We start from the raw sequence: 144,179 nt of genomic DNA on the forward strand, positions 1-144,179 counted from the left end.
GGCATGGATGTGTGTCATGTCCTTAGGTTGGTTAGGTTTAAGTAGTTCTAAGTTCTAGGGGACTGATGACCTCAGAAGTTAAGTCCCATAGTGCTCAAAGCCATTTGAACCATTTTGAACCTTACTCAACGGGAATAACGTTGATGAGTCGTCAAAACTGTAATATTAATTTCTCACACTTCGGAAAATATAATGGATCATTATCTTAGTTATAATGAGTGTGCAACTGCTGCTCGTTTCTGATGTCGATTATTGCCTGCACGGGAGTCGTCAACAAGGAACCGTAACAGTCAACGACCGCACTAGTACCACAATGACTGCATTTCCTCAATTGCAGTTCTATTCCTTTCAAGACGTACTTTAACACCACACGACGATCTTCATCCTCTTAGTGCTTTCCACGGTAATACTGCAATGAACAAGACGTCTTTACTGAAATTTCAAATAAACTGTACCGTAAATGATCTCAAGTTTTATTGCGTCGACATTCAAAAGGGTCTGAGGACAAAGTTACGAGCCACCATTTCCACCTTTATTCCGAGTAATTACTCACAGAGCCGCGGCGGTTTTCGAGGCAAGCGAATAAGAATAGACGTCGTGGTAGACGCTCAGCCGTCGGGAAATTGCTGCGGGGGCCGCAGCGGACGGCAGTAACATAAAGCCGAGAACCGCGACAGTATTATCTGAAAGTGTTTGATTACCGTAATAAAACGATTGCGGCCCATGCGAACAAGTAGTCCCGCTAATGTCTCTTAATGCCGCGCCGCTCCGCTTCCGGCGGATAAGCGGGCAATCTCTGGTGTCGGGAGGCGAGCGTGCTGCCACCGCCGCCGCTACAACCACTGGCTCCCCCAGTGCGGCGCCGCCCCCACGATTCCACGCCACGCCTATTTACTCCTCGACCGCAAACAGCGGTGCCAACCGTGCCGTGACAAAGAACAAGGCCGCCCGCAGGCCGAAGGAGTGCTTAACCACGGGTCGCAATCGTCGCTCTAGGCTTTAATGGGCAAAAACAGCTCCGCCCCGCCGGCAACACCCGTGACGCAGCAAGAGGCAGGCGACGGGAGCGTGTATCAGGGCGATGGGTCGCGGGACTGTAAACATTTATTTACGGCCACAGAGGATTGTGGTAAGTGGGACGAGGAAGTAAAGAAGCGACTTCTGGGAGCGATGGGCCGGGTCGGGTCGCGCTGTTTGAGTAGGAAACGAAGGGGGGAGCGGCTCCGGCGGCGGCCTGACAGTTTGTGTACGGCGCAGGAGGCGGATACATAAACGAGACGTCACGAGAGCCGAGGGGTGCCACTGCGGGAGACGACGCAGCGCTGCGGCGAACGACGCCAGAGACAGCGGTCGCATTGTGTCCTCCAGTGTCGGCCGCGGGATGTTCCGTGTAGGATTACGTGTCGTGTAACCGTGCAAAACATAGGATTGCTGACATATCTACATGGGAAAAGCATGTATAATCATAAATGGCCATTAGAATAGCTACACGAAGAAGAAATGCAAATGATAAACGGGTATTCATTTGACAAATGTATTATACTAGAACTGACATGTGATTACATTTTCACGCAGTTTGGGTGTACAGATCCTGAGAAATCAATACCCAGAACAATCACCTCTGGCCGTAATAACGGCCTTGGTACGCCTGGGCATTCAGTCAAACAGCTTGGATGGCGTGTACAGGTACAGCTGCCCATGCAGCTTCAACACGATACCACAGTTCGTCAAGAGAAGTTACTGGCATATTGTGACGAGCCAGATGCCCGGACACCATTGACCAAACATTTTCAATTCGTGAGAGATCTGGAGAATGTGCTGGTCTGGGCAGTAGTCGAACATTTTTTTTATCCAGAAAAGCCCGTACAGGACCTGCAACATGCAGTCGTGCATTATCCTGCTGAAATGTAGGGTTTCGCAGCGATCGAATGAAGGGTAGAGCCACGGGTCGTAACACATCTGAAATATAACGTCCACTGTTCAAAGTTCCGTCAATGCGAACAAGAGGTGACCGAGACGTGTAACCAATGGCACCCCATACCATCACGCCGGGTGATACGCCAGGATGGCGATGACGAATACACGCTTCCGACGTGCGTTAACCGCGATGTCGCCAATCACGGATGCGACCATCATGATGCTGTAAACAGAACCTGGATTCATCTGAAAAAATGACGTTTTGCCATTCGTGCACCCAGGTTCGTCTTGAGTACACCATCGCAGGCGTTCCTGTCTGTGATGCAGCGTCAAGGGTAACCGCAGCCATGGTCTCCGAGCTGATAGTCCATGCTGCTGCAAACGTCGTCGAACTGTTCGTGCAGATGGTTGTTGTCTTGCAGGCGTCCCCATCTCTTGACTCAGGGATTTAGACATGGCTGCACGATCCGTTACAGCCATGCGGATAAGATGCCTGTCATCTCGACTGCTAGTGATACGAGGCCGTTGGGTCCAGCACGGCGTTCCGTATTACCCTCCTGAACCCACTGATTCCATCTTCTGCTAACAGTCATTGGATCTCGACCAACGCGAGCAGCAACGTCGCGATACTATAAACCGCAATCGCCATAGGCTACAATCCGACCTTTATGAAAGTCGGAAACGTGATCGTACGCATTTATCCTCCTTACACGAGGTTTCACAACAACGTTTCACCAGGCAAGGCCTGTCAGATGCTGTTTGTGTATGAGAAATCGGTTGGAAACTCCTCATGTCAGCACGCAATAGGTGTCGCCACCGGTGCCAACCTTGTGTGGATGCTCTGAAAAGCTAATAATTTGCATATCACAGCATCTTCTTCCTGTCGGTTAAATTTCGAGTCTGTAGCACGTCATTTTCGTGGTGTAGCAATTTTAATGGCCAGTAGTGTACATTGAAGAGCCAAACAAACTTGTACCCCTGTCTAATACCACGCAGAAGTGCCGCAACACGACGTGGCGTGGACTAGACTAATGTCTGAAGTAATGCTCGAGGTAACTGACACCATGATCCTGTAGGGCTGTCCATAAATCCGTAAGAGTGCGAGGGGATGGAGATCTCTTCTGACCAGCACGTCGCAAGGCAACCCAGATATGCTCAATAATGTTCATGTCTGGGGAGATTTGTGGCCGGCAGAAGTGTTTAAACTCAGAAGAGTGTTCCTGGAGCCACTCTGTAGCAATTCTGGACTTATGGAGTGTCAAGCTGGAATTGCCCAAGTCCATTGGAAAGCACAATGGATATGACTGGATGCAGGTGATCAGACAGCATGCTTTCGTAGGTGTCATCTGTCAGAGTCGTAACTAGACGTATCAGGGGTCCCATAACACTCCTTCTTGCACTCTCTCCGTGCCAGCACAGATCTTCCACCAACTTGAACAGTCCCCTGCTCAAATGAAGAGTCCTTGGATTCATGAGGTTATCTCCATACCCGTACACTTCCACCCGCTCGATACAATTTGAAACAAGACTCGCCCGACCAGGCAACATTCTTCCAGTCATCAACAGTCCAATGTCGGTGTTGACGGGCCCAGGCGAGACTTGCAAGCTTTGTATCGTGCAGTCATCAAGAGGAAATGAGTAGGCCTTCGATTCTGAAAGCCCATATTGATGATGTTCTGTTGAAAGGCTCACACGCCAACGCTTGTTGATGGTCCAGGATTGAAATCTGTAGCAATTTGCAGTATGGTTCCACATCCGTCGCGTTGAACGATTCGCTTCAGTCGTCGTTGGTCCCGTTCATGCTGGATCCTTTTCCGGTCGCAGCGATGTCGAAGATTAGATGTTTTACTGGATTCCTGATATTCACGGTACATCCGTGAAATGGTCGTGCGGGAGAACCGTCACTTCATCGCTACCTCTGAGATGTTGTGTCCATCATTCGTGCGCCGTTTATAGCACTGCGTTCAAACTCACTTACATTTTGATAACGAGCCATTGAAGCAGCAGCAACCGATCTAACTACTGCACCAGACACTTGTTGTCTTATGTAGGCGTTGCCGACCTCATCGCCGTATTCTGCCTGTTTACATATCTCTGTATTTGAATACGTATGCCTATACTAGTTTCTTTAGCGCTTCAGTGTATTTAGAGTGTTGACGAAGGTTCGAGCACACAGATTCGATTCCCAGATGTTAGAGTGGCTCGAGCACTTTTTAAGAAGTAGAACTCAGTACGTTGTCCTCGTCGGCGAGTGTTCACCACAGACGAAGATATCGTCAGAGTGCTCCAGTGAACTGTGATGGGACCGCACTTATTCTCTACGTACACTGACGGAAAAAATTGCAACACCAAAAATAATGAACGTATTGAAATAGGTAACATATTTTAAGCGATTAACATTCCAGGATCAACGGTTAATGGAAGAGAGAGATAAGCCATTCAATATTTGAAATGCTGATATATTAACAAACGGTGTAAGCGCCAGAATTTGTATGCAACCATAGAAACGCGCGTGCATTGTGTTGTACAGGTTTACCAGTTTTTGGGAAGGAGTTCCACGTCTGTTGAAGAGATGGTTAATGCTGTTTGTAAATGACGCTGAAATTGAAGTCCGATGATGTTCCACATGTGCTTGATTGGAGACAGTTCTGGAGATCGAGCAGACCAAGGCAACATGTCGACACTTTGTAGAGCTTATGAGATTGCAACAACGACATGTGGGCGGGCTTTATTCTTTTGGAAAACACCCTCTGGAATGCTGCTCATGAATGGCACCATAAGAGGTCGAATTACTAGAGTGATGCGCAGTGAGGGTGCGTGGGATAACCACGAAAGAGTTCCTGGTGTCAAACGAAATCGCACCCCAGACCATACCTGCAGGTATAGGTCCATTGTGTCTGTCACCCAGTTAGACTGTTTACAGGCCCTTAACAGGCTTCCTTCTAACCAACAAGTGGCGATCAGTGGCACTGAGAGAGATACAGCTTTCATCGAAATCGCAACAGATCTCCACCCAACCATTCAATGAGCTCTCGCTTGACATCATTGGAGTCGCAAATGGCGGTGGTTTCGGGTCAGTGGAATGCACGCTCCTGGGCGTCGGGCTCAGATCTATTCCTGAGATAACCGTGGCGTCACTGTGTGCCAACTGCTGTTCAAATTGCTGGCTGCAGATGCAGTAAGATGTGCCAGAGTCACACACCGATCACGATGGTCTTCCGTCTCGGTAGTGCCACGTGACTGTCTGGAGCCTTATCTTCTTGCGACCCTACATTTTCGTGACCACTGCTGCCAGAAGTCATGTACAGTGTCTACATTCATGCCAAGTCTCTCTGTAGTATTACAGAAGAAATATCCAACTTCTTCTAGCCTTACTGCACGACCTCGTTGGAACTCGGTGAGGTGTTGATAACGGCGGAATTTGTCGTTTTAAAGGCTTTCTTGACTAACATCAGCTCACCACGTCGAATCTCAAAAGTGACTAACGCTCACGGCGGTTAAAGCGTGTATTTAAGACAAACCTCAATTGCATCTTCATAGCGACGCTACTAGTGCCACTCTTACGCGATTGATGCGAAATCTGAACAGACATCATCTTTCAAACTTAGAAACACGACTACCAACTTTCGTTTATGTCATACCACTCCTATTTGGTGTTATCACTTTTTTCCGTCAGTCCACAGAAATGATCTGTCGGTCGGAGTGAACATCAGTTTCAGGCTATTTGCTAATGATGTAGTGGGGTACGGGAGGGTGACATCGTTGAGGGACTGTAGGAGGAGACAAGGAGACTTTTGACAGAATTTCTAGTTTCTGTGGCGAATTTCAGCTTCTTCTAAATGTAGATAAATGTAAGTTACACGGATTAGTAGGAAAAACAATCCTCCAACGTTCAAATATAGCATTATTAGATTGCTGCTTGGCACAGTCACCGCGATTTAATATCTGGGTCAAACGTTGCAAATCGATACGACGTAGTATGAGCACAGCTGGTAGTAGGGAAGGCGATTGCTCGGCTTCGTTTTATTGGGAGAATTTTGGGAAAGTGTAGCTCGTCTATAATGGAGACAGAGTATAGAACTCTAGTGCTTCAGTATGTAGTTATCAATATTGAGGTACACACATACCAGCTGGCAAAATACCTGAAATACATTTTCAGCAAATACTGTATGTGGGGCAGCGCTAACACCGCATCAGCCAATCCTCTCACTTCGTACATCACCTCAGTTAATTGCCCCATCGGGATACGGATGTTGTGATCGGTTTAGAAGTATTCTTCCTTTTTATAATAGTAACTTTTCTGAATCCTTGGAAATAGTTACCAAACGTTACGATGAGTCTATTTTTGAACTTTTTAGGCACGTCCTTCTTCGACGTAAAATAATATGAACAAACCGATGTTGTGATGATGAATAGTCCGTTACAGTGTGTTTCGATGAATCTACATATAAAATTCTTTGAAACACAGGCACTAGAACCCACCCGATTCAAAACATCGTGTTGACTGTTTTGTGACGAGGCCACATTGAACGAAAAATCTGGAAGGGTTACTGGAACATTTAAACTGTCTCCGCCCTAATATGACATTCACACGGGTAACTGAAAAAGAGAGCCAGCTACTTTTCCCCGACGTGTTATTTAGGAGGAAGGCGAACGAGTCCTTGTGTTACAGTGTATATAGGAAACCCACATGCGCTGCTCTCTGTCTTCACACCTCGAGTCATCACCATCCGTGACAAAGAAATTGGATGCTGAAGACCCTGTTTCATACAGCTTGAACACTTTCGGGCACGAAACGTTCGTCGAACGATTACAACATGTTGTTGAGAAACTCATGGGTGGAGTAGAAGGAGTTGGCCACCAAAAATTATTTTAAATAATGTTGAAATTGTGCCCTGTCTGAAACTAAATTCTTAATGGTTGCTGGTAGTTTATTGAAAATATGCATTGCTGATTGCTCCTTTCTGGGCAAGAGTAAGTGATTTTAAATCTTTATGTATATTGTTCTTATTCCTAGTATTGATACTGTGTACTAAGCAGTTAGTTGGAAAAAGAGATGTTGAAACGTCCCCTTTGAACAATTATACAGGACTGTGCTTAAACTGACACACAATATTTTTTAGCGCAACGCAATCTGACTTTCAGAAATCCCTACAAAGGAATGGCGCTGACTAACATTAACCTATACCTTTCACAAATCACTTACCTCACCAAAAATCTTCGTTACTCGAACTACAGCAATACAGCGAGCGCCACTACTGCCAGCTAAATAAAAGATTCAAACTACGGAAGGCACAAACTACTGATAGGCATAGTTAGCAAATGAAAGATTTTAATAGAGAACAAAAATTGTATTTATCTTAATAGTAATAATATATATAGCAGTTCATAACATCCATTCTTACAAACATCAAAACCCCGCCATTTCTCTCCCCACATCCACCACTGCTGGCGGCTCACCTCCAACTGCGCAACGCTACGCGCTGTTAACATCCAGCTGCCCAACACTAATGGCAGACAACAATGCAAACTAACCACAGACTGCAAACAGCACAGCCAGTGATTTTCATACTGAGCGCTAAGTAACGTTGCCAATAAGAAAACATAAACAGCCTACTTACATAGCCCCCATGCTCCCCACAAAAAAATTTTACAAATTGTTTTGGGCAGTGGCCAATAATGATTTGATAAAATTTTTCATAATTACAATAACAAAGATATCAAATGCACACACTTATTGATACAATGTTGGTCAAAAGCTAAAATTTACTCACAGTCCATAAAGATAGTCCTGATCTTTCATCATAATAATAATTACAGTTTTGTTTCACAAAGTCTCATTAGTAAAAGAAATTGCACACAGAAGTAGTGGATTCCCATGCAGTCTTGAAGAAGTAGTGTTGTCCTTCCAACGGAAAGACAGTGCTGACTCTTGACATGCAGGCAGGTAATGGGCCACAACAGAGCAAACCCACAGCAGAGTCAGTCGAAGTTTTGAAGAATATTGGTAGGTAGGTCATCACAGAGCAGACCCACTGTAGTCCTGGTAGAGAATATGGTATTGGTGGGCCACCAGAGGCGCAGACCCACTGCAGTCCTTGTAGAAATAATGGTATTGGTGGGCCATAAAAGATGCAGACCCACTGTAGTCCATGTAGAAATAATGGTATTGGTGGGTCATCAAAGATGCAGACCAACTGTAGTCCACGTAGAGACGGCCAGCAGCCATCTGTTGCGACTGTGCAGGTGCACATTCACCATCGAAGAGTCTTGCGGAGAATATAGCAAGTCCATAAACCACCAGTTGTGCACTCACAAAGTTTTTTTTTTTTTATCCTTAGAACCAGCAATGCTGTTAACCAGTCCCTTGCTGAATTATTAACACACGTGCAAACACTATCAGTCCCTACTTCTCACATATTGTCCATATAATATGACCAACAGAAATGTGTGCAGTGAAATGTAACTTACAAGTTACTTAATTTGATGAACTGGTGTCAATTACAATTTTATAACATAAAAATACAATAACAAAGGTACAAAATACATCATTAAAAACATAACAATACAGATAACATTTGTAGTAATACAGGCTTTACAAAAGAATAGAAATAACATATACATCAATGTTACAGGAATTATGAGATAAGTAGATACATAAACGATCAAAATAAATTTTGAAACATCAACTTCACACATGAGCATTAAAACAAAACAGAATAAATAATGTCTAAGCATATTTACAAGGTAAATAACATATTATTAATGCCAATTATTTTTTAGGATAACAGTATTCCTCATCATAGTGAATGTAGCTTAGTATTAGAAGAAGAAAAAATTCTATGAAACTACACAGAGACAGGAAGAAAACAAATACACAAGGGTACACAAACACATAGTGGGATAACACAAAAGGAAAGGACAGGGTTTGTTTTCAGTGTAACATTTGGTACTGCAGTCCAACCCAAAACTTCATTCCATAGATCATTCCTCTTATTTCGACATTTGCTCCAGCCAAAAAATTCTATCCAAACATGCTTACTGTATTCTGTTCACACATTTCTTACCTCATTATTTATTTACCATTATCTTACCTCAACATTTATTTCCAAGAAAATCCTACCTAAACCTGTTGTCCCTAAACCCTACTTTTTTTGTTCATATCCTCTTTCAAAATTCTTTTTTTGGTCACACCATTTTCTTATAGCTTCTCAATGCATTTCTTCCAATTCATCATAGTTAGTTTCTTATATAATCTACCCCCTCTTAAGCTAACTTAAATCTACAGAGCTCAGATGCTAAACTAAGGGATGAGGCAATGCAGCAGCACAAAACAATTAACACAAACAGCAATGACAAAAAATTTAAATAGGCAAAGCAATTGCAATATTACAACTAATATAAGGCACTGTGCAGCAAACAAGAAAAATAAATCAGTAGTAAACCTAGCTTAACAGAATTATACAAAGTGAAATTTAGTAGCACTATGCCTGGCAAACAGCAGCAGCAAATGAAATAACTTACATCTAAACATGACATAGCTCAAGCAGAAAAAAACATTACACTAAAGACAATAATGCAGGCAAGGGAAATGTATATTCACATCTTAATGTCTATGTAATTAAAGTGGTGCACCGCAAGAAGTTATTCTACAAAAAAAATTACCAAGTAGTTGAAAAGAAAATTCCGTATCCAACTCCTGTGAAGGGAAATGTCTTTGTGCTCCCCAATTTTTGGGAATTGTATTACAAAATTAGTATTTACTGGATCTGTAGACAGAAAATATTTATATTAGTACATCTATAAACTTCTATTTTAACCAATGCTGCAGTGCAGCTAGAAACTAGATATTTAAAAAAATGAAAATATGTACAAAGGAAGGCATGAAACTTCATTCATTAGCCATACAGCATTTAATAAGGTAGTAAAAAATCTCTCAACTATAAAGACAGTAGGCATAATCAGGTGTATAGACATAAAACATTTCTTGTCATTTCATTAGGCATTTCAGTAAATCATAAATTAAGAGCTCCACAGTGTAATCATATGTTTTCAAGTTTGAGCGTGTCGTATTTGGGATGCTTTCTACAAAGGAATGTCAATAGCGACGATAAGGGCCTCCCTTTTTTTTTCTACCTGTGCACTCACAAAGTTTTTTTTTATCCTTAGAACCAGCAATGCTGTTAACCAGTCCCTTGCTGAATTATTAACACACGTGCAAACACTATCAGTCCCTACTTCTCACATATTGTCCATATACTACGACCAACAGAAACATGTGCAGTGAAATGTAACTTACAAGTTACTTAATTTGATGAACTGGTGTCAATTACAATTTTATAACATAAAAATACAATAACAAAGGTACAAAATACATCATTAAAAACATAACAATACAGATAACATTTGTAGTAATACAGGCTTTACAAAAGAATAGAAATAACATATACATCAATGTTACAGGAATTATGAGATAAGTAGATACATAAACGATCAAAATAAATTTTGAAACATCAACTTCACACATGAGCATTAAAACAAAACAGAATAAATAATGTCTAAGCATATTTACAAGGTAAATAACATATTATTAATGCCAATTATTTTTGAGGATAACAGTATTCCTCATCATAGTGAATGTAGATTAGTATTAGAAGAAGAAAAAATTCTATGCAACTACACAGAGACAGGAAGAAAACAAATACACAAGGGTACACAAACACATAGTGGGATAACACAAAAGGAGAGGGCAGGGTTTGTTTTTGGTGTAACATTTGGTACTGCAGTCCAACCCAAAACTTCATTCCATAGATCGTTCCTCTTATTTCGACATTTGCTCCAGCACACACTAATGCACACACTTATGGCTTTTTCTCCAGGCGTCTGACGCAGCTGGGTGCCCACGACGCATTACGTGCAGGTGGTCACTTAACTTTCTTACGAAAATATTTACGACAGCAGTTTCAACTACAGTGACAGTCTCATATACAAAATTTCACAGGTCGAGAATTTGCGTTGCAAATGTGTAGAAACAAAATCTTATGAATATAACAGTGTCCAAAAAATTTTCGCCGGCATTGTGATACATTCACGCATTTACACACATTTCATAACTCTTAAAGTACGATTCTTGGTTTCCAACAAACTTTTTCACAAACCAGAGTCCGAAACACTACTCATTATTCCTTACCTTATTCGTCGACACTTCTTCAATATTTCATCATAACAGCTACGTGGCTTAATCAAATAACTAATATAGCATCAGCTTATTGATCATAAACATACCACAACAGCATAATACACATTGTCATCATAATAACAACATCATAACACCTCAGTCAACTCTCAAAATTGTCGTAGCTTCCTCCAATAATTAAAAAAAATTCTCTGCTCATGTCAAAAGTGTCATCTGCCTCAAACGTACTTTAAAAATCGTGATCCCATACCAAATATATCATTCAAAGCTCTCATAGTATCACAATGGTTCCAAAAATATATGAACAGTTCACAAAGTACAGACAAAATACAATTTCGTAAGTGTGAAGTTATCCAACGGTGTAATTACGTAAACATCTGTCACTGCCGTAGTAAAAAAAATGTTTGTCTCTCAGCTAAATGATCAGATAGCTGTGTAATTTATGTATTAGAGAAATATGGTACCAATGTGTAAAGTTGTGTAAGCAAATACCATATTGGCTAGGGCTCCTTGTGCTTGCCAAACACATGGTACATAAAGTAAGCGTGTACCCCCCTGAGGATTAATGTAATTATACCCTCAGGTGTTACAGATTACAACAATGGAATGAAATGTATCAAGGAAAACCTTCGTATCATTGTACTTCAAATATCTTTAAAAATAAATGTTTTAAGTATAAAATTAATCACTCAAATACGTGTCCTGTGGCGCTAAATGTGCGTCTTGCTGTAAGATAATCTCTGTGGAAGTGTCGTAGTTATTGTCCTCCGAAAGCTAAGTTCTGCAGAAGTCAATGTACTTACCTCATGATAAACAAAAGTGAAATGCTTTGCGTATAGATATCTTAGTTATTACGCTTATTGTTGTGATGAGGAAAGTACTGTGCTGTAACGTATTGTTGTCCTACAGAAAAGGCTGTCTCCTTGTAGCTATAGCACAAAAGTTACTACTAAAACATGTTTTACTTTACAGAAGAATTCAGAAAAAGTGTGCAGATATAAAACAGAAACACTGCAAAAGCAACATTGTAAATTGTCACTCATTAGTAGTGTCGTGATAAAATCGTGTAGCTGTCACATAAACTGACCACTGTGTCATCTGGCATCTCACAGAAAGTACTTTAAATCCAGAATGTATTTTTAAGTAAACCAAAATGTTGCATTAGAATCTCATTAGCAGTACCAGTATATGTTCTAAGTATGTGAGCCTTATAGTCGTTATGTAATCGTGCAACTAACAAGCAAGAATGTACACACACAATAACACTGTGTCGTCTGTTCGCAATAACAATGCATTCGTAATTTCTGTTTAAATAAGTTCTCTTGGTTCTTGACGGGATATTTAACTTCAAACATTGTTGCATGGTAACAGTTTCTAAAGCCTACTAGTAACGTGAAGTGAAACGTTTTATGGCAAAGACAAAGTTAAAAAGCAGATTATCTTTCAATAAACGGTTTTACATGTGAAATGTGGTGTAAACCTTTGCTCTTCCTAGTACACAGAGTTTCAACTTGAATGCAATTATCATGCAGTATTCGTCCGTAAAGAATACTGGAATTTTGCTCAAGGTTAGCGTCAATGTTATTTTTCCCTGAGCCAGCGGGCGCAAGTGGCTGCCTGCGGTGTGAGTCATTGTCTGTTTCTTTGTTGGCGCGCGTCGTTATTGGGATTAGGAGACATAACTTCAACAAATTCACCTTGCCGAGAGGGTCCTGCCCTGTTTAAATCCCGCCAGTTCTGATGCAGTTCAGGTCTGTTGTTACGATCATATCGTCTGTCGTCATGTCGGTAGATTCCATAGTTTCTTTCTTGTCGGTCACGTGGTAGAGAATTTCAGCCTGAATCGTAACTGCGCGCTGGACCGTTGCGTCTAAAGTTATTCTGTCTCCCTTGATAATAATTATTTTGGTTCCCAAATTGTCTGTTTCTCTGATTTCTCTGTGATAGTCACTACCGCCGAGAGTTGATCTTTCCCTGTAATTATTACTACTCTGCCAATGGTTGTCATACGGGTGGTGTCTGTTTTGGTCATGATATGTGTTGTGAGAGTAGCCTTATCGTGTCCAGTTATTATTTCTTTCATGACGGAATTGTGACAGATGTGACCTGTAATTGTTGTGCTCCTGTTTTCGCGTTCCACGATTGTCAGTGTCAATTTCCAGTTCTTGTAACTATCCCTGAAAAGCTTCAATGTCGTCTTTGCAACGTCCTGCTAAAATAATATGTCGTAAATGTTCAGGCAGTTTGATTAAGCAAATGCGGATGAGTTCTGAGGGGCTGTATGGGTTTGAAAGATACTGATTCTTATGCAACATGTCTTCAAAATATTTCATAAGACTGGAAAATTCAGATTGTTCGAAACGTTTCATCATTATGATGCTATGTTTCACTCGGTCTTGTGTAGCTTGAGACCAATACGCTGAGAGGAAGGCATGATAAAAATCTCCTTCACTGTGACAATCGTGAATGACCGATCGCATTCTTACAGCTGGTTCATTCTCCAAGTAGCCACACATAAATTCTAATCTGTGCTCTAATGACCAGTTGGGAGGAAAACAATGAGAGAATTGATGGAGCCACGATTCTGGATAAATGTCGTTGGCAGAATTCTTAAATGTTTTGAATTTACGTGTAGTAATGAACAGCTTATAGTCAAAATCATCGTGTCGGCGAGTAGCATATCGGTCATTGTTACTTCGTTTCGGCGGTTCCATCTCAAAATCCAATGCGCCTTGCCAATTTCTTTCATAATTTCCGAAGTGTCCTGTGTTATTATTTTGTGATTGTTCCGTATTTCTATGTCCCTCTTCCTGTACTGGAGCGCGAGTGTCCTCTGAAATATGTAATTCTTGTATTACCTGCGTCAACTGATCTTGTACTTCCCGGATTTCTCTTTTGTACTGTGTATTGATTAGATTTTGATTTTGTTTGAATTTTCTAATTTGTTCATACTCTTCTGTGTCAGTGAAGGCTATGGGGCTTGTGTCATTCAGATCATCATCTACCTTTGTAGATAAGTTAGTGACCTGATCCGAAAGTTCGGCTACTTTCTCCGGAAGTGAACACATTTCCTCAGTGTGTTTTTCTGAACCAAGTTTCAGAGTATCCATTTGTGCTGAAATCGAATCTACTGTGTCCTTTAAGTTTTCCTGAGTTTTTGCAAGCTGCGTAACCGAATCGGTAGATGCAACTGAGTCAATTTTAGCTTGCAAGGTCTCATGGTTTCATGAACAAGAATTTGCAGTTCTTTTATTTCTGCTTCGTGATTCTGTAATGCATTTTCATGCCGCGAAAAAATATGTTGAAAATGCTCACAAATTTGTGTTTTTACGTCGTTATAGACTTTTTGACATTTCGATTCGCTTTTATGTAACTCAGTAGTCAAATCTTCACGTGTTTGTTCAAGCATGGTGTGAAGATTTTGTTCCATTGCGTCCAACTGTTGCTGTGTTTGTCTCTGGTGTTGTTCCATTGTGTCTAACTTTTGAAGATTTTGTTCCATTGTGTCTAACTTTTGCAGCTTTTGCTGTGTTTGACTCTGATTTTGTTCCATTGTGTCTAGCTGTTGCTGTGTTTGTCTCTGGTGTTGTTCCATTGGGTGTAACTTTTGAAGCCTTTGTCCCATTTGTCTCTCATTTTGTTCCATTTGTTGCATTAATTGCAATAATAATGTATTAGTGTCTGGAATCTGTTTCTCTATGCTTTTTGGCAGTGCATTTTCACCGGCAACATTCACATTTTGACAAGCAGAAAATGTGTCTTGAGTCATTTGAGAAAACGGTGAGGACCCAAAACCTAAGTCTACAGTATTTGCAATATTGTGTTCTGTCATTTCGGATTCCTGAGGCGAGCTGTTGCCGACCGATCGATCGATAATGCTTCCTTGTTCACTAATTGTTTCACTGCCTACACCATTATTTGACGCCCGCTCCATTTCCCTATGCACAGTTACCAAATTACTACTTTGAATATTTGTTAATTCATTACACAGTGGTGCTGATAACCTATGCTCATCGTCACTATTATTTCTCAGTTTACTTTGGAGCCTAGTGTTACGTTTTTCACACGCCATTATTGTCACAATATTTCACACGATAACACAGAAAAACACAATTTGAAGAGCAACAATAAGAGAACACATTAACATAGCACTGAAAATAATATGTAGTTAATTGCAAGCGCAGCTGCGAAATACTTGGTGCAAAACTACATGCATGCCACAACTGTACAACAATGAAAGACTGCAACTACAACGGAGATTCTCTCTACAATTACGCGCTAGCAATAAACAAAATCTACACTAATTACACAAACCACAAGAAAAAAATCAGAAGATTCCAGTGAGGTATCCTCGGCTAAGGGTCGACATATGAAACGTCCCCTTTGAACAATTATACAGGACTGTGCTTAAACTGACACACAATATTTTTTAGCGCAACACAATCTGACTTTCAGAAATCCCTACAAAGGAATGGCCCTGACTAACATTAACCTATACCTTAATAGTAATAATATATATAGCAGTTCATAACATCCATTCTTACAAATTTCAAAACTCCGCCATTTCTCTCCCCACATCCACCACTGCTGGCGGCTCACCTCCAACTGCGCAACGCTACGCGCTGTTAACATCCAGCTGCCCAACACTACAATGGCAGACAACAATGCTAACTAACCACAGACTGCACACAGCACAGCCAGTGATTTTCATACAGAGCGCTACGTAACGTTGCCAATAAGAAAACAAACAGCCTACTTACAATGTATTATTTACAACAAACTTCGTTATGGAATAAATATGCTGAGAAGCTGTGGTTAATATGCCCAATTCTCTGAATAGGTTTCCACATGATGTTCTTGGGTTTACACTACTCATTACTCTTATTATACGCTTCTGTACTCAAAAAATTTTTTCTCGGTTTGTGGAGTTGCCCCAAAATATGATACTATATGACATAGTGGCTAACCTAAGGACATCACACACATCCATGCCCTAGGTAGGATTCGAACCTGTGACTGTAGCGGTGACGCGGTTCCAGACTGAAGCGCCTAAAACCGCTCGGCCACTCCGGCCGGCCCCAGATTCTCTTCTAGAGACATTTCATACTACGTGAATGTATACTGTGCACTCTAAAATCAGGAACGATAGTCACCCTCCTCACAGTACTCAAGAATATTAGATAATGTCTTATCGAAAGGACTTTCAAGAACAGGAATTGTGCGTAGGAAATAATTTCGAGGTTCAGGTTTGAATAAATGTGGTTACGAACAATCATTTGCTGAAAAGCAACACGTTCGCGACAGAAATATACGCAACGTTAAATTATAAAACCGTCAACCGCCAGTGTACCGAACTACAGAGACAACGATATATTTTCCGCTAGCTTAGCGCCGGCTGGTTCCCTCACACAGACTGCCAGGTCTAATTAAGGCCATAGAAGCTTGTTGCTCTTTTCTGGTTAATAACCGATTCTGGTAGCTGGATTCGGACGTTTTGGTTATTCTGTAGTGACTTCTTGTGATAATATTTCCACAGAAACTTTAATCCCCTAGCACGTACTTCTTCATATCTTACCAAGATAAGGAAATATTATTCTAAAAATTTTCATCCCTATTTTACCCCTTGGGACGGAATTTCCAAAAATACAGAAACACAAATTTTTATAATTGTAACTGATAATTCAAATACCAATTTTTCTTAATTGGAGAATTTGAAATTTGTGGTAAGTTCTATGGGACCAAACTGCTGAGGTCATCGGTCCCTATGTTTACACACTACTTAATCTAACTTAAACTAACTTACGCTAAGGACAACACACACACCCATGCCCGAGGGAGGACTCGAACCTCCGACGGGGGGAGCCGCACGAACCGTGACAAGGCGCCTCAGATCGCACTGCCATTCCGCGTGGCAGTTCTTTAATAATGATTTATTTTCAAACACACTTTCACCGACTATCTCACGCCCTTGTATTTTCATAAATGCTGAAACACCTATTCCTTCTTTTTTGTTTTGTTTCTGTCCGAGAAACCAATCACCAGTTTTCGTAGTTCTAGCTTCAACCCCTTAACCCTCAGCTGTCCATTTGCATTTCGGGTATTAAAATTTTGTAACTTTGTATCTAGACAGAACTTATTTTATTAAAAATTTTCGTTTGGCAGACACACACATTTAACTGTCGAAATCGAAGTTGTGCTTCGTCCACTACAGAGGACACTGTGACTTAAACGTACACTTTTTCATAGTTTTCACAACTTTTTATTGTGTGCTTTCAATCTAAAATTATCATGGCACGTATGATAACGGGATGCAACATTTAAATAATATGGTTGTACATAAATTATGAGAATTTATTAGAAAAAGCTGTACAAAAGTGAAATGGTGCTGGTGACACTGAATTTTCGTGCAAAGTTTAATATGAAAGCAGTTGTGCTCTCTTTTTGTACAAAGATAGAGTTTACGTTACGCACACAGCAAGAACGTTTGAGCTTTGCAGTCATGATTTTTTTTATGTAGATGCTGATTTCTACTGATGAAAGCATGGTAAATGCTCCACAGAACCACAGAATGATATCTGATAGCCTCTGCTGTCGCAGTTCATTTCTGCGCTTTGCGGGCACATATGGCGGGTGGCTTCACTTGAAGGCCTGCCTCTCTTCTTTGTAGTGCATGTACGTTCCATAATCCGTGATTCTGTAATATATTTGCTCGATAGGGGCATTCTCTCCAAGACATAAACTGGTTCAATTAGCTCTAAGCACTATGGGACTTAACATCTGAGGTCATCAGTCCCCTAGACTTAGAACAGCTTAAACCTAAATAACCTAAGGACATCACACAGTGGCCCCGGCGGTTCTAGGCGCTACAGTCTGGAGCCGCGCGATCGCTACGGTCGCAGGTTCCAATCCTGCCTCGGGCATGGATGTGTGTGATGTCCTTAGGTTAGTTAGTTTTAAGTAGTTCTAAGTTCTAGGGGACTGATGACCTCAGAAGTTAAGCCCCATAGTGCTCAGAGCCATTTGAACCATTTTGCAGCGTACATACAATGTAGAGTGAATCCGATACAGGTATATAAGCACCAACGTGAAGGCAAGATAATATTGTGGTATTTGTCTCCGACGCGTCTGCAGTAAATGCGGAAACATGGACTACAGATACGTTATTATAAAATGCGTCCACATAGGACCAACTTGCTGTTAATCTTTCCTTGGCTGCTGAATGACAAACGCCGATAGCCACCCGTTGACGAATGAAGAATGTGTATGGGTCAACATGTCTGTCGCAAACCACCGTTGTAAAATGGTGTCCAAACTTGTCTGTCGCAAACCACCGTTGTAAAATGGTGTCCCAGCTTCCCTGCTCAGTGCGATTCTACATACAAGTCCCCATATCGCAAATGTCGTAACGCAGATGCTACGCCAACTAAAGTAGGAGACACTCGAGCCCCACCCTCTACTGCTGCTCTCTCACCATGAGATTGTCGCGCCTTCAGTCCCTTCAAGACGGCTTTGAAAGGTTGAACTTCCGCTTCGACGAGGATATGCAGCGGGTGGTTAGGGACTTCTGCACACAAGACACGGTATTTCACCAAACGGGTCTTTTCAACCTGGTGTGTCGATGGGATGATTGCCTCATCGCTCCCGGCAGTTTTACCTTATTGTAATACCGATTCTAGAGTGTACAGCCTTCGAATAGAAACTATTCGATTACCCCTTAGAGAAATTATATCAATATCAAGCTAACTCTTATGATTATCTACATCTAAATCCTCCTCCACAGGTCGGCCGCTGTGGTCGAGCGGTTCTAGGCGCTTCAGTCCGGAACCACGCGGTTGCTACGGTCGCAGGTTCGAATCCTGCCTCGGTCATGGATGTATGTGATGTCCTTAGGTTAGTTATGTTTAAGTAGTTCTAAGTCTAGGGGACTGTTGACCTCAGATGTTAAGTCCCATAGTGCTTAGAGCCATTTGAACCTTCTCCTCAAGATAATCCATTGTGTGAGAAAGCTCATCATTGCTGCCAACCATAGAAAAAATATTTTACTCATCTCCATGTTCTTCATTATCAGGTATAACTCTGTTTACCAGAATTTCTAAACTCTCTTTCGCTCTGAGTTTTTCTTTTTAATCCTGATAAGTGTCGAAATGATTCCAAGTAATTACAACAAGCAACTGTAAAAATGAGAGCAAACACTTAGAACCTCAGAAGCAAAAGGCGACTGTCGTAAGAAACATGGGGAAGATATAGCCACTTTGTCCACTACCGGTGACGATTATTTGAAACTTTGCTGTGGCAACTGTAATTTCGCTAACTTCGGATTGTAACTAGTTTCTAAATTATGGAAACCTCACTCAACAGGAAGAAATAACAGAATTTTGTAAAACATTTAGAAAAGATGTATGGAATGCTAAATGGTAAGTAGCAACACTTAACCACAATTTTTGCACGAACGACACTTTGTGCTTGCAATGGGAATTTAATCTACGGTCAACACATGGCACCAGAAGAGAACGTCCACTACAGAGTATTCTGTTGGCGATGCCTTTAGAACGCGTACATCGGCTGGAAATAAAATCGTCCACTTTTGAAAGGGTTAATGGCGACATTTTTGAAAAAAAACCTTACACAATCTATTTCATGCCGTTAGGGGTGTAATTTAGAAAAATCCCTTTTTAAACGAACTATTAGATCAACATCATCTCGAAATTTCAAGTTACATTCCGTAGTAGTTTTGCTGGATGATGACCAGTCAGTGCATCAGTCAGGGAATTTCCTTTTGTACAGGCTGGTCAGAAAAAGTCCGAAAAGCTTAAAAGGGTATTGCAAAAAAGGTTGTGCTGAGAAATCATTATTAAGGAAAATGCTACACATTGCACCGTTTCCGAGTTATTTAGCATTAAAGTCATGACGTGCGCTAAATGTCTTAATGCGTAGACATCCGTGGGTCCGTGAGTTACCACTTTTTCAGATGCTGATTACGAGTTAAAACTTGCCTTCTTCGGAAGTGATAAATTAACGTTAGGGAATCAAACGAAGAATACGTCTCTGGCAGGCTGCTTAACCTTGTGCACAAGGACGTTAGTGGCTAACTTCAATGCCAATTAAATCGGAAACGGCGAAACGTGTCAACTTTTTTCTTAACAATTATTTCTCAGCTCACTCTACTTGCAACGCCCTTACAAGCTTTTTAGATTGTTTCTGAACAGCTTGCATATAGAGATTATTTGCAGGTTGATATTCAATATGCAATGTATTTGAAGTTCGTGACTAAATGATTTAATCTCAACCAACGTGCTAGCTGCCCTGTTGAACTTAACCAAGATGATTACTTCTGCGTTAGATGAAGGCGTATTTTGCGTCATACTTGCATAGCTGCGTTCTCCTCTGCTTTTTAACGAGAAATAACACGGTACACTGAAGTACGTGGACGGTGCAAAAAGAATAATCTTCTTTAATTCACTGAGTCTGACACATTTCCCCCGTAAAGAGGACTCTTGCGACAGGGTAGCTGGGACTGAAAGAGAGCGACGAAAATACTAGAGATACGGGGAAACAGAGCGGGGGAAAGTGAGGGCGAGAGACAAAAAGGAGGGAAAGAAAGGAAGGGAGAAACGGTGCTTGACGTTGAAAAATGGGCAACATGGAACGCAGGCGAAAGCCATTGAAAAGCTTTTCCATTCTTTAATTTTAATAGCGCGCAATTTATGAGTGTACAGAAGAGCAAGAAACATGAAGTGCGAACAATGGCACTGCTGCAATTGCTCTGCGGATAAATCCGTACAAAAAGGGATTTGGGTAGCCACCGCCGCATAGCCGCCGCGCAATGGAAACACATTGGAGGCAGAAATATTTTCATTCCTTCACGGGGAACCGTGACACCCAGCGAACGTGCAGAGTATTCAGCCCTTGCAGATACTGACAGCGCCGGTTAAAGGGGGAAGAAACAAATCTGCTTTCAACATTTACGACATTTAGCTTTGCGGGAATCGGTGATACTATAATTAGAAAGATACAAATTGTCTTACACTTCCGATAATCGATCGGTTGTGGGAAACACAATAGTATGCGCCACTGCCGTGTACTTTGCGTTTTAAGGCAATCGGCACTACTTATGTACAGCAGAATATGATACACCAGGGAACAGCTCTAATTTCACTCAGCAGACGTCAGGGCTGTGCTTCATGGTAAACGCCACTTGCTGCCTGCCGCGGTAACGTAATGGTAAGCGATGGGTAAAGTGGCTGGACCCGTGAACCTATTGTAGTAATATCTGACGAGTTACAAGAAACCAAACGTAAATATACTGAATGATACTGACCATGATCCTGATACATTTCCCATGACTCAGAAGACTCATAATTAAGTAAATTTGCAAATATTTTATACTTACTATATTTCACTAACATGCTGGCAAGTGCATGGACGTACCACCATGCTTCAGAAATGTGTGAGACATGAGGTTATTAGAGAATATCTCCTGTTGATGGTTTGATGCTGTGTACATGCATATTTCTTCATTCATATTCATACAAGAAACAATAATACCAAGAATAATAATGATGATAATAATAACAATAATACACTCCTGGAAATGGAAAAAAGAACACATTGACACCGGTGTGTCAGACCCACCATACTTGCTCCGGACACTGCGAGAGGGCTGTACAAGCAATGATCACACGCACGGCACAGCGGACACACCAGGAACCGCGGTGTTGGCCGTCGAATGGCGCTAGCTGCGCAGCATTTGTGCACCGCCGCCGTCAGTGTCAGCCAGTTTGCCGTGGCATACGGAGCTCCATCGCAGTCTTTAACACTGGTAGCATGCCGCGACAGCGTGGACGTGAACCATATGTGCAGTTGACGGACTTTGAGCGAGGGCGTATAGTGGGCATGCGGGAGGCCGGGTGGACGTACCGCCGAATTGCTCAACACGTGGGGCGTGAGGTCTCCACAGTACATCGATGTTGTCGCCAGTGGTCGGCGGAAGGTGCACGTGCCCGTCGACCTGGGACCGGACCGCAGCGACGCACGGATGCACGCCAAGACCGTAGGATCCTACGCAGTGCCGTGGGGGACCGCACCGCCACTTCCCAGCAAATTAGGGACACTGTTGCTCCTGGGGTATCGGCGAGGACCATTCGCAACCGTCTCCATGAAGCTGGGCTGCGGTCCCGGACACCGTTAGGCCGTCTTCCGCTCACGCCCCAACATCGTGCAGCCCGCCTCCAGTGGTGTCGCGACAGGCGTGAATGGAGGGACGAATGGAGACGTGTCGTCTTCAGCGATGAGAGTCGCTTCTGCCTTGGTGCCAATGATGGTCGTATGCGTGTTTGGCGCCGTGCAGGTGAGCGCCACAATCAGGACTGCATACGACCGAGGCACACAGGGCCAACACCCGGCATCATGGTGTGGGGAGCGATCTCCTACACTGGCCGTACACCACTGGTGATCGTCGAGGGGACACTGAATAGTGCACGGTACATCCAAACCGTCATCGAACCCATCGTTCTACCATTCCTAGACCGGCAAGGGAACTTGCTGTTCCAACAGGCCAATGCACGTCCGCATGTATCCCGTGCCACCCAACGTGCTCTAGAAGGTGTAAGTCAACTACCCTGGCCAGCAAGATCTCCGGATCTGTCCCTCATTGAGCATGTTTGGGACTGGATGAAGCGTCGTCTCACGCGGTCTGCACGTCCAGCACGAACGCTGGTCCAACTGAGGCGCCAGGTGGAAATGGCATGGCAAGCCGTTCCACAGGACTACATCCAGCATCTCTACGATCGTCTCCATGGGAAAATAGCAGCCTGCATTGCTGCGAAAGGTGGATATACACTGTACTAGTGCCGACATTGTGCATGCTCTGTTGCCTGTGTCTATGTGCCTGTGGTTCTGTCAGTGTGATCATGTGATGTATCTGACCCCAGGAATGTGTCAATAAAGTTTCCCCTTCCTGGGACAATGAATTCACGGTGTTCTTATTTCAATTTCCAGGAGTGTAATAACATGTAGTAATAACCTGTGTTGCTAATCAGGTAATCTTCAAAGGAGCTCCAACTGATCTTAACGTTGAGCAGTCTGTCACTGTCTCAGATACCTCTCATAAAGATGCGAGGAATAGAAGAAGAGGTCATCTCGGAAAAGGGTGATGCACCTCACAATGAAAGTTTAAGCACAAGAGTCGTAATACAAGTGAAGTATATGTATCTCACTCTGGAAAAACTATAGGTAAAAAGGGCGTTGAATCCACCTTCCAGCGAAAGTCAAAGAAGTCTGTTACCATCCTTGGTGCCTATGTTGGGGTGAAGCTATGTCAACATCCTGACTTATTAAGTGAAACAAGTCTATACTACTAATATTTGGGGAGCAACTAAGCTTCCTAACAGGATGATCTAAATGAAAAGAGTCCACTCCTAGCAGGCTGAATTAGATGAAACCTGTTGGGGAGGGGGGAGGGAGATGGGGGGAAGAACCACGTGACCTGTTGCTGTTTGATGTTTCTAATTATTGGGTTTAATGGTCACAAGATGCCTGAGAATTAATAACTAAAACACAAAAGAAGTAGTATTTCCCAAGGCCTGTAGGCTGACTGAAAGATATCTGTAAATTTAGAAGAAAATAAGTACCACTTAATCGTCATGGTAAAGGAGCAATTAGTCGTTGAAATGATATTCAGAAAAATTAAATTAATACATGCTTATTTTTTAAATATCTGCACATGTGAGACAGACAGAACATTGAGAACGTCTTCATTTAAAAATGCCATGCAATACAGTGAAGTAGAAAACCGTAACAATTACAGTTAATGCACGTAACGTGGCTCCGCGAGTTACTGCGACCTCATTTTCAGTGATAGTGTTCGAAAGTAGTCTATAAATATAGTTTATATGAGTATGCAGAAATAATTGCGTTACCCGTGGCATTACAGTGCTGTTACATGCACCAGATTTAATACATACACCGGACAAGCCAATGATCAAGTCAGTGGTCTCTTAAAATTCACTGTATCACAAAAGTGCAGAATCTCGACAGAATTTAAATGAAAAGTTAAAAATCACGACTTCGGCTGTGAGACAACTCTTAACTTCAAAAAATGGGGTTTCTAAAATTCGTACGATGTTAAACTCGATCAAATTCTACAGCAGCGTGAATACTCATCATTCTTAGCTCCAGTCTCGGACCTCAAACAATTATCAATCGCCCTTCACCAGTCTCACTCCGTAGCAGCATTTTTCTTAACTCAACCACTCTACAAAACAGAATGTTCTCCTTACTGTACCAGTCTCTGAAGCAAAATGCCCTCCTTACTGTACGCTTCCCGAATTCCTATGTGCGAACAAATATAATTGCCTTCAAAAATTGTGCTAGCCAACCAGGACTCATAAAAAGATAAAATTTTACAAAAGAGTCTCATCCTCTCATCTCACGAAGGTCAGCACGAATTACGTCACGTATTAGTGCCCAATGAGAGCTCTGATCTTGACATTCGCCTACGAATCATCAGAAAATTCCCATTTCCCCCCCTACCAGTTTGAATATTTTTCGATATTTTCTTAATTATTCGCATGGTTTTGGTAACCACCATTGGCATCAGCATGTCGGCTGGAACCACGACTTCTACGTAATCAGCAAGGTGTCCGCTTTCCATTGGCTCCAACTTGTCGCGTGGGGTCATGAAAAGGTGATAATTTTTGCAGCTGTCTTTCGCGTTGAAGCCAGCGAGTCTGCAAGGGATGTGTCTACACCGTTAATTAGTGAGGTGTCGTCAACGAATCGTATGGCTTGGAACACTCCGTGGCGAACACCCTGACGAGCCCGAAACACCAACTGGTGGCCTTGTAGGATACTTTACTTGAGGCTTTAATGTCCACAAGGAACCCGCAGTGCCGCCTTGCTGCAAGGGTCACATGATACTCGTGTGGAATTTTCTCCATCCGAACATATTTCAACAAATTCTGAAATTTTTTACGCTTGACCTGTAGGCATGAGTATAAAATTGTCTGACTAGATTTCACTAGAAGTAGCTAATTGCGAGGGTGGCTGTAACTGTATCTGATATGTTTCTTCTGAAATTACTGGTGAAAGCCAATGCTGACTTTTAATCACAGCAGGCAGATGTCTCAGTCAAAGTGCACTTAGTTGGATACATGCTAGCACATTCCAATATCCTTTTTATTAATTTACCTCTTACTCGTTCGGTGCCTGGTTGGAATTACATATTCGTTGGATTTGGGAGGCCATGAGGAGCACGGGTCTAGATTATTGTTTATCAAACATTTTAAAAATTAAAGAAAACAATGGCACACACTTCTCCCGAAGAGTTTGGTGATAACTGCAGACAGTCGCACATAACAAAAGTCAAATAATAATTTCGAAAAAGCAAAGGGGATCGATAGTGATCTTACACATTTCTGTCATTATGTTCGTCCCGTCTTCAAATGTTTTTAGTTTATTATATGTCATGAATATTGTTGCTTTATTTACAATGTTTACAATAGCTGTCTTAAAATCTTCGGCTGCAGAATTTTGGTGCGCCTAGCTTTTCTCTCCCTCATAAATCTTCTGGTTGCCGGGTTGAAACCAATCTTGCAGCGGATCCAATCTGTGGGTTACTGGTTGCCAATTCATAGTCTAATTATATCAGTTCACACTACAGCAGGAACTACATTCAAACCCAATCTCCGTGATACGTTCCCGCCGTTAGGTATATCGGTTGGTGCTAACTGTCAAGGTTACCACATTCATGTCCATTACATTTATTTGCGACATTACGTCACCAGTATGGCTAGCTACTCGATTCATAGGTTATTTCGTAACTCGGTTACAACTTTTGCTATCATCATCATGTACGAAGGTTGGAACTTAAATAGTGGCAACACTGCTGTGGAGACACTATGCAATGGAATCTACTATTGTCGCTGATAGCACACGTTGTTGACACACCTACCTTACCTCAGAGCAAATGGACTCGCCCGTCCCACGTCACCGGTGTGTGTACAATCGAGGGAAACAGTCGCTTGTGAGCGAGCGGTCTAACGTAACGGTGTCACTATGTTTTCGAAGCAGGAACAACGGAGTAGGATCATTATTGAATGTGCCAGAGATCGTACAGCACGACAGTGCCATCAATGTCTTCAAGAGGCGTGCGGAGAATCGGCATTGCCGTACAGAACTGTGGCACGTTGGCTAAAAGCCTTCAACGAAGGTCGGTAAACTGTGGCAGATATGCATCGGGCAGGTCGTGCCAGCGCCTCTGAAGAAGAAGTGCATTCTGCTGCCGATTTAGTGGACAGTGATCGACGCCACACGATTCGTGAGCTCGCCCACGAAACCGGATTAGCGCATACGACAATGCTTCGCATCCTGAAGGAACGCCTGGGCATGCGAAAAATTGCATCACAATGGGTTCCACATGAATTAACGGAAATGCAGAAATGGATGCGTTACGACTCTGCTCAGACGCACTTGGAGCACTATGAGCACAAAGGAGAGGCTTTCTTACGCCGTACCGTAAACCTAGACGAAACTGAAACGCCAATCGAACGAATGGCGTCATTATGCATCGCTGCCAAAGTCGAAAGTATGGTGAAAGCTTTGGTGATTCTCGTCTACGACTGTGATGATGTTATCCTAACGGATTACGTTCCTCCACGGTCGACTGTCAGTGCACAGTATTAATATTCGTTTTTGGAGCATCGCCTGCAACCAGCTTTGCGAAGGAAGCGGCGACACTTTCTGCGCAACCCACCCATCAATTTGCACGACAACGCGCGGGCGCATACAGCTGTGGCTGCTCTGTTCGGTCGATGGGACTGGGGAGTACATTACCATCCGCCATACTCCCCGGACTTAAGTCCTTGTGACTTTGATTTGATCCCGAAGATGAAGGAACCACTTCGTGGCATCCTCTTCAGAACTGTTCCAGAGATTCGACAGGCAGAAGGCCACTCCGTTCGCACCATCAACAGAACAGGCTCTGCTAACGGTATACTACGCCTTCCACATCGCTGGCAACGTGTTCTACACAACGCTGGTGTCTACATTGAGGGACAGTAACAGGTGCAAACAAGTAGCTCTTTTGTATCGGTTGTGAATAAATAGTAGCCACTATTTAAGTTCCAACCCTCATATAACAGCTAGTTAGGTTGTCAGCCTTCAGTAAACTGGCCGCTTCTGTTACCGAATGTAGTATATTCGCTGCAGTGACAAAAGTTGAGACACCTCCTAAAATTGCGTCGGACCTCATTTTTCCCGGCGTAGTGCAACAACTCGACGTGACACGGACTCAACAAGTCGTGGAGAAATATTGAGCCATGCTGCCTCTATAGCCGTCCGTAACTGTAGAAAGAGTTGCCAGGCCGATTTTGTGCACGAATTAATCTATCGATTATAGACTATAAATGTTCGATGGGACTGATGTCGGACGATCGGGGTGGCCAAATCATTCGCTCTAATTGTCCAGAATGGATCTTCACACCAATAGCGAAAAGCTGTCACCGGGCGACATGTCACACTGTTATCAATAGCAATTCCATCGCTGTTTGGGAGCGTTAAGTCCAAGAACGGCTACAAATAGTCTACCAATAGCCGAACATAACCACTTCCAGTCAATGATCGGTATAGTTGGACCAGAGGACCCAGCCACTCCATGTGAACACAGCCTACACCGTTATGGAGCCACCTCCAGCTTGCATAGTTCCTTGTTGACAACTTTATTGCATGGCTTCGTGGGGTCTGCTCCCTTCTCTAACCCTACCAACAGCTCTTGCCAACGGAAATCTGGGCTCATCTGAGCAGGCCAGTCGCTAGTCGCTAGGATCCCACCGACATGGTCAAGAGCCCACGGTATGCGACAGGCAACGTCGTGTGTTTACCAATGCGCTCGCGTCGGTCTTCTGCTTCCATAGCCCATTAACGCCAAATTTTGCAGCACTACCCTAAAGGATATATTCATCGTACGTTCTACCGGGTGATCAAAAAGTGAGTATAAATTTGAAAACTTAATAAACCACGGAATAATGTAGATAGAGAGGTAAAACTTGACACACATGCTTGGAATGACAGGGGGTTTCATTAGAACCAAAAAAATAACTAAGTTCACAAAATGTCTGACAGATGGCGCTGGACAGCAGAACGTCAGTGACTGCGCATGACAATCATGTTACAGAATCGCATCATCCCCAGCCTGGCTGATAAACACTGCTGGTACGTACGATGTTTATGCAGGATGGCGCTCCACCCCATATTGCTAGACGCGTGAAAGATCTCTTGCGCGCGTCGTTTGGTGATGATCGTGTGCTCAGCTGCCACTGTCGTCATGCTTGGCCTCCTAGGTCCCCAGACCTCAGTCCGAGCGATTATTGGCTTTGGGGTTATCTGATGTCGCAAGTGTATCGTGACCGACCAACGTCTTTAGGGATGCTGAAAAACAACATCCGACGCCAATGCCTCACCATAACTCCGGACATGCTTTACAGTGCTGTTCACAACATTATTCCTCGACTACAGCTACTGTTGAGGAATAATGGTGGACATATTGAGCATTTCCTGTAAAGAACATCATCTGTGCTTTGTCTTACTTTGTTATGCTAATTATTGCTATTCTGATCAGATGAAGCGCCATCTGTCGGACATTTTTTGAACGTTTGTATTTTTTGGTTCTAATGAAACCCCATGTCATTCCAAGCGTGTGTGTCAATTTGTACCTCTCTATTTACATTATTGCGTGATTTACTCAGTTTTCAAATTTATACAGACTTTTTGATCACCCGGTATTTTGATTTCTGCGGTTGTTTCATGCAGTGTTACTTGTATGTTAGCACAGAAACGCAGCTGCTCTCAATCGTTAATTGAAAGCCGTCGGTTACTGTGTTGTCCGTCGTGAGAGATAATGCCTGAAATATGATATTCTCCTCACACTCTTGACACTGTGGATCTTGGAATACTGAATTCCCTAACGTTTTCCGATTTGGAATTTCCCATGCCTCTAGCTCCAAGTACCATTCCGCGTTCAAATCTGTTTATTCGCGTCGTACGGCCACAATCACGTCGGATACCTTTTCATATGAATCAACTGAGTGCAAATAACAGTATAGGCAAGCACTGCCCTTTTATACGTTGTGTACGCGATGCCGCAGCGATCTGTATATGTGTACATCGCTATCCCATGTCTTTCTGGACCTCAGTGTACTTTTATCATCTCCACTTTGATAAGCATTGTAGTTATTTTTGCCCAACGACTTGTAATTAATTTCAATGATTATTACTCTTCATGAACATTTCTGACATGTCTGACAGTTGTTACGTTAAACGTTAAAAATCGGTATTATCGTTTAAGAAACATGTGTTCCACAGCACTATTGCAAAAATCAATATCAGAACACGAAAACAAATTAAAACTAGATCCAGAATCCAGATCGAGTATTCGAGCGCAAATGTGTACCCACTGCACTGACGGTGCAGCAGAGTTACTCAGCACTGAATGAAGATACTTGTCGTACTTGTGATTAGAATTTTGCAACAGTGCCTTTAGTATACGTCCATTTTCTGCTGGAAATGCACACTTGACGAAATTTTGTTACGATCTGTACTATTAGCCTGCAAGGAATCCTGGTGCGGTGTCCGAGGACGCTAATTTTGGTACAACCTTAACATTAGCAGAGAACTATCACGTAACAAAAGTACTAGTGGTGTGAAGAATTATACAGCACTGCGCCAAGCTAGAAACTCAGAAATATGGATACAATATAGCACACCTGTAATTCACGTTTTCATAGTGACGGACTTTAGGTACTACATCTACATCTTCATCTATGTGATTACTCTGCTATTCACAATAAAGTGCCTGGTAGAGGGTTCAATGAACCAACTTCAAGCAGTCTCTCTACCGTTCAACTCTCGAACGGCACGCGGGAAAGACGAACACTTAAATTTTTCTGTGCGAGCCCTGATTTCTCTTATTTTATCGTGATGATCATTTCTCCCTATATAGGTGGGTGCCAACAGAATGTGTTCGCAATCGGAGGAGAAATTTCATTTGAAGGTCCCGTCGCACGGAAAAACGCCTTTGTTTTAATGTTTGCCACTCCAATTCATGTATCATGTCTGTGACACTATCTCCCCTATTTCGCGATAATACAAAACGAGCTGCCCTTCTTTGTACTTTTTCGATGTCTTCCGTTAGTCCCACCTGATGCTGATCCCACACTGCACAGCAATACTCCAGAATAGGGCGGAGATCGAGATGTAAGCAGTCTCTTTAGTAGACCAGTTGCACTTTCTAATGTTCTGCCAGTGAATCGCATTCTTTGGTTTGCTCTACCCACAATATTATCTATGTGATCGTTCCAATTTAGGTTATTTGTAATTGTAATCCCTAAGTATTTAGTAAAATTTACAGCCTTCAGATTTGTGTGTAATCGAAATTTAGCTGATTTCTTTTAGTACTCATGTGAATAACTTCACACTTTTTCCTTATTCAGGATCAATTGCCACTTTTCGCATCATACAGATACGTTATCTAAACCATTTTGCAAGTCGTTTTGATCATCTGATGATTTTACAAGACGGTAAATGACAGCCTCATCTGCAAACAATCTACGACGGCTACTCAGATTGTGTGCTATGCCGTTAATATAGATCAGGAACAATAGATGTCCTGAAACACTTCCTTGGGAATGCCGGATATTACTTCTGTTTTACTTGATGACTTTCCGTCTGTTACTACGAACTGTGACCTTTCTGACTGGAAATCACGAATCCAGTCGCACAACTGACGCGATACTCCGGAGGTACGTAGTTTGGGTAGAAGACGCTTGTGAGGAACGGTGTCGAAAGCCTTCTGGAAATCTAAAAATATGTAATCAATTTGACATCCCCTGTCGATATCACTTATTACTTCATGAGTATAAAGAGCTAGTTGTGTTTCACAAGAACGATATTTTCTGAAACTGTGCTGACGATGTGTCATAAATCGTTTTCTTCGAGGTACTAGATGGCAATGTACGAGGAGGTGACCAAATGTCGTGCGATGGCAATAGGCACACATACTGACGGCGGCAGTATCACGTAAACAAGGTATAAAAGGACAGTGCACTGACAGAACTGTGAGTTATTCTCAGGTGGTTCTTGTGAAAAGATTTCCTATGTGAGTATGGCCGCACTACGGGAATTAACAGGCTTTGAATGGGGAATGTTAATTGGAGCTAGACGCATGTGGCATTCCATTTCGGAACTCGCCAGGGAATTCAATATTCCGAGATCCACAGTCCCAAGAGTGTGCCGAGAATACCTGAAAACGCTTACCTGAAATGCTGTCAAATGATGGTAGAAACCACTTAGGTGACATCTGTGTCCCTAACGTATCCTATTGATTAAGGAGGACCTGCAGTCTAACACAGTATCCGAATCACAAGTCGTTCTTTGCGAAAGTCCACAATATTGAGAGGTGAAGGTTGGTTTAAAGACAGATGGAAAATTCCGGTGTCCTACCGGGTGAGATCATGCGAGCTATCTGTTTCCAGACACAGCGCCGAACCGCTAAACCACCTGGCCAGAAGATACGCATAAAACCTTCACTCGCTCGATCTTCTCTTACGGAAATATGGCACGAATGTGCACTCCTGTCATGATTTACCGCCTACCTACAAGTCCTGGAACGGAAGGCTCCTACACAACACTTTCCTTCTACCCTGTACCAACTCATGGAATTTCCCCACTTTTTTAGACATACAGTACACTTTTGGCAGTCCTGCTTCTCCCGTATATTTCAGTCCCAACACTCAATTATCCAGCCTTGAGAATCCTTTTCTTCTGCCGCACTTACATTAGCACATCCCACCTTCTCTCTCTTTCCCAACACAACGCGCCTTCCTTAGGACAATTTTCATACATACCCGTCCCAGAACATAAAATAAACAGTGAGCTGTACATATCCTGCCACCAGTAACTTATGCTACCAGTCCCAAATAAAGTTTCCAACAAAGGTGCTACCCCCCTACAGCACTCGGAATCACCCCGTAATTCGTGCAATCCCTACCAACAGTTTCTTTTCTCATAAATATCCCACATGATTTGTCATCACTCCCCCCCCCCCCCCGCCAATGTATTTCCCATACCTTGTTTTTCAAATAACTACGTTTCCGATACCTACATTATCTAAATTATCTAAAGTTACTACGAGTCCCTCCATACAATTCCTTGAGCAATCACAACGGAGAGAACACACTGTCACAGCAGAAAGGAAATCTCTCTATTGCCTGGATGTATTTCAAAAATGTAGAAAAGTGCTTCTACTTGAAATAAAGCAAAAATTAGTCGTGCTGAAATTTCACTAGTGGGATGCAGTTTAAGACGGTACAATTCTGAAAACTCCAGATGATCCGAGCTTAGATGACTTGTGCAAAATATGTGTGTAACATACGGTTATAAGCGATGTGCACGTTCGTAGGTGGCAGTGCGATGCGTTCAGTGCGATAAAAAGAGACTACCGTTCGGTCCTGCCAGTCTCCTCTCTGTGGTTGTCCCATATCTCACGCTAGAGCCGCTGCCTACCCTTTTCACTAACAACGCCTTGCTGTGCTCTATACTGGACCACTGTTTTGCTTCAGACGCTGCCCAGCAAAACTCATATAGTCGGAAAACAATCGCTGCTCCTTCTTAACATAATACCGGGTCATTGTAATTAAGGTGTAGCAAGTCACAGAGATCCAACGTGGGATTTAATTATCGTATTGCAGAGAAATTTTATAGATGTTATAATGCTTTAATGAACATATTTACGATCGAAATAAATTACTTTAAATTTTGGCCACCAGGTGGAAATCTGGTGTTGTACTGCGTCACGTCGACGTCTCCGGTGCTCTTATTGAACAATATTTGTAGGCGGCAGTTAATAATCATACATGTTTGATCTTCTCTACCACCGTCCCGTTGCTAATCCAATACATATGCTAACATTTCTATACGTCTTTCTTGCAATCACAGCACCAGGTTTGTACCTGATGACCAAAATCAGAATTAACTTTTTTCTATAGCAAATAGGTTCAGCATTAAAGCATTACAATATAACTAAGTTTCTCTGCCATACGGTAATTATAGCCTACAGTTGACCTCTGTGGGTAGCTGCACTTTAATTATTACCACGATTGCTTTAGCCCACCCATAATGAACTCTGTCGTCGCTAAGTACCCTCACCACACCCAGACTAACATGAAAAGCAACGCTAAATGTTCTGCATGTACCCAGATAAGAGTGCTACAGGCAGACGAGGCAGTACGACGTTATTGGCTGGAGCGCCACTTGGTGATATGCTCCATGTCGCTGAATATCGCCCAGCCAGCCGCCATCTTATATGAACGGCATTATAGACCACACCAGTCCTTTCTACACTCAGTTGTGGTGGGTGTGACATGCCATATTTCCCCACGCTGTGGTTTCTTTATCGGTGCCCTCCGTACTTCACCCATAATATTTATCGATCTGATATGTTCAGCACCAAGGTTGTAACTACGCGGAATACTAATCTTTTCTCATTCTCTATTTCAAATACACGACTTCTAAAGAAACTCTCATTTACCTGTGTCTCATACCCGACCACTCTGCATGCAAGAGGAGATAAAGAGAAAATAGCTTCTCGTAAGGTTAAGAAACAACTTTTCTGAGGTACCATGTATTTAATAGTGTTTCTATAACAACAAAAACAACAATAATAACAACAATAATAATAATATAATAAGAGCAACAACGACAGTAACAAGTAATAATAATATTAAGAACAACAAAAATAATTTGATACCAATAATACGGTTATTAGTACTCACTCCTCATGCTGTATGGATATCGTATCATTAACTCACTAAAAGTGTCTTCTTAGATGTAAGAAGGGAAAGAGGTCCTTGACATCATTATTCTATCGTATTAAAATTAATTTTTATATATTTTTAAACTACATATGAGGTAAACAAACTGTCAGCTGCCAACACTTTCCCTGTACGGGGAAAGTAAATTACGAATAAAACAAATATCTATAAGTTATCTAAAACATCCTGCACAAGATAGTGAAAATACCGTCAACGATGCCCAAAGAATCTAAGCAAATGATTTTAAAACAGGAACCCATTCTGGAATTTGTGCTGTCCTGTGACGAAATCTACTATCGTTATTCTAATCGGTAGTCATGAACCTGCAGTTCTACTCTACTGAAGTATGGATACTCTCCTCATTCTGCTCATTTCCGCAATCACGCAGCATGTAACTACTTTGAAACTGTGAAACGTACAGGAAGTTCTTATTTTCATTGTATCGTGTCTTGTTAAATAATTATCACATTAGCACATTTTGCCCATATAGCATTTGAATTATTCATGCTTTTAATAGATAGATTTGGAATAAAAAGTACTGCAACTCATTCAGCAAAAGCAGCTATGGTTGTGCCCGCTGCTAGGTATTCATTGTCAGTAAATGGGCTTGTTCTGTACAGTTACAAAGCAATGACTCAGTGCACCACTTGGCCCTCACCTGTAAGAAGCACTTACACCCGCTCAAATCACATTGCTTCTGTTTTGCGAGATGTGGGTGAGACACACGAGGTGGGATTACGTCAGCACTATGACGGTTACCAATCACGTGGTTTAGGCACACAGAATTCGCTTTCATCACTGTCTAGGAAACATAAGAGTTATCAGAGAAGTTACTTCCATTAAAGATACAATCAAGAAGGCTTTCGACAAAATTTTTATCGTAAATTATTTTATTGCAACAGATGCCACGTCGCTGGGGCTAGGCTAGGACTGCAGTATCTATTCAGGAATCCAGGGAGGACAAATTGCGAGCTTGAGACGTCCACCCACACGGGTTAAGCCGAATTTAAATGAATTTCTGCGAGCAGTTTCGTCGGTTAAGCCTGCATAAACCAATAGCTTCCTTACTACTCGGCAAAACCCTGCTCTCTCCCAGTTGTGCAGCTGACTGCCAACTTACTTTGTGGTGTCTACATTTCGCCAACTACAGAGGCGCGAGTGAAGTCTGCTGGTCAGACTGACTGCTACAGACGGCATCGCACTTCAGACGACACAACCGAGACCAGTAAGCCATCATAAGTCAACGACACCACATTGGAGACTTCCTCTCGGGGCCGTCGCTGACCCTCGAGAAAATGCTGGATCCACAAGAGGACGGGATGTGTTTAGCAGCGTCGCCTTAGCATAGCAAGGCGTCCTCCAGCGCAAGACATGGAAATTATAGAGCCGCCGGTTACCGCCATAGATGGCCTGTATCCATCTTTTGCAACGGCGGAAGCGCTCCCGCGACAGTGGCAGGTATAAACATTAACAGTCAAACACCTTGTAGTACAACCAAAAAGCCCACCACCACAAAAAGCGCAGACTGTATGCAGCTGTGAAATTTGCTGGAAGACAATAACAGAGTGTTCGACCGGGTCTCTAACTCGAGACCTTCGCGTTTCACGAGCGTGTGCTCTATCGACGAGCTATGCTAACATCACTGACAACCGTCCCCACAGACAGTAATTCATTACCAGCACCCAGACTGCGGATGGGTTGCCTACAACGCTCAACCAAGGAGTCGGATCACGTCCACTGAACAGAGGTCCGCCGTACCACAATGTATCGCCGTCTCAAACATTCAGCGCACTCCATCCCAACTCCTTCATCTCAGGCTCTCAATGGGCGGCGGAACGAAGGGGGAGGGAGGAATGACGGAATAGGCTGAATTAACTCTGCAGCTGCACGGCGATGACTTGGGAACTTTCAAGGGTGTAGGCATTCGAAGGGAGGATTTCAAACAGATAAAAGTAAGTTTAAAAGCCGTTATTCAATATATTCACTGACACGGTATAGGATCACGTTTACCCTAGGATCGTAGAACAGACCATGAGCCAGTCATAATGTCGTCTGTTAAAGAAACGAAGTTAGAGAAAGACCAGGAGAGAGGAAAGACGCCGCATCTCACTGAGAGCCACAGCTAGAGATAGCGACCTTCTGTGGCCCTAAGCTCCAGCCATGTCTCACAACCAAAACATGACTTTCCTTCCACGCCCCATATCGGACGTTCTGGCGGCGCTTGTGGACTTCAAGTAAACGTATTTTATGCAAAAAAACATCATATTCTGTGGTAATGATTCTTATTGGCAAGTGTTATACAAGAGTTGGTACGAAGATACTGGAAGTGAAATATGTAAGCAGGAAAAATTTTAAATTGACAAAAAAAATTTCCGTTTCCTGCTAGGCTGGCGAGGTGACCTGCACATACTTCCCCCTACTGTAGAAAACAAAGAGCGCGGTATTGGGTACTTAATTAACTAGGGGTGACAGAGGCCGCTTTGACCAAATTTGGCTAAAGCGCTAGCAAATCTTTTACACAACGTTTGTTGAAAAACATTTTATACTCGGATTGGTCTTGAGCTGTTTCGGTGGTGAAGCTGCAGGAGAGGGGCTTATTACGGCCACGGCGCTCTGGAGGGCGCCCACAGCAGTTGGACAGCACGCGAAGCGGTTACAGTTGTCTCTCTACACTCTTACTGCTAAGACTAAAAGGAGTTTAGGGGAGAAGTCATTACAAAGCAGTGTGGCCTCGGTTACTGGGGCTGGCAAAGGAGGAGAATCTAATGAGCCATGTTAGGATTATATCTTGTACGTAACTGGAGAAACATTTGATCTATAATGACAGGCATCACTACTTAACTAACTAAAGCCTGGGGAAATAATCGACATTCATGACAAATCACAGCTCAGTAATATGTGGTATATCATCCTTAAAGGACAGCTACGATGAATGGTGTCTAATGATATTTGCTTACTTTTTTCTGCATAGTATGCTTAATACAGAAAGTAAAGTTTCACTAATTAGAGGAAATTAAACTAAATTTCTTAAACACTGTACGTTTATATTGAATTTGATCAGAAAACATTCAGGTAAGCCTTTTCCCGAGGATAAATTACGACGAGTGAAGATCCATGCTGAAGTTCCTGTTACAGGCATAGCTTGTGAGGAGAGGATTATGAAATCAAAGATTTTTTGGACAGTCCGAACATCGGCATAGCAGGTCAATATTTAGATGATGATGATGACTTAATTTACAACCTGTAAGACACTAGTCAACTCCATAGAGCGTACGTATATCGCCCGACGCCACAACCGAGTCTCGCAACGCTCCCTATTGACTTTTCTGGTTGTGCATGCGAATTTAGCATATTTTTTGGAAAGAGGCCCCTCTGCTGGGATAAGGACTCTGCTTGGCTCGTAGGCCACAAGAGTCGGAACTTAGTACTGGAGATGAAAACGTGTAGGTAAAATGTTAAATTAACAGTAAACATTCCTGGTACCCTCTAAACTGACAATATAGGCTGCACATAATGCACCACAACAGATGTTATAAGTTTCGAAGAGATGTGCCTCTTAAAAAAAGGGGAGGGGGCAGCACAACAACCAGTGGCAGCCTTGTCTGAATGATACATGGCACATTGTAGTTTGGCCGTAACCCATTGTCACGTCCGAAGAGTTAGTATTGCCTGAGGTTCGGCGACAGGGTTTTCGTAGAAGGAACTTGGCCAGTTGGTCCATGTGAGAGAGAGTCTTGACTTGGCTATTATGATAAACCCCTTATTACAAAAGGTAAGGACTGGAAACTGACCTGAAATGATCTCACCCAGAAACGTTTTGTAAGTTCTAAATTTATTCAGAAAGCAGTTTCAGCTCTTCTTCTACCTACCTTGAAGGAGCTGTACCTACAGAGAGGATAAGTCTTAATACATAGATGGTGGTTTTCTAGCACCGTTCCGCCTGCTTTCAAATGAGACTGAGCACACACCCACTATACGACACACAGAGTTCCGAAGCTATTCGCATATGATTTCATTGACTGCGCTGATACTACTGCAGGTACTTCTGCTTGGCCCTGCCTGTCTACTCTCCTGATTCTCTCTGCCTGTCTGACTCCCCTGTGTTCACTGCAGACTTCACTCAACTTGTCACCCTCGGAATGTCCTGTTTCCGAATTTTGTTCGGTTTTCTCCTTCGGCCCAGCCTCTCGCCACCTCGCTGCCTCTAATTTCTACATCTGCGTTCATACTCCGCAAGCCACCTGACAGTGTGTGGCGGGGGGGGGGGGGGGGGGGGGGAGGGGGGGTACCTCTATTGGTTCTCTCTTCTATTGCAGTCTCGTATTGTTCGTGCGAAGAAAGATTGTTGGTATCCCTCACTGTAGGCTCTAATATCTCTGATTTTATCCTCATGGTCTCTTCGCGAGATGTACGTCGGAGGGAGTAATATACTGCTTGACTCCTCGGTGAAGGTATGTTCACGGAACTTCAACAAAAGTCCATACCGAGCTACAGAGCGTCTCTCTTGCAGAGTCTTCCACTGGAGTTTATCTACCATGTCCGTAACGCTTTCGCGATTACTAAATGATCCTGTAACGAAGCGCGCTGCTCTCCGTTGGATCTTCTCTATCTCTTCTATCAACCCCATCTAGTACGGATCCCACACTGGTGAGCAGTATTCAAGCAGTGGGTGAACAAGTGTATTGTAACCTACTTTCTTAGTTTTCGGACTGTATTGCCTTAGGATTCTTCCAATGAATCTCAGTCAGGCATCTGTTTTACCGACGATTAATTTTATATAGTCGTTGCATTTTAAATCACTCCTAATGCCTGCTCCCAGATAATTTATGGAATTAACTGCTTCCAATTGCAGACCTGCTATACTGTAGCTAAACGATAAAGGATCTTTCTTACTATGTGTTCGCAGCACATTACACTTGTCTACATTGAGATTCAATTGCCTTTCCCTGCACCATGCGTCAATTTGTTGCAGATCCTCCTACAAAAAATGGTTCAAATGGCTCTGAGCACTACGGGACTTAACTACTGAGGTCATCAGTCCCCTAGAACTTAGAACTACTTAAAGCTAACTAACCTAAGGACATCACACACATCCATGCCCGAGGCAGGATTCGAACCTGCGACCGTAGCGGTCACGCGGTTCCAAACTGACGCGCTTAGAACCGCACGGCCACACCGGCCGGCGATCCTCCTACATTTCAGTACAATTTTCCATTGTTAAAACCTCTCGATATACTGCAGCATCATCTGCAAAAAGCCGCATTGAACTTCCGATGTTATCCTCAAGGTCATTTATATATGCTGTGAATAGCAAAGGTCCTACGACACTCCCAGGCGACACATCTGAAATCACTCTTACTTCGGAAGACTTCTCTCCATTGAGAATGACATGCTGCGTTCTGTTATCTAGGAACTCTACAATCTAACCACACAATTGGTCTGAAAGTCCATCTGCTCTTACTTTGTTCACTAAACGATTGTGGGGAACTGTATCAAACGCCTTGAGGAAGTCAAGAAACACGGCATCTACGTGGGAACCCGCGTCTATGGCCCTCTGAGTCAGGTGGACTAATAGCGCGAGCTAGGTTTCACACGATCGTCTTTTTCGAAACCCATGCTTTTCCCTATAGAGTAGATTCTAGTCTCCAGATACATTATACTCGAACATAATACGTGTTCCAAAATTCCACAACTGATCGACGTTAGAGATATAGGTCTTTATTTCTGCACATCTGCTCTTCAGCAATTTTCCACCGAGAGAGGCGTCTCTCTCTGTATGGTCACAACTATGACCTAAACCAGCCATTGACTTTTCATTACGTATTGGCATTCTGTCAAAGATCCTCTCTCTTTAACCCTCTCGTTCCATGCTCTCTGTCTAGGCTGGAAATGCTGGCCTTACAATTACTGTCGATATGTGTACTGAGTACACATGGAGCAATGATCTCTGTAACGTCCTTGGATCACACTGAGTTGATAGCTTATAACATTATCGCTGCACGTGGCAGCCAGACATGCTGGCGCCTGGCTGGCTAGTTCGCTGCCTTGTAACTTTTCCTTGCCACCTCGTAAGACTTCTAAGACATAACATTATTCTCCATTTGCTGCTATTTTTTTTCCAGATTTGGCTGTGTTCTGTGGATAGGACACCATGTCGTAGCCTTCGTGACATACTGAATTTGATTCCATCCGCACGTATTTATATCAGGCGTTTTATCACAATATATTCAGATGAGTCACACTCCACGGTGAAGTTAATATTAGAGGCACGGCATTTGAGGAGAGGATTGTGAAATAAAAGAGCCTTATGTATAGCTTATAACAGTTTGAAACTACTTTTTGTTGCTGCACTCATCTCGTGATAGCGGAAACATTTACTGTACCCAGAGCATTGAACTATGAGTGGCACAAGGATTTCTGACAACTCATAGCCCGTCGTTATATGTATCAGTGCGTATCAGGCAGGGCTCATCTCCTCCTGTTAAGTGTGCGAACTCAGCCATTTTCCAGTTGTTCAAGCAATTCAACAGCATTATCGAGCTTTGTTAAACACTGTCTTTCGACAGTAGAAGAGAATGTGCTTGGCTCTGAGTTCGGCCATCCAGATTTCGGTTTTCTGTGATCTCTCTACACCACTTCAGGCAAAAGCCGGGATGGTGCCCTTGAAAGGCCACGGCCGATTTTCTTACGCATCCTTGAAACTTTCGGAAAGTCTTTTCCGTCTCTAATGACCTGTCAGTTGACGGGAGTTTTAATCCTAATCTTCTTTCCTTGTTGTTGCGTTTTTACACTCGACGGACTGCAGCGAATACAGATATTCAACTTTCTGACAACCATACTCGAATCCACCATGTTCCTTAAATACAGAGTGTCAGCTTTGCATTTCATGATCTATTGTAGGTCAAGAATTTGTGTTACTATGAAACACAGACATAAGCGTTGTATTTGCAGCCTCACGCATGTAGTACAGCCCTTCGGATAGAAATGCTCTTGATAAACTTACCAGTTCACGAGCATTGTCTGATAATACACACATTCTGGATAGTAGAGCGTATACTTTTCAAAAAACTTGAATATTGATGAGAAGAGTTAAAGTAGCAGAACTATTTGTGTATTTCTCTTTTTCATAGTCCGAAATCAGGCAGTCAGTAGGATTCAGCTTGCCTTAACAGAAACAGTAGACCAACTAATATTTTAGTTTGTAGTAGTTAACTTATCTTTTATGATTCTGTCAGTTGTATGTTGACGACAAGCTTCTGAAAACCGCAAACAATTACGTCAGTTTCATCACTTAATCGTGGTTGATTGTTATTGATTTACATTTGCGCCGAGTGACACTCTGTTATAGCCATCTGACATTTTCATATAGTGTACTTTCCTGGATAATGTTTGCAGTAATTGAACACTTCATTTGGTTAAAAAAAATGTAACGCGTTTGATCTTTTTCTCTTTTTAGATACAAACGTGTTTGTTACTAACGGATATGTCTCACCGGCAGGGGAGGTGAATGAAGGAATCGGTTACGATGTAGGGAGAAACTAAACGAAAGTAAGCTGTTGCTACTGATTCGTAATAATCTGATACAAGCGTCGCCAGATGCCTGAACATCAATGGTTAAAACAAAAAAATTAAGGATATATCGTATGGCCTGTAGGCTGGTTGGAAGCTACCTGATTTAAAAGAAAACTTTCACTATGGAATTGTCACGAGAAACAATGTCCCTCACATATGGGGTACGGTTGATGGCGTTGATTAACCTATATTGAGGTGACATTGAGTTAACTAGTCACCGAAATGATATCCAGAGGAATTCGATTAGTGCACATTTACCTTACCAAATCTAAACACATGAAAAAACTACACACAGCATATTTCTTCATTCAAAAATAACAAGAAATGCCTGATACATCTAATTGTCTAAGTTACAAGTAATGCGTGAATGGTGAGTCAGCAAGGCACTGGACAACACGGTGTAAAAGAGGCGCTACTGCCAGACAGTGCTACTGACTCGACTCTAAAAGGTATAGCAGAAATAATAGCGTTACCCGTGGTATTGAGATGAGGTTGGACATGCGCTAGAATTAATGAGTGCACCAGGCAGGTTAAATAACAAGTCAGTAGTAACTCAAGACTTCTTGTGACAAACGCTGAGTCTCAAATCACAGAAGAATTGTGATGGTAAGCTAAAAAGCATGGCTACTGTGAAACTACTGTATCTAGATCGCATAGTTCTTAAGCTTCACACGGTGCGATTCGCAGTTAGATGCTAGAGCTTCAGCGAAAACACTCACCATTCTGGTTGGCGCCTCGAATGTCGAACGAAGACCAACTGCTGCGCATCGATCTCCGACGTCGAATCTTATCTCCCCGCTCTTCGGGACGGAACGTCTTCTCTATACTATCTTCCGGAACAGAATGTTCTCAGCGACGCTCTCCACAACCGTGAGTCCCCTGTACTGTTCCGTTTCCATAATTCTCGCGATTCTACAAAAATAATTCCACCAAAACCTCGCGTCCGCCGACCAGAGCTCGTTCTTATTTGTTTCACCTATCGGAAGAGGGAAATTTTTCACGGCTCTCCTCCTCTGGTCTTACGAGTCTCAGAAAGATCCACGCCACATATTAGGTGCCAATGAGGGCTCTAGTCTTGGCGTTAGTCTATGAGGCAGGGGTAAGTACTCGTTTCTCCCCTACCGCCCTGAATATTTTTCGAAACTGTCTCTATTATTCCCCCAGTTTTTTGGAAATACCTTAGCCGATAGTACTGAGCCTCAAGTTGCTACTTCAACAGCAAGCTGTCAACTTTCCTCTGGCGCCGCTAGTATGTCTCATAGGGAGGTAAAAGAGTCATTAGTTTCAGGGTTGCCTTTCGCAGCTGGAGCCAGCGAGTCGGCAAGAGACGTGTCCCCAGCGTTAATCAGCGAAATGTCGGCCGCGGAGCTTACCGCCGGCAATGAAATTTGACGATGTCTTGTCGGGCTTGAAAAGCAGTCGTTCCTGGTATCGGGTCTGCTGAGTACACTGACGGAAAAAATTGCAACTCCATAAGATAATTAATGAACAATAATGAAATTATTGGAATACATTTGTCTAGGTAAGATATATAAGCGATGACCACTGCAAGATCACAGTTTAATGTAAGTGCGAGATAAGCCACTGCAAATGTGAAATGCTTGTACGTTAATAACCGGTGTAGCCGCCAAAATGTTGAATGCAAGCGTTCAAACGTTCACGCATTGTTTTGTACAGATGCCAGTTGCCAGCTTGTGGGATGGAGATCCATGCCTGTTGCACTCGATCGGTCAATACAGCGACGGTAATTTCTGTTTGTGTATGACGCTGGATTTGTCGTCCGATGATGTCCCATGTGTCCTCGACTGGAGACAAATCCGGTGATCAAGCAGGCCAAGGCAAATATGTCGACATTCAGTAGAGAATGTTGGGTTACAACAGCGTTATTTGAGCGAGCGTTATCCTGTTGGAAAACACCACTTGGTATGCTGTTCGTGAATGGCATCACAACAGGTCGAAGCAGCAGATTGGCAAACAAATTTGCTGCCAAGTTGCGTGGGATAACCTCGAGAGTGCTTCTGCTGTTATAAGAATCCACACCTCAGACCATAATAACAAGTGTAGTTCCAGCGCGTCTAGAACGCTGACAGGTTGGTTGCAAGCCTTCCTAACCAACACACTGCCATCACTGTAATCGAGGCAAAACCAGCTTTCATCAGAAAACACAGCAATCACCCTGCACTCCAAAGAGCTCTCGCTTGACCCCACTGCAGTAGCAATTGCCAGTAGTTTGCAAAGAGTAATGAAATTTCTGAAATATATTTGTCTAGGTGAGATATGTAAGTGATGCACACTGCAAGATCACAGGATAATGTAAGTGCGAGATAAGCCATTGCAAATGTGAAATGCTGGTTCGTTAATAACGGCTGTAGCCCCCAAAATGTTGAATGTAAGCGTGCAAAAGGTCGTCCATTATTTGTACAGATGCCAGATGCCAGCTTGTGGGAAGGAGATCCATGCCTGTTGCACTCTATCGGTCAATACAGCGACGGTAAATGGTTCAAATGGCTCTGAGCACTATGGGACTTACTATCTGGGGTCATCAGTCCCCTAGAACTTAGAACTACTTAAACCTAACTAACCTAAGGACATCACACACATCGATGCCCGAAGCAGGATTCGAACCTGCGACCGTAGCGGTCGTGCGGTTCCAGACTGAAGCGCCTAGAACCGCTCGCCCACACCGGCCGGCGAACCGACGGTAAATGCTGCTTGTGGATGCCGCTGGATTTGTCGTCCGATGATATCCCATTTGTCCTCGACTGGAGACAAATCTGGTGATCGAGCAGGCCAAGGAAAATATGTCGACACTCAGTAGAGAATGTTGGGTTACAGCAGCGTTATTTGAGCGAGCGTTATCCTGTTGGAAAACGCTCCCTAGCACGCTGTTCATGAATGGCACCATAACAGGTCGAATCACCAAACTGGCAAACAAATTTGCGGTCAGGTCACGTGGTATAACTTCGAGAGTGCTTCTGCTGTTACAAGAGTCCACACCATAGACCATAACAACAAGTATAGTTCCAGCGTGTCTAGCACGCTAACAGCTTGAACCCACTGTAGTCACAATTGCCAGTAGTTTGTGGTCAGCGGAATGCACGCCAAAGGGCGTCTGGCTCAAAACTGTCGTTGAAGTAACCTATTAGTAACAGCTCGTTGTGCAACTGTAGAGCCAACTGCTGCTCAGATTACTGCTGCAGACACAGTATGATGCGCCAGAGCTACACATCGGTCGTGCCACGTGACCGTCTGGAGCCCGGTCTTCTTGTGACTGCACATTCCCGTGACCACCGCTGCTAGCAGTCAAGTACAGTGGCTACATGCTGACAAATCTGTCTGAAATATCGGGGAAGGAACACCAAGCTTCTCGTAGCCCTATTAGACGACCACGTTCATCCTCAGTGAGTTGCTGATAATGGCGCCTTTGTCGCCTTAAAGGCATTCTTGACTAACATCTACTCACCGCGTCTAATGTCAAAGGTAACTAACGCTCACAACCGTTACAGTTCTTACTTAAAGCAGGTCTGATTGGCATACTCATAGTCGAGCTACTAGCGCCATTCTCAAGCGACTCGCACGGAATTTTTATAGACGTTATCTTTCAGATGTAGAGATACACCTACCAACTTCGTTTATGTCGCACAACTCCTTGGTGTTATGAGTTTTTTCCGTAAGTGTACTTTACGCGGGTCTCCAATGTCCGCAAGGGGCAATGGGGCCGTCTTGCTGAAAGTGGCACGTGACTCGCAAGTCAAATTCAGACAAGCGAACATTACTTCATACAAACGAAAAACTATTATTTCAGTCACACCTGACTTGCTTGTTCCTTGACCTGTTAAGAGGAGAATCAAATTGTCTATCTAAATTCTGTCAAAAGGAGGTAATTACGAGGGTGTATGCAATTATTTCTGTTCTGCTCACATTCAAACTACTGGTTGAAGCCGATCTTAATTAACTTTGAACCACAGCAGGTGGATATCTATTTAAGAGGGCTAGTAGTGAGACACTCGCCAACGACTTCAGTTCGTTCCTTTTGTTAATGTACCTCTTTGTTTTTTTGTTATCAGGTTGGAAATTGGAAATTTGTGGTAAGGTCTTAGGGTACCAATTGCTGAAGTCATCTGGTACGTAAGCTGTTTAGGTTTTTATGTTGGTAACGTCACGTAACGCTGTGTATGAAAATCGCTGACTCAGCTGTGTGCAGTCTGTGGCTGGTTGGACTCATTGTTGGAATATGCGCTAGTGTAATGTTGGGCTGTTGGGTGTGAACAGCCCATAGCGCTGGGCTGTTGGAGGTGAGCCGCCAGCAGTGGTGAATGTGGGGAGAGAGATGCCAGAGTTTTGAGAGGTTACTATGAGTGGACGATCTGGACGTGTCTCGGGCAGAAAAAGGAAATTTGTAAGACTGGAAGTCTATATATATTGCAATCGAGTAACGAAGATATTTGTGAGGTAAGTGATTTATGAAAGGTATAGGTTATTGTTAGTCAGGGTCTTTCTTTTTTAGGGATTGCGTTGAGCTAAAAATATTGTGTGTCAGTTTAGAAATGATCAGAATAAGTGAAGAGAAAACTGAAACTTCCTGGCAGATTAAAACTGTGTGCCCGACCGAGACTCGAACTCGGGACCGCTGCAGAGTGAAATTCTCATTCTGGAAGAAGAAACTGTTTGAGTACGTTTAGTTTTGCTCAGCTGTTTGAAAATCGAATAACGTAAGAGTTTTTCCAGCACTGTCGTTGTTAATTATCGAAGGGGACGTTTCAATCTGTCCCCACAAGCTTACAAACTACTTAATCGAACTTAAACTAACTTACGCTAAGGACAACACGGGGGGAGCCGCGCGGACCGTGACAAGACGCCTCAGACAGCTCGGCTACCCCGCTCGGCTATCAGGTTGGATTTTCACATTAGTTGGTTTAAGAAGGTAGGTGACGCTTTTCCACTCATAGCACATTTATTTCCAATACCGTTACTGATGGCTTTACTTATATTAGACGCATTCGGAACCTAGTCAGTACAAGCATGCTCTTCAAAGTCGGTTATTTTTTATCTGTGACCCTTCCCCCAGCCAGGGGAGTCCTGGACCTAAACCACGTCCGCGACAGAGCGGTGGTCCTGTTTTCCAGCTAGCACATCAATCTGTGGCTTCACCGCCCTGAAAGTTTGACGATTTCCTGCTGGAATCGTTAGCCCGGCGTTCCTTACGCCTTCACTGACGACGCAAGACATTCCCCCACCTTTCCCCTTCACCGGTCGTAGAAGCACCAACGAGACAGGCGACGGCGCAGAAGATATATCACGTCCTACAACAGAAGCGTCCTCCAAACGTCGTGGAGACCATGGACCCTCATGTTAGATGGAGGGTGGGTGGCGGACGATGCACGCGCTTACACTGGGGGCGGACGGCCGATCAACATGGTACAGCTCAGTCAGCGGGAAACAGATCATCAGATCGCGCCTCCAGAAGATAAATATGGAGGACTCGCCTCTACGTGCGGAATGCATTGTACCAAAGATGGACGAGCTACGTCCCAGATGTGGCGCGGCAGAGGATATATATATATATATATATATATATATATATATATATATATATATATCGCCCCTCGGCTTGTACATTTTCCAATTAACTTCATTTCCCGCGGACCAAAACCAACGTACTCACGTGGGTCCGTGGGCACGAGGCGAAATCTGTATTTCACTATGGGTCTAAAGACATATTGGACTTTAGGAACTACCTACAAGAACGTCATTGTAAGATTGTACGGAACCCCAAAATAGGCAACCTTTAGCTGAAGACATCCATTGAATGAACTGACAAGAACATGACCGATTACCGGTGGAATAACAAACGACATGCGTGAAAACACGAGGATGATAAAATGTAAGGACCGAAGCGGTGCACACTTCTGCAAAGTGTACGGCGCGCGTTTTCCGTTTCCCCTTATATATTACCTCGGCTATGTCAGTTCCGAGATTATTTGTTTTGTTTATTTAGTGCATGATTCGGCGCTAGTTACACGTATATTATGGGTTGTTTACAGGAAACACAAAAAGAATTTCCGACTATTGATTTCCCCACACCATTGCTAATACGTTGACTGCGAAGAGGACACTGTGGGCTCGGGTTACGATGCCTGCCTACTCTGTCCCTCCCGCCCTCTTCTCCACGCCCTTCTTCCACCTCCATCCTTCATAAAAAAGATCACCTATCGCAGAGGAAAAAGAAAACATATAATTTGGTAACAGTGGCACATAAGTACTGAGCGGCTTCATCGAATGACAGTACAATCCGAATGACTTAAGGTTGCGATGCTGCCTCGAGATACGTTGTTAGCAGGTGCGGCTCATAGTAAAAGAAAAAAAAGTGGTAAGGCGACCGCTAGCGATAAGCGGGACATTAGGGTTCGAATCCCGATGTGGTACAAACTTTCGTTGTCGTTATTCCATTACACAGCTGATGGTTGTGCATATTCACAACTGCGAAGACGTTTAATGTATTTCATAATGGCTGTAGTGGCACGCGTGTCCAAAGGAACACTGCTTCGTATTTCTGAATAACACAGGCACTGCAGTATCGTTTTTATCCGCCGACGCCGGGAGAGCGATTTTCAAATAAATCGTCTTCCCTGTACGGGAATATACATACCGCTGCACGAGGGCAGGTTGTGGATAGATGGTTGAAGACATACGGAAGTTTGGAGAGGCCCACGAGAAAGACAGACCGCTGCGCGTACGTTACAGTGCGTGACTCTGCAGGTATTACGAGTGCCGGCAGTAGTCTTCGGTGGGGAGCGAGCAACTGTTTCAGACGAGTTTAATAATTTTTGACTGCGTATTTAAATGCTTGCGAGTTCTCTGTAGTAAACGATGAAATTAAGACTTTTAGTGGGTACCTTGTTAATTAAATCAAAAAATGGTTCAAATGGCTCTGAGCACTATGGGACTTAACATCTGAAATCATCAGTCCCCTAGAACTTAGAACTACTCAAACCTAACTAACCTAAGGACATCACACACATCCATGCCCGACGCAGGATTCGAACCTGCGACCGTAGCAGTCGCGCGGTTCCGGACTGAATCGCCTAGAACCGCTCGGCCACCCGGCCGGCGTTAATTAAATACTGATTCCCCGCAGGCTCTGCACGGAGCCGAAACACAGCGAAGTGGCTAAGTGTAGTGGACAAGCCGACGAGTGTGAAGTCACAAGATCGTTGAGGGGCCAAATATTTTGTTGGACCCCGTAAGTTTCAGGCTGGCCATGATTCGTGCTCGGATAGCCTAATGGTAATGCGACAGCCTGCGACAAGCAGGAAACTAGGTGCGAGTCCAGAGCTGATGGTTGTCCATATTCGCAACTGTGAATGCATTTTATGTATGAAATCATCACCCGTGTCCACGCTATGGCGGTATGATATCAAAATTATGGCTGAGTAAAATTTGGGAACCAGATCGAGAAATTCTCCTATCATTGCATAAATAAACGTGAACATGTCCTGCTCAGAGTTGGAGATGTAAATGAAGGGAACTAGCTTTCCGACTTATCTGACATCTTCAAAGACATATAAATCAATACATCTTGACATATATGCACTTTTTACCAGTTAAATCTACTTACCCAGCGCAATGGGCTCTCTTAGCCGTAAGGTGATGGTACACCTGCATCTTGCAGTCAATAGGGTGATTGCCAAAACTCCAGGGGATTCGCCTGTCCTAGAAACAATATATAATATCATATGGCTGAAGAGCATATGTCTAATAGCTAAAAACAATTTTATGAAGAAAAAATTTCTGGAGGTCGATTTGTTCGGGGGGCGGGGAATGAGATCATGTAATATGTTATTTTACTTGACACGATGCTCAGTGGTTCACCACCCCACAACAGGCCAAACCAGTCCACCCACCACACCCTGGGCCGCCGAACCCAGGATGATTGTGCTGTTCAGCCCCCACTAGCCAACAATATCCCCCCATCCTCCGGGATCCTCCGGGAACGTCTCGTAGCAGACGAGTGTAGCCCCAAATATTTGTGTGGTAGAGTAATTATGGTGTACGCATACTTGGAGACAGTGTTTGTGCAGCAATCGCCGACATAGTGTATCTGATCTTTGTTGACCCATCATGGACTGTGAGACAACGGCTGGCATGTATTTTTTGATACAATAATTTACCAACAGCCGTATGTATTGTAGAAATTTATTTTATGTACTTCTTATTTGCTACCAGTTTCGGCGTTACATTAATGGAGACGTAAAAGAAGGGTCTGTGTTGCCTGGCCACCAAGAGCTGTTGCATAGCTATTTGATTCACGAATCCAGTTATATGGCTCCTTCCGTGTATAGCGATTTTACGACTATGTCGTGTGGGGCCTGAAAATGGCATCAATGTAATGCCGAAACTCGTAGCATATAAGAAGTTCATAAAATACATTTCTACAATACATACGGCTGTTGGTAAATTATTGTATCAAGAAATGGTGTTACTTAGCCGTAATAAGGGGAACCAGCCCGCATTCGTCGAGGCAGGTGGAAAACCGCCTTAAAACCCATCCACAGGCTGGCCGGCGCACTGGACTTCGACACTAATCCGTCGGTTGGATTCGTGCCGGGGACCGGGACGCCTTCCCACTCGGGAAGCAGCGCGTTAAACCGCGCGACTAGCCGGGTGGGCGATGGTATGGGTACTAATACTAACAAGTAAAAGAACTGGAAGATGTGAGGTCGTTTTTTATTTAAATTCTATGCAGCAGCCAGTTAAGTTGAAAAACTACTTCCCTTCTTTTACATTCGTAACTCTACCCACGAAATGTCCATCTTTCTTATACAATGTGATAGGACCATTTTCCATTCTTGTTCTGTAATACCCTAACAACGACTACTTTTTTACTTGGCACTGGGAAAAGTTTTCCAATAGGACTTCACGACCTGACATTTGTGTAACCAAATGAATTAGTGCAAGCTAACAGCGCTGCAAACTACTTTCCCGTCTTCAGGAGAAGTAGTCCCGCGAACGACTTTCGTGCTGTACCAAATGTAAAGAAACATGTATCTCAAATACTGTTTGCGTGTTTACAAGCTCGCTTGAAAGTCATCAGTCTGTGCTCTGCTATTGTAGCGGTCATATGAGCTACCAAGGCTTTCACGACGTACAGGAGAGACGATAAAGAGGATATGCTTTTCGTTAAAAGTGAATGTCACCAGAGTATTAGAGCAGCGGTCCGGTAGAAAGCTGAAAGATTTCCTAGTCCCGCTAAGCAGTCGTGATATGGCTATACAAACACTGTTAAATAGCCTGGTATATATGCCAACGAAAAAGAGCAATAACTGTAGAAACAATCGCAGCTAACATTTTAGCAGCGGTAACACACAGTTCACACGTCATTAAGAGTCAGTTTGAATGTCCGAGTGGGATATTTAAAAGCAGTGTTCTACGAATACTTTTAAAGCAGTGTTCTGCGAATACTACACTGTAATACATTTCATCATATCCACATTTAACCCCACCAATTGCTTCATGGAAATGAAGTTCAAAAGTACTTTAGAGTTTCCCGCGTACTGTTCACGGAAACCACAATCCTATGCGGCGTTACTGTATTGATTTTGTTTACGGATGAAGCATCGTTTGCAAACCACGGTCACACCAATACGCACTAATAGTCAGTTGCCGGTAGACATACCCTGTAAGTGGATAAACGATTACGCTGATCAATCAAGGTGTTGTGCGGAGATCACCAATCTAATCATTAGTCCTCGTTTTATTGACTGCTTTCGAAAAAGCGACAAATGTCTGCAGCTGCTGCCGGGTATGCTTTCACCGTGTATGGAAGACGATTCACTAAAAATAGGCAAATTACGCGGAACCAAAGCGACAAATGTATTGCTCATTCCATAAATAGTTTAAGAAAGTGCTCAAAACCGCATGTGCATTTCTTTCATTAAAGAAATTGGAAACAGGAAATTTTAAATTTTAAAAGCATGTGATATTTAGATCATAATTTCACGCACCATTTACATTTCACTCCTAGAAAATATAATGAAAAATTATGAAAAAGTTATTTTCAACTATCTTAAGCTTATCGAGTTTGAAAAATAGTTGTCAAAATATGACCCGTTGCCAAAGAAGACCACATAACGATAAACAAAAGTGGAAAGAGGTACTTAATCAGAGAAAACATAATTTAATTATAAGGTGAGTACAATATAACGTCTTCCGTATATAGCTTCTTTGTTTTCTTTGTAGAACCCCAGATGTTTGTTGTAATATACTCCTGTAGACTTTCTTTTTGACAGTCTAGTTTTATGGTGTTTAAAGAAGAAAACTAATCCTTTTTTCAGCAATTTGTCTTTGAAAGAATGTTCAATGTTAATTCCTATGAGCCAGTTTTATGGCCGTTCCTTATAAGTCATTAGGAACAAACATTAAGAAAGAAATATGCATGCTAAGGCATAATAAACCAGGTCTTCTTCAAGACCTGCATCAGAAATTGTATGTCTGCCTCGTTTTGTTTTTGCTGCTTCCCCAAGTACGCTACATTTCATGTTGGACAATCTGGTAAGTGTTGTCTGTGGAACATTAAAATCTTTATTGGCCTTCTTCAAGTCCATCTTCTTTTCCTGAAGTGGATCAATACCTTTAGTCGTATTAGACGCTCTCCACTTTGTTTGATCAACCATCCCCATTACCCTCTTGGAATCTGGAAAAGAATTTCAACATAATGAGATTGTTTGCTACAACAGGTAGACTTTAAACCTGAAAAAGTGAGGAGACCGGTTTGGGCAACTGATGGGATCCAGTGTACGCGACGAGAGCCTGCAGTCTGTTAACAAAATAAATTTTTAACCAAACATCTAAATGAAATAGTCATCAAAATTGACCTTAAACTTTACCATTTAAGACTATATAGCGGTTGGAAGGCTTACCTGCCAATATCTAGGTGAAATACCGAAAAATGTAGCACAACGTAAAATATTTATTCATTGCCAAAAGATGGAATGGCGAACTGATAAGTAACAAGCCCGCCACTGAATGGTAGAGGCCTAAATTAGCATTTACACTTGTCCCAGTAAAAGTTCATGAAAATGCAGAGCCAAGAGACCAACGGGTCAAGCCGGCCGGGGTGGCCGAGCGATTCTAGGCGCTGCAGTCTGGAACCGCGCGACCACTACTCTCTCTGGTTCGAATCCTGCCTCGGGCATGGATGTGTGTGATGTCCTTAGGTTAGTTGGGTTTAAGTAGTTCTAAGTTCTAGGGGACAGGTGACCTTAGAAGTTAAGTCCCATAGTGCTCAGAGCCATTTGAACCATTTTTTTTCGAACCAAGGGGTCAACTTTAGAAGGGTGCCAAGACTAGCTTAGAGCACTTTCCTCTATTACAAGTCTTAACATAAAAATTTTAGCTCATTGTACCAGTTGTTCAGGAAACAGAGAATGCCTGCGTGTTCACGAGACGCAACAGTTCTGGACATTTACTAGGGCGGAAAAGAGATCTACAATGAAACGAGGACTCTATGAGACATAAAATGGTGTATAATGTGTATAATGTGAAAAGTCGAGAAGGGATTCTGTCTGCTACCGCTTTACTGCGTGTAGTATGCATTGCTGAAAATCAACATTTTGAGCACTTAATACCACAGTCGTAACAACAAAAAAACTGACAGTACGTGACTCACTTATTTTCTTACATTTTGTACAGAAGAAGAGACGTTTCTGAGACATCTTCTGCTGACGGCAAGACAGTGGGTTGAGACGCTGTTATCTTGTTAGTATTTGATCAGTTTCCACACATGATATATCACTGAAGTTCCCTTCGACGATTGTTTCCAGTGCCACAGAGAAACGTAGTTTTCTGAAAAGAAAAAACTGATTTCATAATGCGGCAGTTATAAACGTTAAAAGTTATTTACATCTGTCTGAAAACTCGCTCCATTTTCCGCTATAACTTATCAAAAACAGCGCGTCCATTTATTTAACCGTTCGGGATATATTTAGAATGACCTTGCATTGTACTATTCTCTAGATTTTTAGCACACGTAGCGTCCTATATATTATTCCCATGATCGCTTCAGCGTGTGCTTTTTAAATTCTTCTACACTTGATTAGAAATGCGTCCACTCCTGTTCTTCCTCATTGCATATTGAACATATTTACTGTACCTCTCTCTAAACTTGTGTCCACTAACGTCTATCAAACCAATTTCGGCACAAAGACATCTTATTTACCTAACGTCGGCTGCACTACTTCTGTCTTGATATTTCCAGTTTCTCACACTTTGCATTCTGAATAGTTGCATTTGTTTTGCAAATATATTGCACTACTATCACACACGTGAAAGACCTGATATGATCTCTGTGATACACTGGAGTTATTAAACACTACCTCAGGAGAATTACATATCTCAGACAAGAAACTTTTCAGTGTAACTGTGTTGAGAGTTCTTCACTCAGTTTCGCCTAGCAGCAAAATATAGATCTAAATATATATGAATTTAATAATTATTACTGTAATTATTACTGTTATTAATGTTCTTTATTTTACGATGTCACAAAATCAAATTATTTGGCAATACAACAACATTTGACTACATCGAAGAATATTCCACACTTATTTGATATCTTTCCGTACATATACGCAAAACTTTTACAAGTACGTGGCTATTCACATCCAAGCGTAAAACCATGTGTCGTGGAACTGTGATTTTAACCGATTTGTAAGTGTCAAGATAGATTGCATCGACAAAAAAAATAATAAAAAAAAATAAAAAAAAATAAAAAAAATGTGTAACAGAGCTGCAGACGTGATGATAGGTAGAAAAATCTCTCTGTCTCCCTTTCCTTCTTCTCTCTCTCTCTCTTTCTCTATCTCTCTGTCTCTCTCTCTCGCACGCACACACAAATATATATAAACGAGCTCGCTTCCTAAACCACTTTCCACTCACGACCGTATACAGTTCTTTAATGTCGGCATCTGTGTGTGTTCTCCTTGATGCAGTCATATATACTTAGTTAAAGCGTTACTAATGTTTACTTTCATTCAGATACTATAAAGAATTCCATTACATTTACGATACTAGACCAGGTGTACCATGAAAGCAGAATGCTTCTATAACCTCAGTTTTCTCAACTCGCTCTCATGAAATGGAATTTCTAGGGAATTAGGAACGTTTTCCAGCGTTGCAGTTTGCCAAATATACATTGCGAAAGTTATATTACACTAGAGTTTTCTAAAAAGATTTAAAATGTCATGTTGACTCCTCTGCAGGAGAGTTCATACTGCTCACAAGCTACGTCAACAAATCTAGAATGTTCCTTAATGTCGACGTGTTTTCCAAATTGTGATCCCCATAAATATTCACTAAAAGTGCATTAGCGGGACTCCGGAGGTGGCTTCGGTCCTAATGAAATCGGCGATAGAGCCAACTAGAAATTAGCAACAGTATCCTCTACAGTATTTATGCTGTATGTATTATTGATCTTGCAATCCAGCTAATAAGGCAAGATAGCCGTTAATTAAAGTATTCCTCTCGTGAGACATAAAGTAAATCGTAAAAACTATTAAAATATCCGGAAATACGACAGCTCTCATATTGCTCCACTGTAATAAGCACCATAAATGGCCGCCTTATTTCGCAAATTTGTGCCGATTTTAGTAACAATAACACTAAATATATAGCATGAAATTGGAAAGCTAACAAACGAACAAATTCTTCATTACAACTTAAAGCTTAGCATTTCTGTCGGTTATTTTTCGTATACTGATACACACGTAGAATTTTGGCTCTGCCAGTGGGCATTTTTTTACTTGCAGTACGAATAAAAACTGCTGAAACGACTGAAAAACTCAAAGCTATGTGACAGGAAAATAATGAAGGCTATGGATAAAGATATATAACTGGACTACGTTAACGGGAGACGTTAACCAAACTTACTAAAAATGTCAATTTTCGGCTTATTTTGTAGTTATTATTGGAGCTTATGAACGATAACTTCAGTGATGAATACGCGTCAGATGTGCATGAAAAATAATTAAATGTGTGGAGCAACCTTCCCACCATACCCACTTTTTGAGGCAACACTTCTATATTAGCTCGGTGAACAACGATTCCGTGGATTACTTTCAAACAAACTTCCATGCGTCATATCTAGAAGGCTGTGATATTTACTCATTCCTTTTATAAAACATCTGTTACTCCATTTCGTAGCTTAGAAACAAGTGAGAGAACAAGTGAGACACTATATTGACTAATACCGAAACGATGCTCTAATACCACGTTTTCATCTGCTACAGTTGTCAGAAGTGCAACTTATCACGCATATCTGGTGTTTCTTGTATTTGATAATGGGAGCGTAGGGAGCATGTAGATATTAGAGAGAATACGCTTAATATCGCTCAAGACAGTTTGAGAAAAATAGGTTTACGACGCTTCTCTACAGCTGAAATGTCAATTGAAAACTTGATGAAAGAAATATGGTAAAAAACAAGAAAGCATAAGAGAAGTCTTGAAGGAAAGAGGACCCTGAATAGAAGTCTGGGGCCTTCCGAAAATGTGACGTAAGAAAAAACTTTACACTGAACTATAAACTGCATTTCCTAAAAATTATGCTTTCTAAAGTTTATGTACATTTTTCTCAGAATCTATGAAAACTAGAATTGTGAAATTCCGTCTTAAGTGTAAATTTTGAAATATTGGCTTAAGCTGAGTTGAGGGGCAAAGTGGTTGGAATTTTGAGTGAATTTTATGTTATAGTTACAGAATTATAAATAAAAATTATTAAAATTTTCCTTTTTATATGCTGGAATAACCTCATCAGAAAGCTTACTTTATTCAATGAGATTAAACAGAGAAAATTTTGTAGAACTCTCTTGAATAGTTTCTGAGAAAAAGTTCCATATACTATTTTTTGAAAATAAAAGTCTGAAAATCTGTAAAGGTTAAATTCATATAATCCAAGGAACTTGACAGCAAGTGTGTTTATTTCATGTCAAGCGCGTACAAAATTCATTGCCGTATCTTCTAAATTTTGGATTTGGTGCCTTTTTGAAATGTGGTGTATTTTTCGTGAACATACCCAATTAAAATAAAACAGAAAGGGCTTCAGCGAAACTATTCTAGCGAACAAAGAAAAGGAAGGAAAATTAGGGCTTTGTGAACCGTCCACGACGCGATTATAGCTGCCGGGATCCTCTGAACCAGCGTAGCACCTATGAATCTTTCCCTTTAAGTGAACAGTGTTTTTGCTGCTCTGATGTTTACCTTTATTTCCTGTGCTGCAATAGTTACCTTTGTGCAATTACTTGACCCAGCAACTCGTGGTCTAGAGGTTAGCGCCGTTGCCTCTACATCGCCGTGTCCCGGGTTCGATTCCCGGCCGGGTCGGAGATTATCTCCCCTCGGTAACATGGTGCTTGTGTTTCCTAGTCATTTCATCTAACCTTCATCGACGCACATGTCGCCAAGTGGCGGCCCGTAACTCCAGACGCTGGTCTCCCGACCAATAATGTCAAACGATATTTACCTAACCCAACAGCAGCGACAGTCTGTCATGCTTATTGTTATCATTGTCTACCTCCTAAACTTTTCTACTCTTTTGCTCCCTAACATGACAAATTAACTTTTCATCTACATTACAGTATGCCCATTTAATCTTACTCGTCTCGTATAGGGAAAGGTTCTCAACAGAAATTCTTCTTCACAACTTCAAAGCTCACGAAATGGCACTGAACCTGTATTCTGGAAGACCAGATTTCCATTCGCTCTCCAGCTACATTTCGAATATTACATACAATCCGATAAAGTGCACCGTCTCTAATGACCTAGTCGTCGACAGTCAGTTAAATCATTGTCTTTCTTTCTACCATGCCAGTCTCTTAAATACAGGACGTGTAGTGCCTCTTTTACTTCAAATAAAAGGTCAAAAGTTAATTATCTGATTACTAACTAGAAGAGAGAGCGGAATTTTTTTAATGATGTCAGCTAGGAAAAAATGTCGACGTAATCACCGGACGCTGATTCGCTGCTAAAAGGGTGTTACGTGACTGTGAATCGGTATTCCAGTGCCTGTATGGGCGTTGTAATGAATGCACGTTGTATTATTGACTATGCTATATGTATTTAAGGCTGCTGTAATGGTGGCCGGTCAGTGACATCGCCGTATCCAGCTTGACTCGTCGCCCACCGGCGCAAAATCTGAAAAAATATTTACAATCAATATTAGAAAAAGGAATAATGATAGTATTAAACAAAATCTCTCATCGTTCTGTTAAGAAATACAAAACAACTCGTAGAATGTTATCACATTATACAGATCGTCGTGACAGCAGGCGTGCGAAAGGGAAGAGTGATACAGAAATCTGAATACAATTTCTCAACAAATTGTTTTAAAAAAAATCCCAAACGATTATCCTAGCTTACATATTTTACAAGTAAAAGGTTATCTGTGCGTTTATAAGTTTGCCTAGGATTTTATGCAGATATATTGTTCTATTGTAAACATTAACTTACTTTAACCAGCCCTATTTTTCTACTTTAAGCAGCCACATTTTTCCTTTTGTTAACGGAGCCGATGCTTTTGATAAATAATTAGTGTCAGTTTAACAAATAAAATAATTAGAATCCTACAATTAGCAGACTGAAGTTTTGGTCAAGGCAGTGTCTGGCGTCGAGTCCAAATTAGGCACATAGTTTCATTATAGTATATCCTACACTACAGTTCTAAGCACTTACACCAGTATTGTAGTGGTTGCCACTAATGCTGGTACTGCAGGCAATACACACTTTTTTGTAATTTGCATTTTTATTTTTCTTGTAAATATCACTACAGGTTTCGATGGGTAATATCATTTTCTAGTGCCATTCTGTCACCGTGAAGTCAACATACAGTCTTTCTGGATACTTTCAAGACGATATACACTAGCCTCCGTAATACTATGATGTATATTACAATAGAGCAAGATGGGAGTGACCTATGTGAGTAACTGGTTGCAATACAAAATAGTATGCTCAAATAACGATTAATAAGACACTTGACAGAGCGAGGTGGCACAGTGGTTCGACACTGGACTCGCATTCGGGAGGACGACGGTTCAATCCCGCGTCCGGCCATCGTGATTTAGGTTTTCCGTGATTTCCCTAAATCGCTCCAGGCAAATGCCGGGATGGTTCCTTTCAAAGGGCACGGCCGACTTCCTTCCCCGTCCTTCGCTAATCCGATGAGACCGATGACCTCGCTGTCTGGTCTCCATCCCCAAAACAACCAACCAATAAGACACTTACAGTATTGTACAGATAATGATTGTACATATACATACAAAACGAAACATACTGGTATTGGTCAGTTCTACATAAACTGAATTTGCCTCTCCAAGCAGATCTAATAAACATGCCGTTTGCGCTAGCAACTGTGTAGAAGTACGCTGTTTACAGTTCCGCTCAGTTGTAGTTCCGTTTGTATCAAGTTACGACTGGCCTCGACAATAACTGAAAATGTCCCCAAAATAGCAGATTCCTTATGATTCACAGGTGAAGACAATGACTTTGCATCAAGAATACAAAATTGGCCGACAAATATCAAAGGATTAGGAGATTTTCATCAGCGGAGTTGTCAAGGCTGTACGCCGGCATCGAATACAGGCCCCTATAATGATCTTTCTCGCTCTGGAATATCTAGGAAAATATCAGAACGCCAGGGAAAGTATTTGGTAACGGCTGTAAAGGTAATAGACACAGAACTGTCCTTGAGACGGCGCCTGACAGATAATTACCGCCAGTGTTATGTAGCAGCAAGGAAACCACAGCTGCGTCTTCTTAACAAGAAGAGATGGCGTCATTAGGGTACGAAAGTAGGGTATTGGGGTAAGTATTATTCACTGATGAATCGAAGTTCGAAATATCTGGAAGTAAATGCCGACAGTTCGTACGCAATTCATCCCATGAACGCTTAAATCCTCAGTGTATAATTCCATGTAAGAAGCGTGGAGCGTGTTTGTGATGGTGTGGGTGTCTTTTGGAGGCAAAAAATTCGACGACTTGGTGAAAGTAGTTGGCAAACTGTATCAAAAGAATTATCATGCCATTCTCCACCTTCATGCCAAAAAGACATTTGGTCTGTGTCCGACTGGAACAGGGTTTGCCTTGTAGCAAGACAACGACCGAAAATACACATCTCGCTCGTGTCAGAATTATGAGAAGCCTCTAGAGGTTTGTAAACATGGAATGTCTTCACCAGTCCTCTGGTTGTAACCCTGTCGAGCTACAGGAATGAATTGGACTGGAGGATCCGAAAACGAGCAATCATGAGAGCGATACACTTGTGGGAGGTCCTGCATCAAGAATGGAAACTAAATCCAACTAGAACCCTCCTAAAATTGACCCATCGCTTGCCGGGAGTATGCAAGGCAATGGTTAAAGCAAAGGGTGGCTATTACGAGGAATCTGAAATTTAATAGTTGCATTTATTTATGAATTGCGTGTTCTTAACAAACGCTTCAAAAAGAATAAAATGCAACTATATAATGTATTTTTTCCGTTGTCCATAATCACTTTGGCTTGCAAAATTATTTGGGATAGTACATAGCCACTGTGAAATGGTCTTGGTGGCCAAAACCAGTCGTGACATTTACAAGAAAAATAAAGGTGCAACTTTTGCGTTTATTCGATTTCATATCAGACCTACAGTTGCGGAATTTTCACCAGAATGTTCCATAAAGTGGTTATGGCACTTTTCATCACTTTTCCGCGGCACAAAACTTTATATTATGTTTCCCTATATACAGTGCATTGGTCCAGCACTGTTATTTCCGTACAGGTTTCAGGGAAGACCATCAAACTTTATCAGAACCTGTCACAAAGCTACGGCGGCTAACGTGGCGTTAGATTTTAACGCAAATGCTACCAAAATTATGGTAGAGGGGTGAGGCACTCATAACGTTTAGGAAGAAAGCGGGTGAAGTCTATTCAAGGAGCAAACTAGACCGACAGTTACTGTGTTATTTCAAAATCACTCCATGGACAAAACGCGTTACCTGTGTTGCCGAGAGAACCCTAACTGATTGAGCGTATGACGAAGTTATTCTTCTGACGTAATTTAAAGTCTTCCTCCTCCGACAGTTCGTTAGATAAAACGAAATTTCAGAAGAATTTAGTTTCTTCTTCTAACGTGTACTCCACTCTCATCAGTTGCTTTTCTTACTCTTGATTCTCTTTAGAATCCACATTCCCTCCCTCGCATTCTTTAACACCACCACATTGAATATTTGTCTTTGCCGTTCACACCTTTTTCCTACCTGCAGGTTCAAGGTAAAAAGCCTCTTTAACGCTGATTATTGCGTCTTGAGGACGTCCACATTTCAGTACTGTAAACGAATGTATTCCCCATGCAGAGAAGTAATTTTTTTCCTTAAACAGTTACCCAAGAAACCTACTCAAACAGTCTTTTTCTACAAAAAATTCGTTCTTCCAACGCTTTTCTTATTTTAACTTATATAAACCTCATAGCGCTGTTCCTTCTCTACCCAAAGCTCTACCGTTTGTCTTCCAAATCAGTTATCCACTGTTAAAATAACTTGCGGAGACGCATCCAAGTGAAGTTTTCGACAGCCGCCGATATTTCGACAGATGCAGCGAAATGCAGGAAGATCTGCAGCGGTTAGGCACTTGGTGCAGGGAGTGGCAACTGACCCTTAACATAAACAAATGTACTTTATTGCGAATACATAGAAAGAAGGAACCTTTTTTGTATGATTATATGATCGCGGAACAAACACTGGTAGCAGTTACTTCTGTAAAATATCTGGGAGTATGCGTACGGAACGATTTGAAGTGGAATGATCATAAAAATTAATTGTTGGCAAGGCGGGTGCCAGGTTGAGGTTCATTAGGAGAGTCCTTAGAAAATGTAGTCCATCAGCAAAGGAGGTGGCTTACAAAACACTCGTTCGACCTATACTTGAGTACTGCTCATCAGTGTGGGATCCGTACCAGGTCGGGTTGACAGAGGAGATAGAGAAGAGCCCAAGAAGAGCGGCGCGTTTCGTCACAGCGTCATTTGGTAAGCGTGATAGCGTTACGGAGATGTTTAGCAAACTCAAGTGGCAGACTCTGCAAGAGAGGCGCACTGCATCGCGGTGTAGCTTACTGTCTAGGTTTCGAGAGGGTGCGTTTCTGGATGAGGTACCGAATATATTGCTTCCCCCTACTTATACCTCCCGAGCAGATCACGAATGTAAAATTAGAGAGATTCGAGTGCGCACGGAGGCTTTCCGGCAGTCGTTCTTCCCGCGAACCATACGCTACTGGAACAGGAAAGGGAGGTAATGACAGTGGCACGTAAAGTGCCCTCCGCCACACACGGTTGGGTGGCTTGCGGAGTATAAATGTAGATGTAGATGTCATTTTCAAGGTACAAATACACCCCCTACTCTCTAGCACTGACATCCTCCCCTGAGGTAGTTCTACAATATTAGAGTTTTTGTCAGTAGACATTTACTCTACAAGGGTAAGATGAAGATATTTTTCTATGATTAAAATGATTAACTAAAACTTGTCTGAGCAGGACAGAATAAAAAACTGAAGGTGCCATGGAACTAGACATGCGAAGAAGAGGAATGTTTCTTCTTCTTCTTTTGCTTGACTCTTGGCGTAGCATCGATAATATGTTGCCAATCATATTCTGTAAAGCTAGGGAAACTGTTTATGAGATCCAGGTCCTCTTTGGAACGACGGCGGTCAGGTTTGCGATGGCACAACGGAAGTCGTAAAGTTTGTGGGATAGAGGAGGTTTAGGAACGTTAAGATCGGTGAGGGTACAGAGATTATTATGGTGCGCGTATGTATTGTCGCGCAATGATTTCGCGACCATCTTCAGTAGTTGCGGCGCAGTTGTCTCCCCTGGCTGCGTATAGACAACCTTTTCTGCGTCCCATTCTTGACTGGGCGCAGCATTTGAGGCTGGTTCTCCCAGCAGCGGCCGTTCCGCCTCTACTTACTCAGGAGGGCGGGCGGGCGGTTCGTTATCCATGCCCAGGGCACCCCGTGTTGCTGTTGGGACTGGGTCGATGTCTTGTGTCTACGGTCCTCCCCTTTCGGGGAGCAGGCAGCCATCTCTGTCGCCATTTCTACGGGCACCCTTACAGCGTCATGCGTTGCAGAAGGCGCCAGGAGAGAGTCCGTCTGCGTGGCGATGGTGGCAGTCGTGACGTCTCGCGCCTTGCTAGACTCGCAGGCCAGCGACTCGCGTAACTGCACGAGGTGGAGGCGCACCTAGCCCGCCTCGGCCCGGAGAGCAGCCCTCTCTTCCCCCATGGCGGATCTGAGAGCGGCAACTGCGTAGGCGACAAGAGTCTTAGAGCTTGTGAACGCTGTAGGGAGTGCAGCAGCACGGCTCTCGATCCACGCCATCACCGGCAAAGGTGCCGATGGTGTGGTGCGCGGGAGGGAGAACTGCCGCATCGTGGTCCATTGTCACCTCTTCTTGCGTGGTGGCTAGCCGTCGGCTGTGTGCCGCCCCATCCCGCGGCCATAGCTCTTGAGATAACTGCAGCCACGGTAGTTGGCGCCGTCTGGGCCGCCGCAGTTTGCACATGTGGCGCCGGCGTCCCTCGGCTTTTTGCACTCGCCTGTGAGGTGTGGCTTTGCACACTTTAAACACGCGAGTGTATCGGTGCAGTCCGTGGAGAAGTGCCCCAGCTTCTGACAGCGGAAGCACTGTACAAGCTTCTCCCTCTTCTGCTTTCCGAGCAACCCGAACGCTTGGCCCAAGAGTCTGACGATCGCGGCAACTTCTTCTTCTCCTCGTCTTCCCGCGTCCAGGCATGTTGACAGAGCGAGCGAGGCTCAAATACAGCAGCGAATCGGTGTGCAAAGGAATTTAAAACTTCAAATTGGAGAGCATATTCGGGAAGATGTAAATGTTGTGTGACTAGGGGCTCCCGTCGGGTAGACCGTTCGCCAGGTGCAAGTCTTTCGATTTGACGCCACTTCGGCGACTTGCGCTTCGATAGGGATGAAACGACGACGGTTAGGACAACACAACACCCAGTCCCTGAGCGGAGAAAATCTCCAAAGCAGCCGGGAATCGAACTCGCGCCCTTAGGATTGACATTCTGTCGGAGGCTGACCACTCAGCTACCAGGAACGGGCATTGGGAAAGATCTCTCTCTCTCTCTCTCTCTCTCTCTCTCTCTCACTCTCTCTCTCTCTAAACATTAGCGCCACCATACAACCGAAGATGACCGACATAAATTCTCGGTAACGAATATTAATAACCAACGGATGTGGTAGAATCGACTCTGTCCATCTGTTTATTGACAAGGGAGACAACAGAAGTAGCTACCTAATAGGATGCAAGTTCAACAAAATCGATTTTAGATTTCAAAACCAATAAATTACCCATTCTTTTGTGTGCTAGATACATCCATCTCATTGTGCCTATTTACATATGTATGAAAGAAAAGTTAAATACACCGGCTCTCCTTTAAATCATACACTTGCCACACTCCTTTCTTTAAACCGAAATATCTCCGCCAATTTTGTGGATAAATTCGTGAGGAAATTTTGTTCCACATGTTCGATGTTTGAGTAACCTGTTTTACGCATCACGATGTTCACGTGTTTCAGTATGGCGTTTCTGCGTTCATTTCTAGCTTGTAGACATAAGTCTGTTGTACTTGAAATCGTACTGTGGGCTGTGATTTCTGTTTGGATATATTCTGACTTTCATAACGCCACGGACTAAGAAAGCGTTTCCAGCTAATTTGTGCAGGAGAAGAAAAAAAAAAGGAAGTAGAGAAGATAATGGAAAAAAAAACGGTAGTGTATTACGAGAAACAGTTCCACGTGATCTTGTTTCTTCACAAGCACACCGCGGCAGAAACTTTGTAATTTTGATGGAAGTTAAATAGTGCTACTGTGGAACCCCCACCTGTAAATAGTCGCAACGTTATTATTAGTATGAGTACTCTTTACAGATCTGTAGATAATTGTATAATTGTAAATATTTTTCAGCTGCAGGTTCTTCGTACATTTCGTACATAGTAGAGAATACAGCTGTTAAGTTTGGACTGTGTAGCAAGTTGGTGATTACATGTAAAGTTTACAATGGACCCAGTTCAACAATAGGTTCAAAACACACAAGTCACAAATACTATGAAATAAATTTGAGAATGGTTTATGGCTTGAAATTCATTGGCAAAGGATAGCGTAGTGCAGAATGTTGTATGGAGTGCTAAATTTAACATCACCACCAGCCAAGTTTTCCAATTACTATTATGTACCTTTAATAAACTTGAAAGACGTCAGCGAAGGAGTATGAGAGTTGCTGAACAAGAAGCTGTGTAAGCAAATGGTGGGTTGAAAGGCATTTGTGTAGTTGTTGATGGGACTTGGCGGAAACGTGACCACACTTGTCATCAAAGGTTTTTGCTGCCACATCAGCTGATACTTCTAAAGTTACTGATGCGTATTGCCTAACAAACTACTGTCGAGGGTACAGTAACAAAGTACCTGATCACAAGCGTGATAAAAACTATGTAGGGTTTAGTGGAGATGTGGAGAACCACGGTTAAATGATCGAAACATGAATGTATTGAGCGCTTTTTTACAATATCTCGATGACGATATCTGCAAGGCTTAAGCCAAAGTTAATAAGTCAGAGTCCTATGGCGATGGAATTAAAATTCTAAAATTGAAGTGTTCAGGCCGAATTCAAAAAGGATGCGAATAAGGCCACGATAACTGAAGTCGAAACTAAGTAGGCAAAAACTAAATGACAAAAAGGGACTTGGTGGATCTGGCCGACTTACAAACAAAGAAATAGATATTTTGTAAATATATTGTGGTAGTGCTATTAGAAGTAATGTAAAAGATCTAGGAACTATGAATGATGCAGCATTAGCTTCATTGTTACAGAGAGCTTCAACACATGCAAACCTCACCATAGATTGTTTCCTAAAGAAAGTGAATCTTGGCATGGTCTCTAACGGTGTTTAAGTATATAAGCATACACATTCATTTCCTTATGCTGTGATTCACGCAATAAAACCTATGTATAAGAAACTAAGTAATATGAAGTTACTGGAAAAAATGTCTTCATAGTTGAATGAAAGCTTCAATAACTGTATATCGGAGCGACTACCAAAAGCTTTGTTTGCTGAACTAAAATGCTATGCAGTTTGGAGTGTGTGATGCAGCTTTGTGCTTCAGTAGTGATGTCATAAGCAGGACAAATGTTTTCTATGAACTTGGAATGAAGCCAGGAAGGAGCTCAACCGAAACTCTTTGTCAGATTGATGAAGACCGAGTTTTCTATGCAGTTCGAATTGCGGAGGCTTCTCAAAAGGAAGCGAAATCGAAGAATATACTTCAAAGAAGATCAGATCAATATCAGGATGTAAATTAAAGTGATTATGGAGATGGAATGTGCTGGAGTAACAAAAACAATAAGAGTATTTCTTTAAATGAGCATTGCTAAAAGCTACACAACTGGCCATTCAGCAGCCTTTTCAGTAGTTGCAAGGGCAACAGTCTGGATGATTGACTGATCTGGCCTTGTAACAATAATCAAAATGGCCTTGCTGTGCTGGTACTGCGAACGGCTGAAAGCAAGGGGAAACTACAGCCGTAATTTTTCCCGATGGCATGCAGCTTTACTGTATGATTAAATGATAATGGCGTCCTCTTGGGTAAAATATTCCGGAGGTAAAATAGTCCCCCATTCGGATCTCCGGGTGGGGACTACCCAAGAGGATGTTGTTATCAGGAGAAAGAAAACTGGCGTTCTGAGGATCGGAGCGTGGAATGTCAGATCACTTAATCGGGCAGATAGGTTAGAAAATTTGAAAAGGGAAATGGATAGGTTAGAGTTAGATATAGTGGAAATTAGTGAAGTTCGGTGGCAGGAGGAACAAGACTTCTGGTCAGGTGACTACAGGGTTATAAACACAAAATCAAATAGGGGTAATGCAGGAGTAGGTTTAGTAATGAATAGGAAAATAGGAATGCGGGTAAGCTACTACAAACAGCATAGTGAACGCATTATTGTGGCCAAGATAGATACGAAGCCCACGCCTACTACAGTAGTACAAGTTTATATGCCAACTAGCTCTGCAGATGACGAGGAAATTGAAGAAATGTATGATGAATTAAAAGAAATTATTCAGATAGTGAAGGGAGATGGAAATTTAATAGTCATGGATGACTGGAATTCGAGTGTAGGAAAAGGGAGAGAAGGAAACGCAGTAGGTGGATATGGATTGGGGCTAAGAAATGAAAGAGGAAGCCGCCTGGTAGAATTTTGCACAGAGCACAACTTAATCATAGCTAACACTTGGTTTAAGAATCATGAAAGAAGGTTGTATACATGGAAGAACCCTGGAGGTACTAAAAGGCATCACATAGATTATATAATGGTAAGACAGAGATTTAGGAACCAGGTTTTAAATTTTAAGACATTTCCAGGGGCAGATGTGGACTCTGAGCACAATCTATTGGTTATGACCTGTAGATTAAAACTGAAGAAACTGCAAAAAGGTGGGAATTTAAGGAGATGGGACCTGGATAAACTGAAAGAACCAGAGGTTGTACAGAGTTTCAGGGAGAGCATAAGAGAACAATTGACAGGAATGGGGGAAAGAAATACAGTAGAAGAAGAATGGGTAGCTTTGAGGGATGAAGTAGTGAAGGCAGCAGAGGATCAAGTAGGTAAATAGAAGAGGGCTAGTAGAAAACCTTGAGTAACAGAAGACATATTGAATTTAATTGATGAAAGGATAAAATATAAAAATGCAGTAAATGAAGCAGGCAAAAAGGAATACAAACGTCTCAAAAATGAGATCGACGGGAATTGCAAAATGGCTAAGCAGGGATGGCTAGAGGACAAATGTAAGGATGTAGAGGCTTATCTCACTAGGGGTAAGATAGATACTGCCTACAGGAAAATTAAAGAGACCTTTGGGGATAAGAGAACCACTTGTATGAACATCAAGAGCTCAGATGGAAACCCAGTTCTAAGCAAAGAAGGGAAAGCAGAAAGGTGGAAGGAGTATATGGAGGGCCTATACCAGGGCGATGTACTTGAGGACAATATTATGGAAATGGAAGAGGATGTGGATGAAGATGAAATGGGAGGTACGATACTGCGTGAAGAGTTTGGCAGAGCACTGAAAGACCTGAGTCGAAACAAGGCCCCCGGAGTACACAACATTCCATTGCAACTACTGAAGGCCTTGGGAGAGCCAGTCATGACAAAACTCTACCATCTGGTGAGCAAGATGTATGAAACAGGCGAAATACCCTCAGACTTCAAGAAGAATGTAATAATTCCAATCCCAAAGAAAGCAGGTGTTGACAGATGTGAAAATTACCGAACAATCAGTTTAATAAGCCACAGCTGCAAAATACTAACACGAATTCTTTACAGACGAATGGAAAAAACTAGTAGAAGCCGACCTCGGGGAAGATCAGTTTGGATTCCGTAGAAATACTGGAACACGTGAGGCAATACTGACCTTAGGACTTACCTTAGAAGAAAGATTAAGGAAAGGCAAACCTACGTTTCTAGCATTTGTAGACTTAGAGAAAGCTTTTGACAATGTTAACTGGAATACTCTCTTTCAAATTCTAAAGGTGACAGGGGTAAAATACAGGGAGCGGAAGGCTATTTACAATTTGTACAGAAACCAGATGGCAGTTATAAGAGTCGAGGGACATGAAAGGGAAGCAGTGGTTGGGAAGGGAGTCAGACAGGATTGTAGCCTCTCCCCGATGTTATTCAATCTGTATATTGAGCAAGCAGTAAAGGAAACAAAAGAAAAATTCGGAGTAGGTATTAAAATCCATGGAGAAGAAATAAAAACCTTGAGGTTCGCCGATGACATTGTAATTCTGTCAGAGACAGCAAAGGACTTGGAAGAGCAGTTGAATGGAATGGACAGTGTCTTGAGAGGAGTATATAAGATGAACATCAGCAAAAGCAAAACGAGGATAATGGAATGTAGTCGAATTAAGTCGGGTGATGCTGAGGGATTTAGATTAGGAGATGAGACACTTAAAGTAGTAAAGGAGTTTTGCTATTTGGGTAGCTAAATAACTGATGATGGTCGAAGTAGAGAGGATATAAAATGTTGACTGGCAATGGCAAGGAAAGCGTTTCTGAAGAAGAGAAATTTGTTAACATCGAGTACAGACTTAAGTGTCAGGAAGTCTTTTCTGAAAGTATTTGTATGGAGTGTAGCCATGTATGGAAGTGAAACATGGACGATAAATAGTTTCGACAAGAAGAGAATTGAAGCTTTTGAAATGTGGTGCTACAGAAGAATGCTGAAGATTAGATGGAGAGATCACATAACTAATGAGGAAGTATTGAATAGGATTGGGGAGAAGAGAAGTTTGTGGCACAACTTGACCAGAAGAAGGGATCGGTTGGTAGGACATGTTCTGAGGCATCAAGGGATCACCAATTTAGTATTGGAGGGCAGCGTGGAGGGTAAAAATCGTAGAGGGAGACCAAGAGATGAATACACTAAGCAGAATCAGAAGGATGTAGGTTGTAGTAGCTACTGGGAGATGAAGAAGCTTGCACAGGATAGAGCAGCATGGAGAGCTACATCAAACCAGGCTCAGGACTGAAGACCACAACAACAACAACAACTAGCCATTAAAATTGCTACACCAATAAGAAATGCAGATGATAAACGGATATTCATTGGACAAATATGTTATACTAGAACTGACATGTGATTACATTTTCACGCAGTTTGGGTGCATAGATGCTGAGAAATCAGTACCCAGAACAACCACCTCTGGCCGTAAAAACGGCCTTGATACTCCTGGGCATTGTGTCAAACAGAGCTTGGATGGCATGTACAGGTACAGCTCCCCATGCAGCTTCAACACGATACCACAGTTCATCAAGAGTCGTGACTGGCGTATTGTGATGAGCTAGTTGCTCGGCCACCATGACCTGACGTTTTCAGTTGGTGACAGATGTGGAGAGTGTGCTGGCCAGGGCAGCAGTCGAACATTTTGTGCATCCAGAAAGGCCCGTACAGGACCTGCAACATGCGGTCGTACATTATCCTGCTGAAATGTAGGGTTTCGCAGGGATCAAATGAAGGGTAGAGTCATGGGTCGTAACATATCTGCAATGTAACGTCCACTGTTCAATGTGTCGTCAGTGCGAACAAGAGGTGACCGAGTCGTGTAACCAATGGCACCCCATACCATCACGCTGGGTGATAGCCAGTGTGACGATGACGAATACACGCTTTCAATGTGCGTTCACCGCGATGTCGTCAAACACGGATGCGACCACCATTATGCTGTAAACAGAACCTGGATTCAGCCGAAAAATGACATTTTGTCATTCGTGCACCCAGGTTCGTCGTTGAGTACACCATCGCAGTTAAAAAATGTTTTTCCTAACGTTCAATCTTGTCCTGATTCAGCTGGTAGATTGGTTTCCGAACACCCTTGCTAGCTGCTGAGCCAGTTTTACTTTCCACATTACAATAACACTTCAAATGAAGTGAAACTACTGATATTGTACCATTTGTGTGCTATAATAAGTAAATGGCTACAATTATTCACAATGTAACGGATCTAGGGACCGCATGTCCCATTTGAGCTATATGGTATAATGAAGTGAATACTCCTAGAAAAGACCAATAGTAATCAAAATAGAGAAATTAATTATCAGAAAACCTTTTCAGTGACAGGATTTCCAACGACAGAGCTGATGAATGAACCTCATGTCCAAGTCAGTAGTGCTCCACCATTAATAATCATTTACCTGCAACGATCATCATCTTATTGTTACTAAAAGCCAGTAGTTGCCATTGCTACCTGAAGGACGCTGTTGTCTCGTATCGAATTTGCAAAACATAATTTCAGTACCAAGTAAAGTCCTTTCCAGTAGCTAACTTTCTTCATAAACAGTGCAAACAATTCGTACAAAATTGTCTAATTAGGCTTGCAGCCGTTCTCTTTTACGTCATTGCAGTTTACTTATAACTAATACAGCCTTCGTTCGAATCCCGTTTGTTCTGATATTGCTTCATTTTCAATAGCAATCCTTCGAGAAAAGAAAACATCCATTACGGACTATCACGGTCAATTAAAACCCTCTCAGATGAGTAACATTATCGGCGAACTGCTAATTTAATAGCACTCAGTAGTGTTATAAATCTGTGATTAGCCTGGGGTACTACTGTACTGGTTGTTTCAAGTTGATGATGGTAAAGATTCCTGTAATAGCAGTACTTCAAGTGAGAAAGAAGGTGTTAAAGTATGTGGGGTAATTCTTACAAACGTTTAAAAATCCCAGAAGCGACCTAGATGACGCCGAGACCAGTAATTTAATGTAAGACACATGGGGCTTAAAATGTCGGGAAATACCCCAAAAGTGGATAACAAATGCTGAACAAGTGACGTCACCTGATGACGTATGACTCCGCACGTGCAACGATTGGGATTGTCGATTATACCCTTTCCGTTAGGGGTCAGTGCTACAAGTTATTCATATAGGTGACTCTGTTTCCGAACTCCTTTTGTAAATGTGGACTGTTGTAAAGGTAGAGGTTCCAAATTTTAGTCCTCGCTGAAAGCAAGCAAAAGCTTTTATTATTTTGTGTTCCTTTCCTTTTGTCCCTTGTTTTTCTGTAATTGGACTTTGTTTAGCAAACAGCACATAGATCATTAACTAGTAGAGGTGCATTTCGGAAACTTATACTGATTTACTTGTCACGCAGTATAGTGGGTTTTTGCTGTACTGTAATCTACAATTAACCGGCGGAGACCGTCAGACCAGTAATTAAAAGAATAAATCTTACCTTAATATAAACAGACACCTGTCCAACGCAATGAAAAGAAAAAAATCACACTGCCTACCAGAAGCAAGACTCGAACCCAGAGCCTCACCTGCCGAAGTCGCGCACGTATGCCGTAGCCACACCGACGTGTACACCTCACTTGGGTTGCGATGATCAGGTGCGACAGTTACGCAGGCTCCACCGCTGCAAGCGCGGAGGCGACGTCACGCGCTTAACATTTGTCATTCACTTCTGGGGTACTTCCCTGCTTTTGCAGCCCCATATTTCCTGTATTAAATTACTTTTCTCAGCATTATCTACGTCGCTTTTGCTTCTTTTAAACGTTAATAAGGACCTCGTAGCGTTTAGTAGCACGGGACTTGATTCCTAGCGTGGTAACTAATATCAGTTAATACTTTAATTTTTTATCCGTATGTCCCATTTCAAACACTGAACTAACCGACAATTTTGTGTGATGTAAATCAAAACGTCCGTTGTAGAAGTGTAAATATATATGAAAACTTCGTTTGATGTCAAGTGCAGAGATATCTGCGACAGCCGGCCTTTGCCTTTCGCGGGCACGTGTTCTACCGTCTGAGCTACCCAAGCACGACTCACGGCCCGTCATCCCAGCTTTACTTCCGCCAGTACCTCACCTCCTGCATCTGGAAAGTGGTGTTCATAACGTTTTGCCTCATCGGTGGAGTTCGCCACTAGCTCGATTAATCTGCTGCCAGCTGGCCGGAGTGGCCGAGCGGTTCTAGGCGCTACAGTCTGGAACCGTGCGACCGCTACGGTCGCAGGTTCGTATCCTGCCTCGAGCATGGATGTGTGTGATGTCCTTAGGTTTGTTAGGTTTAAGTAGTTGTAAGTTCTAGGGGACTGATGACCTCAGAAGTTAAGTCCCATAGTGCTCAGAGCCATTTTAATAAAAAAGAAAATGAAACTTCCTGGCAGATTATAACTGTGTGCCCGACCGAGACTCGAACTCGGCACCTTTGCCTTTCTCGGGTAAGTGCTCTACCATCTGAGCTACCGAAGCACGACTCACGCCCGGTACTCACAGCTTTACTTCTGCCAGTATCTCGTCTCCTACCTTCCAATCTTTACAGAAGCTCTCCTGCGAACCTTGCAGAACTAGCACTCCTGAAAGAAAGGATATTGCGGAGACATGGCTTAGCCACAGCCTGGGGGAGGTTTCCAGAATGAGATTTTCACTCTCCAGCGGAGTGTGCGCTGATATGAAACTTCCTGGCAGATTAAAACTGTGTGCCCGACCGAGACTCGAACTCGGGACCTCTGATCTGTAACTAAAAAAGTCATAAATTGTGCACTATAAATGAGTAATAACATATTAGGCTTCCTGCCCCGAGTCACGTGACTTAGATGTTGGTTTCATTAAAATGGCGTCATGCCCAATCTATGTCATGTATCAGCGCACACTCTGAAACGTCCCCTTAGAACAATTTATACACGACTGTGCTTAACCTGACACACAATATTATTTAGCGCAACGCAATCTGACTATCAAAGATCCCTGAAAAAGAATGGCCCTGAGTAACATTAAACTATACCTTTCAGAAATCACTTACCTCAAAAAAATCTTCCTTACTCGAACTACTGCAATACAGCGAGCGCCACTACTGCCAGCTAAATAAAAGATTCAAACTACGGAAGGCACTAACTACTGATAGGGATAGTTAGCAAATGAAAGATATTAATAGAGAACAAACAATGTATTTACCTTAATAGTCATCATATATATATATAGCAGTTCATGACAAATTACAAAACTCCGCCATCTCTCTCCCCACATCCACCACAGCTGGCGGCTCACCTTCAACTGAGCAACGCTACGCGCTGTTCACATCCAGCTGCCGCTGCCCAACACTACAATGGCAGACAACAATGCAAACTAGCCACAGATTGCACACAGCACAGCCAGTGATTTTCATACAGAGCGCTACGTAACGTTGCCAATAAGAACACATAAACAGCCTACTTACATAGCCCTCATGCTCCCCACTGCTTTTTTGGGCAGTGGCCAATACAGATTTGAAAAATTTTTTCATATTTACAGTAAGAAAGATATCAAATGCACACACTTATTAATACAATGTTGGTCAAAAGCTAAAATTTTCTCACAGTCCATAAAGATAGTCCTGATCATTCAGCATTATAGTAATTACAGTTTTCGTTTTTCACAAAGTCTCATTAGTAAAAGAGAATGCTCACGGAAGTAGTGGATTGCCATGCAGTCTTGAAGAAGTAGTGTTGTCCTTCCAATGGAAAGACAGTGCTGACTCTTGACATGCTGACAGGTAATGGGCCACAACAGAGCAAACCCACAGCAGAGTCATTCGACGTTTTGAAGAATATTGGTAGGTAGGTCATCGCAGAGCTGCCCCACTGTAGTCCTGGTAGAGATTATGGTATTGGTGGGCCACCAGAGGTGCAGACCCACTGCAGTCCTTGTAGAAATAATGGTACTGGTGAGTCAGCAAAGGTGTAGACCCACTGTAGTCCTTGTAGAGATAATGGTATTGGTGGGTCATCAAAGATGCAGACCCACTGTAGTCCTTGTAGAGATGGCCAGCAGCCATCTGTTGTGACTGTGCAGGTGCACAATCACCATTGAAGAGTCTTGTGGATAATATAGCAAGTTCATAACCACCACTTGTGCACTCACAAACTTTTTTGGAATTGTCCTTAGAACCAGCAATGCTGTCATCCAGTCCCTTGCTGAATTGTTAACACACGTGCAAACACTAACAGTCTCTACTTCTCACATATTGTCCATATACTATGACCAACAGAAACATGTGCAGTGAAATGAATGGTTACAAGTTACGTAATTTGATGAACTGGTGTCAATTACAATTTTATAACATAAGAATACAATAACAAAGGTACAAAATACATGATTAAAGAACATAACAATACAGATAACATTTGTAGTAATACAGGCTTTACAACAGAATAGAAATAACATATACATCAGTGTTACAAGAATTATGACATGAGTAAATACATAAACGATCAGAATAACTTTTGAAACATCAACTTTACACATGATCATCAAAACAAGACAGAATAAATAATGTCTAAGCATCTTTACAAGGTAAATAACATATTATTAATGCCAATTATATTTGAGGATAACAGTATTCCTCATCATAGTGAATATAGCTTAGTATTAGAAGAAGAAAAAATTCTATGAAACTACACAGAGACAGGAAGAAAACAACTACACAAGGGTACACAAACACATAGTGGGATAACACAAAAGGAAAGGACAGGGTTTGTTTTCAGTGTAACATTTGGTACTGCAGTCCAACCCAAAACTTCATTCCGTACATCTTTCGTCTTATTTCAACCTTTGTTTCCACCAAAAAAATTCTATCTAAGCATGCTTTCTGTATTTTTCTCGCATAACCTCTCAGTGCATTTCTTCAAATTCATCGCAACTCATTCTCTTATATAGTCTACCCCTTCTTAAGCTAACTTAAATCTACTGAGCTCAGATGCTAAATTAAGGGACGAGGCAATGCAGCAGCACAAAACAATTAACACAAACATCAATGACAAAAAATTCAAATTGGCAAAGCAATTGCAATATTACAACTAATATAAGGCACTGTGGAGCAAACAAGAAAACTAAATCCGTAGTAAAACTGGCTTAGCAGCGTAATACAAAGTCAAATTCTGTAACATTATGCCTGGCAAACAGCAGCACCAAATAAAAAAACTTATATCTAAACATGACATAGCTCAAGCAGAAAAAATATTACAGTAAAAACAACAATGCAGAAAAGGGAAATGTCTATTCACATCTTAATGTCTATGTAATTAAAGTGGTGCAACACAACTTATTCTACGAAAAATATTACCAAGTAGTTGAAAAGAAAATTATATATGCAGTTATTGTTATCAGTCCCTTCTTATTGTTCTTTCCATTCCAAAAACTCCTTTTTCGAAGAATGTGGATCATAAAATAATTATTTAATAGATCTGTTGACAGAAAGTGTTCACATTAGCAAATGCATCTAAGTTTATTTTATAAAACTAATGCTGCAACACAGCTGGAAAACAGGTATCAAATGAAATAAGCAATTACGCAAACCAAAGCATAAAAACATCATTCAATAGCTATGTGGCATTTCGTAAGTCAGTAGCTCTCAACTCTCGTAGAAAGACACTTGTCATAATCAGGTGTGCAGATATATGAATATTTCCCATCAATTCATAAGCATTTCAGTAATTAGCACAAAGTACGAGTAATCATATGTTTTCAAGTAATGAGCGTGTAATATTTGCGATGCTTTCTACAAAGGAATGTCAATAGTGAGGTTAATGGTCTCTTTTTTTTTTCTCCACCTCTGTCTCTGAAAGGTGCACACACTAATGGCTTTCTTTTGTCAGACGACTACCTCTCAGCTGGGCGCCCAAAACGCATTACGTGCAGGTGGTCACTTACCTTTCTTACTGAAATATTTACGACAGCAGTTTCTGCTACAGTGGCAGTCTCATATAAAAAATTTCACAGGTCAAGAATTTGCGTTACAAATGTGTAGAAACAAAATCCTGTAAATATAACAATGTCCAAAAAATTTTCGCCAGCATTGTGATACATTCACGCATTTACACACATTTCGTAACTCTTAAAGTACGATTCTCGGTTTCCAACATCCTTTTTCACAAGTCAGAGTCCCTAACCACTATTCATTACTCCTTACCTTATTCGTCGACACTTCTTCAATATTTCATCTTAATAAATATGTAGCGTAATCAAATTCCTCATATAACATCGGCTTATTGATCATAAACATACCTCAACAGCATAATACACATCGTCGTCGTAAAAATAACATCATAACACCTCAGTCAACTCTCAAAAACGTCGTAGCTTTCTGCAATAATTTCGAAACCTAAAGAAAATTCTCTGCCCATGTCAAAAGTGTCATCTACCTCAAACATTCTTTAAAAATCATGATCCCATACCAAATACATCATTCAAAGCTCTCATAGTATCACAATGGTTCCAAAAAAATATGAACAGTGCACAAAGTACAGACAAAATACAATTTCGTAAGTGTGAAGTAATCCAACTCTGTAATTGCGTAAACATGTGTCACTGACGTAGTAAACAGATGTTTGTTTCTCTGTTAAATGATCAGATAGCTCTGTAATTTATGTGTTAGAGAAATATGGTACCGATGTGTTAAATTGTATAAGCAAATACCATATTAGCTAGGGCTCCTTGTGCTTGCCAAACACATGGTACACAAAGTAGGCGTGTACCCCCCTGAGGTTTATTGTAATTATACCCTCAGGTGTTACAGATTACAGCAATGGAATGAAATGTATCACGGAAAACTTTCTTTGTAATTCAAAAATCTTTAAAAATAAATGTTTTAAGTACAAAATTAATCACTCAAATACGTGTCCTGTAGCGCTAAACTGTGCGTCTTGTTGTAAGATAATCTCTGTGGAAGTGTCGTAGTTATCGTCCTCCAAAAGCTAATTTCTGCAGATGTCAATGTACTGACCTCATGATAAACAAAAGTGAAATGCTTTGCGTATAGATATCTTACTTATTACGCTTATTGCCGTGATGAAGAAAGTACTGTGCTGTAACGTATTGTTGTGCTATGGAAAAGGCTGTCTCATTATAGCTGTACCACAAATTTACTATTAAACATGTTTTACTTTCCAGAAGAATTCAGAAAAACTGTGCAGATATGAAACAGAAACACCGCAAAAGCAACATTGTAAATTGTCACTCATTAGTAGCGTCGTGATAAAATCGTGTAGCTGTCACATTAACTAACCACTGTGTCATCTGTTCGCAATAACAATGCATTCGTAATTTCTCTTTGAATAAGTTCTCTTGGTTCTTTACTGTATATTTAACTTTAAACATTGTTGCATGGTAACAGTTTCTAAAGCATACTAGTAACGTGAAGTGAAACGTTTCATGGCAAAGACAAAGTTAAAAAGCAGATTATCTTTCAATAAACGGTTTTACATGTGAAATGTGGTGTAAACCTTTACACTTCCTAGTACGCAGAGTTTCAACTTCAACGCAATTATCATGTGGTATACGTCGGATTCTGTAAGGTCCATTGTAAACTAGAAAGAATTTGTGACTCAAGTGTTTCTTCTTATGTGACAATGAATGAGCTTTAATGAGAACTTTCTGACCAATATATAATTTCTTTGCATTTGCTTTACCGTGTAGTTTTCTCCTTTTGTCTGCTGCGGATTTTATATTTTTAAGGGCCAAATCAATTATGTCTTTGTGTCGAAGTTTACGTGTATTCGGGAAAGGTACAAGCTCTCTGATTCTGTTCGGTGGTTCTTCATTCTTCAGTACAAGAGTAGGTGGTAAAGCAGTGGAATCATGAGGCATTTCATTCAGCACATTTTGAAATAAGTGTAAATATCTGTCCCAATGCTGATGCTTTCTGTGACAATAAAGTCTGCAAAGCTTATTGATTTCTTTCATAATCCGTTCAGACGGGTTACAATGTGGTGAGTACAATGAAATAAAAACAGGTTTGATTTTATGGTTCCGAAGCATGTGTGACCAAACAGCAGATCTGAATTGCGGTCCATTATCTGAAATTACTTTACTGACGTGTCCAACTTCACGTAAGAAATTTTTAACAAAGGCGTTGGATACAGACCGTCCAGTGGCATTATGTAACGGTGTGAAAGAAACAAATTTTGAAGTAAGTTCAACAGCGACTAGAACGTACGAAAATCCATTCGATGTTCTGACAAGGGGTCCCAAGAGATCAACAGCAGCAAATTCTTTTAATTTAGAAGGAATAATAGGTAACAACGGAGCACGATGTGAGATAGTAGATGGTTTCGCCTTTTGACAAAGTTTACAAATAGAAGGAATAATAGGTAACAACGGAGCACGATGTGAGATAGTAGATGGTTTCGCCTTTTGACAAAGTTTACAAAGAGACAAGACTCTTCGAATTCTCTTTTCCATATTGTTAAAATAACAAGTCGTTCGAAGAATATGATAACATTTTCGTGGACCAAAATGTGCGTAGCTGAAATGAATATACCAAATGAGCTTATTAACAAAATCGTCTGGAATGCAAAGTACCCATAGCTTGTCATCAACAGTGCAGCGTTTGAAGAGTATGTTGTTTCTAACCAGGTAATAATGCCGAATCTGAGTGTGTGTCTTTTCATGCCATTTACTTTTGATGTCTTTCCAAATCGGATCTTTATCTTGTTCATGAGCAATGTCCTTTAAAGATGTGGTGATGAAGTTTTCAAAGGCGACTTTCTGAATGTAAAGAATACTGAAACTTTTCTCGAGGTTGCCTTCTGTGTTACTTTTCTCAAGCCCAGCCGGTGCGCGTGACAGTGCGTCCGCAACAATGTTCTCCTTGCCGGGAATGTAGACTATTGTGAAGCGGAATTCTTGCAGAAACAATGCCCAACGTTTTAACTTGTCATGATTTAATTTTGAAGACATAAGAAATTGTAAAGCACGATGATCACTGTATACTTTTACGTACTTGCCAGAAAGAAAGAAACGGAATTTGTTAAATGCCCAAACGATAGCTAAAGCTTCTAATTCAGTAACGGAATAATTTTTTTCAGATTTTGTTAGCACTCGGCTAGAAAAAGCAATGGTTTTCTGAACAGTAGTGTCATTTTCTATGGCTTCTTGAAATAAGTGGGCACCAAGACCGACTTTAGAAGAATCCGTGCTAAGGCAGAAATCTTGTGACAGATCTGGATGAGCTAGTATTGGCGTGTGAAGTAACGCTTCTTTCAAAGAATTGAATTCCAACTGTGCTTGTTCGTCCCAGTTCCAAATTGTATTTTTTCCAGTGAGAGAACAAAGTTTTGGTGTAACTAGAATTTGCATATTCAGAAAACGACGGTAAAAATTTACGAGACCTAGAAAACTGCGGACTTGTATTTTTGTGGATGGAACTGGAATGGCTCTGATTGCTTCTAACTTTTCAGGATCCAGCTGAATGCCTTCAGAAGAAATAATATATCCCAAAAACTTCACCTTTGACCTACCGAATTCAGACTTTTCCAAGTTAACTGTAATTCCAGATTCTGCAAAAATACGTAACAAACTGTTGAGGATGCGATTGTGTTGTTCCCATGACGCTTCTGCTATCAGAATATCGTCCACATATAAGGTGATGTGACGTTTTAAGAGCTCAGGTAATATAGATGTTAGCCCGCGAATGAATGCTGCCGAAGAAATGTTCAAACCAAAAGGAAGTTTCCGAAATTGATAACAAACGCCGAAACAAAGGAGAGCTGTGTATTTTCTGCATTCTGGATGAAGTTCGATCTGATAAAGCTGGATCTGAGATCAATGGAAGACAAAACGTTTACACCATTAAAATTTTGAAGAAGTTCTTCCATCGTCTGCGGCCTGTCTGTTTCAGGAATAATGATAGTATTGATTTGTCTCGAAACTAAGACAAGCCTGATCGATCCATTTTTCTTCTCAACAACATGTAACGAATTGTTGTATGAGCTTACTGCAGGCTCAATAATGCCCTCGTCAAGCATAGATTGTATTTCTGTTCTAACACGGTCCCTATAATGTGCTGGAATTACGTATGGTCTAACACAAAATTTAGTATGCTCACGAACACGAAATTGGTATTGAAATCCCTTGATTGTTCCTGTTTTGTGAGTAAAAACTGTGGAATGTGCTTGTAAAATCTCAAAAAGGTCCTGCCTATCAGTGTCATTACAATTCTCAATTGTTTGAATTTTATTCTGAATCAACTCATTAATTTCAAATATTGCATGGGGGCTTTATTTAATATTAATGAAAATCTTTTTTTTTTTTTTGTAGCTGTAAGTCCGATTACGCAAGTCTCGTAAACGGCTGGCCCTGACTAGTTTTAGTACGCAATCTGACTGCTTAGAATGACAACAAAGAATGTAAGAAAATTTCTGTTAGCACAATTAATTAATTAAGTCCCCAGCAACTATAAAACCTACGAAACAACAAACACAAGTGTAGCTGTTCTGTATGTGGTAGTATGACTCAACGCACATCTGGCACGGTTCTTCTTCAACAAGACAAGAAATTTTAAATACCATTTATACTGGCGTGATAAAAGAAAATTAGAAATACTATAATTGCGCAAGAAAATCAGAATTACACTCTAATACAAGAACACACGCCAGATGCTTTGTTGACTGAACCTGTAATGACACATTATTCAGGTCACTGAAAGAATAAAAGAATAAAAGAAAATATCTCCATATATATTGACGAAATGCACTCTGACCATTACAATATCTCCATTAGAACAACATCTGCTATCTCTCCCATCAAACCACTGCATAAAACATGGAACAACACTCTCCACTACCACATCTCACTCTGACTTCACAACAAGCAGTGTCCACCACAACTTCTCGGTAAGAACTGCCTGCCGCTACGTCTCAATAAGCACTGCCAGTGGAGGCGGCGAAACAATACTCTCGGGCGCGATCTTTGGCGCTGTGGCTCAGTGTAGCCACCTTTCAATATGCCGTCGATATCATCCCTGTCAGTACTTGCAGAGTGATTGTTAGTGTCTAGTTCCGTAGAAAATTCCGAACTGTTGTCTAACAGAACGTAAAGCCAATTAATTTCCTCATCATGGTTTGAGAGCCAGTCCTCAAATTTCAAAGCTATTGACTTACCTTCTTTCTCTAAACTTATTTCAGCATCGTGAAAGCTTAAGATTGCTTTGTATTCATTCAAAAAGTCTACTCCCAGTATAATTTCCGTCGACAATAATGGAACAATAAGAAAGTTCATAGAGAAGCTGTGGCTTTGGCAAAAGAATTCTAAATTGGTTTGTTGGCGTACATCTACACTTTTTCCAAAGATTGCACCTTGTAATTTAATCTTACGTAACGGAAGTGTGGGGCAATCGTTCGATTTGTTGCATTTGCTAAAAGCTGTTTCACTAATTACAGAAATGGGACTGCTAGAGTCAAGTACTTCCGTAAATTTTACGTCATTTACAGTAATGTGAATCACAGGATATGCAATGTTGTTATGTTTTATGTCGTGTTCCTGGAGTAAGATGTCCCTAATGTCTTCCAATTTTACGTAATTACTAGCTACGGCAGCTGTGTCGTCAGTTTCATAAGTACGTCTTGTGGCTGCCAGCGGCGTGAGGCATTGCCTATTGTCTCTTTGTTGGCGCGCGTCGTTATTGGGATTTGGAGACCTAATTTCTACAAATTCACCATGACGAGAATCCCGCCAGTTCTGATGCAGTTCAGGTCTGTCGTTACGATCATATCGTCTGTCGTCATGTCGGTAGATTCCATAGTTTCTTTCTTGTCAGTCACGTGGTGGAGAATTTCTCCCTGAGTCGTAACTGCGCGCTGGACCGTTGCGTCTAAAGTTATTCTGTCTCCCATGATAATAATTGTTTTGGTTCCCATATTGTCTGTTTCTCTGATTGTCTCTGTCATATTCATTACTACGGAAATGAGATCTTTCTCTGTAACTATTACTCTGCCAGTGGTTGTCATACGGGTGGTGTCTGTTTTGGTCACGATTTACGTTGTAAGAATAGGCTTGTCGTCGCCATTTACTGTTTCTGTCGTCACGGAATTGTGACGGATGTGACCAGTAGTGATTGTTTTCCTGTTTTCGCCTCCCGCGACTGTATGTGTCAATTTCTAATTCTTGTAAGAGTCCCTGAAAAGCTTCAATGTCGTCTTTGCAACGTCCTGCCAAAATAATATGCCGTAAATGTTCAGGTAATTTAATTAAGCAAATGCGGATGAGTTCTGAAGGGCTGTATGGGTTTGACAGGTACTGATTCTTGTGCAACATGTCTTCAAAATATTTCACAAGACTGGAAAATTCAGATTGTTGGAAACGTTTCATCACTATGATGCTTTGTTTTACTCGGTCTTGAGTAGCTTGAGACCAATATGCTGAGAGGAAGGCATGATAAAATTCTCCTTCACTGTGACAATCGTGAATGACCGATCGCATTCTTACAGCTGGTTCATTCTCTAAGTAGCCACACATAAATTCTAGCCTGTGCTCCAATGACCAATTGGGAGGGAAACAATGAGAGAATTGATGGAGCCACGCTTGTGGATGAATGTCGTTGTCAGAATTCTTAAACGTTTTGAATTTACGTGTAGTAATGAACAGCTTATAGTCAAAATCATCGTGTCGGCGAGTAGCATATCGGTCATTGTTACGTCGTGTCGGCGGTTCCATCTCAAAATTCGGTGTACCTTGCCAATTCCTTTCATAATTACCGAAATGCCCTGTGTTATTATTTTGTGGCTTTCCGTATTTCTAAGTTCCTCTTCCCGTATTGGGGCGCGAGTGTCCTCTGAAATACGTAGTTCTTGTATTACCTGTGTCAACTGATCTTGTACTTCCCGGATTTCTCTTTTGTACTGTGTATTGATTTGATTTTGATTTTGTTTGAATTTTCTTATTTGTTCATACTCTTCTGTGTCAGTGAAGGCTACGGGTCTTGTGTCATTCAGATCATCATCTACCTTTGTAGATAAGTTAGTGACCTGATCCGAAAGTTCGGCTACTTTCTCCGATAGTGTACTTATTTCCTCCATGTGTCTTTCTGAACCAATTTTCAGGGTATCTACTGTGTCCTTTAAGTTTTCCTGAGTTTTTGCAAGATGCGTAACCGAATCGGTAGATGCAACTGAGTCAATTTTAGCTTGCAAGGTCTCATGATTTTCATGAACAATAGTTTGCAGTTCTTTTATGGCTGCTTCGTGATTCTGTAATGCATTTTCATGACGCGAAAAAATAGGTTGGAAATGCTCACAAATTTGTGTTTTTACGCCATTACAGACTTTTTGACATTTCGATTCGATGTTATGTAACTCAGTAGTTAAATCTTCACGTGTTTGTTCAAGTGTGGTGTCTAACTTTTGAAGATTTTGTTCCATTGTGTCTAACTTTTTAAGATTTTGTTCCACTGTGTCTAACTTTTTAAGATTTTGTTCCACTGTGTCTAACTGTTGCTGTGTTTGTCTCTGGTATTGTTCCATTGTGTCTAACTTTTGAAGCTTTTGTCCCATTTGTTGCATTAATTGTAATAACAATGGATTAGTGTCTGGAATCTGTTCCTCTACCCTTTTAGCCAGTGCATTTGCACATTTTGACAAGCGGAAAATGTGTCTTGACTCATTTGAGAAAACGGTGAGGACCCAAAACCTAAGTCAACAGTATTTGCAATATTGTGTTCTGTCATTTCGGATTCCTGAGGGGAGCTGTTGCCGACCGATCGATCGATAATGCTTCCCTGTTCACTAATTGTTTCACTGTCTACACCATTGTTTGCAGGCCGCTCCATTTCCCTATGTACAATTACCAAATTACTACTTTCAACATTAGTTAATTCATTACTCGGTGGCGCTAACACACTGCTTTCGTCTTCACTGTCATTTCTCAGTTTTCTTTGGAGCCTAGTATTACGTTTTTCACACGCCATTATTGTCACAATATTTCACATGACAACACAAAAAAAACACAATTTGAAGAGCAAAAATAAGAGAACACATTAACATAGAACTGAAATTAATATCTAGTTTATTGCAAGGGCAGCTGCGAAATACTTGGTGCAAATCTACATGCATGCCACAACTGTTTTACTGTGCAACAATGAAAAACCACAACTACCAAGGAAATTCTCTCTATAATTACGCGCTAGCAATAAACAAAAGCTACATGAAATTCACAAACTACAAGAAAAAATCAGAAGATTCCAGTGAGGTATCCTAGGCTAAGGGTCGACATATGAAATTTCCCCTTAGAACAATTTATACACGACTGTGCTTAACCTGACACACAATATTATTTAGCGCAACGCAATCTGACTATCAAAGATCCCTGAAAAAGAATGGCCCTGAGTAACATTAAACTATACCTTTCAGAAATCACTTACCTCACAAACATCTTCATTACTCGAACTACTGCAATACAGCGAGCGCCACTACTGCCAGCTAAATAAAAGATTCAAACTACGGAAGGCACTAACTACTGATAGGGATAGTTAGCAAATGAAAAATATTAATAGAGAATAAACAATGTATTTACCTTAATAGTCATCATATATATATATATAGCAGTTCATGACAAATTACAAAAATCCGCCATCTCTCTCCCCACATCCACCACTGCTGGCGGCTCACCTCCAACTGCGCAACGCTACGCGCTGTTCACATCCAGCTGCCGCTGTCCAACACTACAATGGCAGACAACAATGCAAACTAGCCACAGACTGCACACAGCACAGCCAGTGATTTTCATACAGAGCGCTACGTAGCGTTGCCAATAAGAAAACATAAACAGCCTACTTACAACTCCACTGCAGAGTGAAAATCTCATTCTAAAAAAGAAAATATCTGCGACAAATGAATATTCTAACATTTTTAATGGCAGTTTACTACCGCATACATCTTTATAATGGCAGATATGTGTGTTTCAGATTAGTTACGTAATTTCAAAGTTAGCACGGTTTTTATTTGTTTTGTAATATCTAAATATGTTCAAAATTTGAATGAAACTGAAAATGATTAAAAAATACAAATGCGAAACTAGAGTGCATCAAAAACATTAGAAAAGTAAATATGTGTGTATTAGATCCAAGCACCTCCCTCTTCATAACCAGAGACTGGAAACTACACCAAAACTGTCGTTCAAAATTTCGAAATATTTCCTCTGTCTTCGTCTTAAAGTGATGCCTTACCGACTACTTTTGCACTTTTTGCCAAGGGTACTCCTTTACGAACGTGTTGTTCGGTTAACATATTGGGTAACTTTGTAGTGTTTCTTAATCGAGTGAAACGTTTGCCGCTGAGATGAGACGTGTACTGAAAAGAATTAGTACTAAATTTTCCTTCATCGTCTTTGTGTCTCTCCAGTGGTTGCTCCTTGATCCCACGTCTGACAAAATCGGCATGTTTGTAACACAAGAAGTTGCAAGTGAAGAAAAAAGCATATTTTCTGTTGAAGTACAAGGCGGAATAAACTTACATCTGAGGATGCGTTGCCTGGAGAATATTTAGGATGTCAGCGATGAAACTTTATCTCATCATACGAACCACAGATAATATATAACATGTCCCTATCTCTGTTGTTTTAAGGCTTGAAACTGACATCTAAGTCACATGACCCGGGCAGAAAGCTGAGTTACTGTCATTACGCGCTGTGTGAAACGAAGCTGACAGTTGCAGTTTCTCTCACTTTTAGCAGAAATTAAGCATTGATTTTGACAGTTTAACGAACTGTAGTACTACTCTTACACATGTCGTAGTTGAGTTAGCCCAATTTATGTGAAATTCCTGATATAAATCAGTGGTTATCGTTTTTACACGTGGTCAAGCTGAGACGTACTGACAGTTCTTTAGTGATTTTTTTTTTTTGCACTTGCACTTGCACTTGCACTTGCAGTTCACCGTTTCCACAGGCGTGGAAGACAAAATAACAATTTCGAACGCAGCATCAGTTTTCTAACGATTCCACAATTATATGTGTGTGAAGTGCTTTAGTAAGCTTTTTTAAAAAGGGAAATTCGTTTACGTGCATAATATCAGGTATTTACACAAAATAAGCACATATGTTTTAAGACTTTTGCTTAATCCAGTACTGATACCGAAACGGTATCAAGATAGGTAGCGTAATATATAAGGAAACGTTGATTGTACTGGTGCAGCGAGCTAGAAACTAACAATATGTCGTCTCAAAATCTTAGTCATTCACCAAGTTTTACATGCAAGGACCAACATCCACCCTAACTTTCAACTTCTGGTAATACCTCTATAAGTATTTCAAAGTAATTCACTTAAGGAAACGTTGATTGTACTGGTGCAGCGAGCTAGAAACTTCGTCACTTTATCTAATCTTTAGGATACGAACAAAACTTATCTGAGCACTTGTGAAGGTCTTTACTTCCGCATCTAGTAAAAAGCACAAGGTCTGATCTGTAACTAAAAAAGTCATAAATTGTGCACTATAAATGAGTAATAACATATTAGGCTTCCTGTCCCGAGTCACGTGACTTAGATGTTGGTTTCATTAAAATGGCGTCATGCCCAATCTATGTTATGTATGGTCTATGATACGAACATTAATTCACCGCTAAAATTATTATCTGTGTTAATTTGGATTGCCTTATGTCTATAAAATACTAAGAGCGAATAGCCGTTTTCTTCCTTCTTATTGCTTCACTCTCGCACCAAGGTTATGTATTAAACGAGCTCTGTATTTTACTGTGACATAATAACTATTGTGAAATAATAAATACTTTTATCTTAAATGTGTTCATACTTAGTAGTAGTGAGTCTATTCCTGTTCATTACTAAAAAAATCATCGCTCCGTATATTTTTCAACATTTTAGATAGGTTGGAAGTGCTTGGTTTGGTGACGCAAAGATCGCGTACCATAAGCCGCTATCGTTTATGCATTTCAGACTTATAAGTCGAGCCTGCAGTCCATGCTTATGTTTATTATAATCATCATTATTATACAAACTACTTCTCTGCAGTGAAAGTTAAAAATAGCACGATTTTGTGTCACCAAGCTTTCCGCTTACCAACGACGACCTTTGCGTCTGATGCGAGTAACATCAGTTACGCTGCAAGAGAAATTGACCTTTATTCAACGCATCATTCTTAGGTCAAACAGGTATACAGATGTTTTCATCATTCTCTTACTGCCGTTAATGTGATGCGCTTTTCCTTCTTCAACGGATTGCACTCCTACTTCAAAACTGAAATAAAATCCACATCTGTAGGGAGGAGGTAACATTCCAAGCCTCAAGACATCCGAGGCTTTGGCAATAACCGTCAGCAGTTATAACCGTCAACAGTTCTCGTCGGTCATTCTTAACATACATCATCTTTCTGCATTTTATGCTGAGACTGAACGCTAAAAGCACTATTTTCCGTCAGTTATCACAAACTCAGGTAATAAATCACACTCCAAAAATGTCAGCCTGAAACTGTTGTTACCTGCACACATGTTTTACTCTCTCAGTATTTATTATTTCTGTATCCATTTGTCGTTGACTGTAACGAGTATCAAGGAAAACTGAGGCTCGCGTTTGAAAGTACAATGAGTTTCAAATAGATTTAACTGGTTTCACAAGACTAAATATTCTGCATGAGTGGTGACGCGAATTTGGGGTGAATTTTAATCCACGAAAAGAGTATAAAGTTTTTATTTTCGAAAGAACTATTCGAATTTACGTACATCTCATACGAGATTGCAGGTAAAAAACTGGCGTTCTTTTTACAGTTATGCTTAGGATGAAAGTTTTGATTTACCTTTTAGAAATTTTCAATGTTCGGTCCATCGGGTGCACAACAGACATCCACATGATAGTCTAACTCGCCCCAAAGTTTTGCGAGCATAAAAGTTTGTTGAAATTACTGCAACCAGACACCTTTTCTTTTGTTCTTCAATTTTATTTTATTATTTCATTACCGGTTTCGAACCTTCTAGCGATTCATCATCAGACGCTACATATTTATTGACTGTCTGCAGCAATGTGGTAGTCGTGTAGCAGACAGTTAATGAATATATACCATCTGGTGATGAATCACTAGGCGGTTCGAAACCGGTAATGGAATAATAAAAAAAGTGAAGAACAAAACAAAAGGCGACTGGTTGCAGTAATTTCAAGATTGTTCATCACAGTCGCAATGTTACTCATCCATAAAGGATAAAAGTTTTATTTTGCAAGCATGTCTGGAGGTAACTCCAGTCATTCGTGTTACTAGGACGTTTCAAAGTTCACCTAAAGCTGTTGGAAGGCGTAGCGCATAAGCAGAGTCTTTTAGAAACACCGACAAAAGCAACACATCCCTTGAGATAAGGTACTGTTGGAGCCCAACGGTGTAATGCAAGGATTATTTCCCTATCAAGGCCTATCCATCGTTAAGGGGGCTCACTGTCCAAAAATGCTCTTAAATCCAGGTAACCGTCCAACGCGAAAATGAAATTGTTAGAATTTTCTGGCAACACTCAAATGTCCATTGGACCCAGACACGTTATCCGTGCAAGCGTCTTTCCCGCAAAAAGAATTGCCCGTAAATCTTTTATCGGGAAATGGCGATAAAAGCATGAAACTGGGTAGAGACTCTTTTTTCTCTGACTTGTGGTATGTGACTGCTGTGTCCCCAACGTTCTTACCGTGTGGCGGTCCATTTTTCCCCTTAAAAGGAACTAAATGCGAAGGAAAATCGTCAGCCATCTGGACACCAACAATGAACTCACGAAACTTCTCATGCTGTTGTTATTCAACACAAATGGGTTGAAGCAGTTGAATCCTCTATGGTTTGGACCACAACCGCCACCGCAGCACATCAAGAATGACTCATAATTACATGAAATGTATTCGCAGTGGCGAGTATTGACAACCATTAGCTGTAGAATGGAATGACGACAATGAAAATTCATGCCGGACCCGGACTCGAACGTAGATTTTCCGCTTATCGCGAGCGGTCGCCTGATAGGCTAACCGAGCACTACTCACGGACAGAACCAAACTTCATATGTCGTCAACCATTTGTCTACAATCTGCACACGTATATTCATAACATATATTCTAGTCCGGGGAGAAATTTTAATTGAAGGTCGCTTGACCGGTGTCGGCTGCTAAATACGACATTGCAATGCCAGTGCCGGCCGGAGTGGCCGAGCGGTTCTATACGCTTCAAAAATCGCTCTGAGTACTATGGGACTTAACATCTCAGGTCATCAGTCCCCTAGAACTGAGAATTACTTAAACCTAACTAACCTAATGACATCACACACATCCATGCCCGAGGCAGGATTCGAACCTGCGACCGCAGTGGTCGCGCGGTTCCAGACTGAAGCGCCTAGAACCGCTCGGCCACGCTTCAGTCTGGGACCGCGCGACCGCTACGGTCTCACACTCTAATCCTGCCTCGGGCATGGATGTGTGTGATGTCCTTAGGTTAGTTAGGTTTAAGTAGTTCTACGTTTTAGGGAACTGATGACCTCAGAACTTAAGTACCTAAACCCTCGAGCCATTTGAAACATTTGCAATGCCTATATTGCTCAGAAGTAAGAGGAAATATTCCTTCGGATATGCGTGCATGACAATGTTCTTTCGGGCATGCATGCATGTACGAAGGAATATTTCATCGCACTTCTGACCAATACAGGCGTTGCAGTGTCGTATTTATGCGCCAACACCAGGCTAGCGACTCTGAATTAAGTTATCTCCCGTGTACGGAAATAAACATCCTGAATGTAAGAGTGCTGGTTGTAGACAAGTGGTTGACAGCATATAGAGGTCAGTGTCTCGCCTTGGGTCATACTCGGTTTGCCTAATGGTGAGACGACCGCTGGCGACAAGCAGGAAATCCAGGTTTCAAGTCCCGATCGGGCACAAATTTTCAGTGTCGTCATTCCATTATACAGCAGGTGGTTGTCCAAATTCGGAACTACGAACACATTTAATGTATTTCGTAACGGCTGTAAACACCGCAGTGCATCGTACTTCTGAACAACACAGGCACTGCAGTATCGTATGACCAATAATTGGCTGGCACTGTAAGTGGGCTGCTTCTATGTTTGCAGCGCTGTGAAGCGCTTTGCATTGTATCTCTGACTGCGCATTCTTTGTAAGAGACTGGCTGGTTGGACTCGTTATTGGAAGTTAATCGCCAGTACTGTTGGGCAGCTGGAAGATAGCCGCCAGTAGTGATGGAAGCATTGTTGGGCAGTTGGAGGTGAACATCCAACAGTGATGGATGTTAAATGTGAGAACTAAGCATTGATGGAGGGTAGAGGTCTGAAGTATTAGCGTAGGCTGACGATCTGGAGGTATACGACTTGGAGATTGAAAATTATTCATGATTATATATCTTTGTACTGGATGTCAATGACGATTTATATTCGTGTTTGAACTGGATGTCACATTATTAAGGTAGAAAATACATTATTTGGTTTACAACAAAATCTTTCCTTTGCTAACAATATGCCTATTAGTAGTTAAAGGCTTTAGTAGTTAGAATTTTTTATTTATGTGGCAGTACTGTCGCTCGCTGTATTGCCGTAGTTCGCGTAATGAAGATTTTTGTGAGGTAAGTGCTTAATGAAATGTATAGGTTATTGTTAAGATTTCTTTTTAGTCAAGGCCATTCTCTTGAATTAAATACTTCAAGTCAAGCTGTAATTTTTTTTGAGCAGTTTGCATTGCGCTAGAATATTGTGGGTCACTGTTGACATGATAAGAAAAAATAAAGATAAGTTAGGCTCAGTGGCTCTGAGCACTATGGGACTTAACTTCTAAGGTCATCAGTCCCCTAGAACTTAGAACTAGTTAAACCTAACTAACCTAAGGACATCACACACATCCATGCCCGAGGCAGGATTCGAACCTGCGACCGTAGCGGCCACGCGGCTCCAGACAGTAGCGCCTTTAATTAGGCTCAGTATGTTCAGTTTTACTCAGCTGTATCAGAAGTTTCACCTTCTCAGTCATTCTGCAATTTAAGTACAGACACACACATTTAAATAAAGAAGTTTCAGCTCGACTAGTGAACACTTCGGACTACATACATTACTCTGATGAATGAATTCTACGTATCGAATGCCGGATGGAGCTGAAGAGGAGAACCTGTCATTTTCCCCTCAAAAAACCAGAAATGTTTTGCAGCTATTGTAGTCATCGTTGAATTATTTGATCTATAAGAAGTGCAGTCCTTCTCCGTGAACCATGGACCTTGCCGTTGGTGGGGAGGCTTGCGTGCCTCAGCGATACAGATAGCCGTACCGCAGGTGCAACCACAACGGAGGGGTATCTGTTGAGAGGCCAGACAAACGTGTGGTTCCTGAAGAGGGGCAGCAGCCTTTTCAGCAGTTGCAGGGGCAACAGTCTGGATAATTGACTGATCTGGCCTTGTAACACTAACCAAAACGGCCTTGCTGTGCTGGAACTGCGAACGATTGAAAGCAAGGGGAAACTACAGCCATCATTTTTCCCGAGGGCATGCAGCTTTACTGTATGGTTAATGATGATGGCGTCCTCTTGGCTAAAATATTCCGGAGGTAAAATAGTCCCCCATTCGGATCTCCGGGCGGGGACTACTCAAGAGGACTTCATTATCAGGAGAAAGAAAACTGGCATTCTACGGATCGGAGTGTGGAATGTCAGATCCCTTAATCGGGCAGGTAGGTTAGAAAATTTAAAAAGGGAAATGGATAGATTAAAGTTAGATATAGTGGGAATTAGTGAAGTTCGGTGGCAGGAGGAACAAAACTTTTGGTCAGGCGAATACAGGGCTATAAACATAAAGTCAAATAGGGGTAATGCAGGAGTAGGTTTAATAATGAATAAAAAAATAGGAATGCGGGTAAGCTACTACAAACAGCATAGTGAACGCATTATTGTGGCCAAGATAGACACGAAGCCCACGTCTACTACAGTAGTACAAGTTTATATGCCAACTAGCTCTTTAGATGACGAAGAAATTGAAGAAATGTATGATGATATAAAAGAAATTTTTCAGATAGTGAAGGGACACGAAAATTAAATAGTCATGGGTGACTGGAATTCGGTAGCAGGCAAAGGGAGAGAAGGAAACGTAGTAGATGAATATGGATTGGGAGAAAGGAATGAAAGAGGAAGCCGCCTAGTAGAATTTTGCACAGAGCACAACTTTGTTCAAGAATCATAAAAGAAGGTTGTATACATGGAAGAAGCCTGGAGATACTGACAGATTTCAGATAGATTATATAATGGTAAGACATAGATTTAGGAACCAGGTTTTGAATTGTAAGGCATTTCCAGGGGCAGATGTGGACTCTGACCACACTCTATTGGTTATGAACTGTAGATTAAAACTGAAGAAACTGCAAAAAGGTGGGAATTTAAGGAGATGGGACCTGCATAAACTGAAAGAACCAGAGGTTGTACAGAGTTTCAGGGAGAGCTTAAGGGAACAAATGGCAGGAATGGGGGAAAGAAATACAGTAGAAGAAGAATGGGTAGCTTTGAGGGATGAAGTAGTGAAGGCAGCAGAGAATCAAGTAGGTAAAACGTCGAGGGCTAGTAGAAATCCTTGGGTATCAGAAGAAATATTGAATTTAATTGATGAAAGGAGAAAATATAAATATGCAGTAAATGAAGCAGGCAAAAAGGAATACAAACGTCTCAAAACTGAGATCGACAGGAAGTGCAAAATGGCTAAGCAGGGATGGCTAGAGGATAAATGTAAGGATGTAGAGGCTTATCTCACTAGGGGTAAAATAGACACTGCCTACAGGAAAATTAAAGAGACTTTTGGAGAAAAGAGAACCATTTGTATGAATATCAAGAGCTCAGATGGAAACCCAGTTCTAAGCAAAGGAGTATATAGAGGGTCTATACAAGGGCGTTGTACATGAAGACAATATTATGGAAATGGAAGAGGATGTAGATGAAGATGAAATGGGAGATATGATACTGCGTGAAGAGTTTGACAGAGCACTGAAAGACCTGAGTCGAAACAAGGCCCCGGGAGTAGACAACATTCCATTAGAACTACTGACAGCCTTGGGAGAGCCAGTCAGCCAGTCCTGACAAAACTCTACCATCTGGTGAGCAAGATGTATGAGACAGGCCAAATACCCTCAGACTTCAAGAAGAATATAATAATTCCAATCCCAAAGAAATCAGGTGTTGACAGATGTGAAAATTACCGAACTATCAGCTTAATAAGTCACGGCACCAAAATACTAACGCGAATTCTTTACAGACGAATAGAAAAGCTAGTAGAAGCCTACCTTGGGGAAGATCAGTTTGGATTCCGTAGAAATATTGGAACACGTGAGGCAATACTGCCCCTACGGCTTATCTTAGAAGACAGATTAAGGAAAGGCAAACCTACGTTTCTAGCATTTGTAGACTTAGAGAAAGCTTTTGACAATGTTAACTGGAATACTCTCTTTCAAATTCTGAAGGTGGCAGGGGTAAAATATAGGGAGCGAAAGGCTATTTACAATTCGTATAGAAACCAAATGGCAGTTATAAGACTTGAGGGGCATCAAAGGGAAGCAGTGGTTGGGAAGAGAGTGAGACAGGGTTGTAGCCTCTCCCCGATGTTATTCAATCTGTATATTGAGCAAGCAGTGAAGGAAACAAAAGAAAAATTCGGAGTAGGTATTAAAATCCATGGAGAATAAATAAAAACTTTGAGGCTCGTCGATGACATTGTAATTCTGTCAGAGACAGCAAAGGACTTGGAAGAGCAGTTGAACGGAATGGATAGTGACTTGAAGGGAGGATATAAGATGAACATCAACAAAAGCAAAACGAAGATAATGGAATGTAGTCGAATTAAGTCGGGTGATGTTGAGGGTATTAGATTAGGAAATGAGACACTTAAAGTAGTAAAGGAGTTCTGCTATTTGGGGAGCAAAATAACTGATGATGGTCGAAGTAGACAGGATATAAAATGAAGACTGGCAATGGCAAGGAAAGCGTTTCTGAAGAAGAGAAATTTGTTAACATCGAGTATTGATTTAAGGTTCAGGAAGTCGTTTTTGAAAGTATTTGTATGGAGTGTAGTCATGTATGGAGGTGAAACATGGACGATAAATAGTTTAGAGAAGAAGCGAATAGAAGCTTTCGAAATGTGGTGCTACAGAAGAATGCTGAAGATTAGATGGAGAGATCACATAACTAATGAGGAAGTATTGAATAGGATTGGGGAGAAGAGAAGTTTGTGGCACAACTTTACTAGAAGAAGGGATCGGTTGGTAGGACATGTTCTGAGGCATCAAGGCATCACCAATTTAGTATTGGAGGGCAGCGTGGAGGGTAAAAATCGTAGAGGGAGACCAAGAGATGAATACACGAAGCAGATTCAGAAGGATGTAGGTTGAAGTAGGTACTGGGAGATGAAGAAGCTTGCTCAGGATAGAGTAGCATGGAGAGCTGCATCAAACCAGTCTCTGGACTGAAGACCACAACAACAACAACAACAAGTGCAGTGTCGTACTCTCAACGAAAACCACGAGTCCCACTCGTGTGTTGGTAGAATCTGTTGAAACGGAGAGTGCGAAATTCCCTTTCATTGCTAAATTATCGCCATATTGACTAGAAGCACATTTTGAATGAACCATCGAGAAATCGATAGTTCGCTATAACAGAACATTCTTATGATCCACCATATGCATATCAAGTTCACAACAGTTTTCTATCTTCATTCCTGAAGAAGATGTTGCCTTGTGAAACTGCATGAATATTTTTGAAATACCCTGCCTTTGTCGCTCTGTGGCGGTATATCATGGCAGACGAGCACTGCAACTCTGAGGTAAGCGTATCACGTCAGAAATCGTACAAAAAGCACCGTTCTCCAGTTTGATTTCCCTGCAGTATCGTGTTTTTCGGTCTGCCGCTGGAAGTTGAGGGATCTGTGAAATGTTCACGGGAGAGTGGCTTGTAACGTCTGTCAATCGCAAGGATGTCACGTGAAGTCTTCATGAAGGGGACGTGTTAGCGCTACTGCCAACGAAAGCTCGGCATTGGAACCCACAAGCAGCTGACGTTATCGACAGCCTGACAGTCCGATTTATTTGCCGTGATATTTCTTCGAATTTGAGCAAACGAATTTCAGTGAGCTTCCGTCACTTTTCACTATTTCTTTTTCGTAAAAATTTCGTTATGTCAGTGATAATTATGGTTACTAAAATTCCATCGACCAACTTTCAGAGTTGTCAGTGTGAACCAAAAAAAAGGAAAAAATTTCAAGCAGACATGGGCTTTAAAATCCATACCTTAAGAGCTACGAGGAAATTTTTTAAAGTGCTTTATCTGAAAACTACCTTGAGCAGTTAAACAGAGAACCGACTGGTGGCGATAACATATTAGACCTTCTGGTGACAAACAGACCCGAACTATTTGAAAACGTTAACGCAGAACAGGGAATCAGCGATCATAAAGCGGTTACGACATCGATGATTTCAGCCGTAAATAGGAATATTATAAAGGGTAGGAATATTTTTCTGTTTAGAAAAAGTGACAAAAACTTCGACCATAGTTACTAGTAGACTGGCCTTGCTGTGCAGAAGCTATAGAGCTGGTGTGGCTCCAACATAAACCACGTGACTGTTGGCAAAACGTGGCGGGATTTCAAATGAGCGGTCTGCCATCCTGTGTTTGTATCGTATTTTATCCACATTTCTCAATTGACTGCCAAACGCTTCCAACAAAAATTACTTTTTTATTTGCGAAAAATTATGTCGGAACTACATTTGACCTGGATTTGCTCACAGTACCATTTATAAAATCTAAAAAATATATCGAAGGCCCCTCTGGTGGGCAGCGGGACTAAATTACTATAAACTATCAGTTAAAGTAAAACGTCGTTAAAATTCTTTTAAACAATAAGAGTTGGCTCGTGTCAAAACTTTAAATATTGGATTCGCCACGTTTTGAGCTCTAGTCACTTATAAAAGAAAATGGGATATGGGAATTATGTCAACTATAGGTCCCAAAATTGTCGACTTTAGGAGCAGGTCCATTTTAGAGTATCAATTTTAGATGCAAGTCAAAAGGTTCAGTTCCTACTGTTTTTACAAAAGTTTAAACTATCAGTTTAAAAAAAATGATATTTTAGATGAAAGGTGAGACTCTGAAGTTTCAGAAAATAATTTTGGAACCTACATTTATTTAATAGTATTAGAAGGTAGAAAAAAATGCTCTTCATGTGTCGACTATAGGTGCTCTTACCTTATTATAATCTCACTTGTGTATACAAAAAGGCGCCTATGTGCAGATGGCTTAAAGTTTTTCCGTTTCAGGGCCTGTATCCAAAGCTTACTTCGGTTTTCATCTTTAGGGAACCTATGAGTAGGAACAAGAAACACTTATACTTACATCTGTAACCGAATTATCACAGATTCTTTCCAAAATGTAATATGAGTCTGACTTTACAGGCATCACTTTCAACGCTTTAATTTACGTGATACTCTATTTCAAGTGTAAAAAACATATAAAAGTCACTTCAGCAGATTTCAATAAACGCATCTGCATTATCATAGAAACACACGTGAAATGTAATGCCATTTCCCCCGACAAAACGCTGAGTACAGCCATAAGCGCAACACGAAACAACCATGTTTTGCCAACATTCACGTGACTTTAGCCCAGAGATGTTGGAGCCACGAAAATGACGTGAGGGCCAGTCTATTATATTTATGGTCGAAGGACAAAAAGCAGATTTCAGAGTACCTGTTGGCTCAACACAAAAGTTTTGTCTCAAGTACAGATAGTGTTGAGGATCAGTGGACAAAGTTCAAAACCGTCGTACATTATGCGTTAGATGAGTATGTGCCAAGCAAGATCGTAAGAGATGGAAAAGAACCACCGTGGTACAACAACCGAGTTAGAAAACTGCTGCGGAAGCAAAGGGATCTTCACAGCAAACATAAATATAGCCAAAGCCTTGCAGACAAACAAAAATTACGCGAAGCGAAATGTAGTGTGAGGAGGGCTATGCGAGAGGCGTTCAATGAATTCGAAAGTAAAGTTCTATGTACTGACTTGGCAGAAAATCCTAAGAAATTTTGGTCTGATGTCAAAGCGGTAGGTGGATCAAAACAAAATGTCCAGACACTCTGTGACCAAAATGGTACTGAAACAGAGGATGACAGACTAAAGGCCGAAATACTAAATGTCTATTTCCAAAGTTGTTTCACAGAAGAAGATTGCACTGTAGTTCCTTCTCTAGATTGTCGCACAGATGACAAAATGGTAGATATCGAAATAGACGACAGAGGGATAGAAAAACAATTAAAATCGCTCAAAAGAGGAAAGGCCTCTGGACCTCATGGGATACCAGTTCAATTTTACACAGAGTACGCGAAGGAACTTGCCCCCCTTCTTGCAGCGGTGTACCGTAGGTCTCTAGAAGAGCGTAGCATTCCAAAGGATTGGAAAAGGGCACAGGTCATCCCCGTTTTCAAGAAGGGACGTCGAACAGATGTGCAGAACTACAGACCTATATCTCTAACGTCGATCAGTTGTAGAATTTTTGGAACACGTATTGTGTTCGAGTATAATGACTTTTCTGGAGACTAGAAATCTACTCTGTAGGAATCAGCATGGGTTTCGAAAAAGACGGTCATGTGAAACCCAGCTCGCGCTATTCGTCCACGAGACTCAGAGGGCCATAGACACGGGTTCGCAGGTAGATGCCGTGTTTCTTGACTTCCGCAAGGCGTTCGATACAGTTCCCCACCGTCGTTTAATGAACAAAGTAAGAGCATATGCACTATCAGACCAATTGTGTGATTGGATTGAGGAGTTCCTAGATAACAGGACGCAGCATGTCATTCTCAATGGAGATAAGTCTTCCGAAGTAAGAGTGTTTTAAGGTGTGCCGCAGGGGAGTGTCATAGGACCGTTGCTGTTCACAATATACACAAATGACCTGATGGATGACATCGGAAGTTCACTGAGGCTTTTTGCAGATGATGCTGAGGTGTATCGAGAGGTTGTAACAATGGAAAATTGTACTGAAGTGCAGGAGGATCTGCAGCGAATTGACGCATGGTGCAGGGAATGGCAATTGAATCTCAATGCAGACAAGTGTAATGTGCTACGAATACACAGAAAGATAGATCCTTTATCATTTAGCTACAAAATAGCAGGTCAGCAACTGGAAGCAGTTAATACCATAAATTATCTGGGAGTACGCATTAGGAGTGATTTAAAATGGAATGATCATATAATGTTGATCGTCGGTAAAGCAGATGCCAAACTGAGATTCATTGGAAGAATCCTAAGGAAATGCAATCCAAAAACAAAGGAAGTAGGTTGCAGTACGCTTGTTCGCCCAATGCTTGAATACTGCTCAGCAGTGTGGGATCCGTACCAGATAGGGTTGATAGAAGATATAGAGAAGATCCAACGGAGAGCAGCGCGCTTCGTTACAGGATCATTTAGTAATCACGAAAGCGTTACGGAGATGATAGATAAACTCCAGTGGAAGACTCTGCAGGAGAGACGCTCAGTAGCTCCGTACAGGCTTTTGTCAAAGTTTCGAGAACATACCTCCACCGAAGAGTCAAGCAGTATATTGCTCCCTCCTACGTATATCTCGCGAAGAGACCATGAGGATAAAATCAGAGAGATCAGAGCCCACACAGAGGCATACCGACAATCCTTCTTTCCACGAACAATACGAGACTGGAATAGAAGGGAGAACCGATAGAGGTACTCAAGGTACCCTCCGCCACACACCGTCAGGTGGCTTTCGGAGTATGGATGTAGATCTAGATGTAGAGGACTTCTTCATCTTTGTTGCTGTGAAACACCACTCTTCTATTGAGCAAATGCTAGTAGCTCTTAATGTATTCATTTTAGAACCCATATTCACTGCATATTTTTACCGCACTTTGGTTAATAGTATTAACTATCAGAGTTTGTCGGTGGAGTCCTCGTTCTGTACACTACTTTCCATCCTCAAAACCGAATAGATTATGCGGAGAAGCCTAGTTGAGCATCTATACAGAAAAAATGCATTCGTTAACTAAGAAACGGACAAAATCGTATCGTAACTTGATCCTCGCGAATCAGACTTCTTAAGTCATCGAAATAAATATCTTTTCATAATTACTATAAAATCATGATTATCTTAGGAAGAATGTCCTTTGACTAAGAATCAAAAGGATTTTTTTTTCTTTCAGAGCTACCAATATGATCCACATTATACGTATGGAGTACATGTTTGTTTCTGGAAGAATGGCCCAATAATGGAATAGCTAACTCACAGCCAAATTTTTTTACTTAACATCTCTTCTCACTGTACAGTTATTTGCCGTCAACCTCCTGTTAGTCCCTGTTCGTAAATCTTTTAACATACACGTAAACTAGATTGTGTGAGACTGTTCCAATAACATTCGTCGGATGTTGCATCATCTTAGTGCAGACTTCCCACTCCAGCCTGTAAATTTTGCAGTTAATTTAAATTCCCGCAGTTCTTTATGATCTACTTATTAGGTGTGGAAACGCGTGGGGCAGTGAAAACTACATTCTTCTGAAAGTGAGCCCTGTGTCGATATTACATAAGAGTGAGAACGATATCTTCATTACTAGAGGTGGTGGGAAAGGAACAGGAAGGAGCTATGCTGAAACAACACAGCATTTGCTTCAAGTGACTGAGGAAAACCAAGGAAAAGCTTCCAGATACTAGAAGATTTTCCACAGCTTCACCTCTTTACTTCCCGGTAAACAATGCTTCAGAAATAGTGGCAATTTATGTAAAAAATAACTGGAGGTATATTCCAGTATCCAAGGGAAAGGTTGTTGAAACTAATATTTATTCGTTCGTTTTGATTTGATGTGCAAGGGGTCACTTACACCGTAGATTTACTGGCAGACTGCAGCTGTGGGGGAGACCTTGTGTCGTGACCGATATGGCTTCACACGGTGTGAGTACTACCCGCGTATGGAAATACACTCCTGGAAATTGAAATAAGAACACCGTGAATTCATTGTCCCAGGAAGGGGAAACTTTATTGACACATTCCTGGGGTCAGATACATCACATGATCACACTGACAGAACCACAGGCACATAGACACAGGCAACAGAGCATGCACAATGTCGGCACTAGTACAGTGTATATCCACCTTTCGCAGCAATGCAGGCTGCTATTCTTCCATGGAGACGATCGTAGAGATGCTGGATGTAGTCCTGTGGAACGGCTTGCCATGCCATTTCCACCTGGCGCCTCAGTTGAACCAGCGTTCATGCTGGACGTGCAGACCGCGTGAGACGACGCTTCATCCAGTCCCAAACATGCTCAATGGGGGACAGATCTGGAGATCTTGCTGGCCAGGGTAGTTGACTTACACCTTCTAGAGCACGTTGGGTGGCACGGGATACATGCGGACGTGCATTGTCCTGTTGGAACAGCAAGTTCCCTTGCCGGTCTAGGAATGGTAGAACGATGGGTTCGATGACGGTTTGGATGTACCGTGCACTATTCAGTGTCCCCTCGACGATCACCAGTGGTGTACGGCCAGTGTAGGAGATCGCTCCCCACACCATGATGCCGGGTGTTGGCCCTGTGTGCCTCGGTCGTATGCAGTCCTGATTGTGGCGCTCACCTGCACGGCGCCAAACACGCATACGACCATCATTGGCACCAAGGCAGAAGCGACTCTCATCGCTGAAGACGACACGTCTCCATTCGTCGCTCCATTCACGCCTGTCGCGACACCACTGGAGGCGGGCTGCACGATGTTGGGGCGTGAGCGGAAGACGGCCTAACGGTGTGCGGGACCGTAGCCCAGCTTCATGGAGACGGTTGCGAATGGTCCTCGCCGATACCCCAGGAGCAACAGTGTCCCTAATTTGCTGGGAAGTGGCGGTGTGGTCCCCTACGGCACTGCGTAGGATCCTACGGTCTTGGCGTGCATCCGTGCGTCGCTGCGGTCCGGTCCCAGGTCGACGGGCACGTGCACCTTCCGCCGACCACTGGCGACAACATCGATGTACTGTGGAGACCTCACGCCCCACGTGTTGAGCAATTCGGCGGTACGTCCACCCGGCCTCCCGCATGCCCACTATACGCCCTCGCTCAAAGTCCGTCAACTGCACATACGGTTCACGTCCACGCTGTCGCGGCATGCTACCATTGTTAAAGACTGCGATGGAGCTCCGTATGCCACGGCAAACCGGCTGACGCTGACGGCGGCGGTGCACAAATGCTGCGCAGCTAGCGCCATTCGACGGCCAACACCGCGGTTCCTGGTGTGTCCGCTGTGCCGTGCGTGTGATCATTGCTTGTACAGCCCTCTCGCAGTGTCCGGAGCAAGTATGGTGGGTCTGACACACCGGTGTCAATGTGTTCTTTTTTCCATTTCCAGGAGTGTATTTCCGATTCGAGTCCTCATCCAGCTCACAGTTTTCACCTGTCAGAAAGATTCAGAGCAACATGAATTACATTGTAGAGGCAAGTTTCAATGTGGAATTCACTCCAGTGTTCGAATATCTGAATGATCGAAATTAATTTTCCAGTGGTATCATTTACTGATGATCTGAAGTGGGTCACCACCACACGCAATATACGTTTCACTGCATTTGAGGAAGAGGCAATTTTCAGTAATTTTTCTTCCGATAACTGCATTCTCAAAAGCTGTACTAGTCCTAAGCCAGAAGCACACTCACGTTGCATTACATATTCCTGAACATCCGTAGGGATAGACTGAATCATAAGATTATTCATTTTTGTTGGTAGCCCCTACTGCAGTAATTTGAAGCAGGGAATGTTCGAAAAAGAAATCATTTCAATTTCTTCTATCGGCTGTGGGTGGCAACACATTCCAGAATTCCCTGCTTCAATTCAACCGTTTTCCGTTCTTCGTCTGAAAGCAACAAATGACGTCAAGCACACGTCAGGAATTTATTGATTAACAAAGTACAATGCCTTCTGGCCTTTTTGGTGGTATCTATCTAATGGACACAGAAACTGTATTACAAAAGGATGTGAATCACCGACCGGCTATCCACACTTACGTATGTTTTGCCTGATATCCCGATATCGTTTAATGCGGATGTATGGATGGTTCCCTTAACCGCATGGCTGATCTCCTTCCCCAAGTTTTCTCAATCGCAAGCTTTCTCAATCCGATCATGTGCTTAGTCAATGGGATGTTACATTTAAATTTCTTTCCTTGTTTTTCATATCCTGAACAATGCATCTAATACAGACAGAGGCTTTTACTCTAGTAACAATTGGGCCACAAAAGACTCGAAGTTGCAAGAAGTTGAGAATGAGTACGGCTGCTGAATATTTGATGAACTAAAACCCTCAGCATCACAGGAATTAATTTTAGAAAAATCATTTTTCTGAGCCGCCAAGTGATCCTGATGACATAAATGTTTATTAACCAACGGGTTAGAGCATCTAACAATTATCAGGCATCATAAAAAATATCTGATTTCCAATTATTATAAAATGGTCGGACCATTTTATAATCACTGGAAGGTCTTGGCGGTTTCAAAATATGCCATTCTAGAAATACTAACGTACTGTGGGGTTCCACATCCGAAAAATATACTAGCTGTCGAGTCCCTACCCAGTGCTGAAACGTTGGAGGTCACCAACGTGCTATTCAGGCCTACAAAACATTAAATATCGAATATGGATGAATTATGATATAACATCTCAGTTCGCATAGCAAGTAAAACATAAACACCCTGTCCTCTAGCCCACCCACACCATTATACCCTCTGCTCTCTGTAAAAAGTGAGTAACCAACGTACTATCAAGGGGACCCACGAGAACGCCTCTTTTAACAAGGTGAACGTGACTATTGCAACGATTAAACCTCCACTAACCTGGCAATATTAGGGCCATCGGGCCCCCTCTTGCATCTAACACGAAATATAACACTTTTTACATTACAGGTATATTCATTACAATAAGCATGTTATAAGTTGCATCTAATACAGAACGAATAATGCAGAGATTACAGTAGTGCAAAAAAGAACACGATTACAGTCGTTCATAAGAAGTACACTGAAGCACCAAAGAAACTTGCATAAGCATTCCTATTAAAAAAAAAGAAATGTGTAAACGGACAAAAAACGGCACTGCGGTCAGCCACGCATATATAAGACAAGTGTCTGACGCTGTTGTTAGATCGGTTACTGCTGCTACAATGGCAGGTTATCAAGATTTAAGTGAGATTGAACGTAGTGTTATTGTAAGCGCACGAGTGATGGGACACAACAACTCCGAGGCAGTGATGAAGTGGCGATTCCACGAGTGTACCGTGAATATCAGGAATCCGGTAAAACATCAAATCTCCGATATCGGTGTGGCCGGAAAAAGATCTTGCAAGAACGGGTCCTACGACTCGTTCAACGTGACAGAAGTGCAACTCTTCCGCAAATTGCTGCATATTTCATAGTGGACCATCAGCAAGTGTCAATGTGTGAATCATTCAGCGAAACATCATCGATATGGGCTTTTGGATCCGAAGGCCCACTCGTGTACCCTTCATGACTGCAAGACATAAAGCTTTACGCCTCGTCTGGTCCCGTCAACACCGACACTGGACTGTTGATGACTGGAAACATGTTTCCTTGTCGGACGAGTTTCGTTTCAGATTTTATCGAGCGGATGGAAGTGTACGGGTATGGAGACAGTATCATGAATCCACGAGCCCTGGATGTCAGAAGGGGACTATTCAAGCTGGTGGAGGCTCTATAATGGTGTGGGGCGTGTGCAGTTGGAGTGATATGGGACCCCTGATATGTCTTGATACGACTCTGACAGGTGACACGTACATAAGCATCCTATCTGATCATCTGCGTCAATTCATATTCGTTGCGCATTACGACAGACTTGGGCAATTCCAGCAGGACAATGTGACACCCCACACGTAATTGCTACAGAGTAGCTCCAGAAACACACTTCTGAGTCAGAACACTTCCACTGACCACCAAACTCTACAGACATGAACAGTATTGAGCATATCTGTGGTGCCTTGTAACGTGGTGTTCAGAATAGAACTCCACCCGCTCGTCCTCTTACGGATTTATGGACAGCCCTGCAGGATTCAGTGTGCCAGTTCCCTCCAGCACTACTTCAGACATTAGTCGAGTGCATGCCACGTCGTGTCGCGGCACTTCCGCGTGCTCACGAGGGCCCTTCATGATATTAGGCAGGTGTACCGGTTTCTTTGGCTCTTCAGTGTACAACGGTGAAGGCTTATTACAGACAGGCAACTCCAAATTATCGGCACTTGCTGCGTTTGACATGAGAGAGGGGTGAAGTGGGGAGGGAGAAAAGAAAGTCGCAACATGTTAACTAATGATGTTAGGACAAAAAGAAGTGGCGTGGCTGGTTCAAATGGTTCAAATGGCTCTGAGCACTATGCGACTAGAATGCTGAGGTCATCAGTCGCCCAGAACTTACAACTAATTAAACCTAACTAACCTAAGGACATCACACACATCCATGCCCGAGGCAGGATTCGAACCTGCGACCGTAGCGGTCGCTCGGCTCCATCCTGTAGCGCCTAGAACCGCACGGCCACTCCGGCCGGCTTGGCGTGGCTGATTGAGGAAATAAAACAGATAGAAGCGTCACTGACAGAGGATGAGAGCGTTTATTTTACCTTTTGAAAGAGACGTTAATTTTTAGGGAAAAGCTATGAGGTTGAGGAAAGAAGTGCTTTTCGAATTTGTTCAATGCAACAAGGCGTTGAGATTGCACAGTGGAGAGTAGCTAGACTTCACCATGATGGTTTTCTGTTTATCTAACTTATAGTACAATATGATAGAGGTTTCGTGATGGACGTGATTAGTTTGTGGATACATGAGTTGCACATACAGATATTTACTAATAATTTGACGGGGAAGACCTTATAGGTAGAAGCTTCCAATACGAATGAAATTCATACAACCAAAATCCAGAATAATCAAGGAATTCCGGCATATCAGCTGAGACTGATTTTTCCTGGCAAGCAGTTAGAATATTGTCGAGAATTTCCTGATCATAACATCCGGGAATAATGCATTTTACGCCTCGTTTTAAGACTCAAAGCGAAAGAAGGAGAATTACTCGGCAAGCAAAAGAATTAAGCGCACGAAGAAGAAGGTTAAAGCCGCGCGGGATTATCCGAGCGGTCTGAGTAGCTGCAGTCATGGATTGTCCGGGTGGTCCCGGCGGAGGTTCGAGTCCTCCCTCGGGCATGGGTGTGTGGGTATGTCCTTAGGATAATTTAGGTTAAGTAGTGTGTAAGCTTAGGGACTGATGACCTTAGCAGTTAAGTCCCTTCAGATTTCACACACATTTGAACATTTGAACATTTTGAAAAGAAGGTTAAGCTTTGAGTCTTGAAGTTTTAAAATGTCGATGCAAATGGGAAGGATCATCGTCTGCCTAGTGAATGCCCATTCGAACAATCTGGTGCTGGAGTATTCATGGCTATCATGGAATATATGCAGTACTGTGGGAAATTAGCATTCAGCAAAAGTGACACATGAACACGTTTCTGCGTTGTATCTTGAAATTGTAATATTATTGAAGAACAAAAAGAATAAAGAGCAGAAAGCAGATCATCGCGTTAATGCGCCCACTTCAGGGACACGAGGGGCCGCGCCGGCCAAGGGTCGAAGTGAGCTTCGCAGATTAACGAGAAGGGGGGGCCGTTTTGCCGCCCTAACTAGATGTGGTTTGTGGGCTTGTTTCCACGTCTACCGAACTAAATACAGGGCTGGTTCCAACGCCTGCCTCCGTTACATGATTCGGGAGGGAGGCTGTGTGGGGAGGGGGGAGGTGGGCGAGGAACGAGGGGTTAGGTGCATGGTGGGCAGCTACAGTGACTTAAAATGCTTTTCGGAGTGGCGACTCCAACGAAATGGTAATAGACTGTCCAGTCCTATTAATACGGCCACCTTTCTAAAGCCTGAATATGCTCTGCAAGAATAGATGCATCCACAGTGCCTTCCAGAATGATGAGATCGACGAGGGAATACCACAGAAATAGTCCCCAAACCATACCGCTTTCCCTCCCATCTGGACCCTTCCTACGACTGTTGCAGGGCGTTTGCTTTCAGAGGTTTCACGCCGTCCATGCCACTGGCCATATGTTCGATGGAGCGTAAAACATGATTCAGCTGTCGCCACTTAGTGGACATCCAGTTGGGGTGATGGCATGCTAAATTCAGTCGCCGCCGATTAACAACAGTCAACATTTGTGCATGAACCAAGTGCCAGCTGCGGAAGCCCATACGCAACAACGTTTGCTGAACGGTCGTTGAGAAAACAGTTTTGGAAGCCCCTTGGTTCCTCAGGGTGCTCAGTTTCTCAACAGTTGCAAATTTATTCGCCCGTACACATATTATCAGCCTTCGTTCACCCCTCTAGTTTACGGCCTGGAATTTGTGTGTGTTTCAGGTTATGAATGGGGATCATACACCATTGTGATTCTCTGTTTCTATCATGGTGATATACACTGTAAGATGGCAAGAACTATACCCCTTACGTTAAGTCATTAAAGATCACCTAACTCAAGTTGAGTGAACAGTAGGTCTGAACAAAAATGACTGACAAGGCACAATGCATCTTGTAGAGGGTAAAGTATGGATGTATGGAATAATTTATGTCGGGTGATGGTTTTAAAGTAATTCACACGACATGAAAACTTCGTGCAAGCACATTGACTTACTGGAGGCTAGTTTGACCGTGGCCGCCGGGGGAGCGGCTAAGGGAAGCGACAATAGGCAGCTTAGGGCGGCTCAAGCTCTGAGAAAGCGGTAACGCGGCGCGGCCTCCAGCCACCTTAAGATGTGTGACAGTCAGTGGGTGGTTGACCCCGACTCCATGCTGGTGTACCGGGAAACAGACGGAGAACTTTACACCTGTTGATAAATGTCCGTCATCCCATTTTCTGTGAAACATGCGAGAAAGCCGCGCAAAGCTACAGTGGAGCAGTCAACAGAGGTCAAAATATGCGTGTTCGTGACTATAGCAACTTCACGGTGAATTCACGGTCTGCAGAGCCAGAAGTAAATGAGGTGAAGAGTGACACCATGAAGTACACTGGCCTCCGATGGGAACGCAGGACCAAGGAATTTAAAGTACTCTCCTGGGAGTCAGAATTCCGGAAAAATTGGTGTTTGTGCAGACGCTAAACTTGATGGGTGGCCTGGGAGGAGCAAAATAGCACAAGTTGAGAGAAAGGGAAATTTTGTGGGAATTTGTTCACTTCGCAGAGCAAGCGTTGGTCAGCACTGGGAAGCGACTCATAATTAACGCGACATGCACTGCAATTGGCGTAAGTGATTTGCTGGAGGGGAAACCGAGGCGAAGAGCGGACTGTGAGAAGTCTCCGTAGAGGTCTTCTGTTCCCAGCTTGCCTAGAGTGCAGACATGGCATTCTTTACTCAGCTTGCCTGGGAAAGAGTGAGCATCTCTGCAGTTTAGGACCTAGCAAATGGAACGATTGAGCTTGGAGATAGAAAGTTTCAGTTCAGCTATATACTGAGCAAGATAGCTAGGAGTGAATAGATGACCACAGCCTTGCAGCACCAAGAGGTCGGCCGACGTCTGCACAATGACGCCGCTCCGCCATGCTGTATTCAGTGATATCGCGCCGTTTCCGGCCACTGATTAATTTGTTGGATCACGTCTGCAAAGTTTCCACGAGGATTTTATGGGCCATGTATTGTAGAATTCTTCTCGCACTTCGCATTACGCCTGGGTCAGTTGATAGGAACTACTTTTGAGTTATCGCGCTTTACTCCACACAAACGCAATTTATTACCACTGCCTGATAGGAGAGTCTTGTAATGTGATGATTGAAGGTCGGGAGTTAAAATAAATTTGTGCTAATCGACTGCATCTGTTTTCAGTCAAGTAGTTGAAATCCCAAGTCACTTTCTTTATTAATTTTATGTTCAATATTTGCATCTGGTGTCCAATAGCTGAATATAACATCAATGTGCACCCCTTTTTAATTAAAACTGATCAATTCTGAATAAATTAATGCCAACACTGCCACCGCAGTTCAATCAGGAGTCACAGGGCCATATTACTTTTTTGCGTTATCCGATATTGCGGCAGTTTTTGCACTCTCTGTTGATCTCTTAGTCAATTAGTTGGGTTGAACACACGCCAAAACCAGCTAAGTGACGGGTGGGGTGTTACAACACGTATCTCCGATGCGAGGTACTGAACTGCATGTACACTGAGGAGCTGAAGAAGAATGTATAGTGTACGCTAGTCACGTGACTAGTGCGACCAAACCATTCTAACTAGGCGTATAAATCACTGACACGGTCAGACAGGCAGCTGTTGGACACAAGCATTTTTGGCTAGTCTAAACCGTTCCACTACTCATGCTGTTTCGGATTACCTCGCAATGCCGGAGGTTCGTAGAATGAGTGAATGCACAAGTTTGCCTTTCACATCCTGTGGAAAGATTGCTTCGAAACTCTTGGAGGGCGTAGAGGCAACCGGAAGTTGTCACTGCATGTGCAGATATTATTTTCTGCTCAATTCAGATGCTCATCGAATGTTACACCCAACTTCTTCACTGTACTGATATGGTACTAGAATATCGCTGCGAAGAATAAGAGGAAACTTTATGCGGAATTAAGAAGGTTTTAATTTCTGTTAGGGTCCTAGAATTACTTGGGATTTGTTCATATTTTGTTTAAATCCCAGTTTTAGTGTCCATCCTACCCCTGAAGCAGTGGTAAGGCGTGAGGTATTCGTAATTGTAATCGCGTTAAGAAAATGTTAAAAGTAAATGTTTTGTTGTTGTAATTGCTATTATTGTTGTCATTATTACTGATACTTTTGTTATTGTTTACGATAATTCAAGTAACATTACTGCTACTGTAATTATTATTTTTAATGTTCAAATGTGTGTGAAATCTTACGGGACTTAACTGCTAAGGTCATCAGTCCCTAAGCTTACATACTATTTAACCTAAATTATCCTAAGGACAAACACACACACCCATGCCCGAGGGAGGACTCGAACCTCCGCTATTAGTTTTAATGTCAATGTTACACTTATTATGGTATTGTTTACCATTATTCGTTACTGCGTCTCATCACCCTCTAGTATTAGACTGGATAATGTCGTATGCCGTCTATTAAAGTACAATGTCCAACAACGTAAAGATTAGGACTGTTGAGTGATACGGGATACTCGGAAAATACCCTTTGTGGTATTTACATGAATGACGATGATATCAAAAATTCCCATATTTACAGTTTTATTTATATTTGAGATCAATTCTGCGATACCTCTTGTAGAAAACTTTAATCAAGTCGTCATAGAATGACACTTGTTTTTTCGCGGACTTGAACAACTGTTTTTCAATGGGCGCCAAAGCCAGGTGAGAAATTCCGGTTTGCGACTGTGCATTATAAAGGTAAGTTATGATTCTCTTCAGCGCCGAAAATGATCTTTCTGCTGAAGCACTGGTTACAGGAAAGATTAAAATTAATTTCATTAATTCTGATGCTTCAAGTACTGCTTCACTGAGAACCACAGGGGGTAAGATATTGACTTTTTCTAAGTCCTGGCTGGTTCCGGAATTCGTCTTAAGAATATATCACATATAGTTCCGACCTTAGTCGAAGGACATCAAAATATCCACTGTAGGATACCTTCAAGGAATTAACTACAGCCTCAGGGATATTATCTGTTTATTGACTTTTGTGTATTGTTTGTTAAAATGGGGACCTATAAACGATGGAGAGACTTCGTCCCGTCGTAGCCCTCAGTGGTTCACAAACCCACAACAGGCCGCAGCACCCGATCCACCTCCACTTCACCACCACCCCTCACCGAACCCCATGTTATTGGGCGGTTCGGCCCCAGTGCCCCCCCCCCCCCCCTTCCCTGGCAATGTTTCATACCAGACGAGTGTAACCCCAAATGTGTGGATGGTAAAGTAAGTATGGTGTGCGCGTATGTGGAGACCGTGTTCGCGCAGGAATGGCCGACGTAGTGTAACTGAGGCGGAATAAGGGGAACCAGTCCGCAGTCGCCGAGGTAAACGGAAAACCACCTTAAAACCATCCACATGATGGCAGGCACACCGGACCACGGCACTAATCCGCCGGGGGAATTCGTGCCGGGGTCCCTCACGCCTTCGCGCTAGGGAAACAACGCTTTAGACCTTTCGGCTAGCCGGGAGGGCTATATTAGCTACACTTTTGATAAGTCACAAGTGAAAGAAATTCGAAGTATCTAAGTCAGCATACCAGTCAGTTAAAGGACGCGAGACAGTAGCAACAATTTGACAAAACGAAACATGGTGTGACGTTTTACTGTCAGTCACGGCATCCCATCGCTTTTTTCTTGGAGGCTCACTATCCTTTTCTTCTAGCTCGACTTTAGGCCATACTTCCTCAAATTTACGGCAAAGTTCCTGTAACTCTGTCTTAAATTGACCAACTTTCTTCAAACTAAAGTCGACATCAAAGAGTTTAATCTGCAATATTTTGAGAAGAGCTTCTGATTTGGAAAAATCATTATGCAAGAAACTGAAACTAAATTGCTTAAGTGCCAGGTAAAAGCCTTTGGCACACGCTCCTGTTTAGCCGTCGCATGCATTAAAATCGTCATTCATAGAGTCGAAAAGCTCTTCGAGTTTGGTCTAATAAATAGATAAGCCAAAACATTATGACCACTGCCCACCGTGAGATTAAATGCATCCTGGTGGGTTGTGGGTGCGTGACGCAGTAAGGAAGAATAAGTGGAACAGAAGCAAATGGGAAGTCATTACAGCGAAGATGCGGGCCGCAAATATGGAAATCCACTGATATAATCGGTTTTGACAGGGGAAACACTGTTATAGCGCTGTGGATGGAAACGAGACTCTGAAATGGCGAAGATGGTCACCTGTTGGCGTACTACTGTCGTGAGTACCTACGGGAAGTGGGTGAAGGATGGTGGAAGAACGAGTAGCCCGTATGTTATTGGACCTCCACGTCTCTCCGCAAAACGCAAAGGTCAGAGGAACCCCCACTATGTAATCCAGGACAGGCAGCAATCTGTGGCAGATCTGAAGACAGAGTGCAATGCTGGTGCAGGCGCAAGTGTTTTGGAGCTCACCGTCCAAAGGTCATCATTGGACATTGAGCACCGCATCACACGACCCCTGTGTTGACCCAACGACATTCTCAGTTACGGTAACAGTGGGCACAGCATCACTGAGTTTTCACCGTGGATGAGTAGAAACGTGTCGCCTGTCGAACGAACTGCATTTCTTGTTACACCATGTCGATGATTGTATCCATACACGCCGTTATCCAGGCGAATGACTGCAAGGAACATGCACTGTGCCACAGATGGATACCGGTGAGGACAGAATTATGCTACTGGGGAACATTTAGTTTGGCTTCCATGGAATCTTAGTGAACTAAGTGAACTTTATTGCGGACCACCTGCATCGCTTCATGCTTGGAGTCTTCCCTACGCGAAGACATCTTCCAACAGGATAACTGTTCGTGTTGCAAGGTCAGGATCATGCTAATTGGTTTGGGGGCATTATAATGAACTCACACTGATGTATTGGGAAGCAAGTGTGCCTCTGGAACGAATATCGGGGGCCAGCTGCGTGCCCATAAACCACCAACCAGTAATTTGCAGGAATTGCTTGGTCTGCGCGTTGAGAACCGGTGCCACGTACTTCTAGAATCCTGTCTACAACTTGTGGAATCCATACAGAGAAGAATTACTACTGTGTTGTTTTTGCACAGTGGGCCAACATTCTATTAAATAAGTGGTCATCATGAAATTTCCTGTCAGATTAAAATTGTGTGCCGGACCGAGACTCGAACTCATACCTTTGCCTTTCGCAGGCACGTGCTGTACCGTCTGAGCTACCCAAGCACGACTCACGGCCTGTCATCACAGCTTTACTTCCGCCAGTATCTCGTCTCCTGCATCTGGAAAGTGGTGTTCATAACGTTTTGCCTCATCGATGTAGTTCGCCACTAGCTCGATTAATCTGCTGCTATAAAACCATTTGGTACTGGATACTGAACGAAAATGATCAATTCATCCAAATCGAAGGATCTTTTAGATAATTTGGAGAAAAAAAGAGGCAAAACCAGAAATTGTAGCCGGCCGGTGTGGCGGAACGGGTCTAGGCGCTTCAGTCTGGCACCGCACTACCGCTACGGTCGCAGGTTGGAATCCAGCCTCGGGAGTGGATGTGTGTGATGTCCTTAGGTTAGTTAGTTTTAAGTAGTTCAAAGTTCTAGGGGACTGATGACCTCAGATGTTAAGTCCCATAGTGCTCAGAGAAATTTGAACCATTTTTTGAACCAGAAATTGTCTTACTTAATATTTAGCTTTCCCCTATAAAATCAACAGACTGTTTCAGCACTACATTCAGTTTATGAGCATAGTGATGTACAAAGAGAGCTGAGGCGTTTTCGCCTCTCAGAAGATTTTGTACTGCATTATGCTGCCCAGCAATGAAGGCACATCCATCGTACGTCTAGCCTACGAGCTTTCTGTCACAGTCAAATTCACTTATGCAGCCAAGCAGACGCTCCACTAAGCTAGCAACACTCGGTAATCACAAACTTCAACAATCGATTAAGTCATTCTGTATGTCACTTGAGACACCTTGAAAAACCGTAGAAGTCTGCAAGTGATTTGAAGGACATTCATCTTTTTGTGCCATTAAGTATAACAGCTCAACGGAAATGGCCCAATTATCACTGCTCTCTGTTTCATTGTGTCCTCTGAAAGAGAGTCCTTGTGCAGCTAGGAAACATGTCACACTAGTTAAACAGTTAACAATGACTATTTTTCTTCACTTGTTGGTTGTTATGAAACGTCCCCTTTGAACAATTTATACAAGACTATGCTTAACCTGACACACAATATTATTTAGCGCAACGCAATCTGACTATCAAAGATCCCTGCAAAAGAATGGCCCTGAGTAACATTAAACTATACCTTTCACAAATAACTTACCTCACAAAAATCTTCATTACTCGAACTACTGCAATACAGCGAGCGCCACTACTGCCAGCTAAATAAAAGATTCAAACTACTGAAGGCACTAACTACTGATAGGGATAGTTAGCAAATGAAAGATTTTAATAGAGAACAAACAATGTATTTACCTTAATATTCATAATTGACATCCAGTATTACAAATTATCAAAACTCCGCCATCTCTCTCCCCACATCCACCACTGCTGGCGGCTCGCTTCCAACTGTGCAACGCTACGCGCTGTTCACATCCAGCTGCCGCTGCCTAACGCTACAATGGCAGACAACAATGCAAACTAGCCACAGGCTGCACACAGCACAGCCAGTGATTTTCATACAGAGCGCTACGTGGCATTACCAATATAAAAATCTAAACAGCCTACTTACATAGCCCCCATGCTCCCCACAAAAAATTTTACAAATTTTTTTGGCCAGTGGCCAATAATGATTTGTAAAAATTTTTCATAATTACAATAACAAAGATATCAAATGCACACACTTATTTATACAATGTTGGTCAAAAGCTAAAATTTTCTCACAGTCCATAAAGACAGTCCTGATAATTCATCACAGTAAAACTGCCGTTTCTTTTATCAAAGTCTGAGCAGTAAAAGACAATGCACACGGAAGTAGTGGATGTCCATGCAGTCTTGAAGAAGTAGTGTTGCCCTTCCAACAGAAAGACAGTGCTGACTCTTGACATGCTGACAGGTAATGGGCCACAACAGAGCAAACCCACAGCAGAGTCAGTCGCCGTTTTGAAGAAGATTGGTAGGAAGGTCATCACAGAGCAGACCCACTGCAGTCCTGGTAGAGAGTATTGGTGGGCCACCAGAGGTGCAGACCCACTGTAGTCCTTGTAGAGATGGCCTGCAGCCATCTGCTGCGAATGTGCAGGTGCACAATCACCATCGAAGAGTCTTGCAGAGAAGATAGCAAGTCCATAAACCACCGCTTGTGCACGCACAAAGTTTTAGGAATTGTCTTTAGAACCAGCAATGCTGTTATCCAGTCCCTTGCTGAATTATTAACACACGTGCAAACACTAACAGTCCCTACTTCTCACAAATTGTCCATATACTATGACCAACAGAAACGTGTGCAGTGAAATGTAACTTACAAGTTACTAATATGATGAACTGGTGTCAATTACCATTTTATAACATGAGAATACAATTACAAAGGTACAAAATACATCATTAAAGAACATAACAATACAGATAACATTTGTAGTGCAGGCTTTACAACAGAATATAAATAAACATATACATCAGTGTTACAGGGATTATGACATAAGTAAATACATAAACGATCAGAATAACTTTTGAAACATCAACTTCACACATGAGCAACCAAACAGTATAAATAATGTCTAAACATCTTTACAAAGTAAATAACAGAGTATTAGAAAATGTCTACAACATAGCTCTCATCAGCTAAACACATAAAGACAGGAAAAACACAAATACACAAGGGTACACAACATATAGAGGGATGACACAAAAGGAAAGGACAGGGTTTGTTTTACTGCAGTATTTTGCATGGAGATCTCCATTCGTTCATCATTATTCCCAAAAGTCCTATTTAAGCCTGCTTTCTGTATTCTGTCCACATCCTCTGTCAAAAATAGTTTTTCTCCACTGTACAGTATCCTCTTTTTTTGTTGCCCAAACCATTTTCTGATATCTTCTCAATGCATTTCTTATAAATTCATCATAGTTAGTTTCTTATATAGTCTACCCCATCTTAAGCTAACTTAAATCTACTGAGCTCAGATTCTAAACTAAGGGACGAGGCAATGCAGCATCACATAAAACAACTAATATAAACAAAAATGAAAAAAATGCCAATTTGCAAAGCAAGCAGCAGTAAATCTAAATTAACAGATAAAATGCAAAATTACAACTAATATGAGCCAATGTGCAGCAACAAGAAAAGCTTAACAGAGTAATACAAAGTTAAATTTAGCAGCACTATGCCTGGAAAACAGCAGCAACTTATACCTAAACTTGACGTAGCTCAAGCAGAAAAAATATTACAGTAAAAACAACAATGCAGATAAGGGAAATGTATATTCACATCTTAATGTCTATGTAATTAAAGTGGTGCACCACAAAAACTTATTGTAAAAAAAATATTACCATATACTTGAAAAGAAAATTATGTGTCCTGTTACTGTTACTAGTCCCTTCTTATTGTTCTTTCCTTTCCAAGTGCTCCTTTTTTAAAGAATGTGGATTACAAAATTATCATTTAATAGATCTGTAGATTCAAACTACTGAAGGCACTATCTACTGATAGGGATAGTTAGCAAATGAAAGATTTTAATAGAGAACAAACAATGTATTTACTTTAATATTCATAATTGACATCCAGTATTACAAATTATCAAAACTCCACCATCTCTCTCCCCACATCCACCACTGCTCACCTCCAACTGTGCAACGCTACGCGCTGTTCACATCCAGCTGCCGCTGCCTAAAACACTACAATGGCAGACAACAATGCAAACTAGCCACAGGCTGCACACAGCACAGCCAGTGATTTTCATACAGAGCGCTACGTGGCATTACCAATATAAAAATCTAAACAGCCTACTTACAGTTACTCTGAACATTTAATATCAAGGCATTGTTCATACAAAATCTATTCATTATCTGTCAAATTTAATGAGTGTAATATGGTCCCTGGAATTTTGGCGCCGTTTGTTGAAACTGTTCGTGTCACTCACGCCGTTTTTAGTCAACAACACACGGGAAGAACACAAAACAAATGACCACCAGCCCAATTTTTGTGTCTCTTTACAGCCACGCAGCCAACGGCCTTGCCGCAGTGGTAACATCGGTTGCCTTCAGATCACCGGGCTGGGTTAGTACTAGGATGGGTGACCATCCGGTCTGCCGAGCGCTGTTGGCAAGCGGGGTGCACTCAACCTTTATTAGGCAAACTAAGGAGCTGCTTGATCGAGAATTAACGGCTCCAGTCTCGGAAACTGATATATGGCCGGGAGAGCGGTGTGCTGACCAAATGCCCCTCGGTATCCGCATCCGGTGACGCCTGTGTCTGAGGATCACACGGCGGCCGGTCGGTACCACTGGGTCCGCCAGGGCCTGTGGACGGAGTTTACGTTTATGTTTTTTACAGTCACGCAACCATTTGTAAGAGTACTAACATTTTTGAAACTGTAAGATAGTTTTTTGTTCCTGTATTGAAATGTGAAAGATCTGGTCCAGGCAATCCTTGTTTGATGACGTCTTACTTCCCCTCAAAACTAGGTACTCCAAGTGAATTTATCGACAGAACTTTCAGCATGCTTTTACAACCGGATATGTTTCTATCTTCTGACGAGGCCGCTACTTCATCCATACCGTTCATTAACCCAACTTCACATTTACACAGAAATTAATTTAAAACAAATAATATATTCCCATTCACTAAAACTATAATGAATAAATAATAATATGTACTAAAACACTGTGAAACACTGAAGCATGCCACCAAATTTATACCTGAAAAATTCTAGCGCTGCAACGCACGATAGACTCACACATGTGTCTCTAGAACACATAGAGAGTCGTTGGCGTTACACAATTACCGACTGCCTTTAACAGCTGGACAGTACTCCTCCGCTCTCTCTAGGGTAAGTGAAAGGGGGTGGACCTTGTAATGGGATGGGCACGCACCTATAATCGCTGTTGTTAGAAAGTTACAAGAGTGCAGCATGTAGCTTACCAGCCCCTGTGGCCTTCCAAATTTGAGCCTGTCCACTGACAGCCGTTAATGTGCCAAATTCTCCCGGGTTAACAGTGAATTTTACACGTTCGGAATATGGCCGCAACTGAAATTATAGGCCGGGCGGAGTGGCCGAGCGGTTCTAGGCGCTTCAGTCTGGAACCGCGCGACCGCTACGGTCGCAGGTTCGAATCCTGCCGCGGGCATGGATGTGTGTGATGTCCTTAGGTTAGTTAAGTTTAAGTAGTTCTAAGTTCTAGGGGACTCATGACCTCAGAAGTTAAGTCCCATAGTGCGCAGAGTCATTTGAAACATCTGAACTGAAATTATAGAAAAAAATATATACAAAGAATGTTCACATTGAAAAAATAAGTGCGTCCTATGTGTAACTATAATCGGCGATTACAGCAGTTAGTAGCACGCCTCGCCCTTGCAATGAAGACATTTCCTCATCCATGTGGACGATCACAGTACTGATATCTTTAGGTTTGGCACTAACGTATAGCTGGAGATGTTAACGTACAAGTGATATTTACAGCAGGAGAGAACCGAGGAGATATCAGTGAGGAACACCTACAACAGTATTGGGCTCGGGACTGACAACTCTGGTACTCCTGTGAATGCATGCTTCTAGCACGTCTTCTCGTTTCCACAGACAACATGTGGTAGTCTGTTTTTCAAGCAGCTTTCAAACAACCATTACAGTCTACGGACTGAAAATTTGACCTGTCGCTTTTTCCTGGACATAACGACGAAGCTGTAGATGTGAAAAGCTTTGCTGATGCGCGATGTCGCAGGATTTGCAGCGGAAGCTCCGAGCAAGTCGTGCAGTAGTCCATACCTGCGGCGCATGAGCAGCAGCCGGTGGAAGAGGGTGTGTTTGGCGGCGCTGTAAACAGAGTCTGCTTCCGGCCAGCCGCAGGCAGCGCTAGTGGGGCGACGACAGACCAGCTCCAGCTCCAGTTCCAGCCAGCCAGCTGCCGAGGCCGCAGTCTAAACAATGCCACCTGCCGCGCGCCACCCACCAGCCACTGGAATGCCTTCGGCGGGCGGACCTGCTCTGTCACGGCAGTATTTCTATCAATAAACTTCTCTCACGACCGATTCTGCCATTTACATGCACACATGCGTGTATTTTTCGTCTCATCAGCAAATACTATCGATTCCTTTATATATTCCTTCAGTACTAACATAATTTGCTACTGCTGGAATTTAATCAATTGATAGCTGCTGTGGGCATGTTTCTCCGGTCCAGAACGGATTATTGGTTCAAATGGCTCAGAGCACTATGGGACTTAGAATGAGATTTTCACTCTGCAGCGGAGTGTGCGCTGATATGAAACTTCCTGTCAGATTAAAACTGTATGCCGGACCGAGAATCGAACTCGGGACCTTTGCCTTTGCGCTACCAACAGAAACTGTAACGTTTAACTTCACTACGTCTATTTGACACTGCAACATCTAGGTTCCTGCCGTCTGCAGAAATGAAATAAACAGGGAAGTCGAAAGAAATGTTCAAATGTGTGTGAAATCTTATGGGACTTAACTGCTAAGGTCATCAGTCCCTAAGGTTACACACTACTTAACCTAAATTATCCTAAGGACAAACTCACACACCATGCCCGAGGGAGGACTCGAACCACCGCCGGGACCAGCCGCACAGTCTGTGACTGCAGCGCTTTACACCGCTCAGCTAATCCCGCGCGGCTAGGGAAGTCAACAGTAGGTGTTCTAGACAAATCCGACATGCGACGAAACCGAAGGACGGACTCATCGGACACCTTTTATTGTGTCCCGTACTTGCAGTTAGCAAAGTGGTTATCGCCAAGTGTGAATGTGCATTGTTTTCCTTTCAATTCTTGCTCTGAGGGGGATAAGCAGGCTGCTAGCTTTTTAATGAACATAGTACGTAATAATAAATCAGTACTTAAATATACAGCCCTAAGACTGGCAGTATATTTATAACGTGCAGCCGATATATTTATTTGTTGCCGGTACGTCGATAATTTCTACATAGGTATATCGATTTTTTTTCGATGTATCTAGAGCTAATAATTATATAATTTTTAATACCGACTGCGCCAGCCGATTGCTAACGGTACTAGGTGTTGGCGCCCACCAACAACACTAAGACTTTAAACCAAACGTTGTCAGCGGGCCGTCATTACTTCAAAATTCTACCTCGGTGAAGACCAGAGGTAATCGCAATGTAGTCATTGTGATTAGGCGTTAAATTTCCGCTAAAATGTTATAAACAATAACAAATATCTTGACTTGTGAAGATACAAACTCCTCACAGAGAGTTCTGTTGCTAAGCGCAGAAGAGTGGATTGGTGGAAACAGTACAATGAAAGCCTCTGGAAAGGGAAGGCACTGTTTGATGACGTTGTAGAAACAGGAGTCGACGTAACATACAGGGGATCCAGTATTGGAGTCCGAGTTTAGCAGCCCAGATATCATTTCTGGCAGAATGAATAGAAAACGTTCATTCAGAATTTCTATAATCGTTGGGGTTGCTGGCATCCAAAGGATTGTTCAAATTGGTCTGCAGAATCTTTGAGACTGGAGATACAGAATCAGACTTTTCGGGAAAAAAATATCCACACAATCCTGAAGATAAGTGTAGATAAGCGCAAAACTACCATACTATTAACGTAACGTAACATGTACCATAGCTGCTGATGTTAGTTAGATGAAGATGAGTTTAAGTTTAGGAAAGATAAAAGCACTAAAGACGCACTTTTCACGTTTCCCTTAATAATCGAAACAAAACGCACTAGTAGGCATTGTCGAGCTACAAAATGCAGTCGACAGCGTAAATTGGTGAAAAATATTCGAAATTCTCACGAAGTCAGGTGTAACCTATATGGAAAGAGGAGTAGAATATAATACGTACCAGAACAACCAAGATGGAACAATAAAATGGATTGCCAAGAACGACGTGCTCGGATTAAAAAAGGTTTAATACAGGGATGCAGTCTTTCGCCACTTCTGTTAATTCTATACATTGAAGAAGCAATGCCGGAAACAAAAGAAACGTTCAGGTCTTTGATTAAAATTCAGGGTGAAAGGTTCTGAATCATACGACACACTGACGACATTGCTGTCTTCGGTGAAAGTAAAGGATTATAACAGACCTGCTGAATGGAATGAACAGATCTATTAAGTACAGAATATATACTGAGCGTGAACCGAAGAAAGACGGATGTAATGAGGGGTAGCAGATATGAAATTTTCGAAAACTCTAACACCAGAATTGGTGACCAAGAGTAGATGAAATGAAGGAATTCTGTTACCTTGGGCGATACCACATGACAGACCAAGCAAGGAGGAGTTGAAAAGCAGACCAGCACAGGTGGATAAAGGTTTCCTGGACAACGTAAGTCTACCAGTACCAAACCCGTAAATACCCGAGTCATTGAAGAATCGAACTCCCAATCACAAAACAGCTTCAAACTCCTGATTACTTTGCAAATGAATTAATGTGTTAAGTACATGACTTTAAGCATGTAAATGAGAAGAAATTTAGAAAAGTTTGAAGCATGGCTTAACGGTGGTCAAATAACTTGCGAGAATGCAATCGGGTGGTGTCGTCAACAACCACCGGTATTTCTTCAGAAGCACATCCGGCCGTTTTCAAGGCATAACTGTAGCAAGTAAGCAGTGATCAAGGTAAGTTGAAACCTTGGTTTTCAGATAAACGCCAAAAAGATAACATGTGCACACACTCACGGAAAACGCTAGCGCCGTCACAAAGAAAAGATAACCGACATCAGATATTACTGCCTGTGAAATCAATAATCGACGTATGGGACAGCAGTAACTCTGACCCTTGGTTTCCTTTCTTTTTTTTTTTTTTTACAAAAGGGAGAGAGCGGGTAAAATAACAACATCCTGAACAATTCTAAGTGAATCATGGTTGCAGCCTGACTGGGAATTTCATTCTGTAACTGCCCGGCATTTGGCGAAGTATGAATGTTTTCATGGCTCAGAGTCTACATCTACATCTACATTTATACTCCGCAAGCCACCCAACAGTGCGTGGCGGAGGGCACTTTACGTGCCACTGTCATTACCTCCCTTTTCTGTTCCAGTCGCGTATGGTTCGTGGGAAGAACGACTGTCTGAAAGCCTCCGTGCGCGCTCGAATCTCTCTAATTTTACATTCGTAATCTCCTCGGGAGGTATGAGTAGGGGGAAGCAATATATTCGATACATCATCCAGAAACGCACCCTCTCGAAACCTGGCGAGCAAGCTACACCGCGATGCAGTACGCCTCTCTTGCAGAGTCTGCCACTTGAGTTTCCTAAACATCTCCGTAACGCTATCACGGTTACCAAATAACCCTGTGACGAAACGCGCCGCTCTTCTTTGGATCTTCTCTATCTGCTCCGTCAACCCGATCTGGTACGAATCCCACACTGATGAGCAATACTCAAGTATAGGCTGAACGAGTGTTTTGTAAGCCACCTCCTTTGTTGATGGACTACATTTTCTAAGGACTCTCCCAATTAATCTCAACCCGGTACCCGCCTTAGCATCAATTAATTTTATATGATCATTCCACTTCAAATCGTTCCGCACGCATACTCCCAGATATTTTACAGAAGTAACTACTACCAGTTATACTAAACCTCGACGTTCTGTGATCAGCCTCACGGAGAAAAGGTTTCGACGACGCAGCTTTATCCTTGCTAGGGGCAGGTTTAAATTCTGCACTGACTCCTAAGAGTTTGCCAGTGGTTGATTTTATTAGTTCTGTTGAACAAGGTGTTTTTAAACTGCCTCCTGATCTTGCAGAGGGGGCTTGAAGGGAGGTATGTCGTGTGTTGACTGGGGCACGTTCACCCAAGAGTAACACCACAGCGGCTGAGAGGACTGCTTTATGTTCACTTAAAGAGTTAATCCGGATATTGATATTTTTCGTGCGGGCAAGGGAAATGCTGTCGTTGTTTTGGCCAAGCAGGATTACGTTCAAAAGTTCAGTGTTTACTGTCTGATTAAATGTATCGCAGGATCGGCGCTGACCCCACAAAAAGTGTTGAGAGAAAGATTAGCAGCCTCCTGAAAAAACGTTCCGTATCTCAGGAGACCATCAAGAGTCTTAAGTTTTATTGTGTTGTTCCCTTCCGGTTATATGGCCTGTCTAAGGTCCACAAGGAAAGAGTTCCTATTCGTCCGATTGTAGCATTGGTTGCTCCGACATATCGTGTAGCAGAACATCTTGCTGAGTGTTGAGCCCTATACTAGATCGGTGTGAGCACCACATTAAGAACTCGGCGGATTTCTTACTTCCATTAGAGGGAATGCGTCTGAATGACTGATATTCTAGTAAGTGTGGATGTGGTCTCTCTCTTCAATCGTGTTCCTCCGTCTGATTCGTTACGGTTGCTTGACACTGGTTTGGTGCTAAATTAACTAACCTATTTTGACATGTGTTGACTTCCACTTCCTTTTCATTCAATGACTAGTACCACGAGCAGATAGATGGAGTTTCGATGGAAAGCCGGTTGTTACCGGTTATTGCCAGTCTGTTAGTGGAAGACTTCGAGGAACGCGCCTTTGAGTTGGCGAGTTTCACACCCGCGTGTTTCTTTCAGATATGCAAACGATACTTTTGTTGTTTGGCCCCTTGGCAGTGAGAATTTGAAGGACTTTTTAAAATGCATGAATTCAATTCACCCGGATATTAATTTCATGATGGTTGTTGAGAAGGATGATTGTCCTCCCTTCGTCGATGTGTTGATCAGGAGGGAGGTTGGTATTACGCTGTGACAAGCCGTTTGTAGGAAGCCTATTCACTCAGACTTGTATCTGCAGGCTGGTAGTTGACACCATTCGACTCAACGAGAACGGGTATTTCGAACCTTGGTTCACATGGCCCATTTCGGATCCTGAGAGTTTGTCAGCTGAGTTAGGGCGTCTCAAAGTGGTTATAGTGAAAAACAGATCTGATGTGCGTTAATCTATCGGCCAGCTGTGCGCCAGGTGAGTGATGATAATAACGAGGTGGTGTCAAAATCTACGGCCTTTGGTTTGATGCTGAAGTTTTACTTCATATCCAGTGAAAATGTAGTTAAGTTGCAAACTGTTCCTTTCTTCATTTTTTTGCGTGGGATCAGCAAGAAAAGGATTCATTAAGGTTTTGAATTATGTGCAAAGTTTGTTGGAAGTCACTAAATGCTCTCATTCTCAAGTATGGGATGAATACAGTCAGGGTATTTCCACGCCGTCAATTATGCTGCCTCACGACAAACACCACTTTCTAACTATAGTACTTATCTCATTGTGCTAAACGCTTAACATAAGATTGTACCTGTGGAATCAGGAAAATGGGAGAGCACTTTAAATACATTAATTCGGTTATTATTTACGGTATACTGAAAATAAAATTTTTGATGACCCATGAAGCCGTTAGATGGACAACACCTGCAACTGGTCGTGGGTTCTGGGTTCCGGAATCCGGGATGGTCGTTAATAACATAAATATCGGCATCAGTTTGAGGTCGAAATTTATGAGAACGTGCGTTTTAAGTACAGCAATGTACTGAAGTGAATCGCTGACTGTGACTAAACAAATGAACAAGCGTTTGAGACGTTGTGCTACAGAGGGATGATGAGATTTAGGTACAATGAGAAGATAAGTACGAGAAGTTTCTTCTCACAATTATTGAGGAAATGAACATTGAAAAGAATGGCAGTAACAAGGGACACAACCGCGAGACTTTTGTGAAGATTTACGCGAATCACTTTTTACTTCAGACACACTCAATGTATTCTATATGAGATCCGCCATTTTCTGTTATCTGAATAGACAACTATTCCACAAACCGTACCTTGTCTTTCTGTGGCAGTACTAGTGTACGGAACTTTTCACATGCGCATTGTCGCGTATGCACTGACATGCGATTCATTGTGCTTGGACTGCTATCAAAATTTAGATTCCTTTTTTTACGTTCTCTGTAATTTTTATCGAATTATCACTATACGTTAAACAATTTCATGCGTTTCTAATCACTAGATTCATTCTGAACTACCCTGCAGTGGGAAGGTCTCTTACTACAAAACGAAAAGTCAGTAATCAAACGGTAACCGTTTTTTCTCCTGTTGTTTATCGATATTTCCTTTGCCGAGTATGATTTGATTTGTGAAAAACAGCAAGTTTTCACCATGGTGCTGAGTTCACGTACAAAGTATGTTTTTTTTTTTTTTAGTCACCCTACATGTGTGTGGCTGTTTTTGTGACATGAGAAAGTCAAGGACTTACCATCACAATGCTTTGTAAAATTTTCGGATGATCAAGACAACACGTTGAGGATAGGCTTATAGGTTATATTACTACATCGATGATCACCAATCCATAAATAATGTTTTTTATTGTCAGTGCTGCTCGTTTACGTGAAGTGTCTTTTTGCGTCGTGAGCTCACAGCCAACGGCAATACCCATGGAACAGTAAACAATGTCTCCGTTCTTTGGTATCGCGCAGACATTTTGGCAGCAGACAAGACTGAAACAGCTTTCGTCTGTGAAAATTATGTCGAAGAAAGATTTGTGCTGGTGGTAATGGCACCTTTATATTGCAGCCGTGTAGCATACTATGATCAAAGGTACGATGCAGATCTGATAACTATCAGAAAAGTGGTGCAGGGACGTTGAACATCTGCCGAAGGTGCGTCACTGGAAATGATCCGAAGAAAATTCGTGGCGACAAAACAAATATTTCACAACTAATGTAGTTACTGGTATAGGTAACACAATCGAGTCACTGACTTCAGTGGCTGGAGTTAAGAGGTGGTCAAGGAAAGCTTTCCTCATGGCTACTATCTGTTCCATACGCATTAGGTACACATCTAGCTCAACATGGACTTTCCTAAACTGATTGCTAAAGGTGCCATGTATACTACATTTTACCAATATTTCTACTATTTGTAATTAGTTTGAAACTGAGAAGTGTAAGGACGTATTAATATATGGTCAACAAGCTGCAAGAGCGGAGAATATTTTAACTGAAATCAAGAAATTTCATTCGTGGTAAAGTATCTGACCAAGAAAAATCGAAAAATCATAAAGTGACACCTGAAAAACTCTTATAAACCGTAGATCTAGAATCAAGGTCCTATGGAACGAAAACCTCCATCAGTCTTACGAAAGTAAATGGAGATATTATTACGAAAAGAAATGGATAGATTATGCCGCAGTTGTACCTGTTCTTCCATTACATCTTTGCTAGCAAAACTGCTTCTACTGTGGAAAATTTACAGTGACAATGCCACGACTTCGACTCAACCACGAGAGATTCCAGTAACAAGTCCGCCTCTTCAAAATGATCACATCTTCTTCATGTGAAAGCGGCAGTGAGGAATATTTAATCAAATATTTCCGGCTGCAAAAGAAGATACCAAGAAACTACGATACGAATGCAACGCCTGACGACCCCTGGCAATATTTTACCAACGCACATTCACTGTTTTAGTGACAGAAGACCTAAAGGTGCATCATCGACTCCTATACGGTTTTGTAACACGAGGATAATTGAGAATATAAGAAAAGCGACTTTCTTTTAATTTTTTAGATTATAATAAAGCAAATGAAGAAGTATTATATGCGCTACCAATCCTCCTTTCATATTATAGAATGTATTTTAATTTTCTTAATCACTGAGCTAATTTCCGCTTAAATAAATGTAATTTTTAGTTGTTTCTTTACAGTTCAGGTTGTTCCAAATTTAAGTGTTAAAATACATTCTGAGTCTCACTGAAAGAGTGACTTCCAGAGGCCGTTAATGAATTAACGCTTCAGTCTCATTATTGAAACTTTATTTGGATCTGTTGACTTTATGGGAAAAAGTTATCCCATATCGAAGAAAAACAGATGCAGTAGCAGTTACATTAATTATGATATTTTTCCACTAAACAGCAGTGTTGGGTACGGAAATTATAAATTCCCAGATTCCTCTTTAACAAACTTAGCTGAAACCAGTGGGGTTTATAATTTTTATTTATTCATTGGTATGTTTTAGGCGTCATTTTAAGCAACTGAAAGAGAAAATTTGAATGCATCACAGACGTAATGTAGCCAAATGTTCTACGAAATATTCCCTACAGACCATTTCTCACGATTATTTATAGAACTAAATAACCTAGTTCAGCAATTCTTGATTATGTATGTTACTAACAGTTGCCGGCCGGGGTGGCCGAGCGGTTCTAGGCGCCACAGTCTGGAACCGTGCGACCGCTACGGTCGCAGGTTCGAATCTTGCCTCGGGCATGGATGTGTGTGATGTCCTTAGGTTAGTTAGGTTTAAGTAGTTCTAAGTTCTAGGGGACTGATGACCTTAGAAGTTAAGTCCCATAGTGCTCAGAGCCATTTTTTACTAACAGTTTATAAAATTACTTTCGTAACTTGTGACTTGCATCAGCAAAGTCAGTTACAAAAGCTACTTTGATTTTTCTTACTTTTCAATAATCTAAACTAATGAGGCAGACTATTCTCAGAAACAATTAGTTATTTAAATATTATGACATCCTCCAAATTGCAGACTTTGTAATATCAATTTTGCCCTGTATTCCTTCTTTTACTGACAAGTCTACCTGAGTTAGATGCTTCGGTTAATATACGAAAAACTAGTCATTTTTGTGATAGGAATAACAAGCACCTTCTTCCGAAGAGATGACAACATTTATAAACGAAAATAGAAGCCACACTTTATTTGACAATTCGTATATAAATGAGATAAAGGCACGTGTATAACGCTTGTCTACATATTTCGTAATGATGTAGCATACGCAGGTTTGTGCATTGGTGACCTGTGTATTTCTATGGAGCCTTGATGACGCCAACTACATAATTACTGTCAAAGGCGGTATAAAATCTCCGTGTGTATGGGATTACGCTGTTTATTAACATCCTAGAGCATTGTGTCATCAGTTCTTCAGATCTATGGTATATACATTTTCTAACTTCAGAGCGTCAGTATACTAAATCGACAATAAATGGCCGCGCGGGATTAGCCGAGCGGTGTTAGGGCGTTGCAGTCATGGACTGTGCGGCTGGTCCCGGCGGAGGTTCAAGTCCTCCCTCGGGCATGAGTGTGTGTGTTTGTCCTTAGGATAATTTAGGTTACGTAGTTGGTAAGCTTAGGGACTGGTGACCTTAACAGTTAAGTCCCGTAAGATTTCACACACATTTGTACATTTTTGACAGTAAATGTTATAATATTTTGACTGCTTCTTAATACAAGTAAGTTATTGTTATTTATATTCACTAACTGAAGCTTTAATACCTCTTATTGTAATGACAGAATAGGCGAAATACTTGAGTGTATGTAGGTCCTACCCGGTGAGCGCTCTCGTTCAAGAGACATTTTTAACAAGTATTTAAGTTTAGAGGGGCATTTCAAGTTATTAGTTCTCCTCTGATTACTTCATCGTTCTGTACAAATGTAAAGCAGCTTACTGTTTTATTCATATACCTATCTTCTTACAGCTGTTAATAGCAAATGTAACGCTCTTATTAAATAAGTATGTGTAACTAAGATTCATTTTTTTATTTTACTTTCGCCGTGAGTTTTAATCTCGAAAGTGCTTTAACCTATTAACTGCCGATTCAAATAATGTATCTACCATTACGTGCTGCAATTTCATCTAAAAGAATTATATTATTTGGTAATTTAGTGGCTGCTTACGAAACACATAACTGCATTGACATGACTATGGATGGCAGAAATTGCACGTTTTCGAAACAATTAAGGATCCTACATACCGCAGCTCATCACATGAGACGTCATCTTTGAGCGAGAAAATTGTACTATTACCGGGCATCAGCACAACATGTCAGCAGTTCATTGTCTTGTCGTTAACGTTGTTGACGCTTGTACACGGGGCCCCGGCTTCGATTCCCAGACGAATCGGGGATTTTCTCTGTTTAGGACAGGGTGCTTGTGTTGTACTCTTCACCATTTCATTGAATCGGCGCGCAAGTTGCCCAAGTTGCGTGAACTAAAAGGGCTTGCACCACGCAGTCGAATCCCCGTGAAGGGGATAACCGGCCACAAATACTGTACGCCCATTTCATTTAGCGCAGTTCAGTACACCGCTGTCTTGACCTTTTGTGATGATAAACTGCGCAGTTCCCACCAGCAAGCTTACCGTTCGAACAGTCTTGTCGTTACCAACCGTCTGAACATTAAAAACTTGGCGTCGGTTCGGGGAACAGTACATTTGAACTACATATTCCACTGGCGTAAAGGAAAGAGGCGGTGTACGAATGTTTAAATAGAACATTGCAACTTATGGAGCCTGACTTGTTTAATGAGAGTTTAGTGAAAAAACAAACAATCCTCGATTCGCTTTTCTCGAAGAATATTAAAGGAATAACACAGCTGCACCTACTAAACGTACTGAGTTTCCTTTTTGTGTCCGTCGTATTAATGTGGCGAACACCGAAGGAAGGTCAGATCGCTGAGGACTGAAAATAGAACTGAGTGGAAAACATAATGTAGCCTACTGTAACGACACGGTAACTCGAGGCAATTACACATCATAATTTTCTGTCTTTTATTTGTCAGTTTCTTGTCCGCAGCTCGTGGTTTTGTGGCTGGCGTCTCTGACTTTAGATCACGGGGTCCCGGGTTCGATTCCTGGCCGGGTTGGGTATTTTCTCTGCCCGGCGACTGGATGTTTGTGTTGTCCTCATCATTTCATCATCATTCTCATCATTATTCGCGTAACGGTGTGACGAAAGGAAGGGCATCCGGCCGCCCCTTAAATTGGCCATGCCACATCCGATCATAACCATGGCGACCCTGCGAAAATGTAGGACAAAGGCACAAGAAAAAGAAGAAACAAGATTTGTCAGTCTCTTAATAATTCATCTGCAGCTCAATACATACACCATTGTTCTGTTAGTGGCATGGAGCATTATTTACGGTTGATTGATTTGGGGTAAGGGACCAAACAAAGAGGTCATAGGTCCCATCAGATTAGGGATGGATGGGGAAGGGAATCGGCCGTATCCATTCGAAGGAATCATCCCGGCATTTGCCAGAAGCGATTTAGGGATATCACGGAAAACCTAAATCAGAATAGCTGTATGCGCGTTTGAAATGTCCTCCCGAATGCGAGTCCAGTGTGCTAACCACTGCGCCAAACTATTTCATAATATACTTTCATTTTGTCCGCACTATTATTTCTTAGTATTTTTATGGTACATTTTCTGAAAAGGTTAATCAATGTGCAGGCATTAGAATGTGTAGTATAAAACAAATAAAGTATTTAAGAATTTTTGTTAACATTGGAAAGAACTGCACTGGGTAGGCCAAAGATATTATTTGTTGCTGAAACAGTCGAACAGCTCTAGTTCGTTCATGACGTAGAGGGTTAGTGTGCTTTGAAAATTGCCGTGTGCGTTTGTGGTCTACGGAGGAAGCATGTGACTTGGTATAAGGTAGTGTGGCGGAGATGTATTGAGATGATTGAGAGGATGTTTGTCTCTATGGGCTAAATTAACCATAATAACACGACGGAGACGCTGGGATGGTCCGGCACGCCAACGCTGCGGCTACCCAGTTGAGACTACCAAAAAACGTTGTAAAGGTAAACTCTCGACAATTTTTTGAACTTTTTTAACTTCCTTAAATTAAAAGCTATCTCAACGTAGTTGCTTTTTAAACCCATCATAACTATTAGTTATTCCACTGCAGTGGGAAGAAAAATTTCCTTCAGTAATGGTGTTTGGCACTGAAATATGTTTTATTTCGTTTCACGTAGTTTTCTTGTAATTATCTCATATTTACCACTACAGTCACTTTACATGATCTTTCTGACTGCACAATACGTTTTAATACCTATTGTGATAAACACATCATTATTTTTCTGTTTGATTAAAAACGCAGTTCGAATGAATGTGTGTATGAATGCTTTCCTGTTGTTAGGACAACTTGTTATTACGTAAATGCAGTGCTGGAGGACTGACCATACCTGCATAACTCTAGTTTCGATTTCAAAATTGTGCACACCGAAGTAAAATATTCGTGATACGATTGGTTTTAAAATTTTCGTTGTAACATAGCGTTAGAGATCAGATGTGCCCACGATCATTATTTTTAACTACGAAGGTTACTAAGAACTAAATCCCAACGGCCGCGTTACACTACACACTTTCATTTTGTATACCATTTTCACTTGAAAAGACAACTGCGCAGTTAAATTCAAGGCGTGTGGGTCCTTTGCACAACTGTTTCAATTTATTTCATGGTTTCTATGCCGTTTAACACCATTACTTGCTTTGTCATTCGTTCACAGCTTTTTCACTTTCTTTTCCTTCTTTACTTACAGAACGCGGTACGGTCATGAATCATTTCGCTGAAATACTTCGCCATTCATAGACGAAATATATCAGTTTTATTTATTAATCGCCAATATATGGTTCAGTATATGCAAAGATTTGCATTTAAAATATTCAGAGCAATGTGCATGTTATTCCAAAGTTTTTTTGTAAATTCTACGTTGATTCTTTCTGAAAATTACACATACCTGCGGGCAACTCAGGATCGTACACTTCCGAAGGTGCCCGTCAATATTTCACCACGAAATACTTAAACATTTACAGGAATGTTTGGCGGTACGCCTTATAATTTAAGCTTTTGTTTAGCCGCATTCTCAAATTCTACGTAATAAGCACCTGTCAATTTTTATTCGAAGTCGTTTATCTCTATTATGGCTGGGGAGGATCTCACAACAGCACCCCATTACTCCCACCTCGACGCTTCTTGCAACCGAGAGCCATTAATCAACCAAATCGTTTAGCCTTGTTATGTTTCTATAGTTTCCGATTCCCAGGTCATAAGTTAATGAAACCGTTAATTAAGAAGAAAACAATCAACAACTTTCGGAGAAACCTTACCGGCAAGATTTATTTGCCTTATATAGCCCTCGTTTATGAACTACGTTTAAGCTGGACGAGAGAGCCTCACGCTAACAATAACGCGGTCTGTTATTAGGATCGTTGTTTTTGTTAACGCAGGAACGTCTCATGTGCCAATCATTTCTTACAGTAGACAAAGTTTCACCGTTAACGTTAAATTGAGCCTAGATCGTTGGAATTACGTTGATGTTCATTGACTGCAATTTGACTTTTACTTACTGAATACTTCGTATATGTTATAAAATTGTCTACCAGGATGTCTCCAGTGGTGTCAGTGTTGGGCCTGATAAGACATCCCCTGAAACCTTATTAAATGCCTTCTCTGATAACTACCTAGAGTAGATAGATAGGAATCCCAGTCAAGCTGAAACTGTATTGGAGCTAATGGCAACAAACAGACCTGACCGCTTTAAGGATGACCACATCGAAACGGTTCCCAGTGACCATTACGTTGTGGCAGACCATGACGCGGTTATAACAACAATGATAAGCAAAGTACAAAGCACAACTAAAACAAGGAGAAAGATATATGTGTTCAGTAAGCTACATACAAAATCAAAAGGCTCATGTCTCAGTGAGAAACTTGAAACTTTCAACATAGGGCAGGAGGATGTAGAGGAACTATGGCTTACGCTTAAAAGAATAGCTGACCATGCACTGCATAGCTATTTACCCAGTAGGACAATCCTTAATGGGAGGGAACCTCTATGGTATACAGTAATTGTAAATTAACTTCTAAAGAAACAGATATTACTGTATAATAAAAAATGGTTCAAATGGTTCTGAGCACTATGGGACTTAGCTTCTGAGGTCATCAGTCGCCTAGAACTTAGAACTACTTAAACCTAACTAACCTAAGGACGTCACACACATCCATGCCCGAGGCAGAATTCGAACCTGCGACAGTAGCGGTCACGCGGTTCCAGACTGTAGCGCCTAGAACCGCTCGGCCACCCCGGCCGGGTACTGTATAATAGGTGCAAAACAAAGCACAGGGCTGTACATAGACAGATGCTGAATGAAACACATTTGGCTGTCAAGAGAGCAATGAGTGATGCCCTCAATGACTGCCGTAGCAGGATATTGTCAAGTTTTCTTTCACAGAACACAAAGAAATTTTGGTCATATGCAAAGGCTATGAGTGGCAGCAAAGTTAGTGTCTAGTCTCTAGTGAATGAGACAGGAACTGAAATTGAGGGTAGCAAAGTAAAAGATGAAATGCTAAACTCCCTTTTCAAATGTTCCTTTACAAAGGAAAATCCAGAAGAATTGCCCCAATTGATTCTCGTACCACTGAAAACATGAATGAATTGAGTATTAGAGTCAATGGTGTTGAGAAACAGTTGAATTCGTTAAAATCAAACAAAGTTTGGAATCCGTGTCAAATTCTATACCTAATTTGCCGCTGAATTAGCCCATCTTCTAACTGTAACCTACCGTAGATGCGCAGTTTTAGGAAAAAGGCACAGGTCACATCTATCCACAAGAATAGTAGTAGAAGTGATCCACAAAACTACCGTCCAATATCCTTAACATCGATTTGTTGCAGAATCTTAGAACATATTCTCAAACATAACGAGGTGTCTTGAACAGCCTCAGTGCCAACCAGCATGGATTTTCAATACTTCGATCTTGTGAAATCCAACTCGCACTTCTCTCACATGACACACTGAAAGTCGTGGATCAACACAATCATGTAGATGCTGAATGTCCTGATTCACGAAAAGCATTTGACTCAGTACCACACGTACGCCTATTGTCAAAAGTACGATCATATGAGGTTTCAAGTGAAATTTATGACTAGACTGAGGACTTTTTGATAGGGAGGATCCAACATGTTATCTTGGGTGGAGAGTCATCGTCAGATGTAAGTTCGTGTGTACCCCGGGGAAGTGTGTTGGAACCCTTGCTATTCATGTTGTATGTTAATGACCTTGCAAACAACATTAATAGTAAAATTAGGCTTTTTGCAGGTAATAAAGTCACCACCTTTAATGAAGTACTATCTGAAAGAAGCTGCATACATATTCAGTCAGATCTTGATAAGATATTTAGCACTTCACAAAATGAAAAAAGTAGTATGGTATGACTATCTCAGTGAGTCACTGTTGGAATCGGCCAGCTCACACAAACACCTAGGTGTATCACTCTGTAGTGGAATGATCACATAGGTTCGGTCGTGGGTAAATCAGGCGTTGGACTTCTCTTTGTTCGTAGAGTACTGGAGAAGTGCAATTAACCCAAAAAGGAGATTGCTTACAAATCCTTCGGGCGACCAGTTCTAGATCATTGCTCAAGTGTGTACCAGATAGGCCTAACAGGGGATGTTTAACATATACAGAGAAAGGCAGCACGAATGGACACAGGTTTGTTGAAGCCGTAGGAGAGTGTCATAGGAACTGAAGAAACTGAGCTGGAAGACTATTGATGATAGACGTAAACTATCCCGAGAAAGTCTATTAACAAAGTTTCAAGAACCGGCTTTAAATGATTGCTCTAGGAATATGGCGTAATATCTTACGTATCGATCACGTAGAGATCGTGAGGTAAGATTAGAATAATTACTACACGAACAGAGGCATTAAAACAATCATTCTTCCCGCGCTCCATACGTGAATGGAACAGGAAGAAACCCTAATACCTGGTACAATGGGACGTAGCCTCTACTTTGCACATCACGGTGGTTTGCAGAGAATAGATGCAGATGTAGATAGGGAGATTTTTTATGATGATACCTTTCAAGGCTACCCTGATGCAAGCTTGCAGATAAAACGAACATGAGAAATGACTTTTCCCGAAACCAGTGGATCAGTTCGTGCACGACAGAATCTGAAATGGCATCTTTAGAAATGCTTATGTCGCTGCTATACTGATCACCAACGTTCTTAGAAGAACTTTCTATGAAATGTCGTTGTTGACTTTCACGGAAAGTCAAAATAAGCTTTTTTGTGCCAATATTATCCAACAGAAAATGAATCATCAGAAAATTCTTCGAAACGACTCCGAACACAATAAAACACTAATAAAGTGAATCAAAGTGTCACCTAAAGTCCAACGTAACTGCAGTAACGGTTAGTTCTGCTTGTAGAAATTGAAATATCGTCGTGTTAAAAATTATGGAAAAGAGCAGCTATCTTTATCCATAAGAATATGTGTTCCGTAGTTAATGACTTAAAAGGCTTTCTCGAGCAACTTCTGAGCATTTTAGTAACGTCCGTGATTACTGAATGAAGTGACATGCTCATTTTTACACTTCATCAAATCAGGTTCAGCCTGTCACACAGACGCGTGATTATGTATCACAAAATCCGCAGCAGTACGTTTCAATCTATTAATAACGGTATTTTGTGCGAAATTTGATGAGAGGTTACTATTTCTGTCCTGTAGTTTCCCATACTGTCGGCGGTCTGAGCAATGATTTTTTGTTTAAAAATTTCCCTTGATTTCTTCCAGAGGAGCAGATCATACAATGTCTCAGAAATAAAAGGACACAATGTTGGAAAATAGTACACGGCTATGGTAAAAGACCAGGCTAGACAAATGATCGTCAAACAGCAGCCTGTGATCTGCATTCGACCCGAATCAAGTGTTCGTGTGGCCGGCGGTTCTCAGCCGTATTTTATAATAATCGGCTTCTAGCAACTAAGACTCGAATCTAAAAACGTCAGCTAACGTTAAGAGCTTGTTACGAATGATTTCTTTTCTTGCTCAGTTAGAAACAACACGATTTGCAGAGACAGTAATATTTTAAGTGTACTGAAATATTAATTGATGGGTAAATTCGGCCGAGAGTTAAAGTTTCGCGCTTACTTCAGGGGCAGAGTGGTATGTAGCACGGCTACTGCTGTCTTAACAGAAGTGAGATGAATATTTTATTGCTTGTCTTCCAGTGCTGACAACCCACGAGCGTGCGCAACTCGCGCTAGTCGGCTGCTGTGGTATAGATGTCAAACGCAAGTAACATGGATTCGTAAATGTGCATTATAGAGACACTCATCTTAAAAAATATGTAGCAAGTATTGTGAACGTGTCTCATATTGCAATTACTGTTATTAATTAATTTAGTGTAGTAATTTACATGGGGTACCAATGGAGAGTAAAATCGATAGGGGAAGTTGTGGTTGTGGTAAAGTGGCCACGACTAAAACAGCGGCCATTGGATATTTTTCACCCTGAACAGTGCTGCTGCTTATCGAGATGTGGTCAGACTAATTCTAATTCTCTACTCACTTTTTTTATTGACACTAATAATCTCTTACAGAATCACTGTTTAGACGACGTCTTTTGAGAATAAATGTAGTTCCCTGCGCTTTATTTCATTCCGATGGCGTCTTCTGTGGATCAGTTAATACCGACACTGCGTTCGATAGGGAAAAGTGGCCAAAATGTTCATCCCAATAATAGTTATTTCAAAAAACACGTGTAATACAACATATATCACTAACTTCTAAACCCATTTATATACAAAAGCTATTAGCCGCCATTATACCTCTTTGCGACAGTTTTGAATGTTTTTGTTGTATAATTTAAACTTGTCTCTGTCTATTAATGTGGCCTAATACGAAAGTTCGACTGAAAGTGATCTGCTGCAACCGCCTGATATCTCTTCAAACACTAGGGCTTGAAGACGCCTAGAAAATATGCCCAAAAATCACAAAAACAGGTATGCGATCCGGTTGCGATTGCACTGGCCACAGTGTCCGCTAATATACACAAAATGGATTACTATGTAAGGCTTCAGAAAATGCATATAGTTACAATATACACACATCAAAATAGTTTTGCATCACCTCGGTTCATAGAGTTCCGGAACCTGTACAGAAAATTTGAATAGGGATCAACATAAACATCATTTCCGCCCTTTTTATTGCTTATGAAAACCACACATTGCATGTTTTACCACCATACAGCGAGACCTCTAATACCCAGCAGCACGTCCTCTTGCACTGATGCATAACTGCATTCGTCGTGGCATACTATCCAAAGGTTCATCAGGGCACTCTCGGTCCAGATTGTCCCACTCATAAACGGCGATTCGACTTAGATCCCTCAGAGTGGTTGGTGGGCCACGTCGTCCATAAACAGCCCATTTCAATCTATCCCAGGCATGCTGAATAAGGCTCATGTCCGGAGAACATACTGGCCACTCTAGTCGAGCGATGTCGTTATCCTGAAGGAAGTCATTCACAAGATGTGCACTAAGGGGGCGCGGATTGTTGTCCATGAAGAAGAATTCCTCGCTAGTATATATGCACTATCGGTCGGACGATCACATTCACGTATCGTACAGCCTTTACGGCGCCTTTCATAACCACCAGCGGCGTGCGTCTGTCCCACCTAATGCCACACCAAAACAGCAGAGAACCTGCACCTTGCTGCACTCGCTGGATAGTGTTTCTAAGGTGTTCAGCCTTACATGGTTGCCCCAAACACATCTCCGAAGATTGCCTGGTTGAAGACAAACGCGACACTCATCGGTGAAGAAAACGTGGTGCCAATCATGAGCGGTCCATTCGGCATGTTATTGGGCCCATCTGTACTGCGCTGCATGGTGTCGTGGTTGCGAAGATGGACCTCGCCGTGGACGTCGGGAGTGAAGTTGCGCATAAGCAGCCTATTGCGCACAGTTTCAGTCGTAACACGACGTCCTGTGGCTGCACGAAAAGCTTTATTCAACATGGTGGCGTTGCTGTCAGAGTTATTCCGAGGCATAATCCGTAGGTAGCGGTCATCCACTGCAGTAGTAGTCCTTCGGTGGCCTGACGGAGGCATGTCATCAACAGCTGCTGTCTCTCTATATCTCCTCCATGCCCGAACTACATTGTTTCACTCCGAGACGCCTGGACATTTCCCTTGTTGAGAGCCCCCACCTGGCACAAAGTAATAATGCGGACGTGGCTGAACCATGGTATTGACCGTCTAGGCATGGTTGAACTAAGACAACACGAACCGTGTACCTCCATCCTTATGGAATGACTGGAATTGATCGGCTGCCGGACCCCCTCCGTCTAATAGGCGCTGTTCATGCATGGTTGTTTACATCTGTGTGGGCGGGTTTACTGACATCTCTGAACAATCAAAGGGACGGTGTCTGTGTTACAATATCCGCAGTCAACGTCTGTCTTGAGGAGTTCTGGGAACTGGGGTGATGCAAAACTTTTTTTGATGTGTGTATTAGTTTTCATTAAAAATATTTGGTGTGACACTCTATAATATGTAGATTCAAAACTTGTAAGTGGTAAGGTTCTATCAGTATCCATGGTTTGGTAACAAATTCCTCTTTTAGACGTCACCCCCTTCCTCCCTCCGCTTCTCCACTTCTACTTCCGCCTGAGGTGTCTCCCTACAATCTCTATAGTGGCTTTTAAGCAAGTAAGTTTGACGACCACTTAGCTAGACCGTACAACATGGCCGAAATGAAAAGTGCAGCCAAACACTACAATATGTTTGAAGTTACTCTAGAATATCGTTTGCATTCAAAAAAAGATATTTTCAAATTTTGTAAGTGAATTAAATAATTCAAGTATTCTATAAGGAAGTACTCAGTGGCAATGTACAGAAAATAGCTTAGTGGCACAAGCTGAGGAAAGGAAAGCATTGATCTAAATGACGGATCTTGAGACATCAAGGGTTAGAGGAGTAAAAATTTTACAGGACGACCAAGGCTTGAATGTGAAAAGTTTCAAGTGAATGTGATAAGTTTCAAGTGAATGTAGCGTGTGTTCTTATCTTGACATTCTCCGCATCTGCTGTACAGAAGTTTGAAGCAACTTACAGTAGCTGATCAATGGTTTGAAGCCTAAACTACTTGGATACCTGTGGTTTCAAAACATCACCTAGGTGGGTGTCGCAAATGTCAGAAATCACCAAAACTCACAAGGACGTCACACTCTTCTAATGTATCGCGGACTGAGCAAGAACATGAGGTAGACTAAATGATAATGTGCTTATTAGATCCAAATTATCGTCACTGTACCGATGTTTCTGAGAGGAACCGTCTCTGTGACTTGCGTGTGCCTTCAGATGAAAGGTAGCCAAACAGTATCCACAATACCGGTGACAGAATACTAACACGACTACTTATCTTAGAAGACAGGTGACGACAGATAAGCTTAAGTTTGTAGCATTTGTAGACGTAAATAAAGCTTTTGACACTGATGACTGGAATACATTGATTGAAATTCTGAAGGGAGCAGGGGTAATGCAAAAAGAGCGAAAACTTACCTGCAACTTGTACAGCAACCAGACTACTGTTACAACTTTGAAAGAGTCGAAGGAGAGGAGAGGGAAGCACTTTTGAAGTTGAAGAGGGGGCGGGAGAGGGTTGTAGCGTACCCACGATGTTATTGAATCTACACGTTGAGCAATAAGCAACGGATACCAATGAGAAGTTAAAACTTCAGAGAAAAGAAAACTTTACGTTTGGTCACTGACAGTGTAATTCTGACAGAGACGACAAATTACTTGAATGAAATGAACGGTGCAATGAAACGAGGTTATAAAATGAATACCAATAAGAGTAAAACAAGGCAAGTAGAATGTACCGTTAAATCAGGTGAGGCTGACAGAATGAAACCTCGATCAAAATAACAATGTGACTGACAGTCGCGCATCTCAGGGGTATTGTCATCACTTCACGTTTGTATGCACGCACAAGTGTGTCAGTGACAGCTGCGCATTTCCTTTTCCGGTACATTCACATGCTTCCGTTTACAGTGCAGTATTGAGCGTGGTTAGCAGTGTAATACTACCCTCATCACCTTTCTCCTCACGTTCACTAGTTTAGGACATTCTGTTGCCTAAAGTAGACACACCGCATATAGGAACATTGCTAACAATGGAAACGAATCACAAATATTACGTTGCCGGCTACAAGCTTTTTTGTAATGTGGTACTACAGAGGACTGTTGAAAATTGTATGGGTAAATCGAATAACTAATGAGAATATACTTAATCCAACTGAGGAGAAAAGAAGTTTGTGGCACAATTTGACTAAAAAAGGGATCGGATGATAGGACAGATTTTAAGGCATCAAAGGATCGTCAATTTCGTAATGGACAAAACTTCGGTGAATTCATCAGCTAGATACAGATGGAAGTAGTCTGCGGTAGTTATGCGGAGGTAGTGTAATAAGCGTATGGCATTGGTGGCCGGGAGACCCCTCGCGGGGCGGTTCGGCCGCCGCTCCACAAGTGCAGGTGAATGAGGATGAAATGAAGGAAGACACACAACACCCAGTCATCTCGAGGCAGAGAAAATCTCTGACCCCGCCGGGAATCGAACCCGGAAACCCGTGCGCGTGAAGTGAGAACACTACCGCAAGACCACGAGCCGCGGACTATGCAGAGGAGAAGTAGCTCGCATAGGATATGCTAGCATGGAGAGTTGCATCAAACAAGGTTTTGGTCTGAAGAACATAAGGGATACAGCGGAAAGTAAAAAATGTGTTCGGGCACAAATAATGGTGAGTTCTTTGTATGATGTACAGAGCTTTGTTTACTACAATAAACAGGATGTTTAGGTTAAAACTTTAAGACAAATAAAGACAATGCTAAAAATAGAAATGGCTAATCTGCAAGTTATTCTTTGAATGTTTATATTCTTTTAATTAGCTTTTCGTAACCAGTCAGTCCCCTGGAGGAAATGCTTTAAGATGATACATAATAACCTAAATAATTGCACTAGTATGATAATCAGTACAAAAATACTGAAAAGTCAGATTACCGGGTTAAATTCATTGCTCTGTGTACCATGAATGTCTATTTGATGTGTAATTTGTCGACAACAGTACAGGAAATGAAGTTGATAACTAGTGATTCAGATAGCTTATCTTTATTAGCAATCCTTCTGAGAAGTCGTTATGGTCTATGCAACCAAAGAAAATATGTCTGCCTTCTTCATCACCGCCGTACTGAGTAAGGAAAATGAAAGACAGTTAACATCCCGTCGACAAATAGATCATTAGAGACTGAGCATAAGTTCGAATTACGGAGTGATGGGGAATCAAATATACCGTGCCTTTTTCAAAAGGACCATGCCAGGATTTGCAGTAAGTGATTTAGTGAAATCACAGAAAACGTAAATCTGGATGGTTGGACGAGGATTTGAACCGTAGCCCTCTCGATAGCAAGTCGGTTGTGCAAACGACTGTGCCCGTCGCTCGGTGGTATAGAAGAGACTGTGTGATGTTGATGCGTTCGGGGTGTTATTTTAATCGACCGTGATTTAATGTCATGCAGGATATGGTAACTTAGATTTCCTGTCCTTCTTGAGTGGTTTTTAACTGTGTCATCGTTACCATTCAAATCGAGTAAAAAGAGGGGAAGTGCAACGAACAGTAATGTCACTTGCAACGAACAGTAATGTCACTTGCGACGGTCTAACAGTTACATACTTGTTCTTAAGTGTTCTGTGAAACATACTGTGAACGATCTGTAGCATAGTACACGAAGGTGTAACTTAAGTTAGTTCATCATAACCGATGCTTTTGGAAATCCTGTAACTGTGGCATTCATGATTTAAATAATGGGAACCTGACCAGTTTCTCATTTTCTTAAGATTAACACAGCGCGTTTCGAGAATTTATTCTATTTTCAGCGCATTTACTTACATAAATATTTTTTGTATGTTGCACGTCCGAGTTTCTGCCTGTCTTCCACTTCAGTTGTATTTTTGAGGTGATATGGGATAAATTGAGCTTAGAATGTTTTTTTTATGCTAATGTAAGATATAGGGCCTAGTATTTCAGTTTTTTCTGCTTACAAGTGTTGTGCCTTCTTCATTACATCGAATATCACACATCCACAAATCATCAGATACATTTTCTTGTTTTTGTCAAAACATGCTACAGAGTTACTCCTGCAGTACGGTGTCGTACAGAGTTTCTATATGCTCAGAGGTACTACATTTTCTGAAGATTACATTATATATTAGTACATAAAGCTTTCGATCATAAATTTATTTTCCTTTACTGATTATTGAATTGTCGATTATGTTCCTCTTTTGTTGCATATGTTGACCTGAGTCTGTGGAGTAATACATGTATTTATGACCATTACTGCAGTTACCACATGCAGTTATCATATGTAGGACATTTTTCTAATTTTTTTCAAATGTTTCTCCTGTAGTAATTTCCATAAATATGTACATCACCCCATAGACGCTGTTCAACAGTAACAACAAAACAGAAACGTAATCGATAAATCATTTGTCAATAAAGGTAAAATAAATTCGATAATTGATAACTTTATGTATATATGGCGATTCTTATTAACGTTTTAAAACCCCAGAAGCGACGTAGAATACGCTGAGACAAGAAACTGAAAATCAGACTCATGGGACCGCATAAGTCGGGAAAAGTCCCAGTAGTGGGTTATTAAATATTAAACATGTGACGTCTCCAGATGTAACCACGAAAGAGCTGTTCTTATTTTGAGTTAGTTCCCTTTTTACCCAACTTTCCTCGTTCACATATTTCACGTGGTAAAGAAAACATAGGTCATGTACTGGTAACAACGCAGTTCGGTACGTTATACTCATGTATTTGTGACATAATACGGTAAGTTTTTGCTGTACTGCATTTTCCAGTAGACTTGCGGGGACTACGAGACCGACAGATAAGATGATAAATCTTACCTCGATATAACACATGATAGTGTAACGCAATGAAAAAAATATTGTGTGCCAGATGCAAGACCCGAACCGTCAACCCCACACGATAAGCGCACACCACGCACGTTGGCCCTGGGGCACACCAACGGAAATGCTCGACTGATGATGGGATGATCATGTGTGACAGATCCATAGGCTCAATCGCTGCACGTACGGAGAGGTATGTTATCTGCTGACATCGTACATTCTACGTTTGTCATCCACTGCTGAGATGGGGCTAACGAGATATACGGGCCCTGTAACGAACTTGTGACGTGACAGTAGTCGGCTTGCCCTCCACGGTTCACGAACACTCGGCTCCATGCAGGGCCCACGGCAAACCAATATTTAATTGAAAAGATACCCACTAAAGCTCTTAATTTCGTCATGTGTTGGACGAGGCACAATAATATGTCCTGTTATTGTTGTTGTTGTGGTCATCAGTCCAAAGACTGATTTGATGCAGCTCTCCATGCTACTCTATCCTGTGTAAGACTCTTCAACTCCGAATAACTGCTGCACCCTACATCCTTCTGAATCTTCTTTCTGTATTCATCTCTTGGTCTCCCTCTACACTTTTTCCCTTCACGCTTCACTCCAATACTATATTCGTGATCCCTTGATGCGTTAGAACGCATCCTACCAACCGAACACTTCTAAAAGAAGTTGTGCCACAAGTTCCTCCGCTCCCCAGTTCTACTCAATACCTTCTCAAAGTTACATGGTCTACCCATCTAATATTCAGCATTCTTCTGCAAAACATTTCTTGTCTAAACACATTTGTCTTGTTCAGAAACACTTATCTTGCCATCGCCAGTCTACATTGTATATCCTCTCTAATTCGACCATCATAAATTATTTTGCTGCACAAATAGCAAAACTCGTTTACTACTCTTAAGTCTCACATCTCCTAGTCTAACTCCTACAGCACCACCTGGTTTAATTCGATTACGTTCCATTATCCACGTTTTGCTTTTGTTGATTTTAATATTATATCCTGCTTCCACGGCTGAAAGCAAGGGGAAACTACAGCCGTAATTTTTCCCGAGGACATGCAGCTCTACTGTATGATTAAATGATGATGGCGTCCTCTTGGGTAAAATATTCCGGAGGTAAAATAGTCCCCCATTCGGATATCCGGGCGGGGACTACTCAGGAGGACGTCGTTATCAGGAGAAAGAAAACTGGCGTTATACGGATAGGAGCGTGGAATGTCAGATCCCTTAATCGGGCAGGTAGGTTAGAAAATTTAAAAAGGAAAATGGATAGGTTAAAGTTAGATATAGTGGGAATTAGTGAAGTTCGGTGGCAGGAGGAACAAGACTTTTGGTCAGGTGATTACAGGGTTATAAATACAAAATCAAATAGGGGTAATGCAGGAGTAGGTTTAATAATGAATAAAAAAATAGGAGTGCGGGTTAGCTACTACAAACAGCATAGTGAACGCATTATTGTGGCCAAGATAGACACAAAGCCCATGCCTACTACAGTAGTACAAGTTTATATGCCAACTACCTCTGCAGATGATGAAGAAATAGATGAAATGTATGACGACATAAAAGAAATTATTCAGGTAGTGAAGGGAGACGAAAATTTAATAGTCATGGGTGACTGGAATTCGTCAGTAGGAAAAAGGAGAGAAGAAAACATAGTAGGTGAATATGGATTGGGGGGAAGGAATCAAAAAGGAAGCCGCCTTGTAGAATTTTGTACAGAGCATAACTTAATCATAGCCAACACTTGGTTCAAGAATCATAAAAGAAGGTTATATACCTGGAAGAATCCTGGAGATACTAAAAGGTATCAGATAGATTATATAATGGTAAGACAGAGATTTTGGAACCAGGTTTTAAATTGTAAGACATTTCCTGGGGCAGATGTGGATTCTGACCACAATCTATTGGTTATGAACTGCAGATTGAAACTGAAGAAACTGCAAAAAGGTGGGTATTTAAGGAGATGGGACCTGGATAAACTGAAAGAACCAGAGGTTGTAGAGAGTTTCAGGGAGAGCATAAGGGAACAATTGACAGGAATGGGGGAAAGAAATACAGTAGAAGAAGAATGGGTAGCTCTGAGGGATGAAGTAGTGAAAGCAGCAGAGAATCAAGTTGGTAAAAAGACGAGGGCTAATAGAAATCCATGGGTAACAGAAGAAATATTGAATTTAATTGATGAATGGAGAAAATATAAAAATGCAGTAAATGAAGCAGGCAAAAAGGAATACAAACGTCTCAAAAATAATATCGACAGGAAGTGCAAAATGGCTAAGCAGGGATGGCTAGAGGACAAATGTAAGGATGTAGAGGCTTGTCTCACTAGGGGTAAGATAGATACTGCCTACAGGAAAATTAAAGAGACCTTTGGAGAGAAGAGAACCACTTGTATGAATATCAAGAGCTCAGATGGCAACCCAGTTCTAAGCAAAGAAGGGAAGGCAGAAAGGTGGAAGGAGTATATAGAGGGTTTATACAAGGGCGATGTACTTGAGGACAGTATTACGGAAATGGAAGAGGATGTAGATGAAGACGAAATGGGAGATAAGATACTGCGTGAAGAGTTTGACAGAGCACTGAAAGACCTGAGTCGAAACAAGGCCCCGGGAGTAGACAACATTCCATTTGAACTACTGATGGCCTCGGGAGAGCCAGTCATGACAAAACTCTACCATCTGGTGAGAACGATGTATGAGACAGGCGAAATACCCTCAGACTTCAAGAAGAATATAATAATTCCAATCCCAAAGAAAGCAGGTGTTGACAGATGTGAAAATTACCGAACTATCAGTTTAATAAGTCACAGCTGCAAAATACTAACGCGAATTCTTTACAGACGAATGGAAAAACTGGTAGAAGCCGACCTCGGGGAAGATCAGTTGGGATTCCGTAGAAATGTTGGAACACGTGAGGCAATACTGACCTTACGACTTATCTTAGAAGAAAGATTAAGAAAAGGCAAACCTACGTTTCTGGCATTTGTAGACTTAGAGAAAG

The sequence above is a fragment of the Schistocerca cancellata genome, chromosome 5, assembly GCF_023864275.1.
Source record: "Schistocerca cancellata isolate TAMUIC-IGC-003103 chromosome 5, iqSchCanc2.1, whole genome shotgun sequence".
Taxonomy (NCBI): Eukaryota; Metazoa; Arthropoda; class Insecta; order Orthoptera; family Acrididae; genus Schistocerca; species Schistocerca cancellata.